Source organism: Hemicordylus capensis, chromosome 3 (assembly GCF_027244095.1).
Source record: "Hemicordylus capensis ecotype Gifberg chromosome 3, rHemCap1.1.pri, whole genome shotgun sequence".
In the NCBI taxonomy this organism is placed as follows: Eukaryota; Metazoa; Chordata; class Lepidosauria; order Squamata; family Cordylidae; genus Hemicordylus; species Hemicordylus capensis.
The window spans coordinates 218,718,901-218,862,334 of record NC_069659.1 but is presented as its reverse complement, the minus strand read 5'-3'; the positions used below and the strand labels follow the sequence as shown (position 1 = coordinate 218,862,334).

Genomic DNA, 143,434 nt, shown 5'->3' with positions numbered 1-143,434 from the left:
TTTCAACAAAAGTTCCCAAGTGGTCTACATAGATATAAATAAATAAAATGGTTCCCTGTCTCCAAAGGGCTCACAATCTAAAGAAACATAAGAGAGACCCCAGCAACAGCCTCTGGAGGGATGCTGTGCTGAGGATGGATAGGGCCAGTTGCTCTCCTCCTGCTAATAAAGAAAATTGCCACTTTAAAAAGATGTCTCTTGGCACTGTTAGCAGGGGACCCTGGCTTATTCAGGATGGGGAAGAGGTGAGATCAATGGGGGTTCTGAATTTTGGACCTGAAACAATATTGGCCTGATAATGCGATCCTAAATGCTCTGACTCAGGTGCAGCAAATATTGGACAGGTTATATTCAAAATGTGCCACACCTTGGCCCTAAATGTGCCAGGTGTTGAGAGTGTTGATGCATTTCCAAGATGATGGCAGGTATGTACAGTGTGCTGTGATTGCTACTGGCTGCCATTCTTTTGGAGATGCTTCCCCCACCGCATTTGTGTGCTTAGCATTTTTTTTTTTTAAATAGTAAGTATGTTGAATGGCTTTTTCAGGGTAGATGGAGCAAAGCTGGTATGTTGCACAGTTATGGAGCAAGTCCCATGAAAACGAATTCTAAAAAAGAGATTGAATTACAGCCACTTCAGTATAAGCAAGGCCAACATGTATACTATAAATGCTTAGACTATACTGTATAGCAATTATTTGCTTGTGTTTATATAGGCATAGATGTCAGACTGAACAACTTTTGACCATTTGTCCAGAAATTTGACTTTCTGCCAAATGCTGTGGAAGGCACATTTCGTTAAGAGAAAAGATAAACTGAAGTAACCTCATAAGCTTAGACTGAAACAAACCTGATGATAAATGCAAACTCACCATGTTTAAAGAACCAAGGTTGCAGTTCACATGCAATTTGGACTATGATTGCAGCACATCCAATCAACACATCTCGATCAGGCTGTATAGCAAAAGTGACGGTGGCGGGGAACATCAGGCCAACAGACAGGTTAGCGAATGGGCAGGTGGGTGGGGAGAGAAAGCGGTGGCGATTGCGGGGAGAGAAAGAGAAAGCGGCAGTGGCCAGTGGTGGGGTGGGGGGGAAGGGAGAAAGCGGTAGGAAGCCAGAAAAAGCGGCTGGCCAGGTGGCCGGCCAGAGAGTAAAAAAACTGGAGGGGGAAAGACAGAATAGGAGGGGGGAGGACTGAGAATAAGGAGCTGAGAACAAGGGAGGGGGCAAGAATGAGAGAGAACTAGAGGTGCAGATACTCTGCACCCAGACCAGCTAGTTCCTATTAAAATAGGAGGTATTCCTTACTTAATAAATAAATAAATATTGTGGTTACACACAGTAATGAAATCTAACTCAGTCTTCAGACCTCAAACAGTAAAATCTGTTCTTGAATTTGGAGATGAGAATTTCTACTGACCAATGCAACATTTCAGAACCTGAATGAGAAATATTTAATGTATTAACTTTAGATGTATATTGTAAATATATTTGAAATTATATGAATCAATTCTGAATGGAATTCTAATCACAAGACAGTAAGCATGTGGATGTTCCATATAGTTCATGTGTATGTTATCTACAAACAATATTAGTATATTTTGTAGCTCCCAGGGTTAACTAGTGCTGAAGACTATTTTTTAAAACAAAACAAAACTTGAGACTAGCATGATAGAGGGATTGTTTCTTGTGCCATGCACATTCATCCTGCTGTCATCTCTAGATATTCTGCTATTTTTCAATGTAGTCAACAGAAGATAAAGTGTCAGTGGCTGGAGGTGTGGTAAGCCTGTGAAGCACCTTCTGCTCCAGCCATAGCTGGATTGCAGAGCTTGGGCAGGCAGGTGCGTGATCTGCTTGGTCTTGCATCAGGACCTTGGACAGCACATTGAGGACGGGTCAAGCAAGCCGAGGGCTCAGGAGGGCTTAGGCCAGGGAGCAAATACCATATTTACCAGAACTGAAGACAATTCTGAATTTAAGATGACCCCCTTGAAAAGCCATGGTTCATTACAGATTATATCTGCATGTACTTGAAAGGAACAGGACTCTGAATTTAAGGCACCTCCTGTTTTCTAATATCAAAAAACTTGGGGAAAACGTACTCTTAGATTCGGGTAAATACAGTATCCCATAATGTTTTTGCAGCACAGGTGAGAACTCTACTAAGATATGAAATATTTCTTCAGGGAGGTTGTGTTCTAGGCCCCACACTCCTGGTCAAGATCAGTTAAAAGTGCTCTGCTTTTGAGGTATATATTCCAGTGAGGCTGCTACTGCCTTTGGCACTGGTGTGGTGGCAACTGGTGTGGTGGGAAGACTGCAACTGAAAGTGTTTCTGAGTAAAAGTGATTAGTAGCTGAGGATGTTGGCAGGAAACATTCTCAGGAGCAGGGGAATAGAAGAACCACAGTCCTTTGGAGTTCTCCCTTTCCTTCATCTCTCTTTCATCTCCAGTTCTTCTCTGCAAGAGGAATTGCCTCCATGGTTGCTTCTAAAGAGGTGGTTCAGGAAGAGGGTCTCTCCTTAGGATCTTTGATGTTCCAAGACCTTGTTCCTGATGCAAAGTGACTGAGTGTAATCAGTCTTGGGCTACGATAGGGGTATGTGAAACCCCTTTGAGAATGTTTTGCTAGTATTATCAAAACTCTTTTTGCTTCCCTTGTAGTTCTTCAGGTGAGGAGGGACTTGCACATTCATCTGAATTTTTCTTTAGTCAAAATCCAACAACTGCTTTGATTTTGATCAAGGTCCAAAATCACCACCCCCATGCTTGAAGAACCTACAACATATATCTGACCTGATATGATGATGGGACAAGAAGAACAAGTTCTGTCACAGTCTCAGTATGCAGCCTACTGAAATAGTAAATAAGATACAACCACTTTGACAGCATGCACTGGGGGGCTCTCACTTCTCCTTGGAGATTAATAGCTATTCTGTGCTTCCCTGTTTTTAACCATAGATTGTTTGGGAAGATGTCTTGGAAATGAAGACATCCCTCAAATGTCATCCTTGCATTGTATTACTTAATGCTTCATCTCTTGCTTGGCTCCTATCCTTTTCTATTGGTGCAAGCACCATCGATTTCATGAAACAGAATCTCTCCAATCCAGAGAAAGAGCTGAACTACACATTGCAGAGAATGATATGTAATTTGAGTTGGTAGAAATCCAGACTGTACCACATCAGACTGCAGGTATTCATTCTTATTTTTGAATACTCTCTCATCTAACAAAAATGCTTCGCAGGTAGTAAAAGGGGCACATCAAGGAAAAAGACTACACTAAACCATTCTTTCTGTGCTACCTAATAACATGCAGGGATATCTATATCTATATCTATATCCCCACTTGCTAGCTGAAGTGGTTCAATCTAGAATTCTGTCACCTCAGTCGACCATCTCATGTACATAATGCAACAAAATTTCATGCAATGAAGTTTCACTGAAATTAATAGGATAAATTAGTCCAATAAATTTTAAATAACTTGAACACAACTTACTTTCTCTGGAGTGGAACCAGTACTTCTACAAAAATTAACAAGATGATATCTTTTAGCCTGGTTTGTGACCTGGGAATTAGGGGTTACTCGCTTATAATAGGGGAAATGTTATTACCTCTACTGGCTACGGAGGATTGTTAGATACTATAATATTAGATCAAACTGCAAGATCTAGCCATGGCTATGATGAGATGTCTTTCCAATAAAGAGCTTTTGATTAATGAAACTGAATACGATATTTGGGATATTTGGGAGGTAAGGGAAAAGAAGCTGCAAAATGGTCATTTTAATTTTTTTACTCTGAAATTTCTTTCTTTACTTGAAAATTAAACCAAGATAGATGGTTTAGACATAGTTAAAAAGTAATTGAATAACAAAATAAATATATTTAATGTTAATAAGGAAGTGCTTAAATTGGAGTATTCTTTGTTAAACTGCATTGTGATAGTATAGTTTAAAGAGAGTTAGCATGGTGTAGTGGTTAGAGTGCTGGACTAGGACTGCGGAGACCCGAGTTCAAATCTCCATTCAGCCATGATACTTGCTGGGTGACTCTGGGCCAGTCACTTCTCTCTCAGCCTAACCTGCTTCACAGGGTTGTTGTGAGGAGAAACTTCAGTATGTAGTACACAGCTCTGGGCTCCTTGGAGGAAGAGCGGGATATAAAATGTAATAATAAGAATAAGAATAATTAATAAAAAGTAGCTGATGAGTTCAGTCCTTAAGCACCAAGAAAGGTAACCTTAATTTTCCTGCACCAGAGTAAAAGTTATGTGTCTAAGGGTGTGTTTTGTTAACCAGTAACCATTTACACAGCTGTAGTCCATGGCTAATACAGAAACTGTATCAGATGAAGTGATATTTGATTGGCTAGCTGGCATTGTGACATCATCACATTGATCTTTGATCGGCTGGGATCACATTGTGAGGAAGAAGAAATAAGTACAGTCAATTCCTAGTGAGGACAATGCTTCCTCTATCAGATTGCCCTCATTCTGAATGGGTATGAGGAGATAATTGCGCTGCTAATTATGTTGCCATAGCTTGGGGTGGCTTTCTGCCACCGTACAAGTTGGAGAAGGAAGGGGAGTGCAGCTGTTTCTGGGTGAAATTTGCCTCTGACCCCCCCCCCAGTTGTAGAAAGTGGGGGTCCATTTTTGTAGGCCACAAATAGGACTGCAAAGTCAGGGTTTCTGCTAATTTCAAAACTGCTTCCTAAGACTTAATTGGTAGATGAATGGAGATTTCAAATTACCTGAAGTTATCAGAAAACTGAAAGAGGGAAAATATATCATTAGAACTATGACTGAACCAAAACTACTTATCAGTTTTCATGTTCATTTTCATGAGCATCAAAAATCTCCTCCCTTTTGGTGATATTGCACTTGTTGCAAATATATTTAATTAATTAATTAATTAATTAATTAATGCTGGTCTTCTTGGCACCACTTTCTGCCTCCTTTACCTTCACAGTCCCTAGCAACATTTGTCCAGACTACCATTTGATGTTATTGGGTTCAATCCCATATGACTTTGTTAATGATTCAATAGCATTCAATAGCAGTGATGACAAATGAAGCCAAGGATTCTTTCTGAGGGCAAAGAAGGAAAATGGTACTGAGAAGTCATAGCAGTCTGGGGAATAAAAGGGCATTAAAAAACAAATAGCATTAAAATAACATGGATTTTAAAATGAATTTTGTATTTTTAAAAGCTATTTGTTCAGTTACGTTGGTGTGCCACTTTTGAAGCAAATACCAAAATCAGAAAACTTTTGGCACAGCCGTATTTGGAATATAATTGGATGCTTATTTTCAATATAATTTTAGTATACACATCAATCTCATAATTTATTGCTCCTCTAATCTAAATGCAAAAAATTGATGTTCTGCACATGGGCACCAGAGGGCAGAAATTATTTTTATGTGGGACACAAAACTATTTTGTGAATGTCTTGTACAATGTCCTGCTACTAGGACTACTCTAAGTTTTTAGCAGTATTCTTACAGTAATGCTATCAAGACTATTACTGCTTACTGCGTTGAGTAATTCTAAGGACTGGTGCTATTATAGATGTACAGTATATGTAAAAAAATCATACCTTTTCATTGTAAGAGTCAGCAATATTAGAATACCTTGGGGCAGTACAGCTGCTGGTATCTCTGTGGTTGTGCCAAAGACTGTTCAGGTATAAGAAAAGTCCTCTGCTCTTGTGAGTATCTCTGCAGAACCAGATTTCAAGGACCCTCAGCAAATGACTCCCCATAGCCCCTTCTTGCCTGGTGGGCCCCAAGAGCGTTGCACCACCACCACCACCACCAGAAGGCTATGGGTATAGAGGTGATATCTAGGATCAACAGTGGGCCCTTCAGAGAGCCTTGGACCTAACGATGCTGACCCTTGCTATTTGACCCTGTACCTCAGATGTTATGGCTAGCAGTTTCTGAAACAACACACCCATTTGCCAAGGCAAACTCACAATGTTATCAAAAGAAAAAGTGTGTCAATAGCAACCACCACTGATACTGAACAGAACTCTGGCTCCCCAATTAGGATGCCACTTGCAGGCCCCTATGCACCAAGTAACAGGCAGCAGCATCCCAAATTCCTTGCCAATCTTATTTGACCCATCCTTCAGTCCAAAAATATAGCCCAGGAAAAAACAGTGTCCCTCCTTTGCTGGTTCCCTTAGTCCTGTTTTCATAGCCAAGTGATTAAGAAGACTGTAGTAGGACACAAGTTCAAGCCTTTCCCCTAAGTGAATTGCTCAAATCCAGCCTTAGCTTCAGCACAGTGCATGGCTACACAATGAGGCCATTCACATCATCCAAAACTGTCTTCTACCCGGGTTTGGGACCTGTGTGTACACCCAATCTTTGGTTATGTGGAAGCAAGGTAAGAGGAAAACCGGGGTAGAAGTGATTGTGTGGAAGCAAGGTGGGAGGAAGAGCTACCCAGGTTTTCCTCCTACTGTGCTTCCACACTATCACTTCTGTCCACTAGCATGGGTGGACAAGAGCCTTTCCTTAGCTCCTTCTACAACACATATCCTTCAGCACGTCATTTTGGCCTTCCGCTGGTGTAGTTGTGGTAGTGTAGTGATGCCATCATAGCTACAAAGCACAAAATGGCAATGCCATCATAGCATTGCAGTAGGCCTTGGAAGAGAATTCAGTAGTGTTTCTATCTTGTCCAGCTGGCATAACAGGAGGACTGGATTATTCATGTCATAAAACACCCAGCCACTAAATACCCTATTTTGGGAGCAACTGAGAACACAAACTAATGGGCTTTGCTATAATTAGCTAATAGCACTTAGCCTAAATATGCAATGAAGGGATGTTGGGGCCACTCTTTATAATACAAAATAAGCCCAGGAAAGTGTGTGTATCTGCCTTGTATATATCAATGCCAGTCTCATCAGAGAATGTAATTTAAAGGCGCAGCCTTTGCTGATTTGAAGGGTTACAAGATGAGATATTTACAAAGATGTGAATGCCTATTTGAGCAAAGGAGACTGGAAAAAAATGTTTGTAGATCTAATCTGTCCCTGGACATCTATAAATATAGTTCTATCCTGGTCTTCTAAGGTGATGGGTTAAGCAGGTTCAGGCTAATCTCTGCTTTCGGCCTGGCTTCATAGGGATGTTGCTAATTGCTTCTCCATTAGCATAGTGTGTCTGCTGGAAACTGTAATATCAGCTACTGACACTAGATGTCACCAGAAGAGTATTTTTCATTCTGAAATGTGTGAAGGTTATGTTGATATTTTTATGCAATAACACCTGTGGTATGCCTCTCCATCAAACAAGGCAAAAAATGACATGCAAGCAATTATGTTGAGGTTCTGATAGCAGGATAAAAGGCAGATGTGTCGAGCTCAACTCTATTTAATAACATCACCAGTTGCTGCATTGGTGCTGTAATGAACACACACATTAAGAATTTAATATATGAATATGCTGATGGGATACATTGCTGTTTGTCTAATGATTTAGGCACAAATCAATTTTAGGATGGGTTCATACATAATCGCAGGGCCCACTATTGTCTTGTGAGAGCATTTCAGCTGTTACTGGCTTGCAGACAGGAAAGGTTTGCATGGAGGTGCTTTTGGTGCCTGTAGGTGGTGTATGTATGATGGCTGAGATTTCTCTATGCTGCTTCATAGAGATGGTGATTTCATACACACTTCTAGGGTTGCCAACCCTACAGGACTGACCCGGACTCTCTAGGGATCACTATCATTCTCCAGGTGTCCATTGAAAGCTGTCCTGGAGATTGTAATGGTGTGACATGTGAAAAATATTGGGGAAACTAACTGGGGGAAAATCCCCAGGAAAAGCTTTAGTCAGAGTTGGGAATCCTACACATGGTCAAGCTGTAAGATGAAGAATGTACAAGACTAATAGGTATGACTAATCTTATCATTCCCGCTGAGGTTCACAGACCTCGTGTAGATGCATTATCCAGGTTACATTAATCATTTCAGGGCGGAGGATATTTTTGTCTTTGTTACACTAGACAGCTGTCTTGCATGAGATGATACAGCATAGCTGACGTAGCATCGCCGCGATGAGTCTGAGCTGGGAGACTCCTTGTTCAAATCTTACTTCAGCCCTGATCTCAGTAGATGACTGTATGTAAGCCAGTATTCTCGCCAGCTTCCCTCTGAGAGAACTCCAGGGTCAGAGATGCCACCAAAGTCCTCCAAGTTCAGGCTTGGGAAAGGGAAAGTAAACTTCCCCCTTTTCATTCAAAGGAGGAGTAAAGTTCCAAACAGCACTTTTAAGCCTGAGCTCAGAGAAGTTTGTCCCTCTCCACCAGCCCTCTACACTAGCCCTCCAACCCCCTCACTGTGCTCTTTGCTTACCCCGGAAGTAATGGGAAGTTGGGAGAGGGGCTATGGGAGTTGTAGACCTTAGCCATTGCCCCTCCCCACCTCTGTGCTGAAGTGAGTAAAGGCCATGTTTGGGGGGCTTGGACAGCTGCCATGGAGGGTGATTAGGGAGGCAGAAGACATTTGTCAAACCTTGTATTGGCTCAAAGTGATCCAACTTCTCTTAGTTTGGTTTGGAAGAAGTTGGATTGTCTCTGAGCCAATATGAGGTGAGTGGGGAAAGGTTTACCCATCTCTACCCCAGGTACTGTTGGAGGAAGTGGCTTATCTAGATCATTTTCAATCTAGTTTTCAGTCTAATGTAGGGGATGAAGATTGTCTTAATCCTCCTGGCTGAGAGCCTGCACTGCAAGAGGGGAAAACAGACGGTGACCCCATTGATTTTTGTAGGCTTCTTAACAGGTTCCGTATTTTCAGTACCATCATTCATAGTACCATTCTGGACCACCTGACTCAGTTGGGAGAGGAATGTATCCCTTTATCATGGTTCTTCTTCTTTTTGGAGATCCGATTCCAGAAGGTGGTGCTGGGGGACAATTGCTTTGCTCTGTAAGAAAAGTCTTAAGGGTTCTGCAAAATTCAATTTTGGCTCTCATGCTTTTTAACAGCGACATGAAAACAATGGAGGAGGTTGTTTGGGACGGGGGGTGACATGCCATCAGTGTATTGCTGACAACTGGCTTCATTTCTCCTTTTAATCTGATCCAGGTGAAGCAGCTGCTTCCCTGAACAGAAGCTTGAAAAAGAATACCACCACCTGCCTATTGACAGGGATGGCTTGGCACTGAGAACACATTTCACCTCTTCTGAAATATCTAGTGCTGATCAGAAATGTTTCCTCAGCCCCAGCAATTCATTCACAGGCTGCAAAGTGGGGAGGAAAGGTGAAAGAGAGTGAAAACTTAACAGCAGTTACAGTCCTTTCAGCAATTGGTGGCTGCCATGTTAAACCCATAAGTCTCCTTGGAGCAATGCTGTGTCATCATGGCATTGTTCTAAAGGGAGTTACATATTATTTTAAAATGGTGACCCCTGGGTGCTAGCAGGAAGTCTGTCACCACTGGGAGGCGCTCTACAGCTGCGAAATGCGTAGTGGTGGGGAGAAAGGGTGAGCCACTGTGGTTTGGGGATTTTTCACAATCCTTCACCCTGCAGTTTTGAACTGAAAAGTTTCTATGGAGAACTTTATTATTATTATTATCATTGTTTACACAGTCAGACAGGTGTTATTGACTGGTTTGTTTTATCCAGACATCGAGTCCTTCCCAAGGACCTGGGATGGTTGAATTTTATTATCAATGTTGTTGCTATTGTTGTTATAGATATCATCGCAGAATATAGGCTGTTCCCATTATTATTATTATTATTATTATTATTATTATTATTATTATTAGTAATTCGATTTCTATACCGCCCTTCCAAAAATGGCTCAGGGTGTTTTACACAGAGTAATAATAAATAAATAAGATGGATCCCTGTCCCCAAAAGAGCTTACAATCTAAAAGAAACATAAGATAGACGCCAGCAACAGTCACTGGAGGTACTGTGCTGGGGGTAGAGAGGGCCAGTTACTCTCCCCCTCCTAAATAAAAGAAAATCACCACGTTAAAAGGTGCCTTTTTGCCAAGTTAGCAGTTAGACTTTCAGATCAACCTTAGAAATACCTGCATTGTTTACCAGTTTGTTTACAGCTCCACTTCAGAATACAGTGTTTGACCTTTGCAACTTTACATCTAGGCCCTGAGTATCTCATTTCTCTGGTGGCTCTGGAGTTATGGAATAAGCTTTCCCAGGAAGATGGTGAAGCTATTCTCATGAGCAGCCTTACCCAGGCTAGGCAGTCCAGTTGGGATTAGGCTGCTCATATGGAGTGCTGGGATCACTCCCACCCCACCTAACCTTATTTTTTGCCTTGGCTTTTACTCAGTGCTAAGGGCACAAGCATGTCTTTAACCCCAGCACCAGGGTCGTGTGCCTGAACATACACTGAGCCGGATGGCAAGAGTGCCCAGCTGAGGGGGGATCCCTCTATGCACTGTGCTTCTGGCATGGTGCATTGAGGGATGCTGGAGAACTTACTCCTCCAGCTCCCTGCTCTGCTGCTTGCCATGGCACTGCTCGTGAGCTGCAGCAAGCAGCAGAGCAAACAGGGGAGGGAAATTGTGTGCAGGTTGCGTGTGCGTGTGTGTGTAATAGTGTATATAATATTATGTGTAATAACAACAATATGGATAAAAATAAGAATAACATATATGTAGTGTATTTCCTCCTTATTTATACACCAACAACCTCTCAAAAATATGTCCCTGAGGATCCCACAACCCTTAGGGACCCTTAGGAGCCTGCCTCCCCACCAGCCCTCCCCCCTCTAGCTTATTTGGTTGTGTGCACACCTTCTACGGGTGTTCTTCCCTGTTCTCTTTTCAGAGGCAGGTGAGAAATTCTTTGTTCCGCCAAGTGTTTGGGAATCAAGATGGAGATTTTTACAATTGCTTTTCTGTCATTTTAAATTATTCTGTAGTGTATTAATTGAACTTATTTTAAGATGGAGAGAGAGAGAGAGAGAGAGAGAGAGAGAGAGAGAGAGAGAGAGAACAGTATTGTTGAATGGTGATTTAGAAACAGTAGCTGACATCCGGCTAATGACATGCCCATGGAAGAGCATTTTCAATCATGCAAGGAAGGAGGGGCATTTTCAGTGATCCCCCTTTACCCCTGAGCTGCCTGTGCCTCCTGAAAACATGTCCCTAGGTTGTAGGATCCTCAGGGGCATATTTCTGGGAGGCAAAGGTGGCTTCAAAGAGAAGGGAGAATCACTGAAAATCACTTGTTAGGTGGAAAATGCTCTTCTGCTGGTGCATTGTTGATCTAGATGTTGACCAGTGCATAAATAAGTGGAAAATACACTACATAGATGCTATTCTTAATTTTATCTATGTTGTTGTTGTTGTTCATAATATAACACACACACACATACGCACACACCCTAGAATATTTTCCCTAAGTTGTAGATGGGAGCTGAGTATATGAGAATAGTGGCTTGTCATAGGCCACTATGACATGCAAGGCTATACAATATAAGCTCATGGCTAAGGTGACTTGACCCAGCTAAAGGTATGCTGATTTTTCCTTTAATATATTTTCACAGTTTCTAATGAATTAAAGCTAACTACTGCTTAGAGAGAGACTCATAGATACACTGGCACAACAATGTTTAATAAAATGCTTGCACATGTCTTTAGGGTCTGACCTCCTCTGGAGCAGCTACCCCTGCGTCAAGGAAGATTACTCTTAATAGGATTTGCTACTTGGGGGCTGTTGTCATGTCTGTTGCAAAACCTGCACAGTGTTTACTTACAGAAGAATATGGACCTCATGTGTCACACATTTCTTCTTTTTCTTCTTGCTTTTCATGGGACAAACTTTGTGATTTCATCTTGTGTCACTGGATGCTTCTGTTCCAATGATAAATTTGGAAGGTAAGAAATATTGACAATTTATTTGTATCACAGAAAAGTGCCTTTGAAGGTGTAGTGTATCTGGGCAATTATGTTATACTAAATTGTGTCAAATGGACAAATGGGGACAATGGGCACAACCTAGAAAAGGTTAGTCACAGAATTAATGGGACCTAGTTAGTCACAACTAACTGACTAACTAGTCACAACTCAATGCTGCAATTCTCTGCAGAATCAATTGGACGTTCACACCAATAGATAGCATGATACTTAATTTTGAGCAAACATGTTGGGCTGCATATTCTATCCCATGCCTTTCAATGTGACTTAGCGGCAACTAACTTATGCTGGCTTGTGCTGTCTCGCTCTCTTTCTCATGTGTGTGTGTGTGTGTGTGTGTGTGTATATGCTTTAAAATATTTCTTTACCACCCAAAACATGTGTCTCTGGGCAGTTTACAATTAAAATAATTTAAAACATCAAATCAATTAACAACTGCAATTATTTAAAACATTGGAAACATTTAAAACCAAAATTTAAAAATATTAAAACTATAAATCTAATTAAAAGCCTGGGTGAATAAATGTGTCTATTGTGCCTTTCTAAAAGTTGCCAGAGATGCGGAGGCTCTTACTTCAATATTTTTTATTTAAAATATTTATATACCACCCCAAACTCTCTCTCTCTCTCTCTCTCTCTCTATATATATATATATATATTCTTAAATCTATCTATCTATCTATCTATCTATCTATCTATCTATCTATCTATCTATCATTTTTAATATTGGGATATGAAATATGAGTTTCCTAACATATTTCCTAATGTGATGTCTGTTGCCCTTTAAATATGTGTTTGGTTTTTATGGGTGGGAAGATGCAAATAAATCAAATCCATTGCTATAGTGCCTGCAAAAAGAAAAGTTCAATTGTAATTATTTTATGGTCCAGGCCATATAAAGAGTTAGAATTGAATGGGCGTTCTTAGAGTCCATAAAAGCACTTGTTAACTTTGTCAATTTACTTTCTAGGAGTTTGCTGTGCATGTCTACATCTTTGAGAAGGATCCCGGAAGGCATTCCTCAAAATATTAAAAAGATTAGGATAGAAAACTCTCACCTAACAGAATTGCCCCGTGGGTCATTCTCTAATTCTAGTGCCTTGGAATATCTTTGGCTTAATTTTAATAACATCACAGTCATGCATTTAAAAAGCCTTGAGTACCTGAAGGATTTGACCGAGCTGAGATTGCAGGGAAACAAGATAAGTTCAATACCATGGACAGCATTTCAAGATACTCCAGCTTTAAAAATACTGGATCTAAAATACAACAAGCTCGATGTCCTTCCAGAACATGCTCTCCGCTACTTGCCTAACCTGACCTACTTAGACTTATCTTCAAATCAGCTTACTGTCATTTCCAAGGATGTTTTCTATAACTGGCCTGTGTATCAAAAAACCCAGCAGCCGGATAAGAAGGTAGAAGCTATTTCTAATGCAGTTTTGGCCTTGCACGATAACCCATGGATATGTGACTGCCGCCTCCGAGGGTTTGTCCAGTTTATCAAATCTGTTAGCCCACCCATAATTCTGATGAATTCCTATTTAACTTGTTCAAGTCCTAAATATAGGGCGGGAAAGTACTTCCATGAAGTGGAGCTGAGCACCTGCATGAAGCCATCGGTCTCTTCCTTTGAGTCCAATGTTACTGTATTTGTTGGACTAAATGCTACCTTGACCTGTATGGTGCAGGCCAATCCTTCCCCAGCAGTCTGGTGGACCTATATGCTAAAACACTTACGAGGATTTAATGGTAAGCATGACTCCATTGCAAGTAATTTAATTGCCAGCAATGGGCCATATCCTACAGTCACTCTATAGGTTGGTATCTAGTCTTTCTTTTGCCTCTGAACTTCTAATCTGAGGCTGATGTGTATACTACTTAACCTAATTTAATCCATTGAGTTCAGTGAGACTGAGCTGATTTAAGCCTAAATACTTCATCTTTTTTGTGGACTGGAGTGCCAGTTGTTGAATAGCAATTGCTGAATATTATGAGTGAAGTTTGAGCCACAATCATTGGATTTCTCTAAGGCCTACCAGGTTCTGCTATATTTTTTAAAAAAATCCCAGTGATTTAAGAGGGCAGGAGCAGATATTCTGATACCAATACCTTCCTTTTTGGTGATAATCTTCATGGGGGCACAGTGGGAAGCTGGAAATTGAGCATATTATAAGGGTATTCATACGCACAGCCTAACCTAGGCTTGGGCAGCCCAGCCTGGGTTAGGCTGCATTTGTGAAGCACTGGGATCCATGTGAATCCCGGCGCTGCCCACCTGATCCAGCTTTTTACCCCGGTCTTTAGCCAAAGTTAAGGGTCTGAGCACACTCTTAACCCTGGCACTGGGATTGTGTGTGTGCTCAGGCTGCTTGCACCCCAGGTGCACACAGAGACAGGCATCTAGAGTGCCCATTGCATGGGGGTATCCCCAATGCAGTTCTCTCATTGTGGTATACATGGAGGCCAGGAGAACGAGTCCTGGCCTCCACTGATCTGCGCTGCACAGAGCAGCATGGATCATCTGGGTGTGTGGCGCCATGTAGCAGATGATCATCTGGGGGAAGGTAGGTGAAACTCTGCCTCCCCTCCCCGCCTCATTCCCTGCCCTGTGTAATAACCTTTATAAATAGGTAGGTATGCCGAACCTCCTGCATTTTCTTCTGCCCCACATTTCTTATGGCTTGTTGAAAGCAGTTTTCTGGAACCTATAATGTATCTGTAAACCAGAACATAATCTCCTAGTTTTGAAACCAATCACTGGGGCACAACCAACTCTGGAACAGTCCCACTGATTTTAATTGGACTGCTCCAGGGTTTATGAGTTATCTGTCACAGCCAAAGATAATCATGTGTCATTTGCTTCCTTATTTTTTATTATGCCTTGAAGAGATTATTGCATGGATTCATATTTCCCTTCTTCCTAAAACCATTTAATTCCTCAGGATGCACTCACTGGATTTCAGTTTTTGTAAGCTTCCTCATATATCTGGTACCACTTGCTTGCTTAATGTGCAACACATGTCTTTGATTATCAGTTCTTGCCTGCATTGGTCATCATATAGCAGAGGGCCTAAACATGCTGCAATGAGCCCTAAAGCACAATCCACCACAAATTAATTATGACTAAGTCCAATTGAAATCAACGGGAGGTAAGCCAGTCACAATTAAACCTTTTTCCATTACTTTAAACAGGACATAGTCACAACTGCTTTTCTTGGATTGTAACCACTGCCTTTAAAATATATCCAATAACTCAGGCTTTTCATTTGCTCTCTCGTGACATATATTTACAGTCACTCACTGTATATTTTTTTCTATAAAAACCTAGTATTAAATGTATTCCAGAGTTATCAAACATTGTTAAGGCTGAGTTATAATTCTGACTACCCTTGCTGCTTTGTTTGTAATTTTCTTGAACAGGTTCCTGTGGGGCTTAAATTTTCCTGGCTAGCCTCTGTCCTGAAGTAAATTGTTCTGGACAGTTAAAAAAATTGCTTCAGCTAGTTTCTGAGTTATCAGAGGACAAAAATAAATAAATAATACCGTACACTTTCCCCATAGATCTTAATTGTAATTTTCTTGCAGCTCACCCAAACGGTTGAAGCTAGGACCATTAACCTTGATTTGATTCATAGACTTCACACAGGAGAAAGGAAGGTCTCAGGACTATAGTAAAAGAGTTCCATATTTTTGACATTATGGGGTCAGTTGCCAACCAGTATAAATTATTGCTGCTCTGTTGACTTAAAAATCCTAATTTACACTGGAGAAGAAAGGTTCTCTACTTTGAAACAGAGATACCACTGCCTAGCTATATCTAATCAATGCCTGTCGGATCACATCTAGGATTTCCATGAGCACTGAACAAAGCCATGTTCTTCATAACAATTCCTCTTTGGTCTGCTCTGAATATGGGATGTGCAAACACTAATTCCCATGATGACTGGACACCTTAGATGTACCTCATGTACACAGGAGAGTCTGAGGCTTCCCTGCAGCCTCTGCTGCTCTGGCAAATTAAAAAGAAACAAACCCAAAAGAGGTTGCACAGAAACTAAAGAGTCATGTTAAATCTAGTGGAATTTTAGAGGGATTATTCACATTTCTACAAAAGACACTTCTTCATGGTTTGGGTAGGGTAGGGTAGAAAGGGGAGGGGAGGAGAGAACTGAAATAATGGGATTATTATTTTCAGAAAGCTACTGGTACTGAAAATAGAATCTAACATGCTTGACTTTGGTCTCCTTTCCCCCCAGTGTCCACTACCCATATCAGTGAAAATATGACTAAGTCAGAACTGGTGATTCCTTCAGCTCACCTTGTGGATGAGGGTAATTATACTTGCACAGCTGCTAATTTCCTTGGCAACACCTCAACCATCATCATGCTGAAAGTTCAAACCCCCAGAATGGTGGCTTCTTCCTTCTCTTCCTCCATCTCAGAGGAGAATCCATATATTGATGTGAGGATCGCCAAGCAGACAGTGTATGGAATCACTCTGGAGTGGTATACAGTGACTGAAAATCCAGGGGAAACTTGGTATACCCTCCATTTTGGAAAGTATGATGACTCCAAGAAAGACATTATTTACATTGGCCCCGGCATCAACAGCTACTCAGTCAATGACCTGCTTCCTGTCACCAAGTACGAAGTGTGTGTTACTCTGAGGAACCAAATGCCACAAAAAGGACAATGCATTGTGTTTGTTACAGGAAGTGACATCAGTGAATTGGAGCAGAGAGAAAAGCTAATCCACATCATCATCATTGTGTGTGCCATGGTGTTGGCTGTTCCTGCTGGGATGTATGCATGTACCACTGAGACCAGGTTTAATTGCATGGAGAGATGTGCCGACCTTTGCCGTAAGAACAGGAAAGGACAAAATCTTAGAGGAGTCAATAAGGAGAGCACATTTGACAGCTTGCCGACTGGCAGCGAAGAAGGGCTGTGCCACCGAGACTCCAGTGAGGGCAAAAAAAAGCCAAAGGTTTCTGAGGACAAGGAGAAAGCCAACAAGCATGAACCTGAACACAGAAATAGCGCTGATCTGTATTAGCCAATTTCTGAGCACAATCCCATATTAGATAAGAGAAAGATGAATATAGGAAGACTGGCAGAAATATCCCAGCCATGCATTCAGTAGGTCTTTGTGTTACATCCATGTCAGCATGTGACAAGCACACAACTAGAACTTTGTTTTTCAAAGGCTGGGGCACCACCAGCAACCTACCGGCAGGCAGGGTTATTGATAAGCAAGGGAATAAGGCATGGTGTACACTGTTCCAATGGGAACAGCATGCCTCTTTCAGCTATCTAGCTGTGATTTATGAAGCAGGGAGTAGATGGATGGAATTGTATTGCTTATAGAACAACCACTCGAGTATGAACTATTAGTATATGCCCAGAAAACCTTTATAGGCATTCATCAGTAATTTAGATTGCCAGGCTGTTTTGCGATTCACCTCATCAGCAGAATGGGGAAATCACTAATTATTTTGCACAGAACTAGCTCATAAATGCTGCACACTGCAAGACAAACAGTGAAAGGAATTGAAATAAATAATGCACTTAAAATAGAAGTTATGTCTTTTCTGGTCCAATGTATTGGCCCCAATCCCACTTTAGTCATGTGTAACAATTAGTGGATCTGGAAGTGGAGGCGCATCTCTACCAGAATCAAAAGATCCTTCAGTTAAATGAAGTGTGATGAGTATCATGATGGGGATGTGCATCCAAATGCTCATCTGCATACATATCATCTGCGCAGGAGCCTTGCTCCTGCTCATGGATTATATGGATGGTTTTTAAGGGGGTTTAGACAAACGCATGGAGAAAAGCTCTATCAATAGCCATGGTACCTAAATGGTGCCTCCATTTTCAGAAGCAGTGTGCCTCTGAATACCAGCTGATGGGGACAAACTTCATGGGAGGGCTACTGCCTTCATGTCTTGCATGTACTTGGTGGCATCTGGTTGGCAACTGTTGAAAACAGGATGCTGGATTAGGTGGATTTTTAATCTGATCCATCAGGGATCTTCTTATGTTCTTATAGATGGCTGGACTGATGTAAGGATTTTCCAGTAGGTACATTTATGTTAACTCTTTTAGTAAGCTCTCGCTAGTAACATCATAAACACTACAAAAAGCCAGCATCACTTTAGTTAAACCAAAATGGAGAACTGAACTTTAGAAAGCTTAAAGCACAGACAGTTATATGAACCTCTTTGCTTCTAAAATGGAGATGTTCTCACTTCCTTGCTTCATCGTATTTTTTTAATGTGTAGAAATAGATATATGCATGTGCACTCATAGCCACACAATATAAAAATGCTAGCAAAACTTGTGTGAGTTCTCACAGGAATTCCTCATTGTTTACACAGGCCACAGTCCAACACACATGTGGAAAAGATGCTGGGTCAATATACTTTTTGCTCTGTGGAGAAAAACAGCTGGGGAGAGAGATCTTTTTAGGAAGCAAATGGCCTGTAGGGGAAAAGATGAAGAATCCTCCCCCCCCCACTGCTGCTTTCAAATTCAGAGCCCCCACAGCTAGACTAAAGTTAAAAAGAAAATCTGGAGACATACTGAGGCTCTCCACACGAGCAGTGTAGAGAGCCGAATGGGGTATGGCGTGGAGAGTGGGCTTGGCCTGCTCTCGTCACAGATGATCATACAGCCCTCTCTGGGCAGCTGGATCGGCCACCCAAATGACAACTGGCTCCATCACACAGCTGGTTTGGGCTGCAGGGATGGGGGCCACCTGGCCCCCAGAAGTTCCAGAATGCCTCATGCAAGTGCATGGGGCATTTTGGGGAGACCCCCGAGGCCAGGAGGATTTCTGCAGCCTCCTGGTCAGGGGCATCCCTATGAGTCACCATGCCACGGAGCCGTGCCGTGGTGACAGACAATCACAAAAACAGGGTTAGTGAAGCGCTCGCTCCGCTAACCTCATTTTAGAGGAGGGGTATTTAGTCAGGCTAGCCACTGGGCTCACCCATGAGTCCGGTGATTCCCACAACCATTGGAAAGTGGACTGGACCCCCTTAGCCTGCTTTCCAGCAGTCGTGAGAATAGCCTCACTATCTTTTTCTGTTTCACATCTAGTTAGAGACAATCTGATGCTCCTCTGTCCATCTATCTATTGTTCATTTATAGTTCATAATGGGGGAAATGCAATTCCTGCTCTGCCAAACTTTATTTATTATTTATCAGAATAATTTGACCATATTTCAGTATAAACATCCAAACCCAAACATCAGAAACAAGACAGACATCAAAACAGAGGAGTTTTATAGAGAACACTTCATCATGATGGTAGTTGCAGCCATTTTGTTTTAAGTCAGTTGATGCATGGATCACCGTTGCATCCTTTCAAGCAGCAGAGCTGCACAACCTTGAATAAGGGCCTGAATCTTTCGCTAATATTCTGTAACTGGGCTCTTCAGCAAGGCATGTACAAACACTGCTGTTTTTTAAATGGTGTTTCCCATCCCTCCTCAAAGGAGTACAGGGTGGGTTTGGTTGAGTGATCGTCACTGATCCAGTGCTACCCAGTAAGCTTCATAACTGAGCAGCTTGGGTTTTGTTCCCTAGTCCAATTGCAAATGCAACACTCCATCCACTGCCTTGATCAATTTGGCTGGGAATTTATACAAAATTTCAAAATTATTATTATTATTATTACATTTATATCCCACTCTTCCTCCAAGGAGCCCAGAGCGGTGTACTACATACTTGAGTTTCTCTTTCACAACAACCCTGTGAAGTAGGTTAGGCTGAGAGAGAAGTGACTGGCCCAGCCACCCAGATAGTTTCATGGCTGAATGGGGATTTGAACTCGGGTCTCCCCGGTCCTAGTCCAGCACTCTAACCACTACACCATGCTGGCTCTCCAGCATGTAGTAATGTAGTACGAAAAAGCAGAGCTTCTGGAACAGCTCGCCTAAAGGCTTTCCTTGCTTTCCAGTGCCCTTTATTACACATTATTGTCCAGATCTTTCGACTGTTTAATCACATTTTAGTTTTTGGATATTCAAGAGTATGTGTGGTAGTAAGAAGTTGTTATTAGTTGTAACACACGTTTTAAAATTAAACAAATACTTTCCCCAATGTTTCTGCATTCGTTGCCTCTTTATTTGTTACATTTATGTCTCACCTTTCTTCCATCTGGAAATCAAGGCAATGTACACATGATTCCAGGCACTGACCAGGTCTAGTAGAGCTTAGGTTCAGTATGCTGGACCATGTTCTGTTCTGACCCTTCCATTTTCCCTATACATATATATGGAGGCCAACATGGCAATGTTTTTTTAAAAACCCCATGATGGCTGACTTGATGTGCACTGTTTCAGAGATGGTGCACACTGCAACAATGCTAGTGTGAGTTTGGAAGGCAGTGAGGATGCTGCTGCTGATGTTTGGTTGCACAAGCAGCGCCCCTGCAGTTTCATTGTGCTGAATGGGAGAAATTGGGGGATGCTGCTTGCACAACCATATGCTGGCAGCAGCATGCTTGCTGCCTACTGAGTTGGCAGTAGTGTCGCCGCTGTATGCATTATCTTCATAACAGTGTGCATCATGTTGGTCAATGCAACAAATGAAAACCACCAAGCTGTATAAAGGGCATCTACTGAGACATTAGGTAGGAACAGTGGTCTGGAGAGTTCAGAGATCTTTTTTAATAAACCTAACATGGAGAAGAAAATGAATCAGCTGATCAAAAAATGAATGGCATCTTAAGACTGCTTCACTGTGGTGATCACAACTGAAGTGTTGCAATCATGAATCAGGTTTCTGGAAAAATGTAGAGGCAGCAGCGAGATAGGAAGATGCTGAAAGGCATCATCACATACTGCGTGGGAGGAGGCAACGGCAAACCCCTCCGGTATTCTACCAAAAGAAAACCACAGGGCTCTGTGGGTGCCAGGAGTCGAAATCAACTTGACGGCACACTTTACCTTTTAGAGGCTGTGCATATGAGCAGCCCTATCCAGGTTAGGGCAGCCCTACCTAGGTAGGGCTGCTTGTGTGTAGTGCTGAGACTTTTGTGTAGTGCTGAGACTGCCAATCCTGATGCTGCCTCCCGCAGTAGCCTGAGGTTTTTTTTTACCTGGGTTAAAGGGTGTGAGCACACCCTTTACCCCAGGTCTGGGGCTGTGTGCAGGCAGCATGAGCATACACAGAGCTGGGCACTCAGAGGCGGGATCCTAGAAAGCACCATGCTGCTTGCATTCAGGGATACACATTTCCCCAGTCTCCGGCAATCCATGCTGCTCAAAAGTAGTGTGAATCGTGTGGGTGCTTGATCCGCACTGCTCTGAGCAGTAGGACGATAGTCTGGGGGGAAGGTAGGTGCAACACTGACTCCCCCCCCCCCGCCCTCTCCACCCACCCAACAGTTATGAGGATAGTCTTATTGTCTTTTAATTCTAGTGTGGCAGCTCATAACTTCTGTGGAACTGATGTGCCTACTGGGGACCTCCTACAAGAAAGCAGTATTTTATACCTTGAAAAGATGACAAGAATAGAAAAACTGGGTGCTATAAATAAGAATAGATAGATTCTTATCTATTGATTCATATTGCACAGGGCTGCAGAAAAATTCTAATTTTTCAATGGTTCCTGCTTAATAGACTTTGAATAATTATCCCCTTTATCCCCTTCCTGGATCTGAGGCAGAATGGGGTTGTCCAGGTGTGTGTTTGTGGGGAGATGAAGTGGATATATAGCTCTCAGGCACCCCATTTTCCTTCTAAAGCTACAGCTAGGTTCATGCTCAGGGCCATGCTTGATGTTACGCAACATGTGGCTGCTGCTGCAAATTTGTAGCCATCTGTCCAGTGCTCCCTCTATCATTTCCCATACAACTTAACCATGTTCTGATGTCATAACATTTAACATTTTCCTGTTAGTTGCAGCCAGTTATGGGAGAATGGGGTGGTGTGGTGTGGTGGTAAGGAAGTGTTAGCCGCCCAGAGACGTAAGTTTGGGCGGGGTATAAATTTAATAAATAAATAATAAATAGAATAATAAATGCTGACCATTGTGACCATTGTGTGCTTACTATCACATTTTTAATATATCTGACAGTAGCCAGTGTAATGTTGCCACATGTGCACACAAATCCAAATTCAGAATTGCAGCAGTGGCAGGCAGTGGTGATGCCCATCAAATCAGCAGCAGACAGGGATAATTCAGGTCTTACCGAAGCTATTTAGAGAAGGCCAGTTCATATGCTCAGCTGGTAGCAAGGCTGCTGCTGCAGATCAAGACGGGAGTAGCTTTGTGTGATGCAGAAGTAGTACCCATATCGTTCAGGCCAGGTTTGCTGTCTGAAAATGAGGGGTTTCACTGATGCATTAGAGTCAGCCAGATCTAGGTGGTGGTTGTCTCAGGCAGCTAACCACACAGATACAGTAAGTGCCCACTGGGTTGTGGTCCCAGATGGCAACTAGGCCATCAGGACAGGAGAATGTATTAATCAATACCTTGTATGCATTCCATGTGTCTAATATCTGGGATTGAAGCTTTCGATATCTTTTTAATATCTGAGATCAGACATTCAGATTGGATTTTTTTTTTTTTTAAATCAAGGTCATAGTTGCATAGAAAAAATTGTGACCTGGAAGGTTCAGAAACCAGAGAGGGACAGCATTCCTAATGATCAGTGGGTGGGGTTTAAGTACCGTGTAGAACTATCTGTCTCTATTTAGAACTACTACTTCTTTCCTCTCCCTGTTTTATAGCTGCTTCCCTCACAAACACAAAGTAATCTTATACAAATTTAACTACGAGTTTATTCAGAAACAACTCCATTTTCTCCTTCTCCTTTCCATCCCTTTTTTTTCCTGACTCCACCCTGTCCACACTCTCTACAGGATCCCCACTGGGACAAACGTCTCAACAACAAAACATAAAAGATTCTGGATAGAATACGCAACTCCCTCTGCAGCCTTTCAATTCCCTAACTCTAACCTTTATGCCCAAATCATGGAAGCAAAATTAGTAATTTAAAACATGCAACTATATTAAAGTCTTTGGTGTGCTTATGCATGTGGAGTATTGTAGGTGCTTGTGCGGGTAAAATCCTAAGTGACACTGACACGGATTGGCTGACGTGGTACTAACACTAATTGGTGGAGCTAGTATGTCATCACCACCTTCAGTGGGAAAATGGTCGTTTTTTCTGGGATTAGAGCCTCCCATGGGCCACAGGAACAGGGGAAACTTTATGGGGCCAGCCATGGACTTGGAAGAGGTCCCAGAAGGTAAGGAAGCTAGGAGAGGCAGATCCCCAGAGGCAGGTGTCAGGGCTTGGCATCATTGGACAACTCAGAAGGGCTCTTTAATGATTCCTGAGACCACCTCTGTGACCATTGTAAACTGCCCAGAGATTTAACTGTAAACCACCCAGAGATGCAAGTTTTGGGTGGTATAGGAATATTTAAATTAAATTAAATTAAAAAATTGCCTCTGTGGTGGCGGCGGCACAGTGACTTTCTCAGGGTCTGGTAAGAGTGTGCCTAGGATGAACAGTTTGCTGAGGGCCCCCTGAAATCTTGAGTTGGCCCTGTCCAAGGTGACTGAAGGAATGGAGCAATTGACTAAGGAAGAATATGAGGGAAGGGAGGTAGAAAAACAGATTTGTGGAAAAGAGCAGGGGGGACAAAGCATATTAGCTCTATTTCATACATAGATTTGCATAAACCAGCCAATTCTTTGACTACACACTTCTAGCAGAATTTAGACTGCTTTGATCGACATTTTTTTCTGGCACAAAATACATGCAATCTTGAATATAGGAAAAAAGCCAGGAAATCCAAATAGGGTAGCAGGTGCATTTTACAGGTTTTATTAACAAAAACACACTTGGAATACAGAGTTATCTGATAAGAAGAACTGTATGCAATGAAAAAAGTTGCATGGTGAATAATCAAACACGCTGCCCTTAAATATTTTGAAACGTATAATAGTATACAGTTTTAAAATCATATTTATTTAGGGTTGCCACCTTTTAATCTAGTAAATTATGGAGAGTCCAGGTATTCTTCATGTAAGTAGGACAGTAACTGCTGTGGATCTCTAATGCAGGAGAAAAAGTGAGATATCATGGTATAAATGATAAATAAAATGGGCAGCGTCCAGATCTTTAGCGGTGGCACTTGGTTGTCAGAAACTCTTTCTGTGAATGTTTGTACTCACAGAAGGGCTTTGTGAACCGAAGTTGCTTCCAATGATAGTGCAGTTCTCCACTAGATGTCTGAATGCCACCCATTGAGTGGAGGAGGAAATGGACATGTTATGATGACAGAATCATCCCGGTCTCATCACAGTGGTTTAGAATGCTGTGCACAGAATTCTGTCCATGCACAGAATGCTGTCCATGGAAGGGGGATGTACCCACACAGCTTCTGCAGCAGTTGAGAGCCCGCCCTGCTGCTAGTGATGATGGGGTGTGTGTGTGTGGTGCATGCACACAAAGCCATGTGCCGTCACTTCTGCAGTACTCCTGCTATTATTCCCATTCCCAATGGCAGGAGTGGCACAGGAGTGAAGAGGCAAGTCTGTGTGCACACGCCGCAGCCTCCATTCCTTCAAGCAGCAGGGATGAGCTCTTGGCTGCTGCGGAAGCTGCACAGGAGCATCCTGCTTCCATGGGTGGCATTACTGCTGTGTGGTCTGTCAGCCATTATCTATATTTTAATTATTAATTACAGCTTTGAAAAAGAGATAACTAGTGCCCAGTCATTGTAACCCCAGATGAGATTTTCAGATGCAGCTTAAGTGGCACAGTGGGGAAATGCGTGACTAACAAGCAAAAGGTTGCTGGTTCGAATCCCCGCTGGTATGTTCTCCAGACTATGAGAATAGTCTATGAATATATGTTTCCCAGACTATTGGAAACACCTATATCGGGCAGCAGTGATATAGGAAAGTGCTGAAAGGCATCATCTCATATTGCACAGGAGATGGCAATGGTAACCCCCTCCCATGTTCTACCAAAGACAACCACAGGGCTCTGTGGGTGCCGGGAGTCGAAATTGACTTGATGGCACACTTTCCCTTTATGCTAAACAAAGAAAATGCTCACACAATTTTTAAAAATACACTAGTAGTTGCTGTTGCTCTTTTCTGCTTCCAGAAGGCCAGTTTTAGCTCCCTCAGATGGATGATTTAAAAACTAAATACAGATCAGATTTAAATTTGAATATAAAATTGAGACGTCACCAAACAACAACAACAAAACACCCCACACATAACACAAAACATTACAGCCATAATACACTTTCTACTTAATTCAGGGATATAGTTTCCTAAACATGAACAACCCATACCAATTATTAACAGGTGGCAACACCAGAGATATTGGATCTTTTTCACATTGAAACACTGGCAATAAAACATAGTGAAAACAACAGTACAGACAATAGTTAGAAACTTTTGGTACCTTAAATATTTGCTTAAATTGTTTATAAAGAGAGGATATTGCATTATGTACAAATCATTACATCAAGTGGATGTGTCACTTTGTACGTAGCACATCAAAGAAATGTGCCCATTTGTGGTTATTTATGATATTTCTATCCTGCTCTTTCTCAGAGGAGTTCAAAGCAGTTCATATATGGTTCCTAGGAGGACTCCCACCCAGACAGCTTATAAGGCTGGAGCTGATAAACTTCAGCAGTAGAGATATTTCATGTGTTTTTAGGCCATTCTCTGTTGCTATGACATCAACAGATTATTTCGAGAGATCAGATTCTTGGGTAGGACTGCTTTGTGGGGTAGAACTGTGCACATCAATCTGATGGATGCATTGCAGAGAAATGGAAATAGGAGAACCATGTGGGGGGGAAATGCCCCCAGGATTGAAACTGACCAAATAAAATGAAGGGATATTTTGCTAGTCTGGTCAAAACTCTGCTTCCTTACTTGTTGTTCCCAAAGAGGCTTGGATGTATTTCCCAAACAGGAACCAACACTATCACAATGAACTTTTTATTTATTCATGGTTTGGTGGCAATTTTTGGAATGGCGGTATAGAAATCGAATGAATCGAATGAAATGAATTCTAAACTAGATTAGTGAGAAATTAGTCAGAACCACAACTAAAGATCTTCATTCCAGTCCAGCAAGGGAGATGCAAACATAGAACTGAGGTTCCATAAACTTTCATTCCTGTATTACTGATGGTGCATAATATGGCTTCACACTATTGCCACCAAATCTGGAAGCCAGGAATCTTTGTTTCCTGGTGAGCATTCACTCCTGGTGGACATATACATGCCATTCGCATGTAAAGGGAAATTGGAGGTGAAGGAGCCTGAGGTTGACAAACCTGTATGTGTGAATGTGTGAAACCCTGGTCCCTACAGAGAAGCGACCCGAGGTTTCCCTTGCCAAACACCAATTTGAAATCTCAGGTTGTAGTGAGTTTTACTGCTCAGATCTGAGGTTTCCAGCCACCTGCTGCACATCTGAATGCAGAACTGTGCTAGATGTAACCAGAGTTGAGGGAGGAATCTCCTCCCTCTCTCCAGTTGTGACAGTCTGTTGGAGCTGTCTTTCATGCATGAAGGAAGCCTGCACAGCCAGATCCCCCTCCTCTCTGCAGTCTTCCTGACTGCAGTTCAATTCCTGTCTATTTCGTCCAGACCCTCAGTTCCACATTGCATGTGGATGAGGCCTTTGTATGAACCTCCCAACCAGTGGTTCCTGACCTGTCCACCTGAGATTCTACTGACTTTCTCTCCCCAACTTCAAATGTTGGTTCCAAGTGGATGGGAAAATTTGATAGAATCTTGGGTGGACAGGCTGAGAACTGCTAGTTGGTAGGTTTGCATGATATGCCTGCCAGGAACATGTGCTGATAAGGAACTGGAGGTTCCTGGCTTCTGGAGCTGGTGGCGATCATGTGAAATGGCCCTATATGTTGCTATTAGTGAGGTAGGTAACATAAGGCCTAGAGGCTCTATTTAAAGAGCCGGTTCTTACCTTCTTTCCTTCCTCCCTCCCTCCACCCCCCCCCACACACGGGATGTGCACGGAACCGGTTCGAAGAACTGGCAGTTACACTGGTTCAAAGGCGCTAGGATTCTATCTTTAAGAGTGGGGGAGGGTGCACTTACCCTTCTTGTCACTTCCCCCCCCCACCAGTGTCCATGTTATTCAAAGCCCATCAAGGTGGCAGCACCCATCTTCCAGATATGACCAGAAGTTGCCAATGCACCTGCATGCGCCAGCACGGGTGTGTGCACGTGCACATGCACCTGTGCCTCCGCATGCAGGCATGTTGGGGACTTCTGGTCATATTTGGAAGACAAGGGCAATGGGGCAGCAGGAAGGTACGCTGCCGCCCTAATGGGCTTTGAAAAACATGGACACCGGTGGGGGGAAAGCAGTGGGAGGGGTAAGTGCATCTTCTGCTGCTCTTAAAGATAGACCCCCGCCGCCTTTGAGCCTCCCTGCCGTAGTTCCATGCACATCCCACACACACACACACACACACACACACACACACACACACACCCCTACCTACCTTAGTAGGAAAAATATACATGTCACACTTTCTACTTCATTTATACAATGAGTACCGTCATTCTATATGACTAGGTTTTCAGGGATGCTGTTAACTAGATTTGCCAATGACATCAGCACAGGCATTCACCTGTATTACACCTTAGCAGGCAACAGGAAACCCACTTTCTTTCTCCCCTATCCACACAATTTCTTTGCCTAGTCCTACTCCAAGGAAAATATTTCTGACACCATGTTTCATGTAAAACAACCCCATTTGTAAAAATGTAGCATACTGAAATCTTTCATGTTCTTTCTCTTTAATACTTTGAGCTGCTCTCTTTGAATTCCCACAAACAGATCCAGTGGTTAAGCTGATCATAAAGCTGTAAATAACTGCTTTGTGGCTATGGAGGGTGCAATTCTATCATTTACAGACACAGAGAACTTAATATTCCACTCCTTTATTAAAAATGTATATCAATGTGTTGAGACTTGCATTTGGGGCATTATACAAACATGTTAAATAAATAAATAAATAAATAAATAAATAAATAAATAAATAAATAAAAATAAAACATAAATAAATTGAACTGGAGCAATGAGGCATATAGCACAGAAACAAGTCTACCCAATAATACTGAGTGTGTGGTACAAATTTTTTTGACCAAAATACTATGTGCCATTTTGTTTTGAAGATGGCTGTTTGAGCCAGAACTCCATCAGAGTCAAGTCAGCAACCTGTTTGAAATGATGACTAGAATGTGTGCAGTAATAAAGATGCGAACACCCCTGAGAACATGCAGAGTGTACTTCTCTCACTAATGAGTAACCAGAGTCTGACCATTCCACAACTGAGGACGGGGTGGAGGGAGGCCAGTGGCAGCCTGGGTCCAGCCTGCTGCTGTGGCCCCCTAGCCCCACCCCCCTGCATCTGGCATCAGATGCTAAGCTCCACCCCTGCATCTGATATCAGATGCAGGGGAAGGGGCTTGCTTGCAAATGGGGCCACATGACTCCGTTTGCATGCAAAAGCCAGCGCCACATTCATAGTGCCACAGGGAGAGTTGCTCCCAAGTTCATATCGCATGCCTCTGTGTTTTCCTTCTAGCCAATGGGCGGGGGAGATTTCTAAAGCCTATATCTGCATTCCTAAAAGAGTGTTTTTCGCTTATCATGTTAATAATTCTATGTCAGTGTCCTTCCCTATTTGCTCTGGTGTTCTCAAAAAAACTCTCTTAAAACCAGCATTTTAAAAACCTGGAAATACATCGAGATAAGCTAGAATTTGGAAGACAAAGCCTGATTTGTGTGTGGAGTGCTTCCAAGGATCTCGAATGGACTTTGGGGTAGGTTTGGCTGGTGTGTGAACGCACACACTCTCTTCTGGAGGAGATTTGCGGTAACAGCCCTGTCTGTAAAGCCTCCTGTGAAGATGGCAGCAGTGCTGGAAGTCTTCCTGCCATTTCCACCCTATGGAATCCATTGGGGAATACTGCAGCAGGACAATGTTCCTGATAACATCAATTTCCATTCCAGGGGGGCAAATGGTGGTTGAAAGGAGCAGGCTACTGGGAAGGCTTACAGTGCTGCCGCCGCTAATGCCTGCACAGACATGGTAAAAAAAGAAAGGTTACCAAGGAGATTGATGGTACTTCTACTGCTCCCATTAAGGCTCCTGAAATGTATCAAACATTTGAATGAAAAGTCCTGTTTTGTTTCCCCTAAACCCATTTCCTCCCTCTTCACAAACCATTTCACCAAGTGACTGGTGAAATTGTGAAGGTCAGCACTAGCCTGCTCACTTTTGAGGAACCAAGAACATGTTTCTTTGAAAGCTGACAAAAAACACACTATAGGCTAGTTCTCACAATAGTAAATTGGGTAGGATAAGCATCCTACCCAGCTTCAGGAGCTGTGCACACTGCCAATTTTTAGTCATCACTCAGCAAAAACCTAGGAAGAAGTAGGGGGAAGTGATCATGTGGGAGGCAGAAGCAGGCTCCAACAGCAGGTAAGACTGAAGTGTTCGGTCACTGAGATAGCTGGTCGTAGAGTGATCTTGTAATCCATGGTTACTATGTCATGTGGAATGAGTACTGTATGGGGTTGGGGTTATGACGTTAGGTAAGATGTATTTTATAGAATTGTGTTGCTGTGTATGTTATTGCTTGTAAGCTGCCCTGAGTCCTAAGGGAGAAGGGTGACATATAAATCTAACTACTAAATAAATAATAAATAAATTTCCTCCACCAACAATTAGCTAGGAAAAAGTGTTAGTAAGACAGTGCTGTCAGAGGCTGTACCCACCTTCCACACGGTACTTCCCCCTCCTACTACCTAGATTTTTGCTGACAGATGACCAAAAATTGGGAGTGCTCGTAACTCCTGAAGCTGGATAGGATGCTGGTCCAACCCAGTACACCATCATGAGAACTACCTTGATAGCTATTGGGATTTTAAGTGCACTTGCTTAGAAGTCCCCTTGAAACCAAGCTGTTGCCCTCAAACCACTAGTCCCGTCCAGTACTGAGTGTTTCCCCAACCTCTTCCCATCTTCAGTTCTGTATTTAAGCATAACTTGTTTGGCTACTGCTTGGACAGATTCTCTGGCTTTGATCTCTGAATATGGCATCTGATTGTCTTTCTTAATTCATACTCATTACTCAGTACTTGCTCTCCAATCTTGCAATGCTGAATCTGCTTGCACAGGCAGGTATCCTAATTGTGGTTGCAACAACTTCAACTTATTTGTAATGGGGCAGTCATCAGATGGAACTGTATGTAACCAGAAGGTCAATCCTGAACATTTTGGTGCCCTGCTCTGAATTCACTCCCTGCACACAATGGACCCTGCAACAATCTAGGTTCACCTGCTGTTTCTATTCCATGCCATGTTGATCCTCTGCAACCTGTAGCAGGCTATTCATTTCTGAGCTTAATCCATCAGCCTGTCATCTCTTGCTGTGATCCTTCACTTCCTTTCCTTTGCATCAGAGAGCTGTTCCTGGACAGCTTGGGGCAAGTTGAATCAATCAAATTTCAGTTTGGGGCACAACAGTCTCCTTGCTTGGAGGCTAGATGATTAAGAGCGGTGTCAGATTCTGCCTCAGACATATTTTGGGCAGGATTCCCAGGACATGGCTGGGGCAGACCAATTTCTGAGGTGAAGAATCCAAGTCTTGCCAAATGTTGGTGAGTATGAGATCTAGAATGCAATGATATGGGCTATACTCAGGCCTTATTAGCCTTCTCCATGTTTGCCTGGAGACCTCTATTGTGAGTCTGTTTATTAAAACAACAACTTGAAACTGCACTTTAAACAAAACCACTGGAAATTCCTCAAAACGTTGGCCTGAATCAGAAGAAATCAGCATCTTTGTGCATCACAAAAAACAGACTTTGCATGCATAATCTGGATAAAAATGAAAACAAATCTATATGATATCACAATGCTATAGGTGAAACAATTCCGCAAGGAAATGGGATATAAACTGGCATGTAATCCAAGCAAATGGACGTAAAACAGTAATATGAAATAATGAGTGCTTGTAGCTTGTGGTGGGGGGAAGAGGGGAATCAGTACAAAATGTAAAAGAATAATCACATTGTCACTGAAGTCACACACACACACTCTCTCTCTCTCTCTCTCTCTCTCTCCACATTCAGCTTTGGGGGATCACTAAATGTGAGGTTGACCAATTGCTGCATTTCGCTGTTCAAACTTCTGCTTCAGCTCCGACACCAGGGCATTGTGGGATGTGCAAGCAGGGCCCTTCTTTTTTATCTGCTTGCTTATAATCTTGGGGCTCAGGGATCCTGATACTGTGGGCACTCTCCATTCAGGGACAATGGTCTTGAATACTGGGACTGGGGGTGGAGCTGGAGCAGTGGGTGGTGGAGGTGGTGGCACCTGGAAGTTGTTATTGCTGTTCTCATTTTGCAGGCTCTTGTTATCTTCTTCAACGGCAAACTTTTCAGCAGCATTGCTAGACCTCTTGAATTTCAGCCACTCCATCCTGATTGTCCTGGGTTGATAGTTCTGTCTTTTTTTAATGATTCGTCTCACCGGCATGATTTTGTTGGATCTTTTATTACGCCAGAACATGGCAGTGGAGATCAAGATGGTGATCACCACCATTGCCCCCATGACACCAGCTAGCACTCCTAAGGCTTTCATGGGGTTATCTTTTGTTTGCATCAAAAAGGCAGCCATAGGCCCTTTGTGAAGAGTCTGTAAAAGAGTACAAAGAGAACACGTGACTTACTCTGGGGTACCAACAGAGACTGCACTTTCATTTGTCCAAAATATGTAACAACCAGGGTTAACCAACACCCCCAAAACATCTTCAATTTGGCATTTAAATCCAGATTTAATACTGTGAAGGCTAAAGGCAATCCTTACAGTATTGTACCGTAGTGATTAAATAGTGGAGCCTTTCACCCAGGATGTTACTGTAGAGTTTTGGACCATTCTTATGCAATACTCTAGTATCTGTTAATTGCAAGTGGAAGCAAAACCACTGGAAGCTCTAGAATTTGCAACCAAGGGTGTATCTACACTATAGACTTTGTCATCCCAAAGAACCTTGGGAACAGTAGTTCTTTGAGAAGGGGCTAGAAATCGCTAACAGAGAATTCTTAACATGCAAACACTACAATCTCAAGAATTCTTGTGGGAAAGCCATCACAGTTAAACTGGTATCAAGCTCAGATTATTTCATAGTGCAGATATACCTTTGAAGTTGTTCGTTGCCTTTCAAATTTGATTTCAGAATCCAAAAAGATTGAAACAAAGGTTTTGGAACAAATATTAGTAATAGGATTTTTTCAGCCTATTATTCAGTCTGCAATTTAAAATATGTTGAGGCTGTCAAATTAGTTTTTAAATAGTAGAAAGCCTGTTCTGTTTTATAGTACTCTTTTACAGACTTTACAAAAAACAAACAACATCCCAACACTTTGAGATAATAAATTCGAGTTGAACAGAGAGGCTGTGTTCTTTCCTTTAAAAAATTCTACAAGTTACATAAGAGGTGATGTAGTCTCCCCATATGGCATATTAAAGACAAATGAATGTATAGTTCATTTAGCAGCTTAGCACATATTGCGTCGTGGTGGTCCCCGTATAATTTTTCTGATTTTTCCCTGAGGATAGAGCCTGGATCTTTTCACACTTCTACAGTACATGATGGTGGAGATCATCATGGTTACAGAAATGGTGGAAAGGACGCCACTCATGCAAATCCCAAATATTGTCCACGGACGTTTCTTGAGGCCTAAAACATAGGATTTTACCCTTGATTTGATCTGGAAATGTCAAAAATAAGAAAGGTGATCAACCCATGAAAGACTGCCATAAAGGGAAACTAATATTCTTGTTGTTTTTAAACTGCCGAGGAGGCACTTGAAAAACACCAGTTCATGATCAGGCAAAACAGTGGAGGAAGTAAGCATCATATTAATTAAAAGTAACAAGAATGCACAAATAATAAGAATGAAGGAATTTACATATACCGTAGTCATAAGATGAATAGTAAAGATTAGATTACTGGAGAATGGAAACACACAACCACACACAGAAGGAGTTCCTAATTTTGGCTTCAGTCTTGATTTTCACTTACTTTCACTGTGAGGATACTGCCAAGGCAAGGCTAGATGGACCTATTAGGATGGTCCACCCAAAAAGACTACAGGACCCAGTAGGTTTTCAAAAAGCCTTGGAAGGTTTTGAAGTTGGTGCAGCCAGTGATTCTGTTGATGCCCTGGTGGGAACATGGAATGGGGAATAGGGAACTCACCAGGGCAGTAAACATGATTGCTCCTAAGCGTCCCTCCCAACCTGCTTCAAAAATGGCCCCTTGGTGGTATACACAACGGGCTGTGAGGACTGAAACGGCTGGGTAGGTGACTGGAATGCAAGTGGAGGAGAACTTGGCTCAGATTTGACAGGATGCAGCATGGGATTCATTTGAAGGCTTATGCAGTAGCTGTGCGTGCAGCAAAAACTGGATTTTGGTCTGTGCACATTGTGCCTGCGGGTTCGCATTCAGCAGAGCTATCCCGGGTTGTGAGGAGTTTAATTTCTGCTTCTTCTGCTTTAAATCACTCCCTGGAAACATTCTGCTGTGATGCTTTTAATGGGGTCTTTGGGGATGAAATCTCCTGTATTCGGGCTGACTTGGACTCCACTATTTCTGCAGGGTCTATGAAGGAGGTGTCCAGCAATCCTTCTTGCAGTATTAGGTTGGATCAGTTTCAATCTGTGACTCCTGAAGATGTGGACAAGCTGCTTGGGGCGGTGTGGCCTACCACGTGTTCTTTGGATTCTTGCCCGACTTGGCTGCTTCTCTCTAGCAGGGAGATTGTTGGAGATGGCCCAGTTAAACATCATAAATTAGGGATGTGCAAAAAGGTTTGATGTTGAACCCAGTTGGTTTGATTGTTTGGGGTCAAACTTAACCACCCCCTGTTCGGTCCAATCCCAGACCAAAAATGCCCCCCCGTGGAATATATATATATATATATCCCTCCCCCACCAGTCTCCCTTATGTCATAATGACCCAGGCCACACAGAGGCCCATTGCACAGGCATGGTGGCCTCAAAAATGGCTGGCCGCTGTGCCGAGAGGGAAAGGCTTATGAGTGACCAAATTATGGCATAAGGGAGGCTGGTGGGAGGAGGTGAAACCTCCATGGACACCCCCCCCCCCCCCGCTGCCTTGAACAACTCCCCCGAATGGGGTAAGTGTAATTAAAAATTTAATTAAAAAAAACTGTGAACCCTCCCGGACTGAACCAAACCGGGTGGGGGGTGCGAGGTGGTGCCAGACTGAACTGGCCCAATCTGGTTCAGGTCCAGTTCAGACTCAAACTGATCCAGATCAGCCAGTTCCATGCATATCCCTATCATAAATGCATCACTGAGTGAGGGTAGGGTGCCTCCATGTTTGAAGGAGGCAATGGTTAGACAGCTTCTCAAGAAGCCTTCCCTGGACCCCTTAGCGATGGATAATTATAGGCCAATCTTCAATATCCCTTGGTTGGGCAAGGTGATTGAGAGGGTGGTGGATGACCAGTTTCAGGTGGTTTTGGAGGAAACTGATTATCTAGACCCATTTCAAACTGGCTTTAGAGCTGGCTGTGGGGTTGAGACAGCCTTGGTTGGCCTGATGGATGGCCTCTAACAGGGAATCAACAGAGGGAGTGTGACTCTGTTGGTTCTTTTGGATCTCTTGGTGGAGTTCAATACCATTGACCATGGTATCCTTCTGGATCGCTTCGGGGAGTTGGGGATAGGGGGCACTGCTTTGCGGTGGTTCCGCTCCTATCTTTTGGGTGGATTCCAGAAGGTGGAGCTTGGTGACAGTTGCTTCTCAAAACAGGAACTATTACATGGAGTCCCCCAGGGCTCCATTCTATCACCAATGCTTTTTAATATTTACATGAAACTGCTGGGCGAGGACATCAGCAGATTTGGTGCTGGGTGTTATCAGTATGCTGATGACACCCAAATCTACTTCTCCTTTCCATCTGCATCATCAGGAAATGACATTCATCCCCTAAATGCCTGCCTACAGGCAGTAATGGGTTGGATGAGGGATAACAAATTGAAACTGAATCCAAGCAAGACCGAAGTGCTCATTGTAGGGGTTCAGAATCTGAGGCATGAATTAGGTCTTCCTGTTAGATCTTCCTGGATGGGGTTACGCTCCCGGGGAAGAGCAGGTACAGAGCTTGGGAGAACAACTGGACCCATGCCTCACCCTGGTATCTCAGGTGGAGGCTATGGCCAGGAGTGCTTTCTATCAGCTTCGGCTGATTCAACAGCTGCGCCCATTCCTTGGAGAGAATGACCTCAAAACAGTGGTTCATCAGCTGGTAACCTCCAGGCTTGTCTATTGCAATGCCCTCTACTTGGGGCTGCCTTTGTACATTGTTCATCAATTACAAGAACTGCCACCGAATTGCCTTCTGTGATCCCTCATTGGTTCATATAAACACCAACCTAACAGGGGAGCTGAACAGTAATCAGGAATGCCCTGATCAATCGCGTAGCCACCACTGATGAATGGGATGGGAGCAAAATGCCTGGCTGCAGATCTTTGGGGGTTGTCAGCTGTGTCCTCCTGTTCCCCCTGGGCTGGGCACTTGGGCCCTGTGCTGGTAACCACGTTGGCTACTCTCTGATGTCACCAAGCTGGTGCAGAGTTGGGAACAGGCAGCCCATTTAAGATAGGCCCCACCCTCAAATCTTGCCCCAGGGCTTCTCCCTACTTTGCTATATCCTTTGCCCTGTTATACCATGCTTTTCCAGCATGGTATAAAGTACTTTGGGCTTCAGTGCCGGCAGTCATGAGGTATTTAGGTAAGGGTAACTGTGTGCAGGGCTATGGCCTTAGTGATTGACTATGCTTCAGTCCAAGTCAACAGAAACATGTTCCCACTGATTTGCAGAATATGATGCAGAATCATATTTTCCTAGGAATTCTGGAGAAGACTTTAATCAATATATGCTTCAGCACATTTTTTCCTAAAGCAGAGGATATTAAAGAAAGTGTTTGGTTTGTAATCAATATCACTTCTGTAAAAATAGAATCAGTTAAATGAAATAGCCTTGGGAGATGGTGGTTTTTTTAATCGCTGCATTGTTCCAAGAGCAAAAGATCCTTTTGATGCATGAAACCACCAATCCTAGCCGCAAGGCATCTGTCTTGAAGGGAGCAGCCTCGTGCTAATTGCAATGGTAAATGTTAATCAAAAATATGCCTGTTTAATTACTCAATGAGATTAACACTGCTGGACACCTCTAGTTATATTGTCAAAGGAGCTCTTCCTTCAAAAAGGAAAACAGCACACTGTACCGCAGGAAGCAGAGGGGTGGGTCAGACACAATAAAAGAGGAACAGATGCATTCAGCTACAGCCTGAGCACATAATTCACAAAAGGATGCCTTATTCACATGCTGTTGGTTTTGATCATGCCATCTCCACCTGAAATGAATTTCAAGAGGTATATGCTGACCTTTTCTTCCTGGCAAGTGCAACTCAACCTTAAGGAGAGAGGTCATAATTGGATTCATGCAATGTGCTTATAGGGGTAAGTACAGTTGCAATATAGAGACAAATGGGATAAAAGTAGTAAGATGTACTCCGGAAGGGAATGAAGCTCTGAAATTCATTCTGCAAGGAACTAAATTATTGCAGAGGAAATTGCAGATGACATAGCAAGGGCTATGGGACCGGAACTTCAGGGGAACACCTGGAGCTTACATGCTTCAAGGGTCCTGAAGCTTGATGGCATATCAAGTTTTCTTGGTGCTAATGTGCAATATGTGAGTGGAAATCACTATTCCAACACAGATAGCTTGACGATATCCTGGGTATTGAAATTAACTGACATGAGATCTTTTTTTGATCTCAAAAAGATGATCAGCACAAAATTCTAGCGTATGAAAGAAGAGTCTATGGACAGGTGCAGACTGTCACAGACATGCAGTGTGGAAACATGTAGCTCTGGTTTGTCCCAGTTATTGTGCTGCAGATTAGGAGTGTGCACGGAACCAGTCCGGGGCCATGTATGAGGCCTCCAAACTGGTTCGGAATTGGGCCGGTCCAGCGGTCCGGCGGGGGTGTGTGTCTGACTTTAAGGGTGGCGGGGGGGGGGGGGTAGTACTTACCCCTCCCACCGCTTTTCCCCCTCTGGCGTTCCACTTTGGTGCAAAGTTTTTGGGGCAGCAGAGTTCTTCCCTGCCACCCTGGCCCCAATGTTGTCCGGAAAAAGGGGAAGTTGCTGCCATGCATGTGCTTGTCGCAGCGCGCATGTGCCCGTCACCGCTGTGTGTGCGCGTGCCACACACATCACACGTTGCATGCACACACGTAATGTGTGATGTGTTCAGTGCACATGGGGCGGCGGAGACAACAGGTGTGCGCGCCGCGTCAGGCGCATGCGTGGCGGCAACCTCCCCTTTTTCTGGACAACGATGGGGGCAAGGGCGGCAGGGAGGAACTTTGCAGCCCCAAAAACTTTGCATCAAAGTGGAGCACTGGAGGGGGGAAAGCGGCGGGAGGGGTAAGTACTACCCCCCCGCCCTTAAAGCCAGACACCCCCCAGTGCTGGACCACGCCTCCGTGGTTCCGTGCACATCCCTACTGCAGATCCCAAGAACAGCTGGATTTCATTTTAGGCTTAACTCTGACACAACGTTTTTGTATGTGGAAGAAAATTTTTATATTGAGGAGCATTCAACAATTTCTGAACCTCCACTTATAACCCAAAGTGGTACAGTCGAACAACAGATACACAATGTTTCTGTCACTTAGTTCTCAGTCTCCAAATCAGTTTCTTTGGTATGGGTCAACCTATTCCTCCAGTCCAAACTCTTTGACACTGCTATGGTGATTTCTACCTTTTACTAATCTCTAAGAGCCCCTGAGTTCTATAGCATGAGGTCATTCAAATAATTAAAAACTGTGTTCTACCCAGGTTTGGGAGCTGTTTGTGTTCCCAATTTTTGGTTGTGTGGAAGCAAGGAAAACCTGGATAGCTTTTCTTCATACCTTGCTTCCACATAATCACTTCTACCCAAGTTTTCCTCCTACCTTGCTTCCACACAACCGAAAATTGGAAGCACAAACAGCTCCCAAACCCGGGTAGAACACAGTTCTTGACTGTGTGAATGACCTCCATGCATAAGGAAGGCAGTGCTGTAACTAATCATTTGTACAATGAGACAGCTTCTCAGTTCTAACCCCTCCCTGCAAGGCTTAGATTTGCTACCAAAATATTTTAAATAAAACATTCTAGGAAATTATATACAATAGCAAAGAAATTTTAACACGGACGTTAAGGAAACTACCTTATAATGAGTATTATAATAATAATACCCCATCTCAGTCAGTATTCTGTACTGACTTGCAGTAGTTCTCCAGGGTTTCCGACAGGGGTCTTTCCTAGCCCTACTCGAAAGTGCCAGGGGTTGAACCTAGGACCTTCTGTAAGCAAAGTAAACACTCTACTACTGAGCTATAGCCCTACCCCAGATACATCTACATCGAACCATATGAAGAATCAAATATGAGTTAAAACACTTGAGGACTTGAGCATTACTGTGGAAATTCCAAGTCTTCCCCTTCCAGTCAGCATCATTTCATTTCTGAATTTGTTCAGCTGCAGGCCCAAAGCCAATAAAAAGCTCCTGTGATGCCACTCCACCTGGTGTGCTATCTTGACTAAGTCTCTGAGGAAGCTGATATCTAGCTTTTCATCTACCATTATGAAAACATCCCTAGTTATCCCCATGCTGAAAAGAAAACATTACATAATCTAATGGATTTAATACCCATCAATATATTCCATGCATATCCTGCACCCCTACCCATCACTTCACCCTAGTTTGAACTACTGGTCAACAGCATGTCCCAGCCAACAGCCTTCTTTTGTTCCTTCAAATCTAACCTCAATTGATTCACTAATGGGGCCTCTGCAATGATATGGATTACAAATCTCTATTTTTCAAGCATACATCTTACTCACTCACTCACTCACTCCTGTTTTTCCCATTCATCTCTAGTCTCCTCTTACCTCTTCAGTGATATCAATCTTCAAGACGGCCGTAGTACTAAATGAAGGAGAGCCCCGATCTTTGGCCTGGACTACTACAGACCAGATGCAATCTTTGTTGTTGGTGATATTGTGAATGATGTCCAAGGACCTTATGTAGGATTTCAGCTTTATTTCTCCAGTGCTTTGGTCTATATCAAACACGTTGGCTGGATCTGCTTGCATAATGGAGTAGTCAACTATGTTGTTGGGTTCTTCTGCATCTTGATCTATTGCCTGTTTGGGGGTGGGGGATGATCAAAGAGAATCTTCATTTGCATGTGACTCTATTTTAAAAGAGACCTTCAAGGCGATGGAAAAAAATAATTATGCTAATCATTACATGGCATTCAATCGAAGTCTAAAATAGTGAGTGAGGATACAACAGAAACAAAATGGTGCCTCTGATGCATATGGTTGGGGAGCCTATTCATCTTAAGCCTATTCTGCAAATTCAGCAAATAATAGGGGAAGGCTTTTAATGATGATTAGTGAAAGACCTATGAAATTTCAATGAAGGGCGGGAAGAATGGGGTACAGGGAGGACTCTTTGCCCCACACTTTCCACTCTATCCTTTCACACCAGGCTTCTTCAGTATCTATCTTTCTGACCCATCTTCCATGGAAATATTCCCCAGGTTGTCTTTGTTTCTTCTCAACAGAATTCAATGTTCATCAGGCTCTCCTTGACCTCCTCAGCACTATTTTGTTTCTCTTTTTTTGTCTGCCCCCCCACTGAAATGACTAGCAGCCCTCCACTTATAGGATGCTTTCAGGTGCACTATTAAGGTTGGAGCAAAATCTGTTTCCCTTCGCTGTTGACTCTAGCCATCGCAACTCAACCCTGTTCCTAACTGCATATCCTCATCATGAATTCTGTTTCTTGGTTACTCTAAAGCGTGATGGAATGTTGTGGACTGAAAGAGCTGTATAGATTGATGTTTCCTCTTGGAAATGTAAGTCCATTATTTAGCCTGTTACCCCTTTCTATGGAACACATTGCAAGGAAATGATAGTGCTTAGTGATGACTTCATCCAGTCTGCTCTTATTTATCTTGAATGTACTGAAAACATATGGAAAACATAAAAGTAAGCATGCCCTGATGCTTACCTCCACTTTCACTGGTGATCCAATAATCATTGTTTTTTCTTGGATGTTCTCATTGAACTCTGGGGAGTGGTCATTGACATCAAGCACAGTAATGAAGACTTCAGCCAAACTGTACTTTCCTTCTGTATCTTCTGCCTTCACATAGAAGTTGTACTTGGAGTTGACTTCTGCATCTAATGTAGCCCATGGCTGAGTGTAGATAATCCCAGTGGAAGGGTGGATCAGGAATCTGGAAAACAGAATGGAAAGGATTATTTTAATTTCCTATGCAGCTTTCGTTCCTATGCAGAAGGAAGGATAGATCCCTCTGAAGCTGTTTTGGTTTTGACAAACCATTTTCAGAGCAATTTCCCCTTCACAGTGCTATGGTGACTCTAGTCCCAATCCCGCTTCAATAATAGGAATTTATTTGTCTGAAAAGATATATATTTACAAAGCCTGTTATCCATTTCTCTATAAAATATTGAAACTCGCATGCAATAAAACAAAACAGTATCTATCAACAAAACAATGTACTCCTTTTTTTCCTTTTTTTCTTAAAATACAAACACACACAATGATCATTAAAATAAAAACTGTTTTAAACTTTGTGTCCAAAACTATAGATTCTCTTCCCAGAAATTTCTCACAAACCTCAGTTCTCCTGCTTGATTTTAACTCCCATCATGATGGTGTTATCAGCAATGCTGTCTCCTGAAACAGTGGTAGGCCTTAAACCAATCTGACTGAAATAGTAGGCCTTAATCCTCTGAATGGCTCCCTTTTACCATATAGTGACTCATTAAGGCTCTCCACATGAGCCTAAGAGGGTTCTGTGGGGAGAGTGGGCTTGACCTGCTCTCTCCACAGATGAGCAGGCAGCTTGCCCTGGGCGAATAGTTTTGGCCACCCACATGATTACTGGCTCCGTCACAGAGCCGGTTGGAGCGGTGGGGATCGGGGGCTGGGAAGTCCCAGCAGCCCCACAAGAGTGCGTAGGGCATTCTGGGGAGCCCCGCAATGCCGGGAGGCTTGTTGTAGCTTCCCGGTCGGGGGGGCTATAAGTGAAGCACCACACTTCAGAGCTGCACCACGGTGACACACGATCAAACAAACGGGTTTAGCGGAGCACATGCTCCATTAACCTTGTTGGGGGGGGGTGCAATTAAGCAGGCTTGTCACCAGGAACTGCAAGGCTCCCAGCAGTTTGCACACATGATGGAAACCGGGCTGGGCTCCCTTAGCCCGGTTTCCACCGCATGTGAGGACAGCCTCATTCTCTGCTTTATGACCCTTAGAGAACAAAAGCCTCTCCGTTCTTGAAACCCCAACTCTTTTAAGGGATGGAAACCTATAGAAGCCCTTAGATCTTCTTCCTTTTTTCCCTTCCTTCACTTCAGACACACAGGCCTGGAGCAGCAGGCCTCCCCACGCCTTTCCAGGGCCTGTTCTCTGGCTACAGTTGAGCCCTGAGGAGCTGACATGGTTTCTTCTGGCGCTGGCTCTTCTTCTTGTAATAAAATTGTGGCATGTTTAATGATGCTCATTAGTGTCTGTCTCTTTTCCTTCTGTCTAGAAAGTAGTACATTTCAAAATTTGTACACAAGTGATGTAGCCGCTCATAGACAAAGTAGATTCCCCCACCTTTAAGCCTTAGGCTTCCACTTAATGGCTGATAGGATAATGGCTTACTCAAAGTAGTCTCAATGAAATTAAAAGGACATTAGCTTAATATGTGCTTTTAATTTCAGTAGGATTTTGAGTAATGTTCCTCATTATGTCAGTCGCTATCTCTTTCTTGCTGTATTCTCTACAAAGTAGGAGAGGAGGGCTTATTGGCATTTTTAGACTACTTTCCAGTAGACTTATGAGATCACCCAGCATTCCATATCTCCATGTGTGTATCCCGCTCTACCAACTTTGCGATGCTTGGACCAATATGAACCAAATCGGGTACAGTTGTAGAGACACATAAGAACACCTCAACAGCTTAGTTTGTAATGATGTCATCAACCCTGATTCAAGATGATGGATGCGTAAATTTTTGAGGCGCAAGTGGGATAACTTGTGGACTGTCTAACTGATTTAAACCAAATTAGGTACAATTATAGTGAGTTACACACAGGGATATCTCAATGGCATTGTTTGTAATGATGTCATCAACCCTGATTCAAGACTTTTGAGGCACAAGTGGCCTAACTTGTGAACCACCTAACAAATTTGAACCAAATTTGCTACAGCTGTAGGGACACATAAGAATGCCTCAACAGTGTAGTTTATGATTATGTCACCCACTAAAATCCAAGATGGTGGACACATGAACATTAGAAGCGTAAGTGCACTAACTTGTGGACTGTCTAACTGATTTGAACCAAATTAGGTACAGTTGTAGTGAGTGACACACAGGGACACTTCAATGGTGTAGTTTGTGATGATGTCATCCATCCCAATCCAAGATGCATGAGTACGGGATGCATGAACTTTTGAGGTGCAAGTGCGCTATCATGTGGACTGTCTAACCAATTTAAACCAAATTTGGTACAGTTGTAGGGATAGTGAAAGGAAAGTAGACAGATTAGTTCTTAGTAGAACAACTTATTGTTTTAAATATACTAACAGATCTTATGCCTTGTGGAATGCTGTGGTTAATGTCAGATTCTTGTAGAACAATCTGTGTGCTGTGTGCTCAGTGTGGGTGGTGGGTTTACCTCACAGGATTTTTACATTTTCCCACTCACATTTTTAAAAGGATCTTTCAGTTATTTTCCTCTTCCCCAACACCATTTTTCAGGGATTGTATAACTATTCCTTCATTATTTGGAAGCAAGTTCCACTGAGTTTAACGGTGTTTACTCCCTTCTAGGTGTGCACATAGAATTTCAGGAAAAGGTATGTGTATTCCAGCCCAGCATCTTCTTTCTCACAGTGCTCAGGTACATGCTTCCAGAAAGCTCCAAAGAAGTACAGCAAGGAAATCCCAGAACTTATTCCCATCCACTGCCCACAAACTATTATTGTAGTGTAGACTTCCCTTGAACATGGAGGTTCTACATGAAAATCAAAGAACCAGTGAATATGGAGGTTTCATTTCTTAAGTATGGTCAAGTGAAGCTTCTATTTTCACTGGCAGTTTGGGTGTGATGTAGAACCTCCATGTTCAAGAGCAGTCTACACCAGAATGATGGTTTCTTGTTGCTGGGTGGGAATGGTTTTTGGGATTTCATTGAGGTTCCTCCTTTGGAACTTCCTAGCATGGGGTACTTGGTTCCATGCTATACATTTTTACTCAGAAGAAAGCCCAGAGAAATAAATGGGGTCCCCGCCTTAGAAGGGTTCTCCCTTTCTATGCTTTACTGAGGGGCTGAGAGGGGGTGGGGGGGGAGAGCCCAAAGTCTTGCCGAGGATCTCTGCTGGTTCTGATACCTATGCGTGCTTACTCAGAAGTAAGCTCCAGTAGAATCAATGGGATTACTTTCTAGCTTTTTCAAGCTTCACTTAGGGGCTTTGCTTCCCTGTTTTGACTATTACAAGTTTGGATTTAAATCTATGCCCAAAAAAAAAAAAGTTTGGTTATTGATTATACTGGCACAATATAGTTAAAACAGTTCTGAGGTAACACGGATGTGTTCAGTATTATACAAAATCTCTAGGGCCTCTTTGTTTGGAGAGAGACTTATTGCCTGGCATTTCAAGTTAATATTTTAAGCCATTTTTGGTTACATTCCTTGTTGAAGGCTTTCATGTCTGTAAACTGCATAGTGCGTGCAACAGATCCCCGCCACCCCGCACCACACAAAATCTCTATGTGGAAAAAAGAGAGAGATGTGTATTTATGCAGTTTGTAAGAAGAAGATATTGAATCATTTCTTGAATAAATAAAACTTTCAGAAAACAGGTAGGGGAAGCATATTTCTGAAAGTTTTATTTGTCCGTTTGTTAGTTTTACTGAACAGTTCATCAGATTCCATTTTAAAAAGAAATGGAAGAACCATTTACTTTCCTCTGACCCTAAAATGCAGTGGTTGGCTTAGGTGGCTGCTGACACCCTCATCCCTACTCCTCTACTGCCATCATTGCACCTATCCCTTGGCTGACTTGCTCTGTTGCCCATCAACACTGCCAAGAGCTCCTCCTCACTTTTGCACCACTCTCCTCTCCTCCTCAGTGCACTGGATTTGAAATGGAGAGGGGTGGAGTGGAAGAGGAAGCATAGAGGGGCATGGGGGAGTGGAGTGATGCAGAGATGCTATAGTTCCACCACTCTCCTCTTTTACATATTTCTCTTTCTGCTCTGGAGTGGCTCCCTTCTTTTTCAAATTCAGTGCATGGAGGAGGAGGGGGTTCTGCTTCCACTGAGCAGAGGTGACAAACAGAGGAGGGCAGGTAAGGTGGGTGTTGGGTGGGCAGAGGAACAGATGTGGTAGTGGAGGGAGGCAGCAGAATTTGGCATCCTGCCTCAGGTGCCCAAATGTCAGGGGCTGCCCCTCCTTACCTTAACCCATCTGCATTTTTGCATGCAGTGAAATCCGTTTAAGTACAGTTAGACTATCCCATATAAACACATTTGAGGATTCTAAGTTAAATGCCTATAAGACTGCACCCAAGACTAGAAGTATCAGGCAAACAAAACTATGTCACACTTTCATCACCAATGATTCCAAATAAAATGCTGAATTTATTTTCAAGATATGAACATTAAATTGGAATAAACTGAACTACAGATTGAATTGGCCACCTAATGGTGCAGCAAGGAAACTTGCCCAGAGAGCAAGAGGTTGCTGGTTCAAATCCACACAGGTATGTTTCCCAAACTATGGGAAATACCTATATTGGGCAGCAGTGATACAGGAAGATGCTGAAAGGCATCATCTCAGACTGTGCAGGAGACAGCAATGGTAAACCACTCCTGTATTCTACCAAAGAAAACCCCATGGCTCTGTGGTCGCCAGGAGTCAACACCGACTCAACGGCAGAAGTTTACTTTACTTACAGATTGAATGATTTTGGGGGGGGGAATTGTACTCAATCTAATACTAGTGGAAATAGTTTCTTTTTGTTCTGTTTTTTTAAAAAATACATTCCCTACAGCAATGAAGTGCAGCTATGTATAACGAAGTCTAAGCCAACTACATTAAAAACTACCAGATAAAATGATATTGGCTGACATCCAGACTAAATTACTCCAGAGTAAAATTACTTCCTTTTGAAATTAAGTAGTCCCTTACTGTAACTCCTGAATAATATTACTGATTAACTTAGGGCTTGAGAAAGTGATTAAGGTCTGGGCAGGTTCATATGGGCCTAGGCAGTCCTTAATGTCTTGTCTTATTTCTACTTGCACGTTATCGGATGAGGGCAGGAATCAATGCATCCTTTCTGAACTCTGATTTGGCTTAGTTATGATGCTCCGTAGACAATGACATTTAGTTATTTATGCTTCATGCTGTATTTGATTCATTTTGATATGCTATTATTTTACAATTGTTTAGCATTGGCATACTCAAGGGGATTTGAGTATAGTTTTATAGAAAGTTAATTCACAAGTTTAAAAACTACAAGAAGGAGCACCTCCTATTGTAAAATGCCCCACAAAGAGTTTAAAAACCTTAATATAAGCATTGAATTACTGAGCATAAAAAACCCAGAGCAAATATTGGAAGTAATTAAAATATAATTATTTTGCTCATTCCTCTGAGACCATTTATTGGGCATTATAGTAATTATGATTATGGATCAGTTATCTGTGCCCAGCTTTCTGCAAAAGCAAACGGTAGGATAGTCCAAAGGCTGCTACTAAAGACCTGTTAACACCATTAACATTCTGCTAAAGTGTCTCAAGAGCTTTTCAGACAAACCAGAAGAGACAGCTGATCTCAGAAGTTGCTTAACATCTACAGAGGAAAAAAATACTCAGAGGAGATACTGTATTAAGTTAGCATTAAACAGTGGTGTTTATAATTTTCTTTCTCTCAGCTGGGAAGCCATTGTCCAGGGTCACATAAGAATTCCAGGCCAACAATGGAGAAAAAAATACTCGACTTTCTGACCCTTAGTCAGGGCTGGCCCAGGCAGCTATGCCATGTGACCCAAAAAGTGTGCCTCAACATCCCTTGCAATGCTGCAGAGTACGCTGGGCGGGGGGGCGGGCAGCTCTCAAATCACATGCAACTTCACTTGGTCGCCTAAAAGGAATGTTGCTCCAGTCTAATCTTTTACTTGATTTATTTACTGAAAACATTTATATACTGTCTTTCCACAATTGCTCAGGGCAGCTCACAACATCAGTTCAGAACAATTGTAAGAAAACAAACAAAAATACACCCTAAAACTGTGAATAATAAAACCTACAACAGTAAAGTCTCTTCTAGGGATGTGCATGAACCTGTTTGGAGGGCCTTTTATGCGAGCTACTTCTGCCTACTTCTGGTCTGAAGAGCGGACAGGGAGGTACGCTGCCACCCTGCCAGACTGGTTTTCCAGCCAGTGCCAGCGGAGGGAAAGTGGAGGGAGCAGTAAGTGCACCCTCCCCTGCCTTTAAAGTTATCCCACCCCTGCCGTTGAACCAGTCCCTGCCGGTTCCATGCACATCCCTAGTCTTTTCCACTATCCTTTTTTTTTTGTGCATTATCATAGTCTGGATGATGCCCATTATTACTGTTGTTATGCATTTTTAAAGTGTTACACCAAGAGAATTTTAAAAAATAGATAGATATTTAGAATTCCTCATTGAAATGCAGACAAAATGTATTAATAAACATTTCCTTAAGTAAATTGACATTTCATTAGCAAATATGTATTTGTTACAGTACATTAAAAACATGTATCAGCTTGTATGATGAATGTGGTTTATCTTTCTGGTAAATAATAAAAGTTGACCAATTTTGATTGCTGTTATTGTCTTCCTGTTTAATGTGAATATAGCTTACTAGTTTAGACATCACTGTGTATTTAGATAATTTATTTCACCATTCATTATGAATGAATTTTATCATAATATAATATCCCAGAACAGTTTTAATCCTGTTTATTAGCAAATAGCATTTCAAAAGTATTTAAATTTGTTATTTAAAAATAAATAAATAATATATATTGTACACTTACAGATCTGCTCCCATTCCATATATGGAGTATTTCATTTCACCCCAAAGGCCAGAATCTGGATCTGTTGCCTTAAGAGAATGCAAACGAGTATGACTGACTAAAGTGAAAATGAAGGCAACTTTTATAGCATGCAGAACAGATCATACTGAGGGAGAAACTACATGTTATATTCATATGCATGTAACAAAAAAGAGACGACAGCTTTTTCTAGGGAAAAGCAGCTGTGGAGAGGACTTGAAGTCTAGAAGTGGTCAGAGTAAAGATGATGATTACCCTTTTCACTGCCCACCACTTCCCTACTCCACCCCAAACTGCTCCCCCCTGAGCACGGCTTCAAAACATGTTTGGAGATGGCTACCTATCACACAATTGGGACTCCATGGGAGGGAGAAGTAATAATGGGAAAGAAGGATTGCATTTGTGCATTTGCATATATTTGCAAAGTACTGGTAGAAATGTGTGTTTTCTGAGGTTAGAGGTATAAAATTTCCCCAAAAAATTGACTCGGGGGTGGGGGGGCATGTTTCTGCTGGGATATGCTGCAGCTACAATGTAAACCATATAGCACTTCATTGTATGGTCTGCTCAGACCCTGCTGGCAGCCCCTGATGTGCCTCTGCCACCTCCCCAACTCCTCACCACCAACAGGGTGCACACACTCCCCTATGCCTTCTGATAGGAGACCACTCTCCAGATCAAAGAGGAAGGCAAGGCAGAGGAAAGAAGGTGACAATTCACAAGCAAAGAAGAACCAAGGTCTGTGTGTTCCTCTAGTAAATGTGACAGAACATCTTGTGAGGGGCAAAAGCTGAAATGCATCTTGGATTTGAGAGTTAAATATAACTCTATATTATACAGGAATAGAATTGCAATTATCTAATCTTTTTCATTGTTTTACACAATTCAGCTTCATAATTACTTAGTTAGCATTTCAAAAGATCAATGGACAGGAAGTAATAATATTTTAAAACCATGTCTTCTAAAGTATTCCATGCATCATTCTGAGAAAGAAAATGTTGTATAAGGGGTATTTTCCATTTTTCCAAAATTTCCATCCCCCCCTCTCCCCATCTCTGGCCTTGGGAATGTGTGATTGGGAAGGGGGAAGAAATACCCCCAAACAAAGCACATCACCTCCCCCCACAACCCCATCTGTTTCTTTTCCCATGGCCCTTCATATCACTAGCTAAAATATGTCAGACATCTGAATCACCTTCAGGACTGGGTTCTCCTGTACATTATCCTGAAATCAAGTAGAATGTACATAAAGGAACGGAATGGAATAATCTGGAAGGAATAATCTGGTTTGGCCACTGGGTGGCTCCCCCTCACTTGAGTTTGGTTGCTACCATTAGGTTTGGGACTAGAAAAGGAGGAAACGTTCCTCAACCCTTTGATATATTTTTGCTAAGAACATGTCTTAGGAAGATTGAGCATTTAGAAAATGTGGGAGGTGGTTGAAAATCTACTGGCCTGTTGTTTGCCACACATTTTCTCCTCAAAAAATTCTAGCTTAGACTAAAACTACATATGAGGAAAGCATGCAGAGCAGAAAACTCCAGTCTTCTGCAAGGGCACATCCACTCTGCAAACATGTACAGCATTAGTGGAAATCAGCTTTCTTAATTTGTATAATATGCTTTTGGTAATATGTCCCTCTATATTCTGTTACACTTTTACATTTTGTGTCACCAAAGTCTTCTTACTTCTGACACTCATTTTCTGAAGTAACAGATTCCTGGGGGAGGGGGCGTATGAGTATAGTTTCACCAAACTAGTTGTTATGTTAAGCCCATCATTAGTGCTGGTAAGCGTAACTTTTTCTTTCAAACATAGCAACCAGATTGCCTCCCTCCTGCAGACTGGGACTGTGGTGAGACTACCCTCCTGATCTGGATAATTCCCCTAGGATGCTATTTGTCAAACAGTAAATGCTTCCATTGGTACCAATCGGAAGCCTTCCCCCTTACCCTTCTACTGAGGTCCCAATGTGCAGCACACCCTGTTCTGGTGGCTATTTTAAAAAGAAAGGTTTAGCCCAGCAGTGCTAACAATTAACTTAATGTAATATCTAGTTTGGCCCACTGTCAGCTTTGTGTCACAGGCAGACAAACCACCACATCAAGTATGCTACAACACTGAATCTTACTCAGAAAGGGCTTACTTTATGATTACTTTTTACTAGTTACTTTGGGGTAATTATCTGGTGAATCTTTAATGTGAAGAATTTTCTATTATTTTCTATACGCTGTGTATGGGATCTTCCTCCATTTTTCACAGTTCAGAACAGTACATGGCAGAAAATGTTAGAGAAAATTTGAAATTCTAGTAGCTTGCTCAGGTTAAGATAGTGGCACTATATTCTTCGGTCTCTCTGTATGAGTGCTGGCACACTATAACTTATGGATCAGAGATATATGAAAGGACAACATATGACTTAGCAAATTTATTTCTGCTTGGCCCCGAGAATTACAGAATGTATTGCTCCATGCATATTGACAAACTTTCTTGAACTGAAGTTGAAATACGAATGTTCATTTTAGCTAGCTTTTGTACTTGGAGTCAAAAGAAGTTTTTCTGTCAGTATGTGAATGCCCACTTTTTTTTTAAAGGTACCGGCTGGGATGTAATAGCAATCTGGGCAATAATCACAGATATTGAGGGAATGATGGGTTTTTAGAAAATTAATTCATGAAATAGAGCATGACTCTATAAGAATGAATAAAACTTACTGTTACAGCCACTACATTGGAACCCCCAGGGGAATTTTCTGGAATCCTAGCAATATAGTAATCAGATGAAAACTTCGGGACATTGTCATTAGTATCCAAGAGACGTATCACGATATCAGCTGTTGAACTAAACTTCTCAGGAGTGTTAACTTCTACTGCAAGAAGCTAAGGAGGTAATTGAGAAATTATAATTTCAAGAGTTAGTAAGGCATACAAAATAGTATTTTCATGGTATTTTAGAGCACACAGGTATAAGTAACTGATCAGCTTTACTACTACTACTACTACTACCACATAAATTGAATAGTTTTCCACACAGAACAGGAATAAAGAAACAACAATGTCAAAAGTCTGGGTTTACATAAGCAATAACAATTATCCTTAAAACATCTTAATATAAACTTTCTTAAATCATGTGCTTAAGCCAAGTCTCATTCAGATTAGGGGTGTGCATGGACCATGGTTCAGGCCACAGTCTGAACCAGTCCGGCTAACTGGTTCAGTTTGGTTCAGCCAAACCACGGACTGGTCCAGCAGTTCGAGGTGATTCGGGGTGGGTGGGTGAGAGGCACCTTTAAAAGTAGCTTCAGGTCCTTATCTGCATGACTACATTTCCAGGCAGCTTCCTGCTGTGGCTTCCTGCTGTGGTGGCGCTCCCCCCAGCAGCCCACACATAACACGTGCAGCGGCCAGGTGAGTGACAGAGCCATACTGCCTCTGTGCATGGGCTGCTGGGGGAGCACTGCTGCAGCAGGAAGCTGCCTAGAGTGGCAGTCACCTGGGTAAGGACCTGCAGCTTTATGTTTTAAAGTGCTGCTCGCGCCCCCCACCCCAGTGCTGCCCCAAACCGCTGGATCGGTTTGCTAGACCATGAACTGGTCCAAATTCAGACCACAGCCCCAAATGTGGTTCATGCACATCGCTAATTCAGATATTAAAAAAATATTAAATAACATGGGGGAGGGATAGAACCCTGTAGACCTATGGACAGAGCAATAATGCTCCTTTATTACTTTCTGAAAATAACCCCACCTGGCAGGAATGAAGCTACTGGAGCAGAATCCTTTCAATTTCCATCCTAGACAGCCAGTCCAGATGGATACCGTGGCCAATTTTGTGCTTCTCTATGCTCTTACAGAATTTCAGCACACACACAACATGTGGCCTAAAGGCAGCACTGATACATTCAGGCTATGAGTCCAGAATGAGGAAGCAGGTCGGGATGGGCATAAGTGATGGTTTCTCCAGTACATTTCAAAGAATGAACCCTCCAAGTCAAATGACCCAAACCCAAATCCAGCCCTGAATTAATATCTTCAGCTCTAATCAAACTGGGATGTGGACAGATGATAGTAAACCACTAGAGAAAGATTGTTATACCTTCTTCTCAGGAAGAATGATAAAATATCAAGGATAGGCATAAAACAAGACAAAGGTAATTAAAATCAACTTTGCCTATTCTATATTTCTTTCATGAAAAGTACAGGTCAGCTTCCTTAGTTGTGGCAGACAAGTGACCATTCAAAAAAGCCACATTTTGAAAGTGAAATACGTTGGAGATGCAGCTCCTGCATGACATCAACTCTTAGCATCAGCAATCCTTTTGACCACTAGGGGCATTAAGGGTAGAGATAGCCAGTAAGAGCATTCCCCCTCTGACCATGCTTTCTCTGTTCTGATTTCCCTTTGTTAGTGGCAGGTTTCATTTTCTCACCTGACAGAGAGACCTCCGTCTTCTCCCCTTCCCTCACTTCCTGTACGAAGCTAGCAACCAAGCATGTAGGTCTTATCTATCTCCCTGATGGATTCCCGAAATAAATTGCTTTATTTGGAACTTTAACTCCGTGTTTCCAGACAACATTAATTAGCAGTGCTCCCTTACCTGGGCACTTCCGCTGGAGCTAGGGCAGATAAAGAAATCTTTCCCCCTGAGCTCTCTAACAAAATATCACATGAAATTCTGCCCCCTAAAGTCAGTGGGGGTTTCATATCTGGACATTCCAGAAGTTCTGCATCCATTTTCTTTCTCTCCAACAAATCTGGAACTTAGAAAGAGGCTCTACATTTGCAGCAAAGCCCTTTGCAGTTTTATCTTCAATCTCTTGCAAAAAATAATTTTGCCCAAGACAAAGTGTGCAATCTCTAAAGTAAAAAGAAAATATTCTTTTCTCTTTTAATTACTTTCTTTGGTGTTTACAGCTGTAGTGTTAATCATGCTGAATTCTATTAGTATTCATGAGGCCACAGCATGTAATTTCTTTACCATGAATACTTGTGCAATGCTTCATAACCTTCTGTGAATCTTCCTGTTTAAATAGAAATAATTCTATGTTGCATTTCAATTGCACCTGCTTAATCTAAAGCAGGTGCAACTGGCAAGCAGCTACCATGATAGAGGTCAAAAGGAGAAGCTAATCAAATCCAGACTTCTTTTATTAGACAGAAATACCTATACACCATCCCCCACAGATTAACCCACATAATCCAGAATTTTGTGTGCCAAAAGCAGACAGCAGGTCAAACAAGTAGCATGCTATCTGCAGAACAGGCAGGTTCAGTTGACTCCAGCAAGGGAACCAAGAAACACACTACAGAGGAGGCACACTTTCTCAGATACTGAGGTCACTAGCCAATCTGACCTGTGGGGGAGAAAAGTGTGCGCGCGTGTCTCTCTCTCTTTGTGTATAAACTGCCTCCCCAAACATAACTAGTCTTCTCAAAACACCTTTGGTTTCCCTCTAAATTGCTCTGTTTTGCCTGACGAATCTCCAAAATAATTTTGATGAAATCCAGTGACAACTAAGGGGTATGCAGAATACTCCTGAGAAATGTCACAAAAGTTATCAACTTTTTTTTTTTTTGCTTTTTCCTAATTTCCTCAAACATTTTGCCTGAGGAGGAACCTTAAAATTAGCTTTCAATGAAATTTCAATGTAATTACTTTAATTCATCCTTCCCCGTAAAATTACATACATTCTTTCCCCTTTCCCAGTGCCCAGCATAACTATTTCTTAAGCCCTGCCTGGTAACTGGTGGGGTGAGGGCTGCAGTGCTAAATGTGTGCTTGCAAGACTAAATCCCATGACATTTTTCATATTTTGGTGAATACACAAAACACAGCTTTGAAATGGAGATGACAGTGGCCGTATTTGCATGTAACTCTCAACTGGAGATTTAGGGGGCAGAGGTTTACTCACTGTATCATCCAAATGCCTGAAATTCTGGTTCTACACATCAACCAACCCTCGGTTTCACTTCTTTAATTCCAATTTGAACCCTTTGGTTGTAGTGAGTTTCATCTCCCAAACCTGAAGTTCCACACTGCCTGTGTGCTGTCCAAACTCGGAACCATGGGCAGCTCCTCCTTCCCTCCCTCCAGCAGTGATTGGCTGTACGGGCTGTCCTTCATGCCGGAAAGAAGCCCGCACAGCCAGTTCTCCCTCCTCTCTACAGTCTCATGGACTGCAGTTAGATCGCTCTCTGTGATGTCTGAATTCAGACAGGAGAGTGGGGAGCAGTGGAAGGGAGTGGATCTGCAGGTCCACCTGGACCCACCATGTTATGTGCAAATGTTATGTGCGAATGTAGCCAGTCATTTCAATATTTGAGGACCAATTCATGCTTGACATTTTGTACTTGGTTACAAATACAAATTCTTGTTTTCAAATTAAAATACAAGGAGGTATTCATGTGAGCCTCTAAAACCAATTCAGGGGCGTGTCGGGCTTAAAACAGTTGAAATCAACAGTCAAATTCCATTTTTACACAAGCTCTAATTTAAAAAGGCAGAAGTCGTTACAATACCTTGAAGGTTAAAACCTGGAATTTTTCATAATCAATGGCAGCAGAGTTTTCTACTATTATTGTGACCTGGGCTTCATTTAGGACGGTCTGAGGAACGACACGGAAAATTCCACCAGGCCCAACAAGGCGGAGGTTGAATTTAGCATTTGCTCCCTATGGAAGGAGGAATTGGAATGAAAACAAATGAGAGTATTATTTATAATGGGATGGAACAGAATTGCTGCATTTCTTATTGAAGAGCACAATATGTATAGAAGAGAGCAAGACTACTTAGAATCTTCTATTCAACAGCTTTTGGGTGTGTGAGTATCAAGAGGCTTTCTGAAGTAATCTACCCAGCTCTGATCACAGGACATACTTTTATAAAAACAGTATTGGCAGATTGACTATCATTCAGTCACAATGGAACACCACCTAGTTTGGACTGACTTAGTGTCTGAATACTCTTCGGAGGGTGCCACTGGGGGCGGTGGCAGTGGGAAGTGCCTTAAAAACTAAATTAGATATTGCTTACTTGTGTTACCACCACGCCTGCAAGGTGTGATGAGCAGCGGTGTGCCACCCGGCAACCCGCAGGGCAGTGGGACGGCTCTGAAACGCACCATGCTGACCATGCAAATGGCCTCCATGCATGTGCAGAGGCCAGGTGAGTTTTGGAGGCCAAAATGCGCAGAGGCCAGGTTTTGGGAGGCTGCCCTGCCACCGTACAGGTTGCCAGGTGGCACACTGCTACTTGCCACACCTTGCAGGTGCGGGGGTAATGCCAGCAAGCACTATCTAATTTAGTTTTAAAGGTATCTCCCACCACCTCCACCACCCAGTGGTGTCCTCACCAGCCACCACTGTCCCTCATTCTTCACTCCTTCCAAGGAAAGACTGGGGGTGGTCTTTGGATGCCACACACCTCTTGTTGTTTTTGCTACAATAGATTCACATGGCTACTCCCCTATAATTTGTCACTATAAATGTAAGCACACATCAAGAGTACAAATTCCCACCAGGTTTAAAATGGTTTACTTTTCTTCTCTTGTCTCTATGAGAAGCCTGGAACAGTTTCACAAGGGCATTGAGAACAGTTAGAAAAATCTGGCCTCATCACAGAATTACAGTTCCCAGAGTTCCTTGTGTGGAACTCATGCCTGTTGTATCAGCTTGATTTTAAATGGGTGTTAGATATGTTTGAATTGTGAAGTGAATCTGCAGATAGGTTTCACTTTACTGGAGTATGTTGAATCTGCCAAGCTGTTGTATCTGCTATATTTACATAGTGTGTTTTATTGCCTGGTGGAAATGCTTTGTTAAGAGCTCTGTTTCTGCCTGGAATAATTCTGTGTAAATACCACACAAGATCTTATATGTGGTGACAAAGATGGGATACAGATGTGGTACATTACCCAGAAGATTTGTGAAATGGCAGGCTATACTGGACAAATAGAGGCCTTTGCTGTAGGAGACTGGCCTACTTACAAAGAAAGACTGGAGCAATATCTTGCATGCTGTTCTCGCAGCAAAACATATGGCAACATTGCTGAGTATTAAGGGAGGAAAGACTTACAGTCTTGTACACAATTTGATTGCTCCAGAGAAGCCTGCAACCAAGTCTTTTAAAGAAATAGTGCAAACTAGCTCAACCCGCACAGAACATCTGCATGCTAGTACTTGATTGCTTCGCCTGCCACAGCCCCTATCACCTCAGAGATCTCTCCATCCTCACCTGAGCCGCACTCTTGCTCCTCCTCTTCCATCCGGTTGCTTCCATCCCCCTCACCCCCTTGGGCACTGCTGCAGTGTTGCTGGTGCATATTGGCCTAGCTGCAGTCCCCTATCCCCAAAGACCTCCCCACCCTCACCCAAGCCCCACTCCTGCTCCTCCCCACAGGAGCAGCAGCGGTTAACTGGGTCTGTCCTTTGCCTGCCTGCCTCCCTCTGCCAATGGCCTCGGTAGCCCCAAACAGCAGCAGTGGTTGACTGGGCTATTCCTTGCTGCCGCCGCCACCATGGCTGCTCGTTCCCCTGAGGCCGCTGAGAGGCTTGGGCCCATCCCTCACCCTTCCTTCTTGCTTTCTTCTCTTCCCTTCTTTTTCTCTCTCTCTCCTCCACTCGCTCTTCCCGTCTTTCTCTCCCCCCCCCTTATTTTTTCTTTCTCTCTTTCATCTTGTTTCCCCATCTAATTCCCACAGCGGCAGCGTCTTTCTCCTGAAGAGGCTCTTTCCTCCTTCACAACCCCTCTCTTTGCAGAGCCCTGCCAACTATCCTTTTACATATATAGATTCCTCTCCTTTACAATCAAGAACATCTTCTGACCAGTAACAGTTGCATTCCAGCTGTCCTTAAACATCACAGGCTCCTCCCCCCTATCTACATATGGAATCCCCACTGCTTAATCACACGGTGCTTCTCGAGAGCTGCCATGCATGGGATCAGCCACGGGTACGCCTTAAAGAATTATACATATACTAGCTGACCCGCACAGAGCATCTGTGTGCTCTTTGGGGCTGGCTGTTCCCCCCTCCCTCCTACCCCACTTTCCCTCCCCCTCCCTCCCTCCTGCCCCATTCTCTTGCCCCCTCCCCTCGCTCCTGCCCCCCCTCCTCCCCTCCCTCCCTCCTGCCCCACTCTCTCTTTCCCACTCACCCCATTTCCAGTCTCTCAGCTGCTTCCCCGCCACTTTCTCATCTCGCTGTCTGTCCGTCCACCGCCTCCCACCTCCCATCTCTGGTGGCCAGGTTGGGCTTTGCTGCTGCCGCTGCCCCCCCTTACCTGGGACAGCCTGGCCTGCCGTCCCGCTGCCACCTCCTGCCCCCGGTGGCTAGGCTGGGCTTTGCTGCCGCTGCCACTGCCTCCTCCCCCTTACCCAGTACGGCCTTGCCTTGCCAGGCTAGATCATCCTGCTGCCGCCTCCTGGCAGCCAGCCGAGGCCGCTTCCTCAGGCCATTTTGTGGCCTGCCACCACCACCACCCTCTGCCATTCCCCCCCCCCGAACTCTCGGCCAATGCCAGGAACTCTCACGAGAGTTCTGCCACCAAATCCTGGGCACACATGCCAGCTAAGAGAATAAAATATATAGATATAGATTGCTCAGCAATCTATTGTACAGCAGCATTTATCACCAAAATCCCTGATTACAGCAGAGAGGTTCAGATTCCACAAAAGGAACCAGCTTGAAGGTAAAACTTTCCGCATTTGCAGCAGAATTAAAAAGTCGTCCGAACATTGTGACTCTAATGAAGGGCTTAATGATACCCCTTAGTGACAAATTTGTTTGTGGATTCCACTGTGAGAGTGTTCAAAAGAGACCCTTAACTGAGGAAAACTTTAGCATTAAATGGGCTGTAGAAATGGGATTGGCCTTGGAAACAGCAGCTAGAGATGCAGTGGAGCTGCAAGGAAGAGCTAGAGGAGAAATAGAAATGCACAAAATGGTTGCTGCACAAAGCAAAGAACAATCTGCTAGAGACCTAGGTAACAGTGTGGAAAATGCTCCCATTCTCCTGCTGAATGTAGATTTAAGGATGCATATTGCAGGAAATACAATAGAAAGAGATACATTCAAAGAGTTTGTGGCACTATCAGGAATCCAGGAAAGTTCACAGCTTTGCATAGAAAGAAAAATGCCAAGGTTCATGCCCTGAACATGGATAGTAGTGATTCACAATGTGAGAATGGCATAGCAAGTCTGGGACAGTATATATCAGTAAACAGGAAGACTCAGCAATTTAGTTGATATCAAGGGTAGCTGGAAAAGCACTCAAGACTGAGCTCGATAGAGGGGATGCTGTGTCTGTTATTCCACAAGCAGAGCATAACAAAACCTTTGCAGATAGGTGTAACACCCAACACCCTTACTGCTAAAGACACACACAGGTCGGAAGTTAGTGCCATTAGGAGTGATACAAGTTGATGTGAAGCGTAACAGCAGGTGTTTCCTGAATTTGAATGTTATTGAGAAAGGTGCCCAGCCTTTGGGGACATGAATGGATGAGGGAACTACTTCTAGAATAAAGGTAAAGCGTGCCGTCAAATCAATTTTGACTCCAGGCGCCCACAGAGCCCTGTGGTTTTCTTTGGTAGAATACGGGAGGGGTTTACCATTGCCTCCTCCCGTGCAGTATGAGATGATGCCTTTCAGCATCTTGCTATATCGTTGCTGCCTGATATAGTACTAGCAAGGATTCGAACCAACAACCTTCTGCTTGTTAGTCAAGCATTTCCCTGCTGGAACAGAAATCTATAAAGTTGTTACAACCATTGCCACACAAGCCCACTTCACAAGTGCAGGAAAAGTTGGAAGATATGTTAAACCAAACCTATGAAGTGTTTAAAGAAAATAGGAACATAGGAAGCAGCCATATACTGAATCAGATCATTAGTCCATCATGCTCAGTATTGTCTACACCGACTGGCAGCGGCTTCTCCAAGGTTGCAGGTAGGAATCTCTCTCAGTCCTATCTTGGAGATGTCAGGGAGGGAATTTGGAACCTTCTGCTCTTCCCAGAGCAGCTCCATCCCCTAAGGGGAATATCTTACAGTGCTCACACATGTAGACTAGGAAGGAATAGGAACTCTAAAATCTATAAAAGCAAAGCTGATGCTAGTTGAGAATATACAGCCCAAATTCTACAAAGCCAGACCTCTTCCTTTTATCAAAGGTGTAGGCTGAATTGGACTGCTTGGAAAAGGAAAGGAAAGCAAATTCTCTAGAGTGGTCTGGAGTGAATAGGCGAGTGAGTCCAGTTATGAGAAGAAAGGTGTGTTGGGGGGGGGGGGAGTTAGGCATTGTGGAGACTTCAGGGTTACTATAAATCCTGTCTTGAAAGTGGAGAAATATCCATCGCCACAAATTGAAGACATATTTGCAACACTGTCTGAAGGAAAATGGTACAGCAAGATTGATCTGTTGCAGGCCTATTGCAGATGAAAGTAGAAGAGGAGCCAGTGCAACTGACAAAGCACTGGTGTAATATGATCAAAACAACCAGTTCCAGTTAATAATCTTGCAGCCCTGTTTTGTACCAGCTGCAGTTTCTGGACCATTTTCAAAGGCAGACCCTTTGTTGAAAGCTTTTTGGAAGTCCAGGTATACTATGTCAACTGGATCACCTTGATCCACACACCTGTTGACACTCTCAAAGAACTCCAAAAGGTTTGTAAGGCAAGCCTTTTGGATGCTAATTCCTCCACAATTAATCCATGGATAATAGAGATCTTATTCTGGACTGACCTAGCATTAAACAGCAGCACCAGCAGGCCAAAGGACGAACTGGTAATGCAGCCAGGAATTCTTCCATTATGGGAACAACCAGAAGAAGGGATAGGAATGATGTAAGTAATGTAAGTGAGATCCCACACCTACCTTCCCCTATCCATAATCATTCTAACTGAAGCACCCCCAGGTTCACATCCTCACTCAGACACATAATTAAAACAGCTTTTTTTAAAAAAGTGCAATGGACAAATCTTGCAAGATTTCCCAAGAACATGGTCCTATCTGGATCATATTGTTGTGACAGGTGAAACTGGGGAAGAACATCTGGAAATCATCAAAATGGTACTGAAACATTTAGAAAAGTATGGATTACGAGCCAACTGTACAAAAAGTGGATTTTTAAAGAAGTCAGTTACATACAGTGGTCACATTATAGATGCACAAGGCTTACATAAGTCTCCAGAGAAAATCTAAGCAGTCTTGGAAGCCCCACAACCTCAAAACTTGTCACAACTTAGATCGTTCCTGGGGTTTCTTAATTATTACAGCCAGTTTGTGCCAAACTTAGCAAGTGTATTACATCCACTGAACTGTTTATGCAGAAAGGTAAAAAGTGTGTCTGGTCAGACTGTGCAGCAGCCTTCTTACAAGCAAAGAAGTTGGTCACATCTGACAATGTGCTTACATATTTTGATCCATCTTTGCTCGTTCAATTGGCATGTGATGCTTCACCACATGGAATAGGGACAGTAATAACCCATGCAAAGCCTGATCAGCAAGAAAGACCAGCAAGAAAAGCTGGCATTTGCCTCCAGATCTTTGTCAGCAGCAGAATGTAATTATGCACAAATAGACAAGGAAGCCCTGTGTCTTGTATGAGGTATGAAGAAATTCAAGCAGTATCTCTGTGGTAGGAAATAATAATAATAATAATAATAATAATAATAATAATAATAATAATAATATTCGATTTCTATACCGCCCTTCCAAAAATGGCTCAGGGCGGCTTACAAAGAGAGATAACAAACAAATAAGATGGCTCCCTGTCCCCAAAGGGCTCACATCTAAAAAGAAACGTAAGACACACACCAGCAACAGTCACTGGAAGTACTGTGCTGGGGGTGAATGGGGCCACTTACTCTCCCCCTGCTAAATAAAGAGAATCACCACGGTAAAAGATGCCTCTTTGCCCAGTTAGCAGGGGTTCACTCTCATCACTGAACACCAGCCTCTAGTTTTGATACTGACTATTCAGAAGGGCATTTCTTTGACCACGGCAGCTCGGATGCAGTGCTGGGCTCTTTTCTAAGCAGGCTGAAATGCCTGCCATCATGGTTACAACATTTGCCTCTTCAGACGAATGCTGCTGCAACCCTGAGCAATGCCCAGGAGAAGGTGAGTGACATGTCGAGGTGGAACTTCCTGTATGCTTTGAGAGGCTGTATTCACGTACAACCTTCCTTTTAATAATGTTTGAATAGGGCTTTTATGAGAAGCAGCAGAACAGTTACAGACTGAACCATAGGCCAATTTCTGACACAGAGGTAAAGTGCAAATAGAAATGAAAAATAATGTTTAAAATAAAAAGAAAGCAGTATTGCTTTCATAGTATTAAAATGAGGTGTGTGTGGAGTGTAACAACAACAACATAACTAGGAGCAAAAGGACTCCATTTGTTCCCTAATATTAGTAAGTACCTAATTCTGATTTTGCTGCCTTCTGTGACTACAGTAGCAGCAGTTATGAGGTCGGTTGCCTGAAAAGTAGTTATTTATCCTTTTGCAGCAGGCTGGCAGTGAAGCCACTGGCTTTTATATTGCACAGAATGTAGCCACGTTAGGACTGTACTGAGTATTGTCTATGTGTTGATGGGCTAGATTTTCTTTTCAATAATTGCAGACCTTTCATGTGCATTAAACCTTCAGACCGCCTTCTCCTCTCAGGTTAGTCAGGTGGAAGCTATTACTGAGGTTTCCATAGCAACCTCATTTGTCATAGTTTCCATGTAAATTATATTGCACTGTAAGGTCTTCAGCAAACCTAAACAAAATGGTGCTCCTTCAGTTACATTAAATGGTGCTTATGGCATACAGTGATTACTATTAAAAACAACATTCCAGTATGATAGATTTAACAAAACTCCAGAGAGATTCACACCCCTGGATCCATTAACAAAAATGGTTTGGGAAGCTTTGAACAAATGCATTTCTTCTGTTAACTGATGGAGCAAATCCAGGGGCGTAACTGCTATGAGGCAAGGGGAGGTGGTTGCCTGGAGGCCTCCATGTAGGCCTCAGTGAAGCCTGAACTGGAGTAGGCTTGCAGGGAGGCCCCAAGCAAGCAAGGAAGGAAGGAGGCAGGCAGGCAGGCAGAGTGGCCCCCACAGCTCTCTGCAGTAGACCCTCTGCCCAGCCCAGCATTTGCCAGGTAGAATGTGAACTGCTTTTTGTGGTCACACACACACACACACACCCCCCGCCCATATATAAGGATCTGCTTGCCATAGGGCTTTGATATGGAGTGGGGGAGAGACTGAGAAATCTCTGAATATTTAATTTAAAACAGCTTGGAAAATTTGCGGGCTTTAAGAAAAAAACCTATCTAAAAAATCCCATGTGGCTTGTTTCATGTCAGAAAATTACAAACACTTCTGGAACAAACAGTATCTATATATTTAATCCCTGTAGATGTGCTTCAGCCTCTGTGGGGATGCGTCCTGGCAACCCAGCTGATTGGCTGGGCAGCGGAGTGGAGGGACGCACCTGATTGGCTGAGGCGCGTCTCAGTGGTGGAGGACAGAGGCGGTGGCGGGTCTTGCCGGGCCATGGAGGCCAGGGCGGCAGCGGGCCCGGCCCGGCCCGAACGCGGAGGCCGGCGGCCGGCGGGCCCGGCCAGAGACTGGGGCAGGGGGGAGAGAGGTAGCCGGCCCCAAAAAACACGCAGATGCTCTGTGCGGTGGGGTCAGCTTGTTATATTTATTCATTCATTCTTTCATTCATTTATAAATGCACTTATGCTCAAGTTGTTTTGCAACCCAGAAGGTCTGAGTGAGAACTGTGAAGCATGTGTGGTGCTTTTCTTTTCTTTTCTTTTTCTTGTGTGTGAACTGCTCCCCAATAACTCTCAGGGACTTCAGGGTAAATCTGGCCAACATGTGAATGCAGCACCTCCATTCCAGAGGAGATGTGTGTTAAAGGGCTTTAAAAGCCTCCTGTGAAAAACCTCCTGCAATCAAACTTTACTGAATTTGTTCAAAATTCTGAGAAAACATACATAGGCTCACACTGCATGGTTGAAAGTCTCCTTTGCTAATCTGCAGCAAGGGGCCCATTTTAATAATTAGTGTTTGTGTGTTCTAGGCATTAAAAGTAGCACAAATATATAGTACTTAATGTATATCACTATATATTGTGAAGTGTGTGTGTGTGTGTGTGTGTGTGTGTGTGTGTGTGTGTGTTTATTCAGTGAAATGTATTTCTAGGCAGCATACTTATTTTGGAATATCAGACTTAAATCCTTGAGGGCCTGGGGTGTGTGGAGGCCCTGGTCTTTTGGGGGGGCCATTTTAAAATCTGGTCTCTGGGTCCACTCCAACCTTGCTACGCCCCTGAGCAAATCACTGATAGTGCAACAAAGAAGGAGCACTATAGAACTAAAAATGAAGAACAGAAGGGTTGCAGGATAAGGGCCTTTCTCAGACAGCAGGCTTTACTGTGGGATTAAGAGGGGTAAAATACTGTGAGTTACGGGGCATATTGAATATTTCAAATTACCCAAAATCCCGACACAAAAAGTGAAATTTTTTACCCGGACATAAATCAGACTAAGCTCCAATGCTCAATGAAAAACCCAAATTTTGTATGGAGTGCTCCCTGATAGCTCATAGGGATTCTGACATAAATCTTGAAGGTATGTGAATGCACACCTGCCCTTCCAAAGTAAAATAACTGTCTTGCAGGGCTCAAGGCCAAAGGTCTACCTACCTAGTCCAGCATTCTTTTTATCAGAGCAACCAGCCAGATGCCCTTGGGAAACTCACAAGCAGGACATGAAAGCAGCAGCCGTTCACTGTGATCTGTCCCCGGCACTTGATATTCAGAAATATACTGCCTCTAAACATGGGGTTCTTCAGTTAGATATCATGGCTAACATCCAATTTGTCTAACTCTTTTAAAAGCCATTTGAGCTAGTGGTCACCATCTGTTTTATACAGCTTATGTGCACAAGTGCTTGCATGGAAGAAGAAATAAAGATAGGCACCAACAGTGGGGAATAAACAAGCTATATATGTAATAAAGGGCTATGGCATAACAAACCAGCAAGCATGAAGTGTAGAGGAAGTGATTATGACCTTTCTAGTTGTTGTGATGACCAAGGAGATTGGCATGGACAAGCAGCTGAAATTTTGTATATTTCAGCTCATCTAGAAGGAACAACACCTTATGAAGTTACTTGTTCTAATGTCAGAGTCCAGTGTACTCCAGCTCCCAGGTGTGTGTGTATTAACTGCTTTGCCAGAGGTAGAATGTAATGTTAGGTGCTGCTAATTACAATGACCAATGGATGGGCACTGACCAATGAATGCTGTTACAGGAGGAAAGGAAGGCTGAATAAGTAATGGCATACTGACCTGGTCGGAATCATTGACAGTAATTTTGAGGCCCCTCAGGATCTCACCCTCTGGTGGATGCTCATACATGGTGATTTCAAATCGGTTCTGTGGCCCATTTTCTCCATAAAATGTTGGTGGGTGATTGTTGAGGTCAACAATTCTTATGGTTACTGTAGCAAAGGCATATTCAGTCACATCACCTTCTGGACTGATTTCTGAGGCCTGTGGTGGACAATAGTTTATGGCTTGATTATGTTCCCAGTTCTTCAAAACTGCAATTAATTCTTTTGAGAGAGGCAGAAAGGAGGTGGATTGGGAGAGGGGAATACATTCCTAAACAAATAGGCAAGTTTTGTCTTATAAATTGTATTATTGATGAACTGAAAAATAAAGTAAATAACCAATTTATATACTGTACAATGTACAAAAGGCTCAGCCTGCCCAATAGGTTTCTTGCATAAACTTTGCTGGAACGAATGGGAGCCACCACTGTGCTCTTGTATGACTTCCATTCATTTCAATAGAGCTTGGGCAGGAGAACCTCCTGGGGATTAAGCCCCAAGACAGACAAGAAAGAAACCATCCAAATATCAACTATTCACATATTTTTATATGCTTCAAAAACACATATTTCTAAGGAAGAGTAAAGTATAAATGAAACTTCAGATTCCATTTGTAGCCAATAAAGCAAAATCCATAGCTATATCATAAAACAGAGCTAATTTGAAGACATCACATTTGAATTTGAAGTCAGAATCTGAAGACCTTAGCATTGTTGCTTTTGGCCAACTGAAACTGATTAACAAAAAAACTGGTGCTCACCAGGAGTATGAATGGATTTCACAAAAATTATTAACTCAAAGAGAAACCTATCAGGATCAATGTGCTCTTGATATTAAAATTGTGCTTTTGAGGCAGTGTCAGCTCCTGCTGACCACAGAGTACTGTGGTTTTCTTTGGTAGAATACAGGAGAGGTTTACCATTGCCATCTCCCATGCAGTCTGAGATGATGCCTTTCAGCATCTTCCTATATCACTGCTGCCTGATATAGGTGTTTCCATAGTCTGGGAAACATAGCAGCGGGGATTCGAACTGGCACCTCTTGCTCACTAGGAAGTTACTTCCCCTCTGTGCCATTAGGTGGTTACTGAACTTAAAAAATATCTTTTGGTGAGATGTGTTCTGTGTGAGGGCCTAATTAAATGTAAACATATTTAACAAAAATCTCCAATGGCCATTTTTTGAGAGGAGGAAACCCTTTTGGGAAGAGAGGATTTGGAGCAACAAAGAGATTGCTCCCCCACAAATTGCTCTCCCACAAAGTGCCTTTTCTCTTTTTTAAAAAAACAGCTTACTTTTTTCACACATGTTTGCATATAATATATAGCTAAAGTTAACAAAGGAAAAAAGTGATATGTTATTTGCATGTGTCTATGTGTGTTGGTACTACAATGCTTCTATCTATGTTAGAATCAATGCCCCACCTGTTCTGCAGCATTAGGAGGGTGGAGCAAGAGCAGTGACCTCACAGAGAGGCTGCTGCAGAGCTCACCTAAAAGGCTTGTCCCTCAGCTGAGTGTGCATGGAGTGGGAGATTGGAACAATTTTTGCTGCTCTCCCCTTTCCAAAAGTACTTTTTGGCTTCCAGAAACCTGTCTCAGAGGTCGTGCAGCCCTCAGTGACATATTCCTGGAAGCCAAAAAGTAATTTTGGAGGGAAGGAAGAGAAGCAAAAATAACTCCCACACCCAAGTGCATTTGGCTTCAAGACAAACCTTTGGGTGAGTTCCACAGTAGTATCTCTGAGAGAGCACATCTCTTGCTTCACCCTCCTAATGCTGCGGAACATGTCAACCACTGTGTGGTATATTCACACAGGATGGATATAATTAAGAAAAGGAATGTTACTCAGAACCATTTAAGAGCTACAACCTGGAAGAAGAAAAGAGAAGGAACCCAGCCTTTAGTGAATGCTTGCTGGAACTGGGACAAACCTGTCTTGCTAAGGAAGCTGTAGTTCTTAAAGGCCCAAGGGACAGGCAGTCAAGAGGCACTGTAAAATAGTGCTTTTGAATTTCAAAGACTGCCATTTACTTATCATTTTAAGCAACAAGTCCAGCAACAATTGAGCAGGCTTAGTTTATCATTATTTCTGGTTTCCCCATATTGACATAATCAGCTTGTGGAATTCTTTGCCACAAGATGTGGTGACAGCCAACAACCTGGATGGCTTTAAGAGGCGCTTGGATAACTTCATGGAGGAGAGGTCTATCAATGGCTACTAGTCAGATGGCCACCTCCAGCCTCAAAGGTAGGATGCCTCTGAGTACCAGTTGCAGAGGAGTAACAGCAGGAGGGAGGGCATGCCCTCAACTCCTACTTGTGGCTTCCAGTGGCATCTGGTGGGCCACTATGTGAAAGAGGATGCTGGACTAGATGGGTCTTGGGCCCGATCCAGCAGGGCTGTTCTTATGGTCTTATGTCTGTGGAGATGTTTTTTCTGTGTGTGTGTGTGTCTGTGTAATCCACCATCATGTCTTATTAAATTAGCACGTGTCATTTCATCAAAATCAAATGCGGTCTTAACTGTTACACATTTTCTTCAAAGCCCAGTCTTGGACAATGTGGGGCGGGGCAGAGGTATGTACACCAGTTTTAGAGGAACACAAGATGAGCTAATAGGAATTGCAGTGTTCTGTACACTTCAGCAAAAGATCTCATGTTATTAATATAAGATCTTCAAAATAGTGTATACTGTTCATGTCCTCCTCCCCTTTAATGATACTTAAATGTGTTAGAAATCCAGTAGAAACTCTAGAGGTAGAACTTAATAGCACTTCTTTAGCATTCAGTATCATGTAATAATGGCGATCCAACCAATAGCTGTTGATTCGGTAATAATCCACTCTAGCAGCTACGGATTTAACAATCAAATAACTCCTTGTCTAGACATTACTATTTTCAGCAGCAAAACTGAAACTATTTTCAGAAATTGTCTAGATGTAGTGATTTTATGCTGTGTTCTTAGGCTCTTACATTTATATGTTGCATTTATATGGGCTGTTTTGTATTTTTATAGGTTATAAACCGCTGTGAGCTTTTAAAAGTCAATAATGCTAATAAATAAATATTTTAAGCAGGTATTCATATAAAGTAATAATAATACAGGGCTGGAAAGCACTTGTGATTCTCGGTTCTACTAACGTAGTCATTCTTTTTGGGCAATTTTGAATAACTGGGCCAAATTCATTGGTTGGGGAAAAAAGGATCTCTATAGTAACCCTGCATTTTAGAATGATGAAAGGTAGCCTAGAATACCATTTTTAACTCCAGACCTCTTTTTAATCTTGCATTATGGGGAAAAAATGAATACTGAGGATGAAGAAGATGCTCTTTGCTTGACCCTAGCCCTATTACTACTCTCCCCCTCCACATATTCAGTGACCTCACTCCCTTACCTCCATTTGTTTGGGGGAAGGTCTCCAAGAGGACCCTATCTTGCAGAACTTCACGTGAAACTATGGAGGTAAGGGTGTAGGGCTAGGAAGCTTTCACTTCCCTTTCCATGCATTGAATGAATGTGTGGGAATGGTTTTAAATGTTTCATTAGCTAATTGATTAAGAATTTATATACCAACTTCAAAACATATTTTCGAGGGCAGTTCACAATAAAAAAACATAATCCCATGAAAAACACAGTTTGTTTAAAAAACCAGAATAATTAACTAATCAAAACAGCCATAATTAAAGCCACCCTGAGCCATTTTTGGAAGGGTGGTATATAAATCAAATCAATAAATGAATCAAGCAAGCAACAGTATATGCACTTAAAAGTCTTAAAAGAAGTAAACTCTGATGTAAAACCTTGGGGGGGGGAAGTGTTGACCTGCCCCCAAAAGAGAGCAGATTATGCACTGTGCAAACTTCACTGGGGATAGAGTTCCCCAACTGGGGTGCCACCACAAAGAAGGCCTGCTCTCCAGTTACCACCCTCCTCACTTCATATTATGTGGCCATGTGGAGGAGAACCTTCATGTATGACCTTAGTTAATACATGGGCAGGCTAATGTTGGAGCAAGTGTTCTTTCAGATCAAGTCCCAAGACATGAAAAGCAGTAGCACTTTGAATTGTACTCAGAACTAGACTAGAAGCCAGTGCAGCTCTTTAAGTACTGGTATGTATTCCCAGTAACCAGTCACAGTTAGCCATCTAGGAGCTATATTTTGTACTAGCTGTAGTTTCCAGGAAATCTTCAAAGGAAGCCCCATGTGCAACGTATTATAGTAGTCAATTGTGGAGACTACCAGAGCATGGATAACTGTGAACAGAAGATGTCTATCCAGGAGAGGCTGTAGCTGGCATAGCAGTCTCAGCTGGTCAAAGGCACTCCATACCACAGAGGTCACTCAGGCATCTAAATACAAAGCAAGATCCAGGAACATCCCTTGACTATGAAACAGATCCTTTAGAGTAAGTACTTCCCCATCCAGAGCAGGCTGAACACCATCACTCTGTATAGACAAAGCACCTACCCACAGAACCTCCATCTTGTCAGGACTGAACTTCAGTTTATTGACCCTCATCCATCTCATTACTGATTCCAGTCACGAATTCAGGGCTTCTACCAGCTCACTTAATTCTTTTTCTGCTTTACATGTATGTCAATTGCCATCAGTCTACTAATGATACCTTATCCCTAACCCCAGGGTATTCTCTTCCTGTGACTTCATGTAGATGTTAAAAAGAATGAGAGACAAGATGGAGCCCTGCAGGATCCCATAGCATAAATGATATCAGTCAAGCAATAATCCCCCAGTGCAGGCTTTTGGAATTGGCTTTTCAAGCAGGAGTAGAACCACTGAAACAACAGGCCTCTAGCACCCAACTCAGCAACCTTACCCAGAAGGATACCACCATGGTTGATGGTACTGAAGGCCACTGAGAGGTTCAGGAAAATTAGTAGGGTTGTACTTCTCCTCTCCTTCTGCTGGAATAGGCCATCTATCAGGGCAAACGAGGTGGTTTCTGTGCCCAAACTAGATATGAAGCCAAACTGAAAGGGGATATTTACCACGTCCTGAACCTTATTATAATCCTTAGGATCCAGAAAGGATTTATTTAGGAGTGGCCTCACTACCACCTCTTTCAAGGCATCTAGGGCTGCCCCTGCTTACCTCCAGCTGATCAGTCACTAGATGTTATCAACTATGAAGGGAAAGGGTTGAGCAGCCATGTGGTAGGACACACACCTCCAAGCACCTTCTTCACATCTTTAAGCCATTTCAACTGAGATTAATCCCATGAACTAAAACCAGACTGTGCTCTAGACACATTCATTCACTGTCCTGGAGAATGAATGGCACCCAAGTTTTGGATAATGCAAGCAACCTTATGCTCAAAGTGTTTCCTTTGGATTCCAACTCTGCTTTGTCTGGCTCACCATCCCTGCTTGTCACCAGAAACCTTCCTGCCTACCCAACTTACTTGACTATCTCCATGTCTATCTTCTGACTTTCCTAGAGAACTAAATCTGAATCCAGTGGACTTCCTGTCGTTTCAGTCTTGGTTTCCTTTTCCTGGAGTTCCTGGGACATCATTCTGCAAGAACTGGCAAATGTGCTACAGAATCCACACTCATGTGAGTTTGCTGTGGCTTTGTTTCTGGAACTAGCTCTGATCCATTGCTCTGAAATTCAGTCCAGGCAATGTGCCTATGACAGATGGTACATGCTGTGATTATTAGTTCTCTTAAAATCAATACAGCTGCAAATAGGGTGCTCCTTGTTTGTGGCCAAATACAGGACCTGGAAGAGATATGATGAACCGTCTTTGTGGGTTCCATACCTTGAATCTGTAAACTATGTCTGTTCTCTTGGAAGTAATAATTCACATTCATGTAAGATGATATTCTGCCTATTCACAATAATAAGGAGCTTTCTATGGGACACTGGGGCTGGAAGCGGGAAAGGTTGGGGGCTGAGTCCTAGCTTAATGAGCTACCATGAACTGCATGTGCTGAACCTATGGACACTCCTTAGGACAGAAAGGTGTGCAACATCTGCCCCCTTTTGGCTTCAGAAATAAGTTTTTGAGGGTTGCGCAATCCTCAGGGACATATTTCTATAAGCCCTCACAGTCCTCCATACTTTTGGAGGAAGGAGAGAGCAATGAAAATCATACACCCCCCCCCACATGTGTTTGAATGCTCTGATGCAGCCTCTTCATAGCCCCTGTTCTGCACTTCTAGCACTGCACAGAATGTGAGCTACTAGGAGCCTGTCATTTTACTTTGCTTTGTCAAAGAGCAGTGCCTTCTGCTTGCTTGCTGCATTCTAGGCTCCAGCTTCTACAACTTGTAGCTCAAGCCACTAACTTCAGCTGGAATATATAGATTTGGTACGGTTGTCCATAGTGTCAGCCTGGCTCTGACAATTTCCTCTTGATCTCTACGTCCCACCCAAGATATATGTATAGAAATGTACTGTCTTGAATAATGTACTCCTAGGAATTCTGATCTTTTGCCTGTATAACACACCCAAACCTCTTGCTTTGACTGAGACAACTGTTTTAAAAACAGCCTCATAGAAGACAAAATCAATTTGCACCAATTCTCCAATGTACAAGAGTACGCTATATGGATGCTAGTTGAAATTCGGCACAGGGTAAATTCATCAGGAGTGACTCAGACATTATAAAGCTAAACTTCTATGGTGGGCAGAAAATATATACCTGAATTTTCAGTTCATACACTTCTTTCTTCAGCTGAGTTGGACTTTTAATAACAGAAATGGCTCCAGTTGCGTTGTTTATTTCAAATGAACCTTCACTTCCTGTCACAAAACAGAGACATGCATGGCCAATTACACAGTGGTAGTGGATTTCCCATCTCTTTGAAAAAGAAATACCTCAGTTCAGCTCTAGTTGTATATACCAAATGGTGGCCTTGCATGGGGATGTACATCCCCGTGTGCCTTAGAAGACACATCTAGCCAGTTCAGTGGGTCCTGGATGATCATCATAATGTGCACCCAAAAACTTGCTTCCATGCAGAGATCTTCATTGCTGGATCAGGGCAAGTGGCTACCATACAGATCTTAATGTATTATTCAATTTGTTACATCGTTTACATGTTGACCAACTAAAGGGGACATTCATATATGTGTTGTGCAGCCGAGAATAAGCTCAACCAGGATGCGATGTGATGAACATGAGAGAAGAGGAAAATATTTTTAGGAAACTGAAAGTGGTATTATAGATACAATGGCTGACGTGATGCACAAGTCCTATACAGATGTTAGGGCTTGTGGTGAATGGCACCACTGTAGAGAACCAGCAGAAGTGCTACTAGTGTTACCACATTCATTTTTTCCCATTCATGGCAATGGGAAGAAATAAGGTAATGCTGATAGCACTGCCACCAGTTCTCTATAGTGGTGATGCTGCTTCTACGTCCGCAGCAGCAGTTCTGCAAGTCTTATCGTCTCTGTAATACTTGCATATCGTGTCAGCCAGTCTTATGTATAGAGTGTATTTTTTTATGTTCTACTGTAATCTTCAGAAATGTGCACCATCTGTTTGATCAGAGAGGACAGAGTGGGACAAAAGAAATGAATATGTACACGGTGGGGAACAATGCCTCTATCATACCACTTCAGTCCTCTGAAAAACTGTTGTCTATCTCCTCCTTCAAGCTGAGAAACTGTTACAATAGCCACATTCACATGTAAGGCAGAACAGCAGGTCCAATGGATGCATGGTTCCACCCCCATTGCCCCCCCTCTCCCGTCCGAATGCAGACTTACAGGAGAGCAGTCTCTCTGCAGTCAGCAACACTGCAGAGAGGCAGGGGAGCAGGCTGTGTTGGCTTCCTTCTTTACTGAAGGACAACCTGCATAGCCAATCCTGCTGGAGCTGAGGGAGGAGCTTCCTTCCTCAACTCTGGTTCCAGGGGAAGCAGCCTGTGGTTCCGAATTCGGACGTACCGCAGGCTGCCTGGAACCTTGGGTTGTGGCGACAAAACTCACTACAACCCAAGGGTTCAGATTGGCATTCCAATTCTGAACCTTCTTTTCCATTGCCACACAGGCTCCAATTCCATGCATTCAGAAGTAATGTCTGCAGAACTACAGGCCAGTGCAACTGTGGTTCTGCTTTATGTGCAGCCCCATTTGGCCATTAGATTGGCCAGCGCTGCCTTCGCAGTGTGGCAGGAGCAGCTCTCCCTGTCTTTAAAAGGCAGGGAGAGTTGCTCCGGCCATGCTTCGAATGCAGCACTGGCTGATTTTTAGTTCAAAAACAGGGCTGCATGGCGCCGTTTTTGGGCTAAATCACACCCCCCCATGTCTGACATCAGACTCAGGGGGCATGTTGGGGGCACCAGGTGACGAAAGGTGCTCCAGGCCCCTGATCATCTTGGTTGCCCTCTTCTGCACCTTTTCCAGTTTTACAATGTCCTTTTTTAGATGTGGTGACCAGAATTCTATGCAGTACTCCAGGTGTGGCCGCACCATAGTTTTGTATAAGGGCATTATAATATTAGCCGTTTTATTTTCCTGAAGGGCAGCAGCCCAGGTTCTTTGAATGGTGGCTCTTCCCCTGTGATCACATCCCATGCAGGTGGCGCCTCTGACATATGGAGAAATCAGGATAGCACTGTACAAGTTAGTTGTCTGGACATGCTTACAGTGCCACCTGGGGATATGGTAGAAGTATGCACAGGCTTTTCATTCCTGACATGGGACATGCATACAATGCCACAGGCAGAAATAGGACATCCTACTATGGGAATGCAGGAAGCCATACATCACTTTGCTCCAGAATGCATGGCGTTTACTCAAAACCACAATACTGGAAGCCCAGTAAGATTGTATACCCAAAGGGAGGAAAGGTTCCACTAAGTCCAGGAGGATGCCAGCATGGCTAACAGGTAAAGTCCAGGAAGCCATAAAAGGGAAGCAGACTTCCTTCCGAAATTGGAAGGCCTGCTCAAATGAGGAGAACAGAAAGGAACACAAGCTGTGGCAAAAGAAATGCAAGGTGACAATAAGGGAGGCAAAAAGAGCGTTTGAGGAACATTTAGCTAAAAGCATCAAGAGGAATAACAAAAACTTTTTTAAAAATACATTTTACATACATCTTACTACCGTAAGATAATAAGGAAGTGAAAGGGATTGTTAAGGAGGATATGGAGGTTGCAGAGAAGCTGAATGTGTTCTTTGCATCTGTCTTCATGGCAGAGGATACTGAGCATATACTTGTTCCTGAACCAGGCTTTTTAGGGATGGAAGCTAAAGAACTGAGTCAGATAGAAGTGACAATAGACTGTCCGGAAAAACTGAAAATGAGCAAATCGCCAAGGCTGGATGGCATCCATTCAAGAGTCCTCAAAGAACTCAAATGTAAAATTGCTGATCTCCTTGCTAAAATATATAACTTATCTCTGCAATCGGGCTCTGTACTGGAGGACTGGAAAATAGCAAATGTAACACCAATTTTCAAAAAAGGTTCCTGGGCAATCTGAGAAATTACAGGCCGGTTAGCTTAACGTCCATTCCAGGCAAATTGATGGAAAACATCCATCCAGGGAAAAATTGTAAAGCACATAGAAGAACAGGCCCTGCTGGAAGAGAACCAGCATGGCTTCTGAAAGGTAAATCTTGCCTCAGAAACCTTTTGGAATTCTTTGAGAGGGTCAACAGGTGTGTGGATCAAGGTGATCCAGTTGACATAGTCTACCTGGACTTCCAAAAAGCTTTTGACAAAGTTCCTCATCAAAGACTCCTGAGGAAACTTAGCAGTCATGGGATATGGGGACAAGTCCATGTGTGGATTGCTAACTGGTTGAAGGACAGGAAACAGAGGGTAGATATAAATGGAGAGTTTTCACAATGGAGGGAAGTAAGAAGTGGGGTCCCCCAGGGATCTGTACTGGAACCGGTGCTTTTTAATTTATTCATAAATGATCTAGAAGTAGGGGTAAGCAGCAAAGTGGCAAAATTTGCAGATGATGCCAAACTCTATCGGGTAGTGAAATCCAAAACGGATTGTGTGGAGCTACTAAAGGATCCCTCCAAACTGGGTGTTGGCAACAAAATGACAAATGCGGTTAAATGTCGGCAAGTGTAAAGTGATGAACACTGGGACAAAAAAACCCAGCTTCAAGTATACGTTGATGGGATCGGAGCTGTCGGTGACTGACCAGGAGAGAGATTTTGGGGTCATGGTGGAAAGCTCATTGAAAGTGTTGACCCAATGTGTAGCAGCTGTGAAAAAGGCCAATTCCATGCTAGGGATCGTTAGGAAGGGGATTGAAAATAAAACGGCTAATATTATAATGCCCTTATACAAAACTATGGTGTGGCCACTCCTGGAGTACTGCATAGAATTCTGGTCACCACATCTAAAAAAGGACATTGTAAAACTGGAAAAGGTGCAGAAGAGGACAACCAAGATGATCAGGGGCCTGGAGCACCTTTCTTATGAGGCAAGGCTACAACACCTAGGGCTATGTAGTTTAGAAAAAAGACAACTGCGGGAAGACATGATAGAGGTCTATAAAATCATGCATGGTGTGGAGAAAGTGTATAGAGTGAAATTCTTCTCTCTCACACATAACACTAGAACCAAGGGTTGTCCCGTGAAATTGATTGCCAGGAAATCTAGGACGAATAAACAGAAGTACCTTTTCACACAACACATAATCAACTTGTGGAATTCTCTGCCACAAGATGTGGTGACAGCCAACAACCTGGATGGCTTTAATTGGAGTTTGGATAACTTCATGGAGGAGAGGTCTGTTAACAGCTATTAGTCATCAAGGATGGCTCTGAGTACCAGTTGCAGGGAAATAACAGCAGGAGAGAGGGCAAGTCCTCAACCCCTGCCTATATGCTCCCTGTGGCATCTGGTGGGCCACTGTGTGAAACAGGATGCTGGACTAGATGCCTGATCTAGCAGGGCTTTTCTTATGTTCTTATTTTCATAGAATCAGTTAGCTGACCAGGTGCAACTGAGAAATAATCATATGCAGCCTGTAATTAGGTGTGTGTGTGTACATGCGCATGCAAACTTGTGTGAATGAGAGAGAGAGAGAGGGAGAGAGAGAGAGAATGCTTCCAGCTTCTTCTAAATTGCTTCTCTAATGCCCAGCATCCATCTTTTGAATGCCCAATTATTTGGATGTGTGAAGCAGAAGTTAACATTGAAAATGAGCACTTTTGTTTTAATTAGCAGGTGCATAATTATGTCCTCCAACAGTGAGAACAACTCCCACAAAGCTCAGAGAGGTGAGAAGTTTAACTTTCACAAATTCATTTTCCTATGTTCTGAACAAAGAAAAAGAAAACCCTAAGATATCTTAAACATTAAATGTTCAGTTTCATAGTAATCTATAAAGAAGGGATATGCATCAAGCATGAGGCTTAGGTTTTCTTGGTGAACAGACAGCTTTCAGGGATGTTTGAAGGAAAGTTTGAGGAACAAATTCTCGCCTAATTTTTTGAGGGGAGAGAAAAGATACTTTTCAGGGGGTGTAAAATGTGTTTTGGGCTTTGAAGACATGGGTTATTAGATTTGGCAAAAGGGAGTTCAGCAAAATGAGGTAGGGGGACTTCTCAGATGCTTAAAGGCGATATTTCTCTAACCTGTTCCTCTTGGTCAGACCCAGGTGACTTCTAGAACTGGCCTGCACAATTTGTGATTCACAAGCCAAATACAGTCTACCTGATCAATGCAGCTTGATGGGCTGTCATATGTGGACTATGTTTGATGTGGTAGCCTGCAAGCTACACTGCAGGCCTTCTCTGTAAATATCATTACAGTTTTCTCACTGAGTAGATTCTCTTCCCATCCAAGACTTCAGCTATTACACAGCATTGTATTTATGCCATAAATAAAAGGACTAAGGACAGTATGCAGGACAAAAATACCTCCAACCATATCTCAAATAGCAATGATATTGATTAATCAGTCACAGCTACAGTGTCTACCTCTTCTTCAATACATAATTGCCTCTATCCAGCAAGGAGCATATGTACACAGAATCAAGCTTCCAAACACATATTAATAGCTAGACGAGGAATCACATGCACAAACTGATACTGTACATTAAATTATCAGCCAGATAGAATTGGAAGCTAGCCAGAAGTTTACTGGACTAACAACAATTTTATCTTCTTGGCTGTCTATGAAAACTGGAGGGTACAAAGCCTGCAAATATTCTACTGTTAGTGCACATGTGTGTGCTATCACAGCGCACACCTGTGTATTAAACACAGCACATGCAAGGGGAGAGATGGCTGCATTTGTAATGTACTGCACACATGTACATTTCATATGTTTCGTGAAAGCAAATATGAGTCTCTACATGGCTAACGTTCACATTTCCAGGCCCAGTTCAAAATGCAGGTTTTAATCTTTAAAGCCCTAAATCGCTTGTAACCAATTTATCTGAAAGGGTGCCTTGCACCATATGTCCTTGCCTGGACCTTAAGGTCTTATTTGGCTCTGCTCCAGGTGGCCTCACCAATGATCTTACTGGGGCTACATGCAAGTAGCCCTGGCTGTTACATGCACATACAGTGTGCCCAGTAAAAGTGTGCATGTACTCCAAGATAACTTTCCATGCATCAAGGCGGAAACAGCTTCTAGGGCTCAGCCCTGGTTCAGTTAATCTATGCTTGAAACCAGAAGTGAGGGGAAGTCACTTAAAGAAAAGAGCAGAGCCGTTATTCTCTCCCTGTTTCCCTCTGACTTCCATGCTCATTTTTAAAAACTGTCCAATAACGTCCCATTTTGCTAATATCTGCAATAACCGTGACTTCATTAGAGGGTATTAGACTCCACATTGAACACATATTGACTTATGTGGAGGGCCATTATCAAGATTCATAGGCCAGAAAAGTAAATCTTGACTACAATGAAAATGAAGTCAATAGCAGTTTCAAGGGTTCATACATCATGATATTGCCTAATTGCTATGAGGAAACTGGTAATTCAAAGCATTGTCTGTTATATGCTTTCTATAACAAAGCACTTTTTGAATGATTAGCCTATCATTAAAATATAAACTTCTTTTTAATAATCACCCTTCTAATAATTTCGCTAGCTAACATACATAGAATATCATGGAAGAGGAGTACCAAGTATGGTGGTACTCTTTAAAATGTGGGGTGGGAGGACAATTCAGGAAATTACAACTCTGTTGTAAAACAGATAAACTGATAAACAATAATAATGTTTCCCCTTTATCTGTCATTTTAGCCTACTTTCCTTAAGTAAAGTAAGCTTCTGAGATCACCTGGCATTCTGTGTTTGTGTATCCATGTGACTGCGTGTGTGTGCCCCCTGCATCAGCTTTGTAATGCCTGAAACAAGATGAATAACATTTGCTACAGCTGTGGAGACACATAAGACACCTCAGTGGTGTAGTTTGTAATGATTTCATCCACCCCAATTCAAGATGGTGGATGCATGAATGTTTGAGGCAAAGTGGGCTAACTTTTGCACCATCTAACTTATTTGAACCAAATTTGGTACAGTTGTAGTGAGTGATACATAGGGACACCTCAATGGTGTAGTTTGTGATGATGTCATCCACAACAATTCAAGATGGTGGACCCATGAATGTTTGAGGTGCAAGTGGGTTAACTTGTGAACTGCCTAACTGATTTGGACCAAATTTGCTACAGCTTTAGGGACGCATAGGGATGGCTGAAGAGCATGGTTTGTAATGATGCCATCCACCCCAATTAAAGATGGTGAACATGTGAACATTTGAGGCATAAGTGGGCTAACTTGTGGACTGCCTGACCGATTTGGACCAAATTTGATGCAGTTGTAGTGAGTGAGACAAAGGGATACCTCAACAGCATAGTTTATAATGATTTCATCCACCCCAATTCAAGATGATGGATGTGTGAATGTTTGAGGCTCAAGAGGGCTGTGAACCACCTAACCAATCTGAACCAAATTTGCTACAGCTGTAGGGACACATAGGGACACCTCAGTGGTGTAGTTTGTGATGTCATCCACCCCATTCAAGATGGAGGATGTGTGAACATTTGAGGTGCAACTAGGAACTAATATGGACCAAATTTGGTACAGTTGTAGGGACTTATATGGCATAGTTTGTGATGATGACAACCACCCCAATTCAAGGGGGTGGACGTGTGAATGTTTGAGGCACAAGTGGGCTAACTTGTGAACTTCCTAACCAATTTGGATCAAAATTAGTCCACTTGTAGGGATAGTGAAAGGAAAGTAGGCAGATTAGTTCTTACCAGAACGACTTGTATTGTTATTATATGTTATAGTTTAAATAATGTTGTAAGCCCTCTTAGTCACTTTATAATGAAATGCAAGGTTAAAATATCTGTTGTTATTAGTTATATAACATTATCAGATAAACAATACATATACGCAATCTAATGCAGACATTCATCTCACAAAAGTATATAGGGCACAATACAGTCAAAAGGCATTGGAATAGGATGAAGCAGAGGCACCACTATAATTGACCGGGGCAGGGTGTATGTGACAAATGTCCCTGGGTCCCTGAGGGCCTGCCAACTAAGCAGTAGCTTGCTCTTAGCTTTCCCCTTCAACTTTGCTGAACAAGTAGGTGAAAACATTGCCGGGGTTGGGGCAAAGGTCCATTTTCACTTTTTTGTCCCGGAGCTGACTTCAGCCTTGCTGCATGCCTGTCAGGAAGCCACTAATGGTCAAACTATATGTGATGACAGCAGGCCTGTTTGCTTAGAATTGGTCTGCCCCAATCATGCATCAGTTTGGGGCATGGAGCTTGATTTCAAGAACAGAAGGAGAGCTCAGATTCAGAGGCACTGTTAGGCATGGACCTGGGGGCCCAGGTCTGTGTGCCCACTCTCCTAGAGGACCCCATGATTTTCCCCAAGGAAAAGAGAGTCCCTTTTATATTTCTGGAATGGCTTGGCCTAGAGATCTGAAATTTGGCATAGATATAGGGCAGGTTATCAGGACTGTGTATTTATTTTGAAGTGATTTTTTAAAAAAAAATCCTTCAAAAAAGGCATATAAGTGTCTTGTTTCATGGCAGAAAATTACAAAAACTTCTGGAAATGAGCCACCTACCCACCATTGGACCATAATTCCAACCCCATGTGGAGGAATCTGCCCATTGCCACAGTTACCCGTGCCTTAGTCACATCATGGCTGGATTACTGTAACGCGCTCTACGTGGGGCTGCCCTTGAAGAATATCCGGAAACTGCAGCTAATGCAAAATGCGGCAGCTAGGGTTTTATGTGGAACTGCCCGATGGGAGCACATCACACTCATTTTGAAAGAGCTTCACTGGCTACCAGTTTGTTTGTGGGTCCAATTCAAGGTGCTGGTTTTGACCTTTAAAGCCCTTAACAGTTTGGGCCCAGGATACCTGAGGGCCTCCTGCTCCCAAGGGTTGCTGCCCACTTGACAAAGTCATCTGTGGGGGCTCTGCTCCAGGTGACGACAATGAGGGGGGCTCAGTTGTCATGCACACGGGACAGGGCCTTCTTTGTTGCTGCCCCCAGACTCTGGAATGCTCTCCTGGTTACTATTTGCTCCTCGGTCTCCATCAGTTTTTAGAAAGCATGTTAAATCTTGTCCTTTTACCCAGGATTTTATATGATTCTCTCTGCTGCTGCTTCTTTGTATTCTGTACTGTTTTTATGCCTGTATTTTAAATCTTTAATCAGATTTGTTTTATATTTTAGCTTGATATTTTAATTGTTATTTTTATAATCTTGTTTTTAAATTCTGTGTAAACCGCCATGGGATTGTTTTAATGAAAGGCAATATATACATTTAACAATAACATTTTTTTAAAATGGGTAAACATAACTCCCCTTTTCACTCCCTTTTATGTTTCCTGAATGGCATGACCTAGAGTTCTGAAATTGGGTTCAGATGTAGGACAGGTTAGCAGACTGTAAGGTCATGCACACAACTGTTTCTGGGATTGAGAGAGTAGGCAGGGGGCGCGGAGGCAGGGTTGAACCTACCTCTTCACCCCCAGCTGATCAACATGCTCCTCTTCAGCACGCCTCCACACACCCAAACAATCTGTGTTGCTCCCTCTGGATCATTGATCACTGGAGGCCAGGAAAACTAGTCCCGGCCTCCAAGGATTCCAAAATGCACAATGTGAGCAGTGCGGTACACTGGGAGATTTCCCCATAAGTTGGGCACTATTGGCGCCCAACTCTGTGTATGCTTCGGCTGCGTGCAGCCTGAGCATAAACACGATCCTGGACCTGTATTAGCTGTGCTCACATCCTCTCACCAAGGTTAAAGGCCGGGTTGAAAACCTGGGCTTCCGGGGGAGGCAGAGCCAGCATCAGCCTCGATCCCGGCACTGCACATAAGCAGCCCAACTCAGGTTGGGCTGCCGTAGCCTGGGTTGGGCTGCTCAAGTGCACAGCCTCTCTGTGTATTGATTTTGAAGTAGATTGATCAATCCTTTGATTTTTAATGTGTGTTTTTTTGAATTTTTAAAACAAAAAATTCAACAACCTTTAAATGGCTTGATTCATGGCAGAAAATTACAGTAACTTCTGGAACTGAAGCACCCCCAGGACCATCATTCTCCCTGCCCCCCATGAAGGGATCTGCACTTTGCCTTCATTAATAAGTGCAACCCCCTCTTTTCCCAACCCTTTACGTTTCCAAAATGGCTTGGCTTAGAGTTCTGAAACTGAGTACACATGTAGTCGGAGATGGCAGTGTATTTTTATTTCCAAGAAATTAGTAAATCCTATGATTTTTAATACATTTTCCCTTATTGCAGTAAAGCTGCTAGGAAGAGTGATACTTCACATCTAGTGAAAGTGGAACTGTTACAAATGTACTACACTCAAGTTGGTTTGCGATCCAAAAGGTCTGCATGAGAACAGTGAAGGAAGGGTCCTGTGTTGTGGTCTTAATTTCCCCCTAAACAAATTCACTATATGTCCACATTGATTTTGTGTTTGAACTGTGGAGCAAGAGCCACATGTTGAGGTTATTCCCATGATCGCTGTGAAGCAGGCTAAGGGAGCTTAGCACATTTCCCAGTGATCGTGGGAACCACTGGACTCGCAGGTGAGCCTGGTGCTCCCAAGGTGGCTAGCCCGCATCCAAGCCAGCATGGTGTAGTGGTTAGAGTGCTGGACTAGGACCAGAGAGACCCGAGTTCAAATCCCCATTCAGCCATGATACTTGCTGGGTGACTCTGGGCCAGTCACTTCTCTCTCAGCCTAACCTACTTCACAGGGTTGTTGTGAAAGAGTAACTTAAGCATGTCGTACACCGCTCTGGGCTCCTTGGAACAGCAGGATATAAAATATAATAACAATAACAACAACAACAACTCTCTCTCCCCTTAAATGAGATTAAAGGTAGTAGTAGTAGTTGTTGTTGTTGCTGCTGTTTTGGCAAATGCACTCTGACCCAGATCTGTAGGTTTCTGGTGAATGATCAAGATGATATATAGATCCTTTGAGGGTTGTGTAGTCCTTACCCCACCCTCCCCCAGATGCACTCTGACCCAGACCTGTGGGTTTGTGGTGAAATGTATATGTATGGAGAGGATGCTTATTTTGAAGAAGGCCCCCTGTAAGCTCATTAGGTCCAGGGTCCAGGGAGTTACTATGGTGGGGTAAACTCTGGGAACAGGGAGAGTTCAGCAGCATGCCCTATTGTTCTTTCATATCCTTCCCTTAATATTTGATTGTGAGGGACACACTTGAGTTTAAACAAATGGGTCTGTTGTCATCATATATAGTCTGAATGTGCTGGTTCCCTTATGAGTATACATGGTGAAAGAAGCCATGCATGATGTCCTTCGCACAGTATGCATGTATGCATACTGTGTGAAAGACATGCATATATGCATTTTCCCCTTTATGAAATCAAATCTTGGTGCAGAAAAATTTAACAAGTCTAAAAATGGTAAAAGTAAAGGTAAAGTGTGCCATCGAATTGGTGTCAACTCCTGGCGACCTCAGAGCCCTGTGGTTGTCTTTGGTAGAATACAAGAGGGGTTTACCATTGCCATCTCCTCTGCGGTATGGGATGATGCCCCCGATACAGGTGTTTTCCATAGACTGGGAAACGTACCAGTGGGGATTCGAACTGGCAACCTCATGCTTGCTAGTCAAGTCATTTCCCACTGCGCCATTAGGTGGCTCTAAAAATGGTATGCACAGCTTAATTCATCAAGAAGTGGACAGTTATCTCACAACTGGTATCCTGTATATTTCTGCAGAGGTTAATGTGACGTTTGGTGCTAAGGAAATTGGAAGTAAAGTATGTAAATATAATCTGGAGTTGAATTAGGTTTTTTGCTGAATCTGAGATGTGTGTATGTGTGTTCAGGCTTTTCACTGAAACCATGCTCAAGGAAAAGCCAATATAAAGCCTTCCAAAGTGCAAGGGGACTGGTTGTTCATTCTTATCTTCAGGAATAAGAAGCGGCAGACTAAAACCACTTCTGGGACCATATGAGGGCGTGGTCCTATTTCAGACTTTTAGCTTTCTTCTTCATTTCAAAGCAGCTGTGGATGACTGTTAATTTGGTCAGGAAAGTGGTGCTCTGGGAGAGGTGTGTGTGTGTTTAAAAAAACCCTTTCATTTTGTTTTCCCAATTGAAATCTATCCACTTAGGGTACTTTTAGTCCCACGGAGGGAAAAGACAAGTACCCACATTGTACCTGACACCTCACCCCTTCAATAACAGTAGCTTCAAGGAGACCCTTTCTAGCAGGGAAATGGAAAAGGAAATAATTGAATTACTATGTTACAGACCAAATTAGCAACCCTGATAACAGCATGCATTTTATTAAACAATTGACATTAAGATGGTGTTGTCAGGACTAGGGGAGTGCAATTCAATCTGACCTCAAATTGATTTGGGTCTAATTGGGGATAATTTGCATATTCGACCACGAATTAAATAGCCCTCAAAATAGAGCACCCAATTCAGGGTAGAGGAAAATCACCCCTGATTCAACCTGAATTGATTCAGGTGATTCAAATGCCATTTTGAGGCCCATTTTGCTGGGGAAAAGGGCCTCAAAATGGCATTCCTCCAGGAAGAGCTGGTCTACCAATTGGAATCAGTGGGTAGACCAGCCCTCCACTCTGGGTAGACCAGTCCTCTGAGGTGGGCAGATGCGTAAAGTCTGGGGTGGAGGGCTGGTCTACCCACCAATCCCAATTGGTAGACCTGCTCTCCTTGGAAAAACAGGAGAGCTAGTTTACCAATTGGGACTGGTGGGTAGACCAGCCCTCTGCTCTGGACTTCCCACATCTGCCTGCCTTGGAGGACTGGTCTACCTGGATAGACCAACAGAGGCGTAACTATAGGGGGGGCAGGGGGGGCACGTGCCCCGGGTGCCATCTTTTCTGGTCACATGGGGGGCGCCGCCATGACCAAAATTTTTAAAAATTTTTAAAAAATTTTTGTTAATACAAATGTTTCCTGCTCAGTGCAGCAACGCTGCAGCAGTCAAGGGAGCGCGTCGGTGCCCCCTTCCCCATGAGCGGTCCCTTCTGAGCCTCCTGCGCCCCCCCCATTGCTTTGCTGGCGCCTGGCAGCCAGTCAGTGGCCTGGCTTGGTGGCGGCGGCGGCGGGCGCTTGTGAGGAAAAACCTAAGTATAATGTAGTATGTTGGGGGGGGCGGCGGCGGGGGGCACAGTGGGGGGGGGGGCGCCATTTCAGTGCTTGCCCCGGGCACCGTTTTACCTAGTTACGCCTCTGTAGACCAATCCTCTGAAGCGGGCTGATACACTAAGTCTGGAGCAGAGGGCTGGCCTATCATCTGATCCCAATTGGCCGACCTGTTCTCCCTGGAAAAGAGCCCCATTTTGAGGTCCGTTTCCCCCCAAAAAATTTGTCTCAAAATGTCAGTCGAATCATTCAAATCAATTTGAGTGATTCAAGATTGATTTATTGAGGCAGCCAGCCAGCCAGCCAAGCCGGCTGTTTTCAATGAATCAGTTCAAGTTTTTGCAATTAAATTTGAGAGCGAATTAAGCAGGCTTTTCTTGTTGGCTTGAGAGCTTTTGTGATTTGTTCTGCCCCACCACTGCATGTCAATCAGACTTGACTGTGAAGCATCAACCACAGGCAAGCTCTTCCTTTGTTTGGCTACATACCATCTTTTGCCCCATCCCACTAGGCTTCACCCTCTGATTGGTCAGGCTCCTAAGCTCTGCTCCTGTGTCTCAGGGCCTTGACAAGCCTAGCTAGTGGCTTGGATTGGTTCTATGAAGACTACACTTACAACCAGTTGCAATGCACTGAAAGAGGGGGAGGGACATACATTCTGACCCAGTTGAGTCACACATCAAAAAGTATCCCCAAAAAGTAATAAGGGAGAAACCTGTGTCTCTCCCCGAAACTACTTACACCTCTTTAGGAAAGTCTACTTTACATTGAGAGGGTAGAGGCTACAGACTTATGAAGATTCTTTTTTTTTCAAACAGGTTTCCTCAGCTACGTTAAATCATAATCATAGCATCTATTAATTCAATGCCAGAGATGGCTTTGTCATTGCTCTAGGATTTCATGCCAGTTCAGTCCACTTACCATTCATAAGATAGTAATGAATGTCATTTGGTTTCCCTCGGTCTCCATCAATTGCAACAACTGTTATTACCTCAGAACCCTGGAGAGAAAAGGTGGGGGGGAAGGTTCTGTATAAGTAGTAAAGTGAAGTCAAACTGTTGCAACATAGCCATCTAAGCCAACCTAATCCAGCAACTTTACTCCACATGTGGCCAAGCAGTGAAAGAGAAACAGGGACAAGATGGAACAGAGACTTTTGCCAGCCTTGCTAAGCACAGGCTCAGGCTTCATTCTGAAGGGATTTGATCTGTTGGTTTTAAGATCCTTCTATTTTGTCTTTGTTTGATTTACTACAATACACCACTTTTTTAAAGGATCACCACATTTTGTTTTCATACATACTGGCTGCCCAAGCCAAGTACCTCTATATGTGACAGAGTCTGAGTGTCTTTTCCCCGCCATGATTTGGGTCCTATGGTGATTTATAACCTACAGTCAAAATATATTGTTGATGCTTTCTTCATTTTGCCCTACTGATATGGATGAATGGCCGGACTGTCCATAATTTGCTGATTAAAAGATGGAAACTGTGGTCTAGAGTTTCAGGAGCTCTTCCATTAAGCCTTATACTCCAATTTTGCAGCCTTAGAAACAAACCAAAACAAGTTTTTGAGAAGCTTATTTCAATTGCCTTGTTGTGCGCCTAATGTGATTTTACATTTAGAGGCAGGTGTACCAAGTGTGGAAACCAGGGTCTGGCCCGTGGTATGTAATTCATGGTTAAAGCTTGAAGCTGTTCCCATGATCACTGGAAAGTGAGCTAAGGGAGCTTAGCCCGCTTTCCAGTGGTCGTGGGAACCACTGGGCTCGCAGGCGAGCCCAGAACTCCCAAGGGGGCTTTCCCACCTAAACCACCCTATATATATTACATTTATATCCCACCTTTCTACACATTATTTAAAATATCACATCCAAAGAAATATCATCTTTCATTATCTTCCTACAGTAAGTGGGTGGGGTGCACAAAAATTTGTTTCATGCTGAGAGTTGTCCCCAGTATGTAACAAGTGAATATGTCCCTTCTTCCACACACACCATCTCTTCCATAGTCATTTGAATAGCTTTGAAGAAAATATGCAAAAATGTGAAAAGTGCGATTAGAAGAAACCTCTGAAAGTGATGTAGTAAAAAAGAAAGCCAAAAAATGTTAACTCTGAAAAAGCACCCCCATTTGCAAGTTTTCAGGGACAACAGCTGGAAGTGTAAATAATACTAAACCTGGAAAGCGCATTTTACTGTGTGGCGTTTTCTGACATGACTGAGTTAGGAAAGATACAAGTATTTCCATCATTATAATGTGATCATATTTTTGGTTAGGGGGCTCAGAGTGAAGGTAATTAATGCTTAATTATCCTTGATTTCCACAGTGGGTTCCATAAAAAACCAACATATTTAATAATTATGGGCATTTCCAGATCATTGGTTAATAGCAGCACAAGGTAAATTATTATGTTTCACAGTTTTATAGCACCTTTTATTGCCAAGGATTACAAAGTGTATGAAAAACACCTCCAATATTCCCAGAAATCATTCTCGCCTGCCCCCTGACTGAGCAGAGTCCAAGAATATATGCAGTGAAATGGAGCACCAGATACTGAAATAACTATAGAACAGGACTTAAGGTGGAGGAGGAAGCGCCTGTAAATATGAGCTGAAAAGCAAGCCACCACATCACAGAGATAAACCATGAGTGGGCTTCATCTCTGGATAATTTTATATCGGGTTGTAGTCCTAGAAGCTAAACCAGAAATTAACCAAATCTCATATGTTGCAAGTTGAACTTGGAGCTCTGCAGAGGTCAGCACTTGAGTTGGATGTACTACATTGTGCTGCTGGATTATTAGGACATTAAGCAGGGCTGACCCTACCATTTGGCAGAGTGAAATGGCTATGGAAAAGGTTGTGTGTCTAATCGTGCTTCAGTTCTATCTCTTGCGTTGTGTTATCCCTGCTAACTGAGCAAAGAGACACCTTTTAAAGTGGTGATTCTCTGATATTTAGTGGGCTGTGGGGGAGCAACTGGCCCTATCCAGCCCCAGCACAGCATCCCTCCAGTGGCTGTTGCTAGTATCTGCCTTTATGTTTCTTTTTAGATTGGGAGCTCTTTGGGGACAGGGGACCATTTTATTTATGTATTTTTCTATGTAAACTGCTTTGAGAACTTTGGTTGAAGAGTGGTATATAAATAGCAGCAGCAGTAGATCTGAGTGCCATGTTTTTTATTCAAGCCCTTTCTGACTCATATCACCCTTCCTTTCCTCAGTTCACTTCAACTTGCCAATGTCTTCTCCTCCCTTCTTGTTGCTCCCTCTTCTCAACCTATCTCCTCCTTGGAAAACCCTGTGTGAATGTAGTATAACTATAATCCAATTTAATTAACTCGGCATTATTGATTTTGAACATTAGACAGAGATCCAAAGGCTCATATGTTATCTATCATGTGTAAAGGGTCGGGACTTTCCAGCTTCCTCAATTAACTGGACTGATTTATCAACCATTACCCCATTTGATTGATACTTCACTTTGATGTTTCTTTATGATATCTTTCAACTGCTTTCTGGTAATGTGGTATGATAGGAGTGGAGGGTTATCCTAAAAAGCTGTCTCTAAAGGTCAGGGGACCTTCTGAAATAGAATTCTATGAAGTAGAAATGGCCCATTGTCAGAAGAGAAAACCAGTAGTCTCTTCATGTGTGCTCAGAAATAGTCTGCATGCATATACAGACCTTTTTGGATCCCAGTTACTAAATTTTGAGTTCCTTCTTGCAGAATTGGTTTATTTTTGGCAGGATATAAGTGCTCATACTCACTGACAGAGTATCCTCATAGACATATCCATAGTAGGGAGTGCCGACAAACATTGGAGGTGTGTCCTGAACATCTTCTACATTGATAGTGACAGTGGTTGTGGCCGAGAAGACCTTGTTGTTACCACGGAGCTTGCCGCCACCATCCTAGGATGCAAAACAGTTCCAAGGTCATTATAATGAAACCTGTTGTCCAGATTCCTTCTCAGTTTACAAAACCATGTACTTTGAATTTCCCTGTATAACTGCAGTCCTTTAACGCCATACATTCTTCTCCACTCATTCAGGGCTTGTTCAGTTGCTGTTCAGCCGGGAGACTAAGTCAGAAAATTCTGTTCTTGGTAGGGGCTAGGTTATCTAGAGGCTGAGTACCCAGAATCCTTAAACACAGGTCTTAACACAATGGTAATAAGGCACTATGCTTGGTAGTGTAATAAGGGAGAATTACTTCAAACTCCCTTGTGATGATATAATCAAAGGTATCAGAACTCAAAGCCAGGAGTTGTTTGGTAGTCAGCATATGTAAACCACCTCTAGAGACCATGGGAGAATCGAATCCTGCTTGAGCTGCAGCACAACAAAGGTAATTAGAAGAGACAATTTGGTGTGTGTATCAGAAGGAGATTTTCAGCATTCAGTGAGCTTCATGGCTGATGCCGAGCAGTAATTTGAACCTGGGAGCTAATCTGCAAAAGCAGCAGATCCTGTGGTTAAACCTTCAGCTAAGAAAGAAAGAGCCAGGACAGCGGCATGACTATCTCTTGAGATGTATAATACAGCCACTCCTGGAGGGTACATAGTCAGAATAGGTTACAAATCTACAAAGCTAAAGAGTCATACTTTCACCCCACTATCCAGTCAAAGAGAATAGCCTCCTCCTACAGACAAAGTCAGACAGAACATCATCTACCAACTGAAAAACAAGTTTAGAAATGTCAAAACATTTCAGTCAAAGAGAATAGCCTGCACCTACACACAAAGTCAGACAGAACATCATCTAACAACTGAAAAACAAGTTTAGAAATGTTGGGATTTTGCCATAGACTTTGTCCCAGTTCTTTGTATGGGGCATGCTTCTCTGTGTCAACGTCTCTATGTACTGGCTTGGGGTAGAGTCATGGTTTGTTTGTCTGCTCCTTACTTGTTGCCTTTAATTCAAACTGAGAGGATCCCCCCCCCCCAAGAGAATGTTAGAGGCCTTTCTTACGCTCAAAGGTGAGGGCAGCTGGCCAGGCAGGGAGGAAGCCTTGGAAAGCTTACTTTCTCCACAGATGATCCTGGTGTCATTGCCGGGCATGCAAATTGCGCACCCAGGCAATCCACTGCTGCCCTAGGCAGCACGGAAGTGTGTGGGTTTGGACACGTCATCCTGGCCCCCGAAAACCCCACAATGCACTGTGTGAGTGTGCAGTGCATTATGGGGATCCCCCCAGCGACGGGGGGGGGCACCCATCAGTGTTTCAGCACCACCTGAAAGCAGCTGGTGCTGACACACAGTCATTGAAATGGGGTTAAGGGAGCACCTGCTCCCTTAACCTCATTTCGGAGCCTGGCTTCGGAGCCAGGTTTGCCACCAGGAGGCGCGCACCTCCCAGCAGTTTCCACAGGCAGCCAAGCCTGGGCTTAGCTGCCCTAGCCTGGTCTTGGCTGTTCATGAGAACAGCCTCATCGCCTGTTTATTGTTTTCATAGCCTCTGTAGAATTAGTAATAAATGTCAAACTCTTGCTTCTCAGTTAAAGTTGCTTCCTGTTCAATTATTTATAGAGGATAAGTAATTTCTCTGCAACAAGAAACAGCCTTTTCTGGACTATACAACTTAACACTGGGGAAGGGGATCACAAGATTGAAAGCTCCCTCATATAAAAACTCACTCTACACCAAAAAAGAGAGATCAAGTTCTAACCTACTCTTTACTTTGACATGCTAGCTTTCAATATGCATGACTGAAAGCAAATTAAACAATTGTTCCCCTTCATTTAAACCCTAGTGTGCCCTAGGGCAATCCATCACTGGTGCTGCAGCAACAGTACAAATGCAACCTATTCCACTGACACTGTGCCTCCCTCACTGTGAATGCAGTGGATATGGGTGCAAGGCACATATATGACACAGTGCAGGTTCCATAGGCTGTATGCACATCCAAGCCCATTGGGTATGCACTTGAGATCTAGATCTGCTGGGAGCCAGTGGCCTTCAGATAAAATACAGCCTATAAAGTAAATTAATCTGGCCTCTAGCAATTTTAATTAAGATATGATAAAAAGTTTTAGACACAATTTCACCTGTACAGAAAACAGTTGTTTTTCAAATGTTTTGAGGGATAGAAAAAATTCTTACTCTAAGACCGCTTTTGCATGTAATAACAAACTGCGGATAGCCGAAACTGAACCTTTGCAGACATTTGTCCCACCATAGCCCAACACATAGTGCCCATCTTGCCATCCTGTCCTCTTTCTTTTTGGTTGCCAAAGGGGGGAACCAGAGACAGAGTGGGAAGCAGACATCCCCCAAAGTGACTTCTCACTTTGACAGGCTTAGAAGCTTGGGATGGGTCAATGTGGCATCTCTGTTGCTGGGCAATGGCTTGAGGAACACAGAGACGGGGTGTGGCGAGTGCTTGGAGAGATGGCCAGCAAAATGTGTGGCAGGCATAGAGTGGGTGCATTCCTGGGCAGGTCTGGGCTGCCCTCTCTATGATTTTAGTTGTAGAAACAGCATAAAAACCACAATGGTTGTGGTGTCTGCATTCAGACGTAACACTGCCGACTTCAAACCTCAGGTTGGAGCAGCAAAACTCATTACAAACTACAAACTGAAGGTTCAGATTGGAGTTTGGCAAGGGAAACCACAGGTTGCTTTTGCCGTGAAATGTTCGGATATACATGAATTCCAACCTCTGCCCCATTCAACTCATTTGGCATTACATGCAAATGTGGATTAATATTAAATACCTAGGGGTTTTGTGTGTGTAATACGCTAGCCATGCCTGAATGCATATATTTATTGTATTTATTTATTTTATTGTTAAATTTGTATACCACCTTTCATTAAAACAGTCCCAAGGTGGTTATATGAAGTTTACTAATAGGTGGCACTAACTTTATAGAGCCTGAGCATGCATGAAGGAGTGAGACTATGTGAAAAATTACATTTTCAGTCCCCCAGACCCCTTTCTGTGTGGCTAGGGTCCAATAATCTAGAGGCATAACTCATGCTTTACATACAGCAGGTCCCAGGTTTACATTATGGCATCTCCTCTGAAAAAGCCTTCAGATAGAAATGCTGGAAAGAACCTCAGTCTGGCACTTTGGAGAAATTTTGCCCATCCCAGTAGTCATTATTGGTTGAATGAACCATTGAGATGAATGGACTGTAGGACTGATTCAATATAAGTCATCTTCATATGTTCATTTTCTTCATATATGAAGAAGTTGACCTCCATGCTACAGTGTACACTGTACAGTGTACACCCACCACCACCAAAAGATATACAAAGATTTACACATCCCATGGAAAAGCACGCCTATATATGTCTGGCTGCCATAAACTGTTTCTCCAGCCCTTCATGGCAAAAAAAAACCCCTACAGGATACTCAGTACAGTACTTCACTGTAAACCCCAGCAGGCATCTCAGCAAGGCTTCTTGAGAACTGCTTTGATATACTAACAGAAGTATCGTAGATCCAGGGATGAGAAAAGATTAGCTGTCAGAAGCTATTCTGGGCCTGTTAGATCTTACACTGTTTCTATCACCTGCAAGTGTGCTCTTTCTTGTCCTTGCACAATTGTACATTTAGTTGGGAAAGTATATTTGAGAGAATATATACCTTTGCCACCACAGTAACAAAATGAGTTCTCGATTTTTCATAGTCAAGTGTGATCCCTGTTTTGATGCGAAGGACACCGCTGTGACGATCTATAGTAAACTTATTTGTACGGATATTCTAGAAGAATGAAATAAAGAAAAATAAGTGAAGTTTACTTATGACTCTAAGAAATAGGTTAGAAATGATATTTGGCTCATATTCCACCTGCTGAAGGGAACCAACTAGATATTACTTGCTTTGGGGTGGGTGGGGGGAAACTAGACAGTGTGGCAGTGCAGAGACTTAATGGCTGTAACTGTTTACTAACACTTTGCAGATAGTGGTTTTCCAAGAGACAAATGGCTTTTCAGTTAGTCAGCTGAATGACCTGTAAAAAGCACAGACTAAGTTGGTACTGGCAAGATTTGGGGGATGAGGATTCAGATCATGTATTTCCCTGCAATCCACACGAGGCCTGTTCACACAATCATTAAAATCAGGGTAGGAGACATTCTACCCTGGTTTGCATGATTGTCTAAACTCATGAAAATCCCTCCAGCCCAGGTTGCTCAAAGCAGCATAGCCCAGCCAGGGCTGTCCTTTGACCAGGGCAAGCAGGGCAACTACCTCCAGCCCCACACTTCCTCCTGTCTCCCGTGAGTTGCTGCAACTAATGCTCAGTGCATTGCTTCCCCAGGTGGCAGCCCATGCTCAGCCTCAGAATTAGCTGTACCATCCTCTCTCCCCCGCTGAGCTACCTGGAGGGATGGGCGGCTGCAGCAGCAGAAGGTGTGCACACTGGAGTTTGTGTGCTGTGTGCCAAGGTACTGAGAATGAGAGCAGGGGCACAGCAAGCAGTAGAGCAATCCGGGGATGGGCCGCTGTGGCATTTCTCCTGTTCTGTGCCACTGACTTTTCTCCCCCTTCCAATGCCATGGCAGAGTATCTCTCCCTTTGCCATGGCCTTGCTGCTGCCTTCTTCCTTCTCCCTGCTGCCGCCGCCGCGGAGCTTGTGCTCCCCCCCACTCTGTGTCTTCATGGCTGGAGCTGAAAAGGAAAGCTCAGCAGCCCCCTCGCCCTTTCGAACCTGCAGGCTGGAATGTTGGCTGGAAAGCAAACACTTTACGGGCTGGAAAATGCAATGGGGCTGCCATGCGTTCCTTCCCAGAACCATCCACAGGAGCAAGGCGGAGAGGAGGACTTGCGTGTCTGTCCTCTACAGGGTAAGAATAAGGCAGCAGCAAGGTGGCAGCATTGAGGGGGAGAAATGCTGCCATTGCCAGGGCAGCTGGGAGGGAACCCATCAGCCCTCTCCTCTATGATGGCTGGGCTTAAGGAAGGCGGAGGGATGCAAGGCAGCTTTGCAAGAAGGTGACTTTGGGGGGCAGAAAGGTACAGGGGCTCAAGCCCCAAGCAGCCTTGCAGATCTGTGGGTGCAGGCAGTGCCTCCCAAAGGGTGCTTAGCAATGCCTTCTACATATGCTCTGAGGCACTGTCATCTAAGTGACCTCCTTTGAAGACAGGCACTGGGGCTCCAATTAAGTGCTCTCTTTCCCCACAAGGTGAGGTGGGGGAGACACTCTCACCTGCTTCTCAGCTGCAAAGTCTAGGAACACAGCTCCCCCGGCCATTCCCTTTCCATGCTAGCCTGCCCAGTGGCCTTTACCAAGCCACATTTGCCTGAGAGGTGGGATGTCTTGACTCTGAAGCCCGGGGTTGTTTGGTTGGGAGGAGGTGTGGAGGTATGACTTCAGAGTACTGGGGGAGTGGCAGGGGGAGTTGGGACTTCTGGCTTCTTTTTAGGAAGAGAAGAAGGCCGTGCAAGAAAGGAGGGAGGTTTTGGAGTCAGATCTCTGGGAAGAAAAGGATGCCTAGACTCTTATATAGATGGAGTGCAGCACAATGGCGTGGGGGAGAGAGAATTGCTGGCAGTGGTGTAGGGTGGCAAGGGGCACAAGCATGAATGGGAGATTGTGTGTATGTATGCATACATGTCTGTTAAGGGAGCCCCACAGCCCAGGTGAGGGGGGAGGCCAGCAGAGGCCTGGGTTCAACCCACTGCCACGGCCCTCTAGCTCTGCCCCCTGCATCACAGACGTCAGACGCAGTGAGTGAAGGTTAGCTACACCCCCTGCATCTGACGTCAGGTGTGGGGGCATAGTTTAGCTCACAAACAGGGCCTCACGGTCCCATTTGGGAGCAAAATTGGCCAGTGCCACATTCGCAGGGTGGCCATAGAAGCTCACCCTGCCTTTAAAAGGCAGGGAAAGCAGCTCCCAGCCACTCTGCAAACGCAGCACTGGCTGATTTTGCTCCCAAACAGGGCTGCACAGCCCCATTTGTGAGCTAAACTACACCCCCACATCTGATGTCAGATGCAGGGAGTGTGGCTGGGATGCGAGGCCCAGCCCCTGAATAGCGCAGCCCAGGTTCTTTGAACCTGTTTGTGTAATGGTGGCTCCGCCCCTGGGACAGACCCGAGCTCAGAGTTTGTACCTTGCTCTTAATTAAGGTAGGAGGAGAGGAGAGCCCCCCCACCTCGCTTTTCTGGTCTTGTGGATCCACTTGCATATTGCATCCAGCTACCAGGACCCAGCAGACCTCAAAACAATAGAGAGCTGTGGCTACAGGGGCTACCATCCATGGACGTGCCACTCTGCAAAGTGCACTTTATGGTCCTGTACCTAGAGCAGCTTCCTCAGGGCTGAGTCTGCCTCCTTCATGGCTAATAAGGCAGCTGCTGATGCAATGAGGCTTTCTGGTCTGCTCACAGTGCAAAGCACGCTAGGCAGCCATGGAGGCCTTGAGGGACGATCAGCTCCTGATTTCAAACAATGGGCCTGGCTTATGCATGTGTTTCCTGGGTTTGCTGACCAAAGGTTCTGCTTGTGTGCTGCTAATGGGGCCAGAGCTCTCTAACCCCAAGATGGTCATGTGACCAGACCTACTATCTCATGCTCAGCAGCCCATAGTGATGTACCACCTATCTGCACTGCAGATGGTTGAGGGTTTGGAGTGGGATTGAGTACTAATAATCAAAGCAATAGGCAGTACAGTCTAAAAAGGCAAAAGAGATATTGACACAGCAAAGCCCAAATGACATAATACCTTTTTTTGAACTTCTTCTGGTAATCTCTACTTTAAAGTGAGTGACCATCTGGTAACATGGTGGTTTCCTTAGAGATGCAACCTAACAGCCACTTCAAACATTCAAGATGGGCAGATAAAATAGCATCCAACTGTCCCAGCAGTTATGGAGAGCTTCCCTAGAGAGGAGGCTGGTAGGAATTTTCTCCCTGAATTTCAGAATCAACTTGGAGCAAGTTCTTTTTTCTTTTTTAAAAGAGAGCTAACATATCTTTTCTGTAAAGAAAAGTGATTGCCTTTCTGTCTACTTTAGCTGTTTATAATGCTTGGCTACGGGTCACTCTCCTTTCAGTATTTTGCTCCTGTCAAGCAGATTAGATTTAATCCTACTTAAATATTTGTGCTTTCAAAAGCAGCTACTTGATTAGTGAGCTCCCCTGAGCCCAAGGAAACACCAAAATGAATTGGTTTACATGGATCCTTTTCCTCTAGTTGGGTGGAAATCAAAATTACTTAGCTGTGAGATTTTTTATAATGCAAGATCTATTAGTTCAGGTAGCAGGCATCTTTGCATAGATGTTTTGTCTTTGTAAGAAAGCGTGTCTCTTAAAAAAACTTGAATTGCTCCCACTAGGATTGTGCAAGATGTTTTGTCAGCTCTATATACCATTCATTTTCATTGTTTAAGCTCCCATTGTTTTCATCGATTCATTAAACTTGTATTTGTTTTGTCACAACAACAACAACAAAATTTATATACCGCTTTTCAACAAAGTTTCCAAAGCGGTTTACAGAGAGAAATAATAAATAAATAAGATGGCTCCCTGTCCTCAAAGGGCTTACAATCTAAAAACAACAACAACAAACACAAAACATAAGATAGACACCAGCAACAGTCACTGGAGGTACTGTGCTGCGGGTGGATATGGCCAGCTACTCTCCCCCTGCTCAATAAAGACAATCATCACCTTAAAAAGGTACCTCTTTGCCCAGTTAGCAGGGGTTAACTGCTAATCCCTTCCACTTTCATCCCCACTTCATTTTCATCATGAGGGGGGCTGGGGGCTCTGCATTGTAATAAGTCAAAGCAACAGTCTTTCTTGCTTTTATTTAAATTGTTCTGAAGTGTTGAGGAAGTCTCAGAATTCTCCCAGTGGCAGTCATCATGTTTCCCCCCACCCACTTGGCAGTAATTCCCTCTTGGCAGTCATCACGTTCCCCACCACCACCACAATGCCCCAGATGTTGCATCAGTCCAGGGTACTGTGGGGAAAAACATGGCAACTGCCACCAGGGCGCTTTCCCCTACAATGGGCATCAGGACAAATCTCAGAAGTGTGCTTCCACACTTCCTGTGTCATGATACCGCAGTCCCTACATGGACAGCAAGGTGCCGTTCACATTTCCAATGCCTTGTTGCGAATTTAATTGCTGCAATATAGAGCAAGCACGTCACATATCGGGCGTGAAAAAGCTGCTGTTTTTTCAGGTTGTTAGTTGCTGCGAGACTGCTCCCCCTGCTGTTTACATCCCAAATATGACTTGCCCAGAGGCATTTTGCTGCTGCTGAGCAGCTAGTCTGGAAAGCACCCAGGTGGATGCTAGGAGGAGCATCTTTACACATTATCCTTTAAAATCATTTAAAGAAAAAATATGCCCCACCCTTCTGCCCTGCTACAAGTCCCCTTTATCATTGTGATCATTCATCATGAAAACGAATGGGGCCTATATGGACTGAATGGCTCATGGGCCTTTTAGCTCATTTGGGTCCCATGGGCATTGGTTTCATGACAAATGAAAATTGTACTGAATGGGCCAGTTTGGTTCAATTTTCAATTTGTCACAAAATGAATGTACACGCCTAGCTCCTGCTCAGTTATTGATTCCTTTCCTACATGGCTCACTTGATATAAAATCACAGATGGGTACTCCTAAAGAAACAATGATTTAGGCATAGATAGGAATTGATTTCAGTGTATGACAAACACACTCTTAAGTTATTTAGTGTGTTTATCTTTTGTACTGTCTACATAGAGAAGACAAAGTGGGAAAGGAACACAAGTGCAGATCCACCTTCAAAGAAGAATACTACCCCAATGTGAGGCTTCATCTCTCCATTCCCAGGGTGCATCTATTCAGAGACTGTGACCACTTGCACTGCAACAAACAGAGCCAAAAAGACCAGAGTACCATTCTTACCTGTGCAGCTCAAGAGAGATAACCACCCTATCTTATCATCTGCACAACTATCCTGTGAGAAGAGCCAGCAATATTTGCATTTTCTAGATTGGAAAATGAGGTAGAGAACTAGCCCTCATGAGTTGGAGTGAGCTGAGGTGGGATTTGCAGAAATCCAGCTATCATCTCTGGAGCACATTAGTGCCATTTCAGAAGGTGTTTACCTCATGCTAGACTTGGCTGTTATCTTGGGCTTAACATGGCCAGAGAGAACTTCAAATACCATGTGGAATGACAGCTATGACATGGCTCCTGGTCCTTCATGCCTATGTCTTTTTTTTGTGAGTTTCCTGAACACCTCTGTCAATGTTTACCTGTAGAAAGTAGGTAATGCTGCCACCAGAACCTGTGTCTCTGTCCACTGCTTCAATTTTGAAGATGCTGCTCCCAGAGGGAGTGCTCTGTGAACCCAAACAAACACTAGAATCAGAGTTCTTCTGAAGGAACATTTGAGAGAAGGCGGTGGCTGACATCCTGACTAATGAAACTCTTGCGGAAGGATGTTGTACTAGCACAAAGCTGTTGTACTAAGTCTGGATTTTGTGTTCCAGACTAGTTTGTGCAACTGCAAGCATGCTTACACTTGCACAACAGTTCCATAATCTGTGGCATGCCTCATTTGTCTTAAAGGGAACTTCTGTGCAAGAGGGTCATAGTGCAAGAGTGCAATTCTGCCAATCCCTGGTGTTTTGCGCAACTATGTGATCATCTTGCACTAGTGCCACTTTGTTTAATATGCAAGTGCTTTGTTAGTCAGTATGACAGCCAGTGTGTGGAAATTAGAAAGTGAGCCAGTTCAGCAATATGGTCCCTGCCCAGATGATTAGGAAGGGGATGCACTGAGAACACTCCCTTTGGGACATCCACTCCTTGGAGCATGTGTAGGGAGGCCATTCAGATTTAAAAACCCACATGTGATAAAGGGGCATGCCGGTAGGGCATTGGACATCTGCAGAGAATGTAATGATGGGTATGCTCTTGGCATGTCCTGTTCCTAATTGTGCAGGTAGAGATGGTATTGTCCGAACTGGCCCAGTGGCAATATGGGAGGAAAAATTAAATGGAAGAGTACATTTTCAAGAAAGGGGTGATAAAGGAAAGAAAGAAAAGAACAAGTGATTAATAAGACAAAAAAGCATACTAAAATGGGAAGGTAATGTGTTAGACAAAAGAAAAAATATGGAAGATTGTACTGGGATGCAAAGGCTGCCAATAGGTTTCTGGGCAAAATACAAACAGCTAGTTGTAACTTATAAAGCCCTAAATGGCTTAGGCCCTGGGTATCTAAGAGAGTGTCTTCTTCACCATGAGCCCCAACGCCCATTGAGGTCATCTGAGGAGGTCCGTCTCCAGTTACCACCAACTTGTCTGGTGGCTACATAGAGATGGGCCTTGTCGGTCGCTACTCCGAGATTGTGGAATGCGCTCCCTGCTGAGATACTATCCTCCCCATCTCTGGTAATTTTCAAAAAAGACCTGAAAACCCATCTTTTCACCCAAGCTTTCCCAGCTTTTTAAAATTAAGATTTGGGCGGTATAGAAGTTAAATAAATAAAATAAAATAAAATAAAATAAATAAATAAATAAGAAAAGAATGTTTACCAAAAAAAAACCAACCCCCCAATTACTAAGAATATGCCCAGATGACAGCCACTTGTGCTCCTTGTTGAGCACAAAAGTGTGCAATCGGGAGCTTGGGAAACATACCAAGAAAAGTCAGGATAAAGATGATATATCATTTGCCTGACATGGCATGTATAGAGCAGTGGAGCCAGATTGGAAGTGTTCCTACTGTGATCAATACCACCCCATCAGAAGGGTCAAGCTCTGCAGAGGGAAAAGTATCTGCAAGTTTTCTGCAGAAGCTGTGGGTACCTGTAGCTGGTTGGTGAGCACTCATGACAGCACCAAAACACCATTCCCACTCTTCTTATGACTTTTTCTGAGATATCCCATTGGTTCCCAGGGAACTCTGCCATTCCTTAGCTTAGTTCTAAAGAGCAAGACTGCAGGAAGTTCTCTAACATCAGATATAAAGAGGTTGTGCAGTGCAGGAACCACTCAGAACAGCAACACTGGGGGAAATTCCCAATGTGTCTAAATAAAAGATGAGCTAGCTCTGTGTGCCTCCTTTGTCTCCAACTTGGATGAGCTTTCCAAGTCTTTGGGACTGGTTCTGAGGAATGCATAGCTTCCTTGTCCCTAAGCCCAGAGAGGGAGATTGATTTATGTCCAAAATTCACTAGTTTTATTGGGGAGGCCTCCTGTTTTGGAGCTTATTATGATCCATCAGAATAAACCCAGATTTTGAGTGGAATTCTGTGTTGAGCAAGTCTACTTGAAGCTCACCATAGAAACAGCTATGTTGATCCCACAGCCATACTCATCAGCTATGTAGAATAGCCCTGCCCAATCTGCTCTCCATTCATGTTTAATCAAAGGACTAAATAGACATCACCAACCTCCTGAACTTGGACTATGTAAGGTGTGTTGATAAATTCTGGGCTTTCATCATTGGCATCTGTCACAAGGATTCTGACTTTCTCAGCCACCTGAAATTGAACATGATGAAATGTTAGCTAGATAAACCAAATTAAAACCTGTGGGTGATGCTATGTAATGTTGCTTAGGTCTTACCACCTTAATGGTAAGACCCAATTTTTAACTATAAAATCAGAAAATACTACAGAAAGCCAAGCTACTAACCCCAATCACACTTCTACAAGTGCCATTGGTTCTTTGGTGACATGACTAGGGGAAAATACAATATAATAAGAATTAAATCAGAAAACACTTGTCAATATTGCACCCTCTCAGCTGTGGAAATTGGTTTCAAAAGGACAATTGTTAAATCCCTACACTAGTTATTTCCAAACAATATTTTGAAGGTTGTGCTCCAAGTAGTGATGAAGTCCTATGTAGAAGAAACAACAGGGCCTGCTTCTTGTATGGTTTGTTTGTCCATAAGAGATCATCATAAGAGTCCTACTGTGCCAAGACCAAAGGTATATCCAGTCTGCTTCCAGTGGCCAGTGGGAAGTGCACCCACAGGGTATGCAGCCAATAGCTGTTTCCTATTGTTTGTCCCCAGTGTTTGGTATTCAGAGGTATCTTGCCTTTCAACATAGAGATTCAATTTAAGTATTATGATTCTTTGTTGTGGAGAGACCCATCATCCATCACTTTATTTAGTTCCCTTTAAAAGACATCTGGCCATTGGCTGTCACCACATCTGACGGCAGAGAGCTTCATAAGTTAGTGATGAAGAAGTTAGTGGAAGAAGTTATTGATTTCTCTGCCATCAGTTTCTTTGGGTGACCCCCAGGTTCCAGTACAAGAGAAGGAGAAAATGTCTCTTCCTGCACTGTCTCCATACAATTCTTAGGCCAGGATCCCAAGTGCCACACACGGAAGGGCTCTCAGGTACACCTCCCTGGTAACTCCCTTGCCCTGTCCTTCCAGCCCCACAAATGTCAGAGCTCTCTAGAGCAGCACCCCAAAAGGTGTGAAGGGCTGCCAGGGAAAGTGGACCATTTCCCTATGTGGCACTGAATTGCTTTCTTCATATATACAGGCCCCTTTGTATCCTGACCACAATGTTATAGGCCTCTTTCATGCTCTCTGCCATTGACCATCATTCTTCTGTATAAACAAGGGATGGTAGAAATATGGTTGTAATTGTTCCCTTTAAGAAAAATGCCATAAGAAATAGATTCAGTCATATCTACTTGCAAGTCAGATAATCATAGATGATGCTTATGCTGATACTGTAGACGTATTTAAACTTATATACTGCTTTCCATCATTTGATCACAAGGCAGTGTGCCAAGCCACTCTTGGTCACATCAGGCCTGCACAACATGTGGCCCGGGGACCGGATGTGGCCCGCGAGGCCTTTTTTCCTGGCCCCCGGGGCTATTTCCCCTTCCTCCCCCTGCTGCTTAACCCCCCCCCCAAATTCCAGCCGCTGCGCGGCTGAGGAGATGGCTGCGGGGATGCGGGTGTTCTTCCTTACCCTCCCTCATGGCAGCAGTGGTGCACAGCAGCAGAAACCAGAGCGACACTCGGGCCTGCCATTTGGCCCAGTGTCAGAGGCGTAACTATAGGGGGGCAGGGGGGGGCACGTGCCCCCGGGCGCCATCTTTTTTGGTCACATGGGGGGCGCCGCCATGACAAAAAATTTTTTAAAATTTTTTTAAATTTTTTGTTAATACAAATGTTTCCTGCTCAGTGCAGCAGCGCTGCAGCAGTCAAGGGAGCACGTCGGCGCCCCCTCCCCCACGAGCGGTCCCTTCCGCGCCGCCCGCGCCCCCCCCCATTGCTTTGCTGGCACCTGGCGGCCAGTCAGTGGCCTGGCTTGGCGGCGGCGGCGGGCGCTTGTGAGGAAAAACCTAAGTATAATGTAGTATGTTGGGGGCGCGGGGGGGCGCCATTTCAATGCTTGCCCCGGGCACCGTTTTCCCTAGTTACGCCTCTGCCCAGTGTTGCTTCCCAACTGCAAGGTGCACCTGCACAGTTAAGTCTCTTAAGTCTCTCTCTCTCTCTCTCTCTTTCTCACCCACCAAGACTGCTCCATTCTCTCTCTCTCTCTCTCTCTCTCTCTCTCTCTCTCTCTCTCTCTCTCTCATCCTCTCTCTCTCTCTCTCTCTCTCGCCAAGCCTCCTGCTGCATCCTTTCCATCTTTCTTTCCCCTTCTCCATTCTTTTCCAAAATTATGAGAAGAAGTTCTCTTCCATGTTTTGTGTAATGATTTGGCAGAGGTGGAAAGGAAGAACAATGCATTTTATTATGTATTTTGTACAAATTGTATAATATTTATATTATTAGAATGAATTTTAATTCAACTTATTTCATATTAATTTAAATCAATCTTGGTCTGCCAGAACATCAAAAGTTAAATATTGATTAAATTCATTTTTAATTAATTTTTAATTCATTTCTCTTTAATTTGGTTGATTGGTTGACTGATTGATATTAAGTGTTACTCTAATAATCAGCACCCTAGGAACTGACCTCAGCCCCCATGAACCAAGTCACGGTTGGTTTCGGCCCGCCAGGTCATTTGAGTTGTGCAGGCCTGTCATAGACCTATTCACACATTATGTTCAACACTCGTACCATCTGTGTACACAGCTACAGATTCACGTTATGTTGAATGCAGGTACAGCAGTATACTTCCTATCTGTATCCTGCACTTCCAGGGGACTTACCCAGGTTTACTTCTAACATGAACTTAAGTACAGTCATTCACACAAAAACTTGTACCTGTGTGCAGACGTTTGAATGTAGGTACAACATAATGTCTGAATAAGATCACAAGATTTTATATTTGTTTGTTTGTTTATTTATTTAATTTATATATTACCCATCCAAAAATGGTCCAGGAAGTTCACAATAAAAAATAAAACCATTTAAAATACTATCATAACATTTACTGTGCCAAGCCACTCTTGGATTCTTGGTCATATTCATATCTGAGTGAATGAGTGAGTTAATTTTAGGGACCTGGATGGGGAGAGAAGAGACAGACATGGAGAGGGCATAGGGATCATATCTATATATATATTTCTCCTGGGTGTGCCCAGGAAAAATGTGTCCCGGCAGCCCAGCTGATTGGCTGGGCTGCGGGGGTGCCTGATTGGTCCTGGCGCACCCAGGAGAATTGCCTGGCTGGGCGGCAGTGGAGGCAAGGCGGCGGGCCCGGCCATGGCGGGCCAGGCGGCGGCGGGCGGGCCCGGACGCAGAGGCAAGGCGGCGGGCCTGGCCACGGAGGCAAGGCGGCGGGTCCGGCGGCGGCAGCGGGCCCGGCGGCGGGCCAGCTAGAGGCACAGATGCTCTGTGCCCGGGCCCACTAGTTCATTGAGTTTCCTGATGCTAGTTCTGTTATAGATGGTCCCTGAAAATGTTTCAGATAAGGCAAAGAATCTAGTAAGAGATATTCATCACATTGTACCATCTATCACTTGCAAATAGGTATGCAAAGAGTTGAATTGGCAACTAGAGACGTATAACTGGATCATTTTTATTATGTAATATGTAACATAGGTGGGCAGTAAACAGAATGTTTCTTTCCCGCTGAAATACTTACAGTACTTAAGCCATCTGAAATGCTGACAACAACTTCTATCTCATCTTCTCTCTAAAAAAATAAACACAATAATTATTTAAAGCAGAGGTGCTGGATTCTAAGAATCACATTCGAACACAAAACATTTCTGAAATTTTTGCTTGCTTTATATTTAATGTCAAATCAATATCAAATCATATTTTCTAGGAAGCAAATTACATTAACTTCTCAGAACATCTTTTTCTGATACAATATAGAGGATATCTCTTAAAGGGGGTATGAGAACCGATGGGCGTTTTGGAAATACCTTATTTATTCTTTGCAGGCCTGATTACTGTTGTTATTTATTATTAGTATGGTTATTTTAGTAAACATTATACATTCTGTATACATTTTAGGCAGCTTACAATAAAGTGAAATTATCCAATTAATCAAATTACAGTAAAAAATAAACTAAAAACAATTCAGTTACTGAAAATAATACTATATGCAGTTATTTATCAAAGCTCAATAAACTCCTCCTATACAGGTTGTGGTGAAGCTATTCCATTAAAGCTGATGGGCAGCAAAATTGGTAAACGTATGGCTGGCACGTCTTGTTCTCCCTGCACAAAGAAATGAGCATGTCCAGGGAAAGGCTTAGCTTTCTCCTTAGTTTTCTGAGTGTCGGAAATTGCATACAGAGCAGCATTCCATTGTAAGAATATGAAGTAGTACAGCCTACGCATGAGTACAGTACAGTCCGCTTAGTGAAAACTAGGCCATGGACAGCTGTCACATGAAGGCCATTTCAAATTGATCGCTGCAGCACAGGCTCTGCTTCTCTGGACTGTACCTCTCGGTCAAGCTCCTCAATTAGTGTAACATTGCCATAGTTTTCATCAATAGCAAAGTAGTTTCTTGATGCAGCTTCAAAGGTCATGCCATAGGTTACAGGATCTCCTTCTGGGTCCGTTCCATTTAGTGTGTATACATGTGTACCTGAAAAGAGAAATTGCGATATCTGCTTGTAGAAAAGTCCAGAAGGTTTCACTTTCAGAGGACAATGTGGGGATGATTTTCTTACAGTAATTTAAAAAGAACAACAACAACAAAAACACAAGCTGGCTTACTAGTTCATCATTTGTGAAATGCCCTCATTGATGTGTGTGAATATATTTATACTTTGTAAATGTGCATATGTAGTATGCATATTGTGTATAAAGGGGGGAATTGCATTCTTTTATTTCTGTGGGGCAAGCTGCTAGGCAAGCATCATTAAACATCCTTGACAAGGTTTGGGTTCAAATAAAGCTGCTCCAAGATATTTTGAATTATTAGAGCAGGATGGGAAGTGAGGTAACATAAGCCTTTTGTTCAGTTTGAAATGGTAGTCAAATGTCACTGTCTGCACCCAAAACATAGCTTTCCAGAAACATGGAAATCAGAAACTGAAACCAGTTTGCCTGTTTGTTTGTTTATTGTTCAATTTTTATACCACCTTTCATAAGGCCTCCCAAGGTGGTTTACAAAAGTTGAAATACGAAAAAAAAATCCATAAAAATAACATTTAAAACCTTAAAATCAGCTAAGTAGTAAAAACCATAACACCAAAAACCAACAACCATAAAAAGACAAACAGAAGCTGGAGAGCTGAGAGTCCTGGCAACACCTACGGGGTAAAAGCCTGAACAAATAAAAAGGTCTGTAATTGTTTTTTAAAAGCAGCCACAGATGCCAAAGAGCAGACATTCACTGGGAGAGCATCCAGAGCCTGGGGGGCAACAACAGAGAAGGACGTGTCCTGTCTGAACGGCAATTTAGCCTCTCTCAACATCGGCACATGGAGCAAAAGCCCCTCAGTTACGTTGAGACAGAGATGCTGGAGCTCCTATCCACTTGAATATATGTTCCCAGGAAGTGCTAAAAAAGGAAGCATGGTCAGAAGCCAGCTAAAATTTTTATTTTATTTATTTTATTTTTTACATTTTATATCCCGCTCTTCCTCCAAAGAGCCCAGAGCGGTGTACTACATACTTCTCCTCACAACAACCCTGTGAAGTAGGTTAGGCTGAGAGAGATGTGACTGGCCCAGAGTCACCCAGCAAGTGTCATGGCTGAATAGGGATTTGAACTCGGATCTCCCCGGTCCTAGTCCAGCACTCTAACCACTACACCCTGCTGGCTCATCAAATGATGCTATTGTTTTTAACTTGCCATAAAATGATGGGGGGTAGTGCACTGCCTAGAGCCTTTGGATGGGGCAGTATAAAATGTAATTAAAATCATCATCATCATCATCCCCTGGCCATGCCCACCATGCAGTGAGAAGGATGAGTGTGCATGTTCCACTCTCCCTCCTAGCATGCTGTTCCACTTTGCATAATTGCGCAGTGGGTAGATCGCCCAAATCATCCTTACACATTGAAGCAGTATTCAAGCCCTGTGGTGAGGAGCAGTTCATACAAATGCAGCACAGTGGGTGGTGGAAGACATGTGCACACACACTCCTCACTCACATGCTTCCAAGGAGCCAGTGGACATATAATCCAAACTGCCCTTTAGTTGTGCTTTCTGTCATTTTTAATCCTTCCCTGGTAGCATCTGTCATCTGTTTTAACAGGTTCTTTGAAGGATATGCCTTCACAGTTAGATATAATATTGGTATATTTGTCCTGTAGACATCCTTGTATTCTAGCCCCGGCTTTTGCGGGCGGGGGGCAGTCACACCTCAAGAAAAAATGTACATGCATTTTGTGACTGATTGAGGAACTTTTCTCCAGTTAAATTGTTTAAGCCCCTTTTCAGGAATTTATATCTATAATGTGGCAATTTATCTGAAAATGATACCAAAATCTTGCATGGAAATAGAAACATTTCACCATTGCTGCATTCAAGCGATCCTCTTAGGAGTGTAAAGAGAAATCACTAACTGCTGGAAGCAATGTGAAATATTTATTCTCATGCACTCTGAAGACAGCAAGGACATCCAAACATGCAACAGGGAGATCCACAAATGTTTCCAGCTTATTGTCTTCCAATCTAGCATCTTGAATATTAGCTGACACTTCACTGGTTGAGTGAATGTTGGAATGTTAATAGAGCATTAAGTTTAGAGGGTTTATAGCTTCTCCATGTCTGCCTGATAATTTTTACACCTTTCTCAGCACTGACTCTCCATATCATTAACACCCTGGGAACACTTCCCAGTACAGAGTTAACACCAATTAAAAATCTATCATTGGCATTTCTGCCTCCTCTTGCTGAAAAGTAATGAATTAAAATAAAGTCTTATCTCTGTGGATACTATCAAATGCAAACAACAGCAAACATGGCAGTCTGTATCAGAAAACCCTTTTCTCCAAGGCCATTAAATTTTTACCATGGTGGTGTCGAAACTTAATCCTGGCATATATCCACTTGCACACCTAACATACCAGAGCTACAATGGGAGTGGTGAACTTTGGGAGAAATGCATAAGGAGAAGGCACAGACTATGGGCAGGCAGGGATGGAAAACAGAGAGAATAGTAGGGATAGGCAATTTAGCCTCTGCATCAGTATTCTGCTCATAGGATGCACTTCTGCTGCTCACTCCTGTGTATGTGCTTACAAAGACATTTTATTTGTTTGTTTGTTTGTTTATCGTTGAATCTATATACCGCCTTTCATTAAAAACAATCTCAAGACGGTTTACAAAAGTTAAAAAACATACAAAGGCAAACAGACATAGGCAAGTGGGAATGAATAGCTGAAGTAACCTAGGAGAGAGCCCTTGCTGCAATTCACACTGGGGGTGGGGGGTGGAGGGAGTCACTCTTGGAGGGAGTGATTGAGGGCCAAATATATATATATATATAGAGAGAGAGAGAGAGAGATCTGAATAGGATCTCTCATGGTGTGTGTTTTTTAAAGGGGGGGGGACCAGCAGCTACCTGAGGGGTGTCAGTTGGAACCATGGTGGTAGGGACAGAGCTTAACCATTTTCCCCTGCAGCATTTTGATTTTTCCAGTGCAGATTGCTGTTTGCTCCATGGGAGAAAGCTTAAATATATAATACATATACCTGCACATAACTGGGCTCTGCGGGGAGAGCGGGCTTAGTCCCCTCTCACCACAGACGAGCAGGGAACTTGCCCCGGGCAGCCAAAAAACTTTATGGGGTGATTAAACTCTGCTACCACAGTTCTGATTTAGATCTCCAGCTGCTCTCTGCCCTTAGGAAAAAAATGTCTCCATTGGTGCAAATGAAGCCCCCACCTCCAAGAAAGAGCAGTTGCAGGAAGTGGTGTGTGTGATTTGGATTGGGACCATTATGGGGGCAGAGAGTTAGCCTCCCCCCGCCCGCCCCACCGTTGCCTATGCCACTGTCCCAATCTATTGGAGGTACTATTCTGCTGGTGTTGTTGTTTTAATTTACTGAACTTAAAAAACAACCAAGTATGCTACCCCAATCATGTGCTTTAAGTAACATTTAGCTTGATCCTTAAGAAGAGACTGAGATCCAATAAGCAACTTTGGACACTGTGAGTTTTGACTTGCCCCTTTTCACTGCCACTGTTTTCTCCCTTCATCTCATCTGTCCAGGTACTTTTCTTTCAGCTGGGGTGCCAGTGTCATAAAGTCATATAAAACTGGCAATGATTCATGAGTGTTTTCATTTGTGTACCAACACCTGTCTACTAGCTGAAGAAAGAAACTCACCTGGAATCTTTCTACTCTTTCTACTCATGCTTTCCTGTTCAGTTAATGCAGTGGGGAAATGCTTGACTAAGAAGCATGAGGTTGCCGGTTCGAAGCCCCGCTGGTATGTTTCCCAGCCTATGGGAAACACCTATATTGGGCAGCAGCGATATAGGAAGATGCTGAAAGGCATCATCTCATACAGTGTGAGAGATGGCAATGGTAAACCTCTCCTGTATTCTACCAAAGACAACCACAGGGTTCTGTGGGCACCAGGGGTCAAAACTGACTTGATGGCACACTCTGTCTTTAATGGTTTCTAACTGTGCTATGTTGCCTTTTGCAATGTAGCACTAAATACCAGTAGTTTAACACTCACTGGGGCTGTTCACTCACCGAGGCTGTTCACATGTGTGGGTGGGTGGGTGGAGGCAGGCTTCAACCTAACTTCCCCCAGATGACTGCTCATAGCCTGGGCAGTGCAAAAGCTACACACCCACATGCCCAGCGCTGCTGAGAGCAGCGAGGATGAATCTCCATGCTGCTCCTGGCAGCACCGGTAAACAGAGGCCGGGAATTGTCTTGACCTCTGTGAATCCCACAATGCACCGGTCAACACGCACAATGTTTTGGGGGATTCCACCAAGAGGCAGGTGCTCTGGACTCCCATCTCTGTGTGTGGCTAGGCTAGTAGTAGCCTGATTCGTACACAAGCCCATAGCCTGGGTTAAGGGAGTGCTCACTAACAGCCAGGCTAAGAAGCGGGGCTATGAACTGCTGCCCCACAGGGATCGGGCCCAATTCCAGTGGTTCCAATGTGCAGCCTTACCCAGGCTGGGTGTCCCTAGCCTGGGTTAGGCTGCATGTGAGAACAGCCTCACCAACTCCATATTTGGGTGCTAGAGCACCATCATGATGGTACTTGGAATTTAATGCGAGGTAAAAAGTGAGGTACAACTGTTAAACTGTTTCCCAGCACAGAGAATAATGAGGCTAATCCCACAATCACTGGAAAGCGGACTAAGGGAGCTAATAGCTTTACATATAATTAGGCTGTTCACACAAGCAACCAAGATCAGTGAAAAGAGCTTCTGGTGGGTCTGGGTGGGTCTGGGTGGCCAGATTGGCGGCCCACACAACTGCTGGCTCCATCACGGAGCTGGTGGAGGCTGCCGGGATGGGGGGCTGCCCGGGTCCCGGAAGTTCCAGGATGCAAGAATGTGGGGCATTCTGGAGAGACCCCCAAGGCTGGGAGGCTGCCTGCAGCCTCCAGGTTGGGGATCTACTCGTGTGTCACAGTGTACCATGGTGGCACACAAGCAAGAAAATGTGGTTAACAGAGCACTTGCTTCATTAACCTCATTTAAGGGCAGGGAGAATTAGGGGGACTAGCCGCCTTGGAACCACCGGGCTCACGTGCGAACCCAGTGGTTCTGACAATCAGTAGATTAGGTCCCCTTAGCCCGCTTTCTACTGATTGTGAAAACAGCTGCATGATATTAGGGTTGTGCATTTTGTTTTGTTTTTCTGTTTTGTTTTTGACCCGAATCCGAAATACCCCCATTTTGTTCTTTGTTCGAAATCAGCCAATCTGTAACACCACAATTTTGTTCTTTGTTTGAAATTGCAAAATCAGAATCCAAAATGCTTTGGATTTTAAAAAATGGCCCTGGGGCAAAACTAGTGGGTGGGGGTGGTAGTGCCCAATGGGTGGAAGCTACTGTCCAAATTTCAGAGGAATTGGGCAACAGGCTGACTTTTGGTGAATTTTTGAAGTTCAAGATTTTTCCCATAGGGAATAATGGAGGTTTCAGCAAAAGTTTAGCTTCACGTTGGGGGGAAAGGGGGTGGCCTAGAGCAGAATAGGGTGTATGGTAGTGCCCAGTGGGGGCAAGGAAGCTGCCAGAATTATTTCAAAGGAATTAGGCAGAGGGCTGATTTTTTAAAGATTTAATGTAGTTTACACATCTTTAAAGTTCTTCCCCATAGGGAATGATTGAGGTTTCAGCAGCCACATAACTGCACTCAGGGGGCACCAGGGTGGCCCAGAGCAAGTGGTGATGTAGAGCACATAGGGTGCCAACCATCCCCATGGGTTGCTAACTCATGGGGTACTGGGTTCTGTTGTTTCTGAGATGTTTTGAGTGTAGATTCTCTGGTAGCATATGAGAGTGGATTCATGGTTTGTCATTGAAAATAGTCATGTGCACGGACCGGTTCGGAGGCCATTCTAAAGGCCTCCAGACCGGTCCAGACACGGGGTGGTTTTGGTTCGGGTGGGGGGTTCCACAGGAGTACGGGGGGGGGCTTTACTCACCCTCCCAAGAACGGCGCCGTATTTATGTGAGTAAGCGGGCGGCATACCTCCCTGCCGCCCGCTTCATTCCCCCTCTTGGCGTTCCCTCCGTTCAAATTCTGAATTGGGCGGCAGGGTATCTCCCAGTCCCTGCCGCCCTCTTTAATGCCCCCGCTCGGCTGGCGGCTGCCCCATTCAAGCCTTCAGGACCCTGCCCGGCCCGGCCCTTCCCTTCCCTTCCCTTCCCATCGCAAGGGGGACAAGCAGCAGAACTCCCTGCCTTCCCCCTTGCCGGCTGCGCTGCAAATGGCTTCTAAGAAGCCTTTTGCGCGCATGCGCGAAAAAGGCTTCTTTTGCGCGCATGCGCGAAAAAGGCTTCTTAGAAGCCATTTGCAGCACAGCCGGCAAGGGGGAAGGCAGGGAGTTCTGCCGCTCGTCCCCCTTGCGATGGGAAGGGAAGGGAAGGGCCGGGCCGGGCCGGCAGGGGTCTTGAAGTCTTGAATGGGGCGGCCGCCAGCCAAGCGGGGGCATTAAAAAGGGCAGCAGGGACTGGGAGATACCCTGCTGCCCGATTCAGAATTTGAACGGAGGGAACGCCGAGAGGGGGAATGAAGCGGGCAGCAGGGAGGCATGCCGCCCGCTTAGTCACATAAATACGGCGCCGTTCTTGGGAGGGTGAGTAAAGCCCCCCCGCCATTATTTGGAACCCCCCACCCCAGTGCCAGACCGCAGCTCCGCAGTTCCGTGCACATCCCTAATTGAAAATATCATATGCTACCAGAGAATCTACACTCAGAACACTTCAGAAGCAACAGAACCCAACACCCCATGGGTTAGCAACGCATGGGGGTGGTTGGCACCCTATGTGCACTACACCACCACTCACTCCCGGCCACCCCAGTGCCCCGCTCCCGGTGGAGTTATGGGTCTGCTTAAACCTCCATTATTCCCTTTGGGGAAAACCTTAAAGACGTGGAAACTTCAACAATTCCTAAGAAATCAGCCCTTTGCCTTGTTCCTTTGGAATCTGGGTTGTAGAAGGCACCCCTTGGGGCACTGCCACCCAACCCACTGTTTTGCCCCTCAGGCCCCCTTTCTGCCCCAAATCTGCCTCAAAGACATGTCAACTTCAGAAATTCTTTAAAAATCAGTCCTTTCCCCAATTCCTTTGGGATCTGGGTGGAAGCAGGCACCCATTGGGGCACTACCACCTGATCCACTCTTCTGCCCCCAAAGCCCCCTTTCTGCCCCAAATTCACCCCAAATAACATCAACATCACACATCATCAACAACAGCAGAGCTTTGCAAAAAACCAGGCAGATTTCCAAAGGTCTTGCACATCCACCCTCTCCCCCAGAAATGCAATTGATCTACACACAACAGTGTGAAACAACAAAAATGAAATGCACACTGCTCCACACAATGTGCACACTACCCCACTGGACAATGAGGGTAATTTTACCCTTAAATTTCCTTAAAAGGAATAAGGAGGCAATTGCCAGCAGATCAGCCCATGCGTTCACTGCAGGCTGGAAGGGCTGGAAATTCAAACAGATGTCAGAACTCAAAATGGAGACTGACGGAAAAAGACTTTTTGCAATTGCAAAATTGAGTTCCAAAACAGCCGAAACAACAAAACATTTTGTATCCAAAACAGGGACATTTTGTTTTGGCTACAATTTTTTTTGTTTTGAGCATTGGGTGTTTTGTTTTGGCTACAAAACAGCCAAAATGGCCTGTTTTGTGCACAAAATGTTTTGTACAGTGGTCCCTCGACTTACAAACTACTCGACATAAGTATTTTTCGAGTTACAAACGGCAGTTTTAGATCCGGTTTTAGATGTGGTTTTTTCGACTTACAAATTTTTAGATGGGGTTTCCTCGACTTACAAATTTTTAGATGGGGTTTCCTCGACTTACAAATTTTACATGCGGTTTCCTTGACTTGCCTGCCTGTTTACTGCCTGTTTATTCTTGAAAAGAAATGTTCCTGTGCAGTTTGCAAGCCTTACTGGGGGTCTGGGTCTTTTTTCTAGGCTCCGGAACGCATTAATCCGTTCCCAATGCATTCCTATGGGAAACCGCTTTTCGACTTACGAATTTTTCGACTTACAAATGTGCATTCGGAACGGATTAATTTCGTAAGTAGAGGGACCACTGTATTTGAAATGAAACACACATCCCTTCATGATATCCCAGAACCCTAATTGACTTCTCTAATCAACAGAAGCTACAGGGAGTCTGATTCAGATAGGACCATGGCATGTGCGGAGAAAGGAATTCACCCTTTCTCTTGGCATTATTTTCCCACAGGAAATTGCCTCTCAGAGCCGCTATCTGCCCCTAGAGCAGCCATTTTCTGCACTTTATCCCCTAAAGCACCCATGACACAATCTCACTTCTCAACCCATGAACAAGGCTACAGAGTTGGGGGAACCATTCTGACAGCCCTGCTTGGGAGACCTTTATATCAGATCAGCTGATATGCATTTGTGAATGAGCCATTCCAGATCTAAACTACAAACAGAGCTCTCGTGCATCCTGATGTCATCTCAAACACGATGAAGCTCTTCTCACGATCCATGAGAAGATCTTCTGTTAGGTCTGCGGGGAGAGTGGGCTTAGCATCACTCTGCATCCACAGCCAATAATGCAAACTCCTGCATCTCAACACTCATCCAGGCCCCACTGAAACAGTTTTGCACAAGGGCAGCTGAACTGGAACCCACAGACATCCACACACAAACCATTTCACTCATTTATTTTATAAAATACTGCATCAAGGTCAAACCCAAGTAAACATTTGGAGGGTAGTATCCCTACATATATTATGACCATGGCTTCCTTTTAGTTTTTAACAATGCAAACAAATATAACCAATTTTCAGCATATATTTAAAGGTACATGACATCATAATACTGACCCACAGCTGTGTCCTCTGAAAGACTGAGGAGTGCCATGTTCCCATTAGTGCTGCTTGGTCCATTATCGAAGAAATAGGGAGCGTAATTTCCCTGAACTGCAAATCAAAAAGAAAACAGAACCCAGAAGAAAAGCGTTCTGTGAATTCCAACCATTTGAATTGCCTACCCTGCCTCTGTGTACAAAGCAAAGATCAACCTCCATGAGAATAATCCAAGTTCCTTACATATCCAATTACACTAATGGATCTCATCTACCTTTTAGAAAGTGTATGGGCATCTTAAAAGGATGCTGTGCTACATAGTTAACAAAACAAGTGGCTATGAATTAGTCAACATTATAGAAATACATTTGTATAGATAGATAGACGCATGCAAACAGAAAGGAATTAAATACAACCCCACTGCACTCTTTGAAGCATTCTGCTTGTTGAATTATCCATCAGAAATGCTCACTAACTCATTAAGCTGTATGTTTTGGTGAACATCTTCAACAGCCTGGCAGTGCCTAAGGTATCTCGCCGATATTCTAAACATGTCAGTTTTCAAGGATGCCTACCAAGAAGCCATAAGGAAATAATTACTTACTTGCTACAAGAGAACAGCAAAGTTCAAAGAAAATAAAAATAAAAAATACAATTAGTTACCATTCTAATCACAGATCAAGAATATAAAATAGTCCATTTGAAGCTGCAAATATACACTCAGCAGGAGGGATAGAAAAGGGGGAGGGAGCGGCAAGTAAAATGTACACAGTTATCAGAAAACAATTGCAAGGCCACATTTTCAAGGATTACTACAGAGCTTTAGGCATATGCTGCTGTCGTATTCTCTCTTTAGTAGCCAAGAGGTTGTTGTACTCACCCAAGCAAACGTGCACCAAATTGAGGAATAAAGATGGGGGGAGGTGCCATGGTTGCTTCATCCCACCAAACTGGGGGGTAGCTTCTTCTTAATTTAGAGGGGGGAAATCAGCTCCAATGCCCCAGCGATGTGTCCTTCAGACCTGTGCGGTGGGGAGCTGCACGAGAGGCAGGAACAGATGTTAAGATGTTAAGTGGATGACACGTCTTAATTTCTGAGGAACTTAAAGGCGCTCCTTCCTTCCACCTAATTAGACCAATTACTTTGCAAGGAGCTGGGGGACTCATTTCTGAGGCAGAGTTTGGAGGAACTAGCATCACTCTCTGCCGGGGCTATTGTTTGTGCTCCACTTATGTCACCTGAGCATTTTTCCAGGTTCGGGAAAGATCAGGTAAATCTGGGATTTGAAATATTTCTTTCCTTTTTCCTAATTTCCCTTTTGTTCCCGACATGAAGGGAGGGGGGGCACTACTTATTTTCAGCTTTCTATTCATGGCAACACTAATGGAACAAATTCTCAAAACTAAGGGTAACATGTAGATTTACTAAAGAAATACCAAGGTTATATTTTCACAGGCTGGAAATCAGTGCATCCTACATAGAAATAAATGTATTGAAGAAAAGCAAATCATCTTTTCATCTAGAGGGTTTTTAAAATAATGTTTTCAAGAGGGACTTTCTGTCAGGATCGTCATGTTTCATTTAAAAATCAGTGTATTTTATTACCAACACAGCTTTAAAGAAAACTTCAAGTAATTAAACAGGGCTTTTATTTCTCATTTCATATTTTGTTTTATATAATTGAAAACTATATTTTGTGCTTTTCTCAGATAATTCCACTTCAGAACCACATGTTTAAATATTACCCTGTGAAAAAACTTCCTTGCACACAGAAAAGTAATATGTCAGGGAGAAGGGTGCTCTAAGCTATTATTCTCTAGAGCTGTGTGCATAAAAAGAAAATCACTTTCAGAATCTTATTAATTTTATATGGTTATTTAGTTTGAAACTATCTGGATTTTGTTCTATTCTTTGGTGGATCCTGAGTCATTTCAGCACCCCCACTCATTTTTGTCTGTTTTTAACTTGTGTTTTTTTTTAAGATTTTTTTTTTTTTTTTTTTGCTGCTACCTGTGTTGGTAGTGATAGAAATTGAAATCTTCAGCTACCTCTTGATGGGTTCCACCTTGATGAGCCATACTGCCCCAGGACACAGCATTGCCTAGGGGCAGTATGGATATTCAAGATGGCGCTCACCAGGAGACAGCTGTGTGTTGCAGCTCCTGCCAGAATCAACACAGGCAGTAGCCAAACCAAGTAAAAGAAAGAATGTTTTACTTCAAAAATAGTATGAAAGTGATGTGTCAATGAACAGGAGTTACAAAAATGAGCCTTATTCATACCCATTGGATGCATATCACATTCATTTCAAAATGCATGGCATGGGAAAGCAACTGAATGGGCCCATTCTGGTTCTTTCCCCATTCATTCTGAAAAACAATGCCACAGTTCTTTATGGTGTGCTAGTGTTCTGGGGCAGGGAGCCTTTTTGTAGAGTAGCCTTCAAAGGTGATTCCACCACTTGCTGTGCCATGTGGTACAATCCAGAAAAAGTTGTATCACATGAGTTTCCTGAATAAGTAGACCAGAAGTTCCACAGTGGTGCTGGGTCTCAGTCCCATTCCCCTCCCTGTCATGTTAGGTGGCTATTGTGACTCAGGGCTTGGTGAGAAAATATGTGCACATGTCCTTTGCAAGGAAGACTATGACTTCACATTTCGTAATAGTGCAGGAGAGAGCAGCTAAATTTGGCCTTCTTTACAACGTCGTTGTCTAATCAGTGGAAATGAGCACTGCCGTTCTCACTAGTAACCATCTGGCATGTAAGTGTGTGCATGCAAATTGTTCAAGCTGTTCTTCCAGGGCCACACCTGCAGCAAGAGGTGCTAAGAAGGGTACAGAATAACCACAAACTTCACCTTCATTCTTGACTGAGAACTCTACAGTGCAACATATCACTTATTTAACACCACAGAGGATTTAAATAGGACTGTGAATCACACAAATTGAAAAGCATAATCTACTCAAACAGCACAAAACATAGTCTCATTCAGTCAACCTGCTCAAAAAATAACTACGACTTGCTATAATTTAAGGGTAATTTGGAGATTTCCTAGGAAATATTGATATTAGTTCTCCTCTGGGTTTTTTTTTAATAGTATTGACTTCTAATATCAAATCTTTTAGGTCTTAGGCATAGTCCAAGGGCAGGCTTGTTACATTCAAAGTAATTCTTTTGAAACTCTCAATAGCAGCTTCCCAGAGTGGTTTTTTAAGACAGGACTTTTAAAAATGGATTGGAGGGTTAACAACATGCTCCTGTAAAGGGGATTGATGCTGAAAGGAAGAGCTTGCATCTACCTGTTAGGCATTCAGACCCAAGGACAGGGAAGTACGTTGGACAATAAACATAAAGGCCCACTTTAAAAGGTAGAAAGTGCACACCAAAGTAGGGTACAATGTTACATATGTTGGCTGACATACTGTACAATGTTATTCACATGGTGGAATATAATCTTTGCGTTTGTGCAACAGCTGCACAAACATTACATTCCACTATGCACCTAACATTGTGCAGTATGTCAGCCATTAATATTAGCCATCAGAAAGCAACATGAAAGAGGAAGTACACCCTACAATGGCCAAGCTGAAATGTGGGAGCTTGAGAGGGCAAATCTTTTCTCAAAACTGCCCCGTTTTTCCCTCTTCACTGCTGCCTGTTTTGAGGACCTGGTGGCAGGGTTCTCTGCAATGTCAGATGGCTGCCATTTTTTTCTCCAGGATTCTCAGAGTAAGGGCAGGAAGCTTTGATCCCCACTCTGTTTGGCTTCAGGAGAACACTACTATATTATCACAAAGCTATTCCCACAATCAGTAGAAAGTGGGCTAAGGGAGCCTAGCCTACTTTCTATTGATTGTGGGAAACACCAGGCTCGTAGGTGAGCCCAGTGGTTCCAAGGCGGCTAGCCCACCTAATTCCGCCTCCCCTTGAACGAGGGAACCCACCATTAACATTGTTTTTTTGCTTGTGTGCTGCTGCAGTGCACGGTGACGCATAAGTAGACCCCTGACTAGCCTCGGGGGTCTCTTCAGAATGCCCTGTGTGCTAACGCGGGGCATCCTGGAACCACTGGGGGCCAGGCAGCCCCTGATCCCTGCAGCCTTCACCGGCTCTGTGACAGAGCCGGCAGTCATGTGGGTGGCTGATCTGGCCACCCAGGGCTTGGAGGCTGCTCATATCGCTCTCCCTGCACAAACCCCGCTGGCGCTTCGCACGTGTTGTGTGAAGTGCCATGGTGTAGTCGTAAAGCCAATGTAAGTGAGGGAAGCGTTTTCTGTCCTCACTCAGGGAATTGATCCGAAAACATTATCTTTAACCCACAACTTAAGCTATTGCGAAATTTCACTCTATAGTGTCCAGTCCTTCTGGGTGTGATCCAACAATATGCGCACTCAGCACCTGAGGCAGCAAAGGAGGATTGAATCCACTTGCCTGTTCCCTTACCAAATAGCTGGTTGGTGGGATTCCAGCTTCTTTTACTGGGCTATGCAGCTATAGGTATTGGATCAGGCTGGGGAATAGTATATGCAGCACATTTGTTTGCATGCAAAATTCCTCATCCAATTACAGACATGCGCATGAAAAACCTGCTTTCACGTGCATTTAACACCTAGTTGGATTGGGGCATCTTCCTCTATATACATGGTACCCCTCTATATACCTCGAAACTGGGTCCTCCTCTTCTTTCTCTAGTATATGATGCGGGGGTTAAAATTCCAAATCTGCATCCCTCATCCATCAGTTTCCAATATGAATTATGCAAATTTAGGGATGTTATAAAAACATGTCTCCTGGGGAAAACATTTCTGAGTTGCAGAAAGTGGTGCAGAGGGGCTACAGAATGTGGGGTTTTCCTAATAAAATTCCATAACTTCAGCATATTCTTCTCAATCCTATTCTTGGACATTGACTTTCAGGGCTGGTACCTACTTGCACTAGGCTTTATAGTCCTCCTGTTTAGTAAGATGGGATTTTAAAAGGGAATGTAAAAATGACTGCTATCTAACAATAAAATCAATTGGATTATTCTCAGTTATGCGACCATAAGAAAAGCAAAAGGGGGAAAGCCATATAAGATAACAACATGAGATATCTTGTTCCAATCAGCTCCCAATATAACCATGATCAGCAAAACATCTTCAATAAAATATACTTTCTCATGAGCCTATTGGCAGTAATTGTAGAATAAATATTTGCCACAGAACTCAAGTTGGCCCAGTCTGAGCCTGACAAATAGAAAGCCCCCATAGTCAATATTGCAGATTGCTGAGGGGGAAAATCCATTATCCCAAGACTTTCTGGCATTCTTTATTTGATCATAATCTGGAAATGCAGCACATTTCCCCCACTAAGAAATGCAAAATAGTTTATCATTATGACTGTATTTTAAACCACTTCAAATAGGGTCAAAAATCACTTGAATACATTCATAATTTTTGCACAAATATGTATTTCCCTACTTTCTATATAGAATTTTCAGAGAGTGGAAATTGATTTAGCTGCTGCTAAAAAATTGTTATCCCTCTTCTAGAAACATTTAGCCAGCCTACCTGTATATTTTCCCTGACCTCAGTGGCAGCGGGTGATGTGGAGCAGGGAAATGAGGAAATGCCACAGGCAAGTCTGACTAAATCTTACAGGAGAAGGGCATTCCAAAGTCACAGCACCATGATGGGAAAATCCTGTGTCCTGTGCCCACTTGCTTGTGGCCCCTCTGAAGATTCAGAGGGACAAATTGCAGTCTCAGATGTTTTTCTTCCTCCTTTCCTGCCTGCCCCTCTTCTCTTGAAAGGTTACAGCTTCTATCCAGCTCAAGGCAGTCTGAATTCTGAACCTGGGACAAATTAAACAAACCAGCACATACTTATTTATTTGCATACATTAGTCTTGCACATTTGCAGCCTCCTAGATTCCAACCCCCCCCCACCACCACAGGGATTAGAATAGTAAAGGAGAGGGATGCGCAGTGTAGTAGATCAGGGAAAGGGATGTGCGGAGTGCTCCGGTGGTCTGGCAGTCCGGTCCAGGGGTTCGGGGTCGAACCGAACCACCACCCCCGGTTCTGTTGGACCGGTCCAGCCAGTCCGCGAATTTTTCTGAAAAATGCAAGTAGATCTTAAGTACCTTTAGCCCCTTTGGGGGGCTTGCTGAAGCCATGGGGGGTGTCCACGCGGGTTCCCTCTCCCCCCGCTGGCCTTCCTCATCACCGCCGCGGCCCTCCGCGGCTGGGTAACTGGGCATTTTCGGCCCTTTCGGGCCTCCATACGAGCGTGTGGCCGCCATTTTGGGAACCCGTGCGGACACACACACACACACACGCGGCTTCAGCAAGCCCCTTGAAGGGGCTAAAGGTACTTAAAATCTACTTGAATTCTTTTTTAAAAATTAGCGGACTGGTCTGGGACCGGACAAGGGGGGTTCGATGGGGGCCAGACCGAACTGGCCCAGTTCCAAACTGAGCCAGATGGTTCGCACCCCTAATCAGTGGTTCTCAAAATTGGGTCCGCAGATGTTAATGGACTTCAGCTCCCATAATCCCCAACCCCAATGGCCTTTGGTTGGGGATTATGGGAACTGAAGTCCAATAACATCTGGGGGACCCAACATTGAGAATCCCTGTGATAGATAGATAGATAGATAGATAGATAGATAGATAGATAAACTTTATTACAGTCATTGATTGACCAATGACTTTATTATAGTTATTTATTGACTTGCCTTTTATTTATTCATGTTTATTCAAGAAACATGAATAAAAGAACACACTGTCACACCCAAACAGCAATATAGCAACAGTATAGTTTTATGAATATACAGTGTACAATGACATAGTAAGTTATTGCCCGACATTAAGCATTAGACGTTGCCATATATTCATTGCTAATAGGGGATCTTAGGGTCGTGGTGGACAGCTTGTTGAAAGTGTCAACTCAATGTGCGGCAGATGTGAAAAAGGCCAATTCCATGCTAGGGATCACATAGAAGAACAGACCCTGCTAGAAGAGAACCAGCATGGCTTCTGAAAGGTAAATCTTGCCTCAGAAACCTTTTGGAATTCTTTGAGAGGGTCAACAGGTGTGTGGATCAAGGTGATCCAGTTGACATAGTCTACCTGGACTTCCAAAAAGCTTTCGACAAAGTTCCTCATCAAAGACTCCTGAGAAAACTTAGCAGTCATGGGATATGGGGACAAGTCCATGTGTGGATTGCTAACTGGTTGAAGGACAGGAAACAGAGGGTAGGTATAAATGGAGAGTTTTCACAATGGAGGGAAGTAAGATGTGGGGTCCCCCAGGAATCTGTACTGGAACCGGTGCTTTTTAATTTATTCATAAATGATCTAGAAGTAGGGGTAAGCAGCAAAGTGGCAAAATTTGCAGATGATACCAAACTCTATCGGGTAGTGAAATCCAAAACGGATTGTGAGGAGCTACTAAAGGATCCCTCCAAACTGGGTAAGTTGGCAACAAAATGACAAATGCGGTTAAATGTCGGCAAGTGTAAAGTGATGAACACTGGGACAAAAAAAACCCAGCTTCAAGTATACATTGATGGGATCGGAGCTGTCGGTGACTGACCAGGAGAGAGATTTTGGGGTCATGGTGGAAAGCTCGTTGAAAGTGTTGACCCAATGTGTAGCAGCTGTGAACAAGGCCAATTCCATGCTAGGGATCGTTAGGAAGGGGATTGAAAATAAAACGGCTAATATTATAATGCCCTTATACAAAACTATGGTGCGGCCACACCTGGAGTACTGCATAGAATTCTGGTCACCACATCTAAAAAAGGACATTGTAAAACTGGAAAAGGTGCAGAAGAGGACAACCAAGATGATCAGGGGCCTGGAGCACCTTTCTTATGAGGCAAGGCTACAACACCTAGGGCTATGTAGTTTAGAAAAAAGACAACTGCGGGGAGACATGATAGAGGTCTATAAAATCATGCATGGTGTGGAGAAAGTGTATAGAGTGAAATTCTTCTCTCTCACACATAACACTAGAACCAAGGGTTGTCCCGTGAAATTGATTGCCAGGAAATCTAGGACCAATAAACGGAAGTACCTTTTCACACAACACATAATCAACTTGTGGAATTCTCTGCCACAAGATGTGGTGACAGCCAACAACCTGGATGGCTTTAAGATGGGTTTGGATAACTTTATGGAGGAGAGGTCTATCATCAGCTTCTAGTTGGAGGACTAAAGGCCACCTCCAGCCCCAAAGGCAGGATGCCTCTGAGTACCAGTTGCAGGGGAGTAACAGCAGGAGAAAGATCATGCCCTCAACTCTTGTCTGTGGCTTCCAGCGGCATCTGGTAGGCCACTGTGCGAAACAGGATGCTGGACTAGATGGGCCTTGGGCCCGATCCAGCAGGGCTGTTCTTATGTTCTTATATTCTTAGATGGATAGATAGACCTTAGTCAGGTTACAGGTAACTTTATCTTGATGGCCTGACAAAAGGAATGAGATATATACTTCATCTTCTCTGGCTGGTATGTCCTTAATCGATGGTAAATTTAACGATTCACACGAGTCCCATAAAAACTGCAATATAATACAACATGACCCATATCCTCTATGGCCTGTGCATCACATGGACAGAATAGGGACCCTTACCATATCTACCATATAGAACTGCCGAGGGCAATACATCAAAGTGAGCCAGTGCAAATGCTCTACGATACTTAGGGGGTAATTAGAGCTTGGCAGTAATCAGCTGGTTTAGTACTAAAGGCAAATCTCCATATTTTGAGCCATTTTAGGGCCCTACCCATCTCCTGTTGCCTGCAGTGTAGTAAAGCCTGAGTTACCCTGAACCTGGCCAATGTGGGTCTGGAATTTAAATTCCATTATGACCCATGCAAAGCAAGTACAGATACCTCCACCCGACACCTCTCAAACCTCCAGTAAGACCCACTTCGAGTTTCCTGTATCTTTCCTGTTACAATGAGTGCCCACCCCAACCTCAAAAATTGAGAAAGGCTTTCCTAACAGTTGAGGTGGAGGGTCCTCATTGTAGGGGAAGGCATGTGTCTTAGATTGTTATAAACATTTCCAGAATGAACTTGACTTTTACTTAGCTTAAAACTAGGCATGTGCATGGAATCATGGTGGGGTGGTTCGAAGGCGGCAGGCGTCTCCCTTTAAGAGCAAGGGAGGGTGTCCTTACTCCTCCCATCACTTTTTCCTTGCTGGTGTCAGTTTTTTAAAAAGCCCATCAGAGTGGCAGCATACCTCCCTGCCACCCCGTTGCCCTCGTCTTCCGGATGTGACCAGAAGTTGCCGGCGTGCCAGCACACCAGCAACTTTCAGTCATATCTGGAAGACGGGGGCAATGGGGTGTCAGGGATGTATGCTGCTGCCCCGATGGGCTTTAAAAAAAACTGACGCTGGTGGGGGGAAAGCGGCGGGATGGGTAAGTGCACCCTCCCCCTGCTCATAAATGGAGACCCCCGCCTCCTTCGAACCAGCAGAACCGCTGGTTCTTCAAACTGGTTCGGAGGAACCAGCCTTTGGACTGGTTCCGTGCAAATCCCTACTTAAAGCTCTATGTACACCAAATGGCAAATAAATGTATAAATACTAAATAACATAATAATAAAATGTTATGCCTTGGTACACAACAAGAAAATCTGGGAGCCAAAAAGTGTAGTCAGGAATGTGTCTGTCTTTAGATGCTTTCCTCTCTCAATCCCCCCCCCCACCTCTCTCCTTTTAGTTTCCTTCCAGACTCTCATCTGTCATCCTGTAAAGGGTAAGCAAATGCTTACAATGGCCAATATACAGCAATCTCTGACATGTGGGGCTCAGGAGTGCATGACTTGGGTCTCCATGCTCTGGCTCAAACAAAATTACAGTGGCTTTGGGCCCTGTCAATGGATGATGGATGTCCACTTTGTGAGACCTATGGCTGAGTGAATGGAGCAAGAAAGGGGTCAGTGCTAGCCTAATTTACTCACCCTGTCGGCCATAAAAAAAGGCATTATACAAGCAGCTGTCCAATGAGAAGGAAAAGGAAATGGATTAGTATAAAGGAAACAGCAGCCAAAAACAAATGGAGAAATAATGGATCTAGGAAGATATTTTGCAGCACTAAGGTTGTCTCCTGGGACTCCCCAAAGCAATGGGGAGGCCTTGGGTTCTAGCAATCTGTACCATTCCAGTTGTGACATGGGCAGTAAGATTATGGCCTTAAATAGTCGGGTTGATAGCTATTCTGCAGGGTGCCATGAAATAACAAGCCATGGAGCACAATACTAGACCTTGGAGTTGCGAGAAAAAAGTAGAATAAATAATGAAAACATGTAAGTTGCTTGTGTTCTATGCTCACACATTTAAAGCACCTTTGGGTGAGGCTTTTTCATTCAGTAAAGGTCCCACTTCACATACGGCTCTAGCCTCAGCCCTTCGACTCTGTGTACATATTGCTCATAAGAACTGCTTTTATTGCTGTTTTATGAGTCTGAACTTTGTGATAAAATATGGACAGACAAATCCAGTTCTGGAGGGAGAAATGTCTCTGAAAAATAAATATTGCAGTCGAGGGTGCAATTGTGCCATTGATTGTGGCACTGCCAAGCCTATTGTTGGTTTGGTGATGACAGGGCAGATGTTTTCTGGAATGCCCATTTTCTGATGCCTTCTTTTTGCTGATGTGAGAAAGGGGCTTTATGATCACCTTTTCATAAGGATTTTATTGATTTGTTTTTCATGGATTTGAATAATTAATAGTCATTCTGTAAACTGCCTTGAATTGCTGGAGTGGCGAGGTGAGGAAGTTATAAATAAAATAAATATAAAGAAAATACACTGTGTGGACTTTCAGATGTTAGGGGAAGAAATTCTGCATGTATTGCTAGGCACTTGTTCATAAGCAGCCAGTGTCACCTGCCCATTTCCTCATGAAAAGTGTTGGCTGCTCTGACAGAGATAAAAAGTCCAGTCCAGTTCTGTGCACACTAGAGCTGGGCCCAGTCTGCCATTGCAGGTCTTCAGGGGTGCTGCCATGGCTGTGGGGGGAGGAGACTGAGCCAGACCAGGCCTTGCTCTAGTGAGCACAGAACTGGACCAGACCCAGTTCACTTCGAGTCAAGTTCTACTAAAACTGAACTGGGTCTTCCAGTTTTGTGCACACACCTAATGACCTATGAGAGGCAGACAAATTAGGAAACCCAAAGACTATCCAGTCAAAGCACCTGTAATTAGGAGTAAGCAGCTATGAACATAGAAGGTCTATAAAAGTGATTGTGTTAGACTGTACGGGTTCTTCAGATGTTCACTGGAAGTCTGTGTACCTTCAGCTGGTTGAATAAGCAGTTGCAGTGTTTTGCTACTTCCTTTCCTGGATTTGTGGTGAGTTCCTGAATAAACAGTTTGTAAACCTAGTAAGGTCTGATACGTTCTTAGGAGTTATTAAGGTAATCAACTTGGGAGGAACCTATCTTCTGAACCCGAGTGTCTCTGCTGAGGTTTTGGCCAAGCCCAAAGGAAAACACTTAAATCATTTAAATAAATTCTTACCATAGAGATGACCTAAAACAGCTTTGGAAACATAGTCATCAATCCAACTAGATGTAAAATTCAGCATCTAAAAAGCCCTGTAAACACGGATGACTCCAATGGGTAGTGGGTGTTCCTCCAAAATTATTTCCCATTTCCCCTTTTACTCCCCCATCCACCAGACAGAAATAGCATCTCCATCTAATTAGGTTTCCGCTTCCGTTTATTGGCTCTCATCCAGTCCATTATTGATCCCAAACACCAGTTTAGCAGTACTTCCACAGCTTCACCTAAATTGAGTGAAAATAAAAAATAGATTTGAGTGTTTTAACCCAGGCTGCAATTTTGCCCCAGGTGTGTCAAGAAGAAGACTTGACCTCTAAGGATCCCTCTTAGGTAGGTGGATCAAGACGTGATAATTCTGAGCCATTATTTGCTTTTCTGCCAGGTCAGCTGTTTGGTAATGTGGGATCGATGCTGCATTTCAGACAGGTTAACACTGGTATATGGGAAACAATCCAAGACTCAGATGCAGCCTTGGAAAGGCTCTTTCAACCATGGAAAAATCTTGACTAACTCATTACCTGCTGAACATAAGGTGCCACAAGAGGATCTCGGGGTCCAGATCTATTCTTGATCTATTGCTTGTATCAGTATAAGCTTACTTGGATGCCCACATTGGAAGATTTGAGAACAGAGGATAATATTTGAAAATATCCTAAGCCCTTATTACTCAATACAGAATTTATGCTATTAATTAATATGAATATGGCTGTCTTGCTAAGAGAAACCATTCAATGAGAGGCCTGAAAGATTGGAGTGATTTGGTTGGGGTATAAATTAAAGACCAGAGGTCTGGAACATTAGGGCCTTTTCCCTTTCATGTGCCCTTTCTAACTAATAGCCTTTCAGAAAAAAGGGAGGACCCCTTAGAGGTTTTTCCTCCTCTTCACTTGCTTATGCCTTTTAAAACTAGTCTTATTTCTTCTTTGTAGGGGAGTGCACAAACCATTTGATGTAGAACCAGTTTGCAACAAATGGGGCCGGTTCGGTGGTTTGATCATGAACCAAATTGGGGCTGGTTTGGTCCGCGATTGAACAGGACCGAGCCTGGTTTGATGCAAAGTGGTTCTACATCAAGGGGGAGTGGACCAGCAGTGGGGTGGTGGTGAGAAAGGTTAAGTCTCTTGCCCTCCTTGCTGCTGCTTGCTCCCCCATCCGCAGCCAAATCACTGGCGGAATTATTTTAAAAACACAGATCACCCATGCTGTGGTGGCGCAGTTGTGGCCTTCATAGATGCACAGAGGCCAGAACCACACCGTTGCTGTGTGGGTGGACTGTGTTTTAAGAGTGATCTGGCTGGTGATTTGGCTGGAGATGGTGGCAGTGAGCAGCAAGCAGGGATGGGGTTGGGGAGCCAGGTAAGAGACTTAAACAACCTTTCTCACCTTTCCCCTGCCCCTTTACAGGCATTGTCACCTGAACTGAACCAGTTTGATGGTCAGACTGGACCAGCCAGTCAGTTTGACCAGACTGGTTTGGCAGAACACGGCTTGGTTTGAATTTATTTGATTTTTAACCAAACCATGTTTTTTGGTTCGTGCAAACCCCTACTGCTGTGATGATTTTTATTTTATTTTTTGCAGTAGTATATTGATTTTTCTTGAGTCATTTGTTTCTAATACCCTTCCTGCTTTATAGGGAGTACCTTTTTCTCAGGGGTTCTTCCAAGCTGAAGAATCTAGCTAGGCAGGGTCCTAACCTTTTGCTCTATCCCATTTTTAAAAAATTGTTTTCTCTAAGGAATTAATAGAGTGCTTTGAACTTCTGGAGACTTCTGAAGGTTTTCCCACCTGAAGAAACATAGATATGACATTTTCATTGTATTTTATTTTCTTGTGCTTTAAATAGTTCATCTGTATACTCTGTGTGACAAGTAACTATAAATTTTGTTTAATACTGTCAGTTGCTGAGAACTGTACAGCTTCTAAGCTGTAAAAACAGGAGAGGTATTAATTGCATAGTTGTATAAAAGCATATGATTTTAATTGAATTCAGTTGTTACTTTCTCTATTCCCTTTGCTTTCATTTAGTTCCATTTCCCTTTTATTTATTGTGTAAAGTACTGCTTTTAAAATTAAGCCACTTTAATTCATTTCAGTAAAATTGATGTGTCTGTGAGTTGATATCTTTTTTCAGCTACATTGACTTAGCCCACAGGGGCAAGTAAAAGGACCCAAGTTTCAGGTGTCATCATTGTACTGATGGCACTATAATCCAAAACACTGGATGATCTCACTCAGAGGTTTCATATTGATATTGAACAGCAGGGAGACAAAAAAGAGTCCTGAGACACACCACCACTTTTCAGCCATTTGGCAAAATGTGGTTTTATAAATATAAATAAATAAAATTGTCATGGGTCGGAATGATAGTTCCTCTGCATTACTTTATGAAATTGACCATCTACGTAAGAATGGAACTACTGAAGCACAGTTTCTCTAATCCTCACCTTGGACAACCTTTCCAGGAGACCATGATCAATGCTATCAAAAGCTATGGTGAAGTCCAAGAGAATTAATAGAGTCACACTCCCTCTATCCATCTCCCACATAAATAATCTATTTGGATGAGCGAGACTTTTTCAGTGCCAAAACAAGGCTGGAACCTGAACTGAAATGGTTCTAGGTAATGAATGTCATTCAATAGTGTTACATGACTGCTTGCTTGAGCATCTTGCCCAGGAAGGGCATGTTTGTGATTGGCCAATAGTTGGAATAATCCTGTGGGGCCAAAGAGGTTTTTATTTTTTTATTTTTTAGAAGTGGCCTCTCAAGTGCTTTTTCAAGGTGGTTGGAACCACTCCCTCTTGTTAAAAGGCATTTATAATATCCGGGATGCAGCTGGCCAACCTTTTCCTGCTCAGGATTACAGAGCAGGAAGTGCAAGTGTTGAACAAAGGGTTGGTGGTACCAAGATTGCTAGGCCACAGTCCTCCAACCACCTTCTTCGTTATGTGGTAGGCCATAGTCCTCTAATAATTTTCTCCATTTTTGGAGTATATCTGCCCACTGTAATCTCAGCTGAGGAGCAGGCATTGCCCTCTCTCAGTAGTGACCTGTATTGCTGTTTGTCCTCCAGAACTGAATGGAGGCTGTTGAGAAATGAGCTACCTTTAGAAACATAGGAAGCTGCCTTATACTGAGTCAAACCATTGGTCCATCTAGCTTAATATTGGATATTCTGACCGGCAACGGCTCTCAAAGGTTCCAGGCAGCAGGAGACCAAATGATGTAATAACACTGCCTGGTCTATTGTGGATCTTCCTGGTCTAAATCCCACCTGTTCTTCAGCCAAATCATCGTTGTCCACAATTCTGTCATGTAACTTCCAAGTAGATGTTTAGTGTAAAGTTTGCTGATTACATTCAAGAGGCTAATCGGGTGATAGTTGTGAGGAGGATCCTTCTTCTGACCTTTCCTATATTGGAACTATAATAGCTGTGCCCCCAATCTTCAGGGACATGCACAGAGGCATCAATATATGTAAAAAGTGCAGCCAAAACTGGCACCAACCAATCGAGGCACCAGGAGCCTTTCTCAGCCCTACCTGGAGATGCCAGGGATTGGACCTGGGACCTTCTGTGTACAAAGCAGATGCTCTATCTCTGGGCTGAAGCCCCATCAAAGCATTTTCTGGTGGTCCTTCTTTCATTTCTTTCAGTGGGGACTCAAAATCACAGCCCCTAGCTCTTCTAGCCCATTGAGCTATAGCAGCTCTTTTTAAAACCTAAGTTTAAAAGTGTTAAAAACTCTTCTTTTAACCTAAGTTTTGCTTCTGGTCACACAGGAGTGTGATATAAAGGAACCCAGGAACTGGCTTATAAACACGAACAATTCTGAGCCAATCTGTTGCAACCATAGATGCCAAAATGACTAAGTACTCATGTGATCTGCTTGTTTGTACTGGCACAGGGTGACCTGATTTCTCCATTTATACTTTGGCTGAGTGGACAGATGGTAGTATGCTTATGAGAGGATTATCACACAGCAAATCCATGTTCTTATCCACTCTCTGTCAGAAGGTGAGTCAAATGGAAATTGGGGACTAAATCTCACACACCTCAAAACACTGACGGGAAATGTTATCTCAGATATATATGAAGGTGCAAGAATATCACGATAACTCAGTAACTCAGGTTTTAGTTTTATTTCCAGATGGCAAGAAGCAACTGCCAGTTTGAACTGTAGATGATACAGCCCATTTATGGACCTGATTAGGTGCTTAAATACTTTTCAAAAACACATGCATGTATTAACATGTCCATGTGTTACACATGCCCCAGTCTTCATGGCTATACTGCCACTATATTATGTTGTACCCCAGGTTTTGCAAGTTTTTGCTGTTTTATTTTAATCATTTCTACTATTATAGCTCTCTTCTATCCATGCTAAATCTGAATGCAGGGATGTGTATGTCAGCAGCTGTGGAACAGAAAGCTATATCAAGACTGAGATAGACAGATTTATGAATGGCCTTGCTGGATGGAAAAAGCACAACAAAAGTGCTGGATTAGCAGGGTCCCAGATATCGTTTTAGTTACTTCTATGTATTAACTCCATAGACTGAGAACTAATGAGCTTAATTCTGTAACCTTGTACTTATAATATGTATACTACTGCATTTTATTCAGGATACCTGGCATATATATTCTATATAGCGATTTAGCATAATTGTAATCTTGCCTATGTCCCCTCCTTCTTCAAAATTCCCATTTTGAAAGACTGATAAAGACTTTGTGACCAAAGGACCAGAAAGGAAAAGTGATGACTGTTTAACAATTAGCATAAAACTACTAAGGCTGAAGACTTTTGTTAAGAGAAAAACTTATCTGGATGTCTTGAGGTGCAGAAGCTAAGAGGCTGTGTATGCTGACAGGATGAAAGAAGAACTTCTGAAGACATCTGAAGATCCAAGCCCAAACAGGTGGCGTTGGAGTTGTCATAACTATAAGTTTTGATGGATATGAGGACTGATCCCAAGAACAGTCAAGGACCAAGAGGAATATAAAACCTGAAGGCTCCAGATCCAACTCTCAGTGGGCAGGTCCAGAAGACATGTCTTCTCCTCTCCAACACTGCAGTTTCCCCACACCCCAGTATCACGCACCCCATATTTTAATTGAACCCTAGCATCTTCAATCACCAGGATAAACCTTGATCTGGCCAATCATTTTGGATGGGGGCTGAGGGTAAAACAAGCTGAAGATGAAACTTCATCACTCTGCAATAGCACAGAGGGTGGAAATGCTTTCAAAGAGGTCTGAAAAGAGCAGTTAATGCTTCTGACCTGGGACTCTATAGCCCTCTTGAAAGACACCCATACTACAGGTAATACATCTGCCATTGTTTTTAACTTATTTTCAATTTTAGGCTCTCAAGAGCACCACACAAATGAATTATTTTGTCCTTATTTAAACTGCCAGTCTCCGGAAACTGCAGCTATGAAGAATGCTTAGTGTAAAAATGCCATCTGTTAAGAAAATGAACCAAGTTTTTGCTGTGATTCATGAACATAAAACAAGCAGAACTTCCTTTGGGGAGGACTCAAATGGAAAGACTCTTTTGATTTCACTAAGTAGCCTCACTGTTAAGTGGCCTCACTGTTGGGTCTGTCACAGCTGGAAGCAATCCTGACCGCAAGGTTGCCACAAGCCAATTGAGTTGAGAAGAGCAGGCCCAGCAGATTTCACCTTGTTGCAAGTACGATGATCCTGGTTCTCCTATTGGTCCGAGGATGCACCCTACCATTCCAAAATAATAAGTATAAGGCTCTAAGTTATAAAGCCTCATGGCATGCAAATCAATCTGATTGTTGGGTCTGCACCCACTTGCCCTTTAGCTCTCATTCTGGGATACCTCTTATAGCCATACCTTTTTGCCCAGATGATTATTGTACCTTTATAGAAGCTCTTAATAAGTTCCATTATGACAAACAGAGTAAAACATTCCAATTCCAAGACAACCACCCATGCTATGGCAGCAACAAAAGCATTTCGTTTGATTATAAACTGTCTGTTTCTAAGTTTCAGGAAGCCATGCATGAGACACGCAACAAACCATACAACCCAATGGGAAGAAACATATACTCTATATGGGAAGAGTCTACATGGCTTACCCCTCTGGAATTGGCCTGGGCTTCAGAAGGTATAATGTAGGGATGTGTGAATCGATTCAGGTACAAAATGATATGTGATATGTGGACAAAATAAATCACTCCTGTGCTAGCTGGCCAGATTTGGATCCAAAACAAATCACCCAGATTTCGGACCTGCAAAATTTGTAGATTCAGACCTCCATTTTGTGGTGATCTATCTTGCTGTCTCCATTTTATATCAGGAAATTTATTTTGAAAATCCCGTCCTCCTAAGCTTCAGATTGGTGACTTACAGTGTGCAGCGATTGGCTGGCGATTTCCCCCTGGTTCCAGATTGGCTCGTTTTCATGCAAATCTTGTGTTGCCAGGGGTGACTGATTGTTTATTGGCTATGGGAAGGGTCAAAGAAGGGACAAGGGTGGGGGGAGTTCGGAGGAGGGATTTTCAAATGTATTTCAGGAGGCAGGCAGCCACCATTCTGCCTTTCTGCCTTGTGGGGTGGGGGGGGGAGAGGGAGGAGCTTTGCTTTGCTTTGCTCTGCTCTGCTCTGCTCTGCCTTGCCTTGCCTGACTGTTGCCTGGAGTGGATTCTCTTACCTTTTGTTCCTACCTGTGTGAATCGATTTGGGTACAAAATGATTTGTACCCAAATCTACCTGTTTTCGGAGATTTGTGGACAAAACAAATTGCCCCTGTGCTAGCTGGCCAGATTCGGACCTAAAACAAATCGGGGGTGATTAGATTTGGGTACAAATTGAATTGAAAAAATCAATTCATGCACATTCCTAGTATAATGTGCAAAAGACAATTAGAGTTACCTGTCAACACCCCTACAGTTGTGCAGCTAGGGAGTAGCAAGTGCAAACATTACTTGACATGTGGAGATCCCAGCAAATAGAATGTCTCTGCTTGCCCTGCTTGGACCCGTCCTTATAACAAAAGAGATACCTGGGTTCCAACCTTAAACGGCCTGGGCTGGCCTTGAATACCACCCAAATAGGTAGGCTCCTGTTATCCAGCCTTACACATCCAGCCTTATACATTTTGCCAGAGAGACCAAAGACAACTAAGGTTTTTAACAAGGATGCTTATTTGCACCACTGGTCTAGGTGTGCCAAAAGAGCTCTGATTTCAAAAAGTGAGCATTCTGGTGTAATAATGCTCCCTGTATATGGTGCTGGCTGGCTGGCTTGGAGCCCGCTTAAATCAATTTCATGCAGCATTTGAAAAGGTGGCAAATGATATCGCAGTGGCTTTGCAAGGTTTAAATGGTGAAATCTCAGCAATGAGACAGGCTGTCCTGAAAAACCACCTAGCCTTGGATGTGATTACAACAGGCTCAAGGAGAAGTTTGCAAACTAATCGAGAGAGAATGCTGTATATACATCCCAGACAACTCAGGAAATATGTCCAAAGCCATTAAAGGGATAAACGATACAGTAGGAAACTTACATCACCCAGCCGAAGATTGGAATCCACTTTCTTAGTTCTATTCAGTGTTTGTTTCATGGGGAAAGACCCTCATATCTTGGTTATTGTTTGGTGCTATCATTTTCATCTATCTATTGCCTGTTCCTCACAATAAGTTGTTGTATCCAGTGCCTCTGTAGGAAGGGCGTGGAGGTGACTGAGCAAATAACAAGGCGTAACTATATAGCTATGCTCGACCTAAGCCCAGGAGAAAGCACCTATGTCACCTTGTGCTTGCCAGAGATTGAGCAGGAGGAAACATATAGAGATGAGTCGGAAGATGAGATTGGTGAGATCAATGGGCATGAAGTTGTGATGCAGGTATTGAACTGATATAAGTTCAAAAGGGGGAGATTGTGGAAATTGCTTTGCTTGCTTGACCAAACTGAAGCCACTTTATTAGCTTGTTGCAAGGGATTTTGAGCAGAAATGCTAAGCAAGGAGAAAACAAGCAGGCAGGCAGGAAATGGTGAGCTTGGGGTTTGGCTTGAAATAGATTTCAGGGGAAAGGTCTCTAGAAATTTAAATAATCCTTAGCAGACTGGGAACCGGGTCTCACAATCGGTGAGACCCGGTTTGGGAAGCACAGCAGGGAGATTGGTCTAAGCCCACTCGTCCCGCAGACGATCCGGAATGGGAGCCCTGGGTGGCCGGATTGGCCACCCACACAATTGCTGGCTCCATGACGGAGCCAGTGAGGGCTGGGGGGAGCGGGGGCTGATTGGCCCCCAGAAGCTCCAGCATGCCCTCCGCGAGTGCGCAGGGCATGCTGGTGAGACCCCCAGAGCTGGGAGGCGGCTTTTTGCCTCCCCTCCGGGAGTATCCCCGTGAGTAGCCATGGCACGGAGCCGTGCCGCAGCTACTCATGATAAAAAACAACAACCTGGGTTTGCGGAGCACTTGCTCCGCAAACCCGGTTTTAGGGGAGGGGTATTTAGGTGGGTTAACTGCTGGGAGGCAACCGGGCTTGCTTGCGAGCCCGGTGGCTCCCACGATCAGCCAAAATCAGGCTAGGCTCCCCTAGCCTGATTTTGGCTGATCATGGGAATAGCCTCAATGACAGCAGTTATACTTTGCACGGCCCTGTCTAAAGCAGTCTGATCATGCAGGATGAATATGGTTTGTCACTGTAACTTCCTTATTTCAATACATGCATGCAAATGTCCAGCTAACTGATTGAAATGTTTAAATAACTTGAAACAATTATGTGATTTCCTCTTTTGACAAGATAAGACTGTGTTCTGAACTTTGCAAGGGGTCTTTGGGAATCTGGTCTGGTATGTAACCTGTCCTGGCTCTCTCTAACCCAATTTCAGCTGAATCTGTCTTTGTCTCAATAAAGCAATACTTGGATTATAATAAAAACAGTGTGAAGACCATGTTTTCTTCCACACAAGTTAAAAAAAAAATTTTTTTTAAGCCTGTTGTTTCATGCATGGTTCCCTGAGCATTGGAAGCTGCAGATGTATTCTCATTTTCATGTGAGGAAAGAGCACTTCAGACTTCTGGATTTTTGTGTGAGATCCATCTATTTACAAATATGCACACTGAGCCTGTGGGACCAGGCAGACTTACTTTATTTTATTTATTTGTTTACATTTATATACCGCTTCATCCAAACAGCTGGGGGCAGTACACAGAAATAAAAATAAAACCCAGAAATAAAAAAAAAATCATTACAGAACAATTTAAAAAGAGCACAAAACCATTAACAATTAAAACATTTAAAACAGTTTAAAAACCATGGAAGGCCAGGCCAAATAGATAGGTTTAAAGCACTCTCCTGAAAGCCAACAATGAATTCAGGCTACAGATTTCAGCCAGGAGTACATTCCACAGCCCAGGGGCAGCTACAGAAAAGGCCTGCCACTGAGTTGCCACCAGACATATTGGTGGTAACTGGAGATGCACCTCCTCAGATGACCTTAACGTGCAGTGGGGATCATGCAGAAGAAGGCGCTCTCTAAGGTAACCTGGACCTAAGCCGTTCAGAGCTTAACCAGCACTTTGTATTTTGTCCAGAAATATATTGGCAGCCAGTGCAACTTTTTAAAAACAGGCATAATATGGTTTATCCGTGTTATCCCAGAGACCAGTCTTTGGGGTAGAGCGCATTGCAGTAGTCAAGCCTGGAGGTTACCAGTTTCGGCCGCCAAATGCTCACCTTTAAAACAGTATTCACCTTTAAAATAGAAAATCATTTCCCTAAAAACTGAACAGCATCATCTTAGAGCTCCCACCTCCCCAAAGTTCCTGCCCTTCAGGCATGTACACAAGTCCATCTTTGTTCCCTTCACTGGCCACACTGCAGCTCCCAAACATTTCTCTAGCCCAGGGATTCTCAACGTTGGGTTCTCAGATGTTATTGGACTTCAAATCCCATAATCCCCAACCAAAGGCCACTGGGGCTAGGAATTTTGGGAATTGAAGTATAATAACATCTGGGGACCCAACATTGAGAATCCCTGCTCTAGCCCACATTCAGGAATATGGGATGTGCCCTAATTCCATAGTCCCCAACCACTAATGCTCATTGAAGAAACTTTGGCCAACATTCAGACTAACAAAGTGCTGGTGAAGCAAATGCACAGCACATGTGATGGGAGAGGGGCAAATTTTGTCCATCTTCCCTTCCCTCTATAGTCAACAGTGGTGACTAGTGAGGGCGGCAAAGCGGTGTGGTGAGAGATTCCTTTAAAAGTCTTAACGGGCAATACCACCACCGCCTGGATGTTGTGGGGAGCAGTGACGCCCCACCCGTCATCCCACATGGTAGCCACCCCACCTATGACACTCATTTGGCCACTGTGCATGCGTGACAGCCATTTACGTGGCCAGCATGGTTTTGCTTACTACTCAGATGGATGCCATGCTTGCACAGCAGCCAGGTGAGTGCTGTAGGTGGGGAGGTCACCATGTGGGATGTCGTGTGGGGTTCCGTTGCTCCCCATGACATCCAGGTGGTGGTGGTATTGCCCTTTCAGACTTTTAAAGGTATATCTCACAACCCCGCTTGTTGCTTTCACTGGCTGCCATTGATAGCTGTGATTCTCAATATTATGTCCTGAGTGCTGCACAACGCTCAGGGACATATTTTAGGGACTCACAGTCAGCTTCAGAGGGAAGGGGAGATTAACAAAATTTGCCCATTCCCTGAAATGTGTGCACACTGTCACTATACATGTGCTTCGTTAATCTCAATTGGCTTGGTTGCAGCCCTGCACCTCCCTGACCTGATCTTTGGTTTTTCAACAGTAGCTACACTCTGCTTCTAGCTAAGACAACATGACCTGCACATCTCCCCTAGTCAAGAGGAAAGTAGCTAATCATTCCAATTTGGGTACTTTCCTGATGCCTGTAGATCAATGATATGATCACAATGGATTACGAAATACCAATGTAATTATTTGTTGCCTCTGAGCAGGAATAGAAGTCATCATGAATAGAAGTGATTCTGCTGAGATTAGAGCTGCTCCATCCCTGTTGGCTTTTAGCAAACAACTTAAGACACATCTCTCCAGCCAAGCTTTTTAGTTAGTTGATGTGTTTTTATGGGTATCTTAATTTGATCTTGTATATGTTTAAACTGTTAAAAATTCTTGATTTTTTTAATGCTGCAAACTGACTAGAGACTTCAGTGGTGGGCGGTATAATAATCAGTCAATCAATCAATCAATCAATCAGGGTAGACCTATTTCTCCCTCACATTGGACTTGAAGGAAAATTTTATTTATTTATTTATTTATTTTTACATTTCTATACCGCCTTTCATTAAAAGAAAACCCCAAGGCGGTTTACAAAAATTAAAACATACAATAAAAAGCAGTAAAAACATCAAGCTAAAAACAAGCATAAAAACAAGACAACAGATAAAAACACACAAAAGCAGCAGTAAAAAACGATTATGTAAAAGCCTGGGTAAAAAGCCAAGTCTTTAAAAGCTTTCTAAAAGCTGTGATGGAGTCCGAGGAATGAATGGCCACTGGGAGAGCATTCCAGAGTCTAGGAGCAGCAACAGAGAAGGCCCTATCCCGAGTGCACGACAGCCGGGCCTCCCTCATTGTCGGCACCCGGAGCAGGGCCCCCTCAGATGTCCTTGTCAAGCGGGCAGCAACCCTTGGGAGCAGGCGGTCCCTCAAATACCCTGGGCCCAAACCGTTTAGGGCTTTAAAGGTCAAAACCAGCACCTTGAACTGGACCCGGGAACAAACCGGCAGCCAGTGCAGCTCTTTCAAAGTGGGGGTGATATGTTCCCAATGGGCAGCTCCGGATAAAACCCTCGCTGCCGCATTTTGCACTAGCTGCAGTTTCCGGATATTCTTCAAGGGCAGCCCCACGTAGAGCGCGTTACAGTAATTCAGCCGCGACGTGACTAAGGCGTGGGTAACTGTGGCCAGATCTGCCTTCTCGAGAAAGGGACGCAGCTGGCGCACCAGCCAAAACTGTGCAAAGGCACCCCTGGCCACCGCCTCCACCTGAGCTTCCAAAAGCAGAGCCGGGTCCAGTAGTACCCCCAAGCTGCGTACTTGCTCCTTCAAGGGGAGTGCAACCCCATCCAGAACCGGTAAAATCTCCTCATCTCGATTGGCTCTCCTACTGACCAACAGTACCTCCGTCTTATCTGGATTCAATTTCAGTTTGTTAGCCCACATCCAACCCATCACGGCCTCCAGCCCCCAATTCAGGACATCCACCACCTCTCTAGGATCAGATGACAAGGAGAGATAGAGCTGAGTGTCATCCGCATATTGCTGACAACTCAGTCCAAATCTCCGGATGACCTCTCCCAGCGGCTTCATGTAGATGTTAAACAGCATGGGGGACAAGACCGAACCCTGTGGAACCCCACAGGCCAACGGCCACGGGGCCGAGCAGTAGTCCCCCAGCACCACCTTCTGGACCCTCCCTCAGAGACAAGTGCAAGGAAAATCTACTGCATTCAAAGCCACTGTCTTTGCTCTAGAATCACTCCCTATTGCACAAACTCCCTATTGCACAAACTGTATTCTAAGCTTTCTGCCAGTCCCTTTGTCTTTAGAAAATGCCTGGAATGCACCAGAAAAAAACTCATTGTTCAGCCCTAAAACATTGCAATTCCCTTTGTTTAGGAGCATCAAGGCTCCTCATCCAAATGGGTACACCCTTGTTCATTTCTGCGTATCAGTTTGTGACTATGAGTCCCACTCAACCTTGTCTCTTGGGGTATGAGTATGGAATAGCACCTGTGTTTGTTGTTTTGCTTTTTGCTTTTGCCACCGTCTCAAAGGCATCTCGCTTCTGCAAATGCACCATAGTGACCATCTTTCACACTGGGTATTTTTCTGTGCCCCCTTCCCTGGGAGATCCTTCTGGCTTGCCTCTCTGGGTAGCAGAGCCCATCCATCAGTAGTTACACTGCCTTCCTCATGGCCAGGAGCCTCTCTGCTTCAGTTCCCTCCCTGCAACTAAAGGACTACATCTCCTTTCCAAGAAGGAAGCCAGCATCTTCGTGACCCTCAAGCTCAAAACTTCACAGAGCTTAGGATAGGTATAGATCAGAGTCTCTGTCTCTACTCCATTCTCAATCTATTGCCTTAACTCTATTAACCCTCAATGCTCATTCGTGAATTTAGGAGGCAGTTCAGTGCCATTCTCAGAGCTTTAACCCTTTAAGGGAAACCTCTGCTCTCTACAGGAGCTCGCTAATTACTGCCTTGACTTGTAAATTTCTCTTCTTCAATAAAACTTAGCTTTTGCTTTCAAGGAAACTGACTTGACCTCATTGCTCCCTCCTGAGCCAGTTCCTGAGCCAAGTTCACAGCTCATATTTCTTTCCCATAAGAATGCATCCACAGCTGGTGAAGCCTATGCTATTCCTTTGTGTCCAAGACCCAGCTGGCCCTACCATGAAGCAGGGAGAAGCAGGCTGCCTCAGGTGGCAGATTGTGGGCCAGCTCTCGGGGATGACATGGCAGCCTACCAAGCACCTCATCTGATAAATGGCTGCAGAAGGAAGAAAGCAAAATGGTGCCACACTGCTTTTAGGGGGTGGGGTCTTCCTCCTAATAGAAAAGGAAGGAAGGGGGAGAGATTAGAAAGAAAGCAGTAACTGGGTGTGTGATTTTAATATTAAAAGTCATTTTAAAAGAAAAAAGAGGCGGGGTGTATTTGGTGCTCTGTTCCAGGCGACAAAATGTTATGGGCCAGCACTGGCTCACATGGTCGAGGGGACCCTATATTTCAAGCTTAAAATCTGGTCGCTCACATACTATGCAGAGAAACCTTGACAGGCAAGAGAGGTGCCTGAGCTACTGTGAGGCTCTCCAGACCACTGCTGTGGAGGCAGGCTGCCCCATGCCTATGAAGTGGAGGAGAGCTGGTCTTGTGATAGCAAGCATGATGTGTCCCCCTAGCCAGGGGCCAGATTAAGGGCAATTGATGCCCTAAGCACAGCCCAACATGCGTACAATTCTGGTCACCACATCTAGAAAAGGACATTGTAGGACTGGAAAAGGTGCAGAAGAGGGCAACCAAGATGACAGAGCACCTTCCTCATGAGGCAAGGCTATAACAACTGGGGCTATTCAGTTTAGAAAAAAGGCGACTGCAGGGAGACATGAAAGAGGTCTATAAAATCATGCATGGGGTGGACAAAGTGGATAGAGAGAAATTCTTCTCCCTCTCCCATAACACTAGAACCAGGAGTCGTCCCATGAAATCGATTGCCAGGAAATCTAGGACCAACAAAAAGAAGTACTTTTTCACACAATGCATAATCACCTTTTGGAATTCTCTTCCACAAGATGTGATGACAGCCAACAAACCTGGATGGCTTTAAGAGGGGGATAAATTTATGGAGGAGAAGCCTAGCAACGGCTACTAGTTGGAGGGCTATAGGCCACCTCTAGCCTCAAGGGCAGGGTGCCTATGAGTACCAGTGGCAGGGGAGCAACAGCAGGAGAGGGGGCATGCCCTCAACTCCTGCCTGTAGGCTTCCAGTGGCATCTGGTGGGCCACTGTGTGAAACAGGATACTGGACTAGATGGGTCTTGGGCCTGATCGAGCAGGGCTGTTCTTATGTTCTTATGTTCAGTGAAAGAGTTAATGGCATGATAGCTAGATGGAAAACTCTGTGGTGCCCCCCTTCCCTTGATGCCCTAAACACGTGCTTGTTTTGCCTTATGGTTAATCCAGGGCTGCCCCTAGCTAAGCAGGGTCTGCCCTGGTTGCATATGAATGGAAGACCACATGGGAGTCCTGTAAGATATTCCCCTCAGGGCCTGGGGCCACTCTGGGAAGAGCAGAAGGTTTCAAGCTGCCTCTCTGTCTTTTCCAAGATATGACTGAGAGAGATTCCTGCCTGCAACCTTGGAGAAGCCGCTGCCAGTCTGTGCAGACAATACTGAGCTAGATAGACCAATGGTCTGACTCAGTATATGGCAGCTTCCTATGTTCCTAAGCACTGTGCATTTGCGGTTATGATGCTTCTTCCATTGTTCCAACTGGCAAGAGGCAAATATATTAAGTTGAAACATTTTGTTTCTTTCACTACATTATCAGCTAGCACTCACTCACTCTCCCTCCCCCCCCCCCGTGAATACAGGTCTAATTCCCTGATTAAGTAAACCTGTGTGTTCTTATCTGGCAGAGATTCTAATTAAAGTAATTTAATCCTACATTCATGCTTTTGTCCTTTAGGCCAAGTTATTAAGAAGGGTAACTTGGCCTAAAGTTCCCATTGGGAAGTGAAGTTGTGTGGTTAGGGATGAGAAGATGATGGAGCTGTAACTTGGTCAGATCTTGTGACCAAAGCACCACTCCTGGTAGGAAAAGTCTCTATTGCTCTCTCAATGGATGGACGCAACCACTGTTTTTGAATGCATTTTAGGGCATATTTAGTCCCAGCAGTAAAGTTGAAGTAAGTGGTCGATGCTCTTCTAATCCAGTTTTCCAGGTGACGTCTGGGATGATGGAGTTGGAGAAGGGCAAGGATTGTCCCAAGGCCCTGAGATGTGTCACAGCATAGTAACCTGTTTTCAAAGCAACTGTCAGTCAAATAAGTTTGCAGTTTTGAAATAATGCGAAAGAGTTCAAGACTTACACAATTCAATGAAGCTTTCAATCTGCAAGACTGTCGTAGTTGTGAATGAGTCTGGAAGTGATATTGGGGCTGGTACATCTGGATTCAGCAGCCATCGTCCTTGAGGAGCCCGAATGAATGGCCTCTACTGGTTAGTTGGTTATGGAATGCTCATTCCTATAGTTTATGGTGCTTGCCAAGACCAACATAAATCTGCGCTTACTCCTTTTGATTTGTAGACTTTACGAAAATACTCTTTTGAGAGTTAAATCTAATAGCCAGGGCCAACTCGAACCCAATTACTTCGCAGAAGGGGGTTAAACAGGGTTGTATTTTGGCCCCCTTTTAATTTAATTTTTATATTAACTTCTTAACCGCCTATCTTGATGACCCTGCTTTACAACAACCTAAATTAACAGGAAGATCCATTTCTATTTTATTATATGCCAATGACACAGTGATAATATCTACTATGCTCGTTGGTATGCAAAGAGCCTTGAGATCACTTGCATTATTTTGCAAAGAGGACTCTCTGGTTATTAACACAGAGAAATCTAAGATGATGGTTTTTAGTAAGGGAAGGGAGAATCACAATTGGGTAATTAATGTAAGAAATGTCCAGCAGGTTAAAATCTATAAATGCCTTGGCCTGGTATTCCATGCACGAAAATCATGGAGACCTCATTGTGAGTTCGTGGCTGCTAACCCCCAGAGATCTATGGCAGCGATACTAAAATTCTTCTATGCTAAAGGAGCCTATTATATACCAGTGGTGCTTGGGGTTTTTAAGGCTAAAACCCTGGCATAGATGTTGTATGGAGTTCAGAGATATTCCGTAGGTAATTTACAACCCCTTGAAGTTGTTCAGGCAAGCTTTCTGCATGCCATTTTCCAGCTGTCTAGATGTGTCCCGAATGCAGCTTTACACCTGGAATCTGGAATGATTAGGTTTGTGGCCCAGGCATGGTTGCGCACGGTCACTTTTTGGCTCAAACTTCATACTTACTCCTCAGGCCCTGTCCCACTAGTTCTGAAGGATGACTTTCAATCACCCTGGATAAAGAATGTTCAAACCATCCTAGGTAAATGTGGCTTTTTAGAACAATTTATTCGAACTTTAAGCTACGATGTAGCTAAAAAGATCTTCAAACAGAGAGTGCTAGATATAGAGAAGCAAAGAGATCTTAGTTTGATTGCTCCTAGGAATATTTGTGGCAGTTTTTTAAATTATCCAGCATCTGCTGCTTATTTAATCCACTTGACTACTTTAAGGCTGAGAAGAGTTTTTCCCCAGGCACGGTTTAACATTCTCCCCTCAGCTGCATTAGAGGGAAGATATAAAAGAATCCCTTTAAGGAATTGCCTCTGCCCTTGTGGTGTAGGCGCAGTTGAGTCAATAGCTCATGTCTTGCTTCACTATTCCTTTTATGAATCAATTCGCCTTATTTAGATTGAGCCTTATTTGAAAAAATGTTTTGGGCTTTCTGATGACCATTATGTTGCTTTCCTTCTAGCAGATCGCCAAGAGAAAATTACTCACAGAATTGCATGTTTTTGTGCTGTGGCGTGCAAAATAAGATGCTCGCAAATTGGATTTGAAATTGTTTTATTTGGTTTTGGTCTTGTAAATGTGTATTATTGTTCAGGAGCTGTTTTGTTTGGTCACTGACCGTAAATAAACTAAACTGTAGTTTATGGTGCAATACAGAGAAAGCCACACCTCTGCTGAAAGGGAGTTAAGCTCTGAGAGACATGCTTCAGATACCATTTGTTCCAATGAGATTTAGGCCATGTCTACACACATAGCAGAATCATGTAGTAGAATGCTAACATGGCATGCATCTCTTCAGACTGCAGGTGAGAGATCACTTTTTAAAATAATACTCTCCTACATTAAACCACCCTGCAAATAGAAAATTGGCAGAGAAGGCTAGAACCTTTATCCCTTACTTGCTAGTTTTCCTGCAAAGAGTCAGTTCTTCCACCCACAGAGCTGCAATTGGGTCTCATTCCGCTGTATATCTAAACCTAGCCTAATACCCTAGTCCTGCACAGTTTTTTCTTGGACTGGAGAGAACTGAGCTCAAGTCCTAATTTAACATTGTCCAGCATGGCCCACCATCCTTACCTGTGGGGACAAATCTGCTGGGCTCTCTGTGGAGCTAGGGATGGTTGGTGGCTGGGTAGAGGGAGCGAGGGACACACCAATGGCCAGGATTCAAGCCCCCATAGCCCAAGATGGGCTGAAGCAGCTGGGTGCCCCAGCAGTGGAGCCATTGAGGGCTGGGTGGCCACAGGGGAGGGTTGCTGAGGAGGCACACCCCATGTCATCAGCGGTGTGCCTCCTGGAGGGAGCGGGCTGGAGAGGGAGAAGGGAGGTCCAGGGAACAAGGAGACAACAACTGTAAGGGATAAAAGGTAAATATAAAGGTAATAAAGGAGGGCATTGGCCTCATGCGGGCGGTGGAGGATGGGAGGTGTGTAACCTGCAAAGATGCATATAAGGGGCTGGCCAAGGATGAGAAGCTGTCTTTTGGGGAGTCTCTGGGGCCTCTGGAGAGAGGCAGACATAAGGACCGACCAACATGGAAAGGAGGAGAACCAGTGTGATGCTCAACCCCTTCCCCTTTCCTGAGTCCAAAACCACTCAGCCCTTCCAGATCAGTGTGCAGGTTGAAGGGATTCTGGCTGGACAACCATGAATTGTGTTTGGTGACCTTGGGTCAGTCACTGTTGTTGAGCCTACCATCTCATAGGCCTCCTGCAAGGATCAAATGGAGTAACCCATTTATGCAAGACATCAATAGTTTGAGCTATTAGGAGGTAAGATGGGATAGAAATGTCAAAAACAATCAATTGGTTTCACTGGCAGAGCCTTGGATGTGCCTGAGCTCCCAGTAAAAAGCAGGACCCAGTATCAAGTGGAAGTGAAAATATAGGGTATCTTCTTCACTAGCATGACTGGAAGGCACACAACGGTACCAGGAGAAGTGATGATCTAGAATTCTAACCTGGGATCTTCCATTTTGCCAGTTAAGAAGCCACCCAAACCAAATGATGCCACAATGGTAATCAAGCTGCAAACTGCCTTCTTGGGCAAAAGACTCTGTACTGTTAAGATATCCTAGGTAAGAAAGTGTTTCCACATCAGCTAGCTAGTCCTCCTTCAACACAGTGGAACTGCAGTACTCCTGCAATTTGCTGTTGCTTCCCCTTCTGCTGTGTTGTGCAGCACACTGGGTAGCAGAGCCCCATCTGTGTAGAGATCCATCTGCCAGACAAGATGGATGTCTGTGGAAAGCAAATGTGAAACAACCACCTGTGGAAACGGAGTTTTAAATTTTTTTGTTGGAAAGAAGACATACACCAATATAAAATAGGAATACACAATGAATGAATTGATATCCGTGAATTAAGAATGTTTTGGGGACGGGGGAAATAATGACTCTGACCCATGTGCATTTCTTATGAAATATATTTGTCACAACTTGTAAATGTTTTGAAGTTTTAAGGAAGTGGTCCATTAATTGGTGGGTTTTGATAGTTGTTACAAGGTTTACAGCCACGCCTCCTGGGGTGTCCAGGAATCTCTATAACACAGAAAAGGGGAAAAAAGATGAAGAATATTTCAGTGACTGCACTTAAAATAAATAAGAGTGTGTTTGGGCCTAGCCTAACTAAAAAAGGTAGGTGATTTTCAAAGTCTACTTTTTAAATCAGCATTCAAGGCTTCTCATAGGCACTGAGAATTGATTGTTGACAGAGACATTAGGATAGACCCCGCTGGCCCTGAAAACATGTCATTGTCGTTCCCCTGCTTCTACACCTCTCTCATCTAGCATTGCCCATGAGCATTGCCTAAAGCAAAATGTGGAGGCTCCTGCTTAGACAAAATATCCAAGGAATTTTGAGGGAAGTAGCAAGTTTTACCAAGATTGGCAAATCTCTCCCTCCCTCGCTCCCTAGGAGGAAATATTAACAGGCAAACTGTGTGAGCAATATTGTCTGTTTGTCACCAGCACTGGCTATACTGCTGGGAGTCTGAGGTTGTTGAAGAAACTACATTGGGCAAAGCTGATAAGACCTGGGACTAGAAGTGCCACGATGACTAGAAGTGCCACCTCAAGTGAAAGTTAGAAACAAAGCATGTACATGCCTATTCA

At 43.5% G+C, this 143,434-nt stretch overlaps 2 protein-coding genes and 1 long non-coding RNA gene across 4 annotated transcripts; 2 read left to right on the top strand and 1 right to left on the bottom strand.

The window, feature by feature from the left end:
• Positions 1 to 7,877: 7,877 nt before the first annotated feature.
• On the top strand, positions 7,878 to 17,103 carry LRIT2 (leucine rich repeat, Ig-like and transmembrane domains 2). The gene is made up of 3 exons (XM_053304203.1): positions 7,878 to 7,919; positions 12,896 to 13,677; positions 16,185 to 17,103. Exons 1-3 carry the CDS (start codon positions 7,903 to 7,905, stop codon positions 16,982 to 16,984), a joined length of 1,599 nt encoding a protein of 532 aa, XP_053160178.1. The 5' UTR covers positions 7,878 to 7,902; the 3' UTR covers positions 16,985 to 17,103.
• A 10,786-nt stretch (positions 17,104 to 27,889) lies between these two features.
• CDHR1 (cadherin related family member 1) lies at positions 27,890 to 113,089 on the bottom strand. 2 transcript variants are annotated; one of them, XM_053312674.1, is made up of 17 exons: positions 112,967 to 113,089; positions 112,105 to 112,200; positions 103,059 to 103,204; positions 102,245 to 102,295; positions 98,619 to 98,708; positions 96,471 to 96,557; positions 90,853 to 90,969; positions 87,028 to 87,171; positions 84,179 to 84,257; positions 70,322 to 70,422; positions 63,610 to 63,813; positions 53,773 to 53,925; positions 49,969 to 50,133; positions 47,237 to 47,304; positions 40,157 to 40,385; positions 39,028 to 39,282; positions 27,890 to 31,675 (listed from the first exon to the last, which is right to left on the bottom strand). In XM_053312674.1, exons 1-17 carry the CDS (start codon positions 113,025 to 113,027, stop codon positions 31,124 to 31,126), a joined length of 2,598 nt encoding a protein of 865 aa, XP_053168649.1. In that variant the 5' UTR covers positions 113,028 to 113,089; the 3' UTR covers positions 27,890 to 31,123. The 2 variants fall into 2 exon arrangements, with proteins under 2 accessions (XP_053168649.1, XP_053168648.1); XM_053312673.1 differs by lacking the exons at positions 27,890 to 31,675; positions 112,105 to 112,200; positions 112,967 to 113,089 and adding an exon at positions 31,685 to 32,751 and having other exon boundaries at positions 103,059 to 103,181.
• LOC128352254 (uncharacterized) lies at positions 63,360 to 130,149 on the top strand. The gene is made up of 4 exons (XR_008320288.1): positions 63,360 to 63,470; positions 69,113 to 69,230; positions 127,562 to 127,671; positions 129,673 to 130,149. It is a non-coding gene; the product is annotated as an uncharacterized LOC128352254 (long non-coding RNA).
• The last annotated feature ends 13,285 nt before the right edge of the window (positions 130,150 to 143,434 follow it).

What these genes read in the sequence shown, in the direction of transcription:
- LRIT2 (XM_053304203.1), top strand. An exon ending in ACACTTACGAGGATTTAATG is followed by an intron (nt 13,678 to 16,184) that starts GTAAGCATGACT and finishes CTTTCCCCCCAG; the next exon opens with TGTCCACTACCCATATCAGT.
- CDHR1 (XM_053312674.1), bottom strand. Translation starts at nt 113,027, where the DNA reads ATGAAGCAACCATGGCACCTCCCCCCATCTTTATTCCTCAATTTGGTG. An exon ending in TTTCAGATGGCTTAAGTACT is followed by an intron (nt 98,709 to 102,244) that starts GTAAGTATTTCA and finishes GTTCAATTTCAG; the next exon opens with GTGGCTGAGAAAGTCAGAAT. An exon ending in TATGGAATGGGAGCAGATCT is followed by an intron (nt 40,386 to 47,236) that starts GTAAGTGTACAA and finishes TCTGTTTTCCAG; the next exon opens with ATTCCTGATCCACCCTTCCA.